Source organism: Dama dama, chromosome 30 (assembly GCF_033118175.1).
Source record: "Dama dama isolate Ldn47 chromosome 30, ASM3311817v1, whole genome shotgun sequence".
Lineage (NCBI taxonomy): Eukaryota > Metazoa > Chordata > Mammalia > Artiodactyla > Cervidae > Dama > Dama dama.
The window spans coordinates 52,062,710-52,206,888 of NC_083710.1; the positions used below are offsets into that span (position 1 = coordinate 52,062,710).

At 38.9% G+C, this 144,179-nt stretch overlaps 1 protein-coding gene across 1 annotated transcript; it reads left to right on the plus strand.

The window, feature by feature from the left end:
- The first annotated feature begins 552 nt into the window (after positions 1 to 552).
- LOC133049346 (polyadenylate-binding protein 4) lies at positions 553 to 56,359 on the plus strand. The gene is made up of 2 exons (XM_061133332.1): positions 553 to 824; positions 55,524 to 56,359. Exons 1-2 carry the CDS (start codon positions 553 to 555, stop codon positions 56,029 to 56,031), a joined length of 780 nt encoding a protein of 259 aa, XP_060989315.1. The 3' UTR covers positions 56,032 to 56,359.
- The last annotated feature ends 87,820 nt before the right edge of the window (positions 56,360 to 144,179 follow it).

The window sequence follows — 144,179 nt, forward strand, 5'->3', positions numbered from 1 at the left end:
TCTATCCTATTGGTTCTGTTTCTCTGGAGAAAGCTAATACAAATTTTGGTATCAAGAAATGGAGTGTCTCTGCAACAAACATCTAAACATGTGGAAGAAGCTTTGGAACTGGATAATGGGTATAAACTGGAAGAATTTTGAGATACAGGCCATTATCTGTTAAAGGTGATTCTGGTGAGATCTCAGAAAGAAATGAGGAACATGGTTGAAAACTGGAGTAAAGACTATCATTGTCTCAAAGTCACAAAGAACTTGAATTAACTGTGTTCCAGTGCCTTGTGGACGACAGACCTGTGAGCTATAAAATTAGATATTTAACTGAGGAGATTTCTAAGCAAAGTATTGAAGGGGAAACTTCATTCCTCCTGACTTCTTATAATGAAGTGGAAAAAGAGAAAGATGAATTGAAGAAGACAATATGAAGCAAGAAGGAACCAGAACTTGAAGATTTAGCAATTTCTCAACCTATGCATATCTATACAAAAAAATGAGAACGCTTGCTCTGTAGAGAACACTAAGGATGTGGTCAAACAATCGCTTGATAAAGAGACTATGGTTGTGGCTCATGGATTTAACCAGTCATCTCAGCAGAAACCAGGAATAGAGACTGATTTATGCCAGCAAATACATTGCTGGTTTGAACTCAAGAAGACAAAGAAAGTGGGATGGGATGAAGGAGGGCTGTTGAACTTCCTGGATTTTACAGAACTGGGCCATAGCACTATTTGGATGCAACTATGCGCTATTTTTCAAGGAAAGGGAAAAATGGCTCTGAAGGCAATTCAGAGATTTTCAGGGCTGCCACACCACCATACACCTGAGGGGTAATTCTATTTCCTCCTTGGTCTCAAAGGGCGGAGTTGAGGAGATAGGGCTGTCCCTCAGAGCTATGTGAGTGATACCACTAAACCAGGGGGCCTGGATAATAGAGCATTAAATCAAAGAGGGTTATTTTTAGCTTTAAAATCTAATGAGATTTGCCTTTATAGGTTTCAGACTTTCTTGGGATCCATCAGGCCCTCCTTCCTTCTGATTCACATCCTTTCAAAATTTAATATTGAATGAAACACATCTTTTCATCTAAATTAAATTGCCTCATGTATCCATATCTCTAGACAGGGTCTGTAAGCTAGAAGAAATCTCTACAGAGCCTGGCCATGCTGGCACCGATTCTGGACTTCCAACTTTCAGTACTTTGAGGAAATAAGTTTCTATTATTTCAGCCATCCTATCTATGGTATTTCATTTTGGTCCCCCAAGTAAAGTAATACATGCAAGAAATGGAAGCTGAACAGTACACCATAGTGCTTATGCAGAGAAATCTGAAAGCATTTGCTGGAATTGTGTTGCCTTTTGCTGGTTGTAAATAATACAGTAATAATTACTATTTTGTATTATCTTATAATGGTTTTTTAAAATTTTTCAATAAATTCTTCTGGCAGCAATAAGCTCAAAAATGAGACTTCATGTTTAATGAAAAATTAAATACTGAATTTCCATTTCTCAAGATAATTGATGATGAATGTGTAACTTGCAAACATTGTTTGTTGACATTTACTATTCACTGTGATGGATGGTATAGAAGCAGCTTCAGAAGGTGTGTTTACATATCAAACCACAAAACATGTCTTTTCATCTAAATTAAATTGCCTGTTATTCTAAATTAATGATGTGTCCTTTGATTCCAAGTTTCACTGAACACATTTGAAACCTGAAGTAATGGTGGTTAACGTCTGGCTTTATGATCAAAAGAGTATCTCAGACAGTTAAATTATGCCAGGATAACATCAGGGTCATTAAATGTTTCAGGTAGAAGATAAGTGAATTCCAATAATATATATTTTTCATGCAATTCATGCAGTCAAAGAAAAGCTTTTGGAAGTTCATTCTGCTGATAGTGAAACATCTGATATTAGTGTGAATGCTATTGTAAACTTGATTAAGTTTAAAATTGAACAAAAAATTATTTGTTGTGGCAATAATATGAACACAATACATGTGTGGTGGAGCACTGCATTTTGTTAAAAACAATATTCTTACTAAATTAAGGAACTTATGGTGCAGAAACTTTCCTCTATCTGCGCTGGTGTACATATAAGTAATAATAACATCCAAACAAATAGCAATATCTACTAATCAAAACAGAACCTGTAGATGTCACATTTTACAATTTTGTTATATATATGCACAAATAAACTAACTGAAGTATAAAATTGTTGGCATGCGGCAGATGTTGAATTAATTAGAAAAAGCTTCAGCAGAGCTGTACATGCTTTCTCACTTTGCTGTTTCACACTGCTTGGGTTTTAGAAATGTTTTAACTTCTGAATTAGTTTGAAGTCAACCTAAGTGCCCTAAAATGATAATAAACCTTTTGTAAATTAAAACAGCCCTCTAAATTTTGGTTGCATTTGTTGAAAATCACTTGAATATCTTTAATTAAGTGTTTAACCAAAGGGCTACAAAAATTTTACTTTCCAAGCTTTTAACACCTGCAATTATTATGACCAGGAAGATATTGACATTTATCCCCATAAAAATGAGATAGGAACTGAACAGATTAAATAATGAATGCTTAGATAATGTACAAGACAACTATTTTTTTTCAGGTGCAATTTACGTACAATAAAGAGTTCAAATTGATCATAAGGGTACAGTTCAACATATTTTTATTGTTTGATGATTGTTTCAAAGCTTGATTATATGTAAACATGTATATATATACCTGTTTATACCCATGTAATTACCAGCCTGATCAAGAAACAGACTATTCCAACACCCTGTACATTTCTATTACATCTCTTTGCAAAACATCACTTTAAGGTTGAATAATTTAGCTTTGAAATAGCTGAATAAAGCTTTGATTGAGCTATTTTTAGTTGTACAAATTTATATTCCAACTCAGGATACAATGGAATGGAGAAGGCCCATGATTTTGAATACCTAAATTTGGATAAATATCAAGATTAACAACTTAACCAAATCTAGTTGATCAATTTGGTCTCATGAAAAATATTTAAAAAGGCATTCAAAAGGAGGGGAAAAAATAGTTCCTATGAAAGTATCAGAATTGACATATTTATACAATTTAAAGCAAAACAAGTTGGAATTAAGTATATCTTTTATTTGGTAGAATTAGCTCTGAGTTTATCAGGTACTTTATCAAAAACCAAGACAGTATTATCTCAATTAAAAATATTATTATGCTCTATAAATTTCAGTTCAAGGTCTCAACAACTTCAAATTTATCAGAAATAAAGTCAATTTTCAAGAAAAATAAAATTTTGTAAAAAGTTAAGAATAATGAAAATATATTCTTTGGACAGATATAGATAAGGTATTAGTTACAGATATAGTTAAGAAACTGATTAAAATGTGTGAATATGAACTGAGTGTTTAATCATTTATGTTATTTTTAATGTTAATATGATTAATTCAAAGATTTAAAACTTTGCTTTAATGTATAAGGCTATTTTTTACTTTAATTTTTTCTTAAAAGTATGTTTTAACTTCTTATCAAGAAATAATGTCAAGCATAAAACAATGTCAAACAAAAATTGTATGTAAGATCACTCCATATCCTTTTCGGAAAAAACATATTTTATTGAAGTATATTTGATTTATAGTTTGTATTAATTTCTACTGTACAGCAAATTGATTTGGTTTTATACATATATATATTATGTACATATATATATATAAACATACATACACATATACATTTTTTTCATATTCTTTTCCATTATGATTTATCACAGAATATTGAATATAGTTCTGTGTGCCATATAGTAGGACCTTGTTGCTTATCCATCCTATATGTAATAGTTTGCATATGCTAATCTCAAACTCCCAATTCATCCCTCCCTCCCCCAGCCGCTCACCCTCCCACTTGGCAACCACGAGTCTGCTGTCTATGTCTCTGAGTCTGTTTCTGTTTCACAAAAAAGTCCACTTGTGTCATATTTTTACGACATATAAGTAATACCATATGATATTTGTCTTTCTCTCACTTCATGTAGTATGATGATCTCTATGTATGTGTGTATATATATATATATACATCTTCTCTATTCATTCATCTGTCAAGGGAATTTAGGTTGTTTCTATCTCTTGGCTATCGTGAGTAGTGCAGTTATGAACATAGGGGTGCATGTACCTTTTTGAATTATCATTTTATCTGAATATATCTGCCAAGGAGTGGGATTGCTGGATCATAAGATTAGCCATATATCCTTTAACCACATTTACTTATTTACTATTTTTTTTTTTAATTTGCTTTAGTCATTTACACTCTCTCTCTTTTCTTTCTCTATCACCTTTGAGAGTAAGCTGCAGATAGGATATCTTTTTGCCATTTATTCCTAAATACTTCAGGATTCATTTCTTAAGAGTAAGAATATCTTTTTGTTAAAATCACAGTTATCACTATCAGTAGATGTTAAGACTCATATTGTATTTTATCTAATCTAACATCCATATAAAATTTTGTCAATTAATCCAAGTCAATTTATATCATCTTTTTTTCTTCCAGGGCAGAATTGAGGATCCAGGATAGCATCATTATTATATTGCATTATTTGTTGTATTAATGATTTATATCTGCATAACAAGTTACCCCAAAAGTGGATGGCTTAAAACAATGAATATTTATAATTTACAGTTTCTGTAGGACAGAAATTTTTTTTTTCTTGTTCTTACAATTTTTTTTTAATTGGGAGTAGCTTGATTAAAGTCTTTCTTGAGGTTCCAGTCCAGGTGTTGATGGAGCAGCTTGCATCTAATGGCTTAACTGGGCCTGGAAGATGCACTTACTGGAGGATCCACTCACATGATTGTCAGGTTAGTGCTGGTTGTTGGCAGGTCTCATTTCCTCCCCACACATGCCTCTCCTGAGGCTATTTGCGTGGCTACTGGCTTCCTCCAGAGTGAGTACTCAAGAGAGCAGGGCAGAAGTGGCAATGCCTTTTGTAATATGGTCTTAAAATTTCACACTCTCACTTCTGCCATATTCTATAATCACACAGACCAACCCTGATTCAGTGTGAGTTGGGACTATCCAAGGGTGTGGATACCAGGAGGTGATGCTAACTGAAGGTCATCTTGAAAGCTGGCTACCAAACTTGCCATGCCTCTTTTTATCTCTTTTAACTAAAAAGACTCATTATTTTTTTTTTTTAAAACTGTGTTTCAAAGATCTGTTGTATTGGTGATATAAATTATTTGAATATGTTTATTGCCACTTTTTACCCTCAAATATGTCCCAGTTTGGGCCATAACTTATATGGTCATTTCTAGAAAGCATTTCTTTCTAGAGTGTTTTCTGAACCTACCCAGAATCAATGAATTTCTCCCTTTACAATCTCTTCTTGTATCTTGCCTTTTCCTTACATGACACTTATTCAACATTCTCTTTCTCTCTAGAATATGACTTGCACAAAGGCAAAAAGTGTTTAAAATTAATAAATGGATTAAATACTATACTAATTATCAACACTGTTTTTGTATTTGATCACTATCCTTAATCATAACTGTACTCCAGGGAAATGCAACCATATAACAAAATATGAAAGTGAATTTAGCCCATAAAATGTCAGCTATAAACTTTCTTTATGCATTTATTCACTCAGCATGTGTTTACTGAGCATCTCTGCTGTGTGCTGAAGGCTCTTCAAGATGCCAGGGACTCAGTGCCTGGGTTTGTGTAAAATGTTCTTTTCCTCATGAAGCTTCCATTCAGGAAGAGGGACTCAACATGAGGAAAATAAGCTAATAAATAAAAAATAATCCCAGAGTGTTATCAGTATTACATATGATAAAATATCTTAATGTGATAGGTCTTGGGAACAAATGGTAAGAAAAAGCTACTTCAACAAGGACTTATGGTGGCTGCCCTGAGGAGGTGGCATTTGAGCTGAGATTGGGATAACAAGGAGCTATCCATTCCAAAAACAGCAAGCTCATTTTATAGGAGGTGGATAAGATGTAGTCTAAAGAATCTGTTTTGGGATTGACTATTTACAAGACCAACCAGATATTAAGAATAGACCTATAGATATAGAAAACAAGCTTATGGTTACCAAAAGGGAAGAGGGAAAGAATACATTTGGAGTGTGGGATTAACATATATACACTACTGTATATAAAATAGATAAATAACAAAGACCTACTGTATAGGACAGGGAAATATACTCAATATTTTTTAATCACCTATAATGGGATGAATCTGAAAATATTTACATATATAGGGCTTCCAGATTTCCCTGGTGGCTTAACAGTGAAGAAACTGCCTGCAATGCAGGAGATGTGGGTTCCATCCATGGGTCAGGAAGATCCCCTGGAGTAAAAGATGGCAACTGATTCCATTATTTTTGCCTGGGAAATCCCACGAACGGAGGAGCCTGGTGGGCTGCAGTCCATGGGGTTACAAAGAGTCAGACACGACTGAGCGACTAAACAGCAACAAAAACAATATTATTTTCATATAAATAATATGTATCTGAATCGCTTGCTATGCACCTGAAACTAACACAACCTTGTAAATCAGTTCAGTTTAGCCGCTCAGTCATGTCTGACTATTTGTGACCCCATGGACTGCAGCCCACCAGGCTTTCCTGTCTTTCACCAACTCCCAGAGCTTGCTCAAACTCATGTCCATCGAGTCGGTGATGCCATCCTATCATCTCATCCTCTGTCGTCTGTTTCTCCTCCTGCCTTCAATCTTTTCCAGCACCAGAGTCTTTTCCAGTGAGTTAGTTCTTTGCATCAGGTGGCCAAAGTATTGAAGTTTCAGTTTCAGCATCAGTCCTTCCAAGGAATATTCAGGACTGATTTCCTTTAGGATTGACTGGTTGGATCTCCTTGCAGTCCAAGGGACTCAAGAATGTTCTTCAACACCACAGTTCTAAAGCATCAATTCTTTAGCGCCCAGCTTTCTTTATAGTCCAACTCTCAACCATAGCTTTAACTAGACGGACCTTTGTTGGCTAAGTAATGTCTCTGCTTTTTAATATGCTCTCTAGGTTGGTCATAGCTTTTCTCCCAAGAAATAAGAGTCTTTTAATTTCATGACTGCAGTTACCATCTGCAGTGATTTTGGAGCCCCCCCAAATAAAGTCTCTCACTGTTTCCATTGTTTCTCCATCTATTTGCCATGAAGAGATGGGACCAGATATAAATGAAGTATACTTCAATTAAAAAAAGAATCTATTATATAATTGCCTGTATACAAGAACAACTAGATGTAAAGTCATAGTCCATGACGAGAAATTTTCTCAAAATGCATTTAATTTCTTTAAATGGAAAAGCATTTCTCTAGGTTATTACTGTTACTGTTACTATTACAATATTATTACCTGCCTTTTTATAGTTGCTATTGTGAATACAAATGCAATTAAAATGTGCACTTTGTAAATTTAAGCCATCTGTGAGTGCTTAATAATATGTTAATACATGCATTTGGTTGTGTCACAGTTCATAATAAAGTATGAATCATCACATTCCTGGGTCTGAGTGATTGCAGAAATCCCACCCTTTTCCTTGAAGTCCTTCTGATGGATTCAAACTACTCAAGAAAATAAGATTCTGATCTGAAAATACAGCCTTAACTCATTCAAATCAGGTCATGTCCCTAAACTGATACTTTTGACTTACGTGTTTCTTAGCAGTGGTGGTCACCCTTTCTTTATAAACCAACCCTGACATGGATTTTCATTCAGAATAAGCAAAAACTAGAATTTCAGATAGCTGAATATGTAATTGGGTTTATAAATCTTGCTTGTGACAATATATCTTCCCTTATTCTGCACTGTGCATCATTGAAAGAAACGATCTGGTTGCATTGGGCTGTGCATATAATTGTATTATTCCAAATTATTTGCTCTTTAATCCTCTCTAAATATTACATTTATTCAAGTACACATGACTTATGGCATTTCTTGCAATGCATAAACTCCTGAGAAATCTTGTGCAAATCCAGCTACTGTAAATGAAATTGTTTCTAGAAGCATTAGAAGAGCTTGGATTTTAAAAGAATCCCACAGAATCATTTTCCTAAGTAATAGTCTTTTTATAAAATGAGCATCAATTCTCATTAAACCTATAGAAAGGTCAGATTTTCATGGATCATGTTTTCTTAAGAGTATATCAATTTACATCACATTCCTTATTCACAGACACTGCTATACTTTAAAAAGCACTTTAATACTTACATGCAACCTATAAGCATGCAGTCTATTTTAGAAATGATCAAAGATGATGACAAACAGACCCTGTACCTATGCTATTCATGAAACAATGTCGACAATATTGCCCTTTGATCTCTGGCCTTTTCTAATTGATTTTGCATCTGGATGGCCTCAGTACTCCTTGACAAGATTCTTTGCCAGCATGTTATAACTATATGTTTCTTGCAGTTGAACTTTAGAGTGTCCTAAGAGTATCATTTTCTTCATCTTGAGGTTTCTTTTCTTGGTCAGAGTACTTTCATTTGACATAAAACAGGTAGTTCTTAATAGCACATAATAGTGCAAAGAGCATTGATTTCAGATTCAAAAAAGTTTGAATAATAATAAACATAGTTTAAAAATCTATGTTTCAATAATCGCTCTTTTTCTTTTAAACTGTGTGATCTTCAGCAGTGTATTTACATTCTCTGAATGCTGATCCCTCACCTGAAAGTCAGGTAGTTAGAGAGCATGGGGATTTTGTGTTGATTCAAGGAACTAAGTGGTAACAATAACTGATGTTAACAAGAGGTAGTATTACTTGAGATTTTTGAAAAAAAATCCTCCCTCCCTTCATATATATGTATATGTGTAAATGTACATACGTGAAGACATTTTTTCCAAAGCAGGTCACTCAGGGAGACAATATCAGATAGTGTCACAGCAGAATTTCAATCTCCAATTGCCTTAAAAATTTTGTTTCTTGATATTAAAAAAAAATGATGCATTAAAATAAATGTAATTTTAAAATGAGATAATCTTAGAAAGCGTGCATGCAGTACATCCCAAATGGTTTAACGATGTCTCATTAGATACCAGGATCACTGAGACACTCAATCTTTCTTGGACACCAGTTTATTTCATTAGGAGGAACCAAGGCGTTTCTAGCCATCTTGCCTCAGCATAACTTACTATAACATCCTGCCCTGTAAGTTTATAAATGTCAACATACTGCCGATAATTCCCCACACAATTTCACCACAAATATTTGTCTTAGCTTGTTGAGAGGCTAGTTAATATTTTCTTGTTGAAACGGGTACTATAGCCATTTTAAAGATCTAAATTCTGCACACGAGTTAGAAATGGTGCTTCAGGCAACTTTTCCTATTCTCTCTCTTTTCACTAGAGATCAAAAAAGGGCATCTCACAGTGATAAAAGAATCAGCTCTAAATGGACATAATGACTTTGCATATAACTATTAATACAGCCTCAAAAATAAAAAGCAAGAAGTAACTAAGAAGAGAAATGGACAAAATCACAATTATCAGTGGAAGGTTTTAATGCCAAATTCTCAGTAACTGAAAAATTTAGTAAGGAATATAGACAAGTTTTAAGCACAAAATTAATGTTTACCTAACTGACCTAAATATCAATAGAATAGTGCTTAGAACAATCTCAGAATGTACATCTTTTTCAACTTATTAAAATTGGCACACACTCCTTAAGTCTCAATAAATTGCAAAAGGCTATAATATAATAACTTAGAAACCAGTAAAAATTAACCAGAAAATCCCAATATGAATTTTTATTATGTAATTATGAAAAATTATAACTAAAATCCAAGATAACATTGGGTGAAAGAAGACATTAAAATGAAAATCTGAAATAGTTTTACACTGAGTGAAAATAAATTTGAAGCAATCAACAAAAAAGGCAAGAATAAATAGGAACTCTCACTAATCTTAAAACTATGAAAGAAGACTCTTTCAATAAAGGCTTCTGCAAAGAGAATTCTAGGTGAATACTGTCTTTTATTTTTAAATATATACTTTTAAAAATATTATTTGGTTTAAAACACAACAGTTTAAAATTTGATCCTTTAATTACAATCTGATATAATGATATTCAATGTAAATAATTTTCTAGTAGTAATTGTCCAGTAATTTTTAAAAAACAAAGGCCCATAACAGTCATAGTTACAACTACTATTAAATCATGTTACTGTTATATTCTTGATTTGCTCAGTTTTGTGAAAATTCACTTAGTCACTAGTTATTTTCATAGAATATTATACATCAGTGTGAGGCAAGCCAAAGTTCAAACAGATAGGTACATATAAAAACAGCTGAATAAACAGTTTTGGTTTTTGTTCTGAAGTTATTTGCATTTTTTTTTAAGAAATCAGCAATTTTGTGGAGAAATCTGTAAAGAAATTATGTAAAGAATTTCAAGTGATGTACTCATTATCATCAAAAAATAATATTGAGAGACTTCCCGGGTGGTCCAGTGGATAAGACTCCTCACTTCCACTTCACGGGGAATAGGTTTGATCCCTGGTTGGGGAACTAAGATCTCATGTGACTTGTAGCCAAAAATAATAATCATAAAATAAAATATTAATAAAAACAAAGCACAAATAAAGTAAAATTGTACTCAGCATTAAAAAATAATATTGAGTCAGTACGACAACAGCAACAAGAAAATATCTCAAACATAAAGTAGTATAATTACATATATTTATGTATTAACTTTTTTATTTTTGAGTGGTAATATTTCTTACTCTTCCTTACTTTTGTCCAGACTTTTATTTTCAAATGTTTTTCCCCATTCTCTCTCACTATTTTTGTACTGAAGTATAGTAGATTGACAATGTTATATTAGTTTCTGGGATACAACATTGTGATTTGATAGATTATATTCCATTTAAAGTTATTATAAAATATTGGTTATATTCCCTGTGCTTTACATTGCATCTTTGTATCTTACTCATTTTATACATAGTACTTTGTACTTCTTAATCTTCCCCCCCTGTCTTGCCCCCTTCTCTGACCCCTCTCCCCACTGGTAACCATTTTTCTCTGTATCTGTGAGGCTGTACCTGTTTTGTTATATTCATTCATTTTCTTCATTTTTTATATTCCAAATATAAGTGAAAACATTCAGTATTTGTCTTTCTCTGTCTGACTTAATTCACTAAGCATAATACCCTCCAGGTCCTTCTGTGTTGCTGCAAATATCAAAACCTTTCTCTTTTTATGACTGAGTAGTATTCCATTGTGTGTCTATATCACATCTTCTCTATCCATTTATCTGTTGATGGAGACAGGTTGCTTCCATATCTTCATTATTGTAAACAGTGTTCCTACAGACATGGAGGTGCATATATCTTCTCTAGTTTGTATTTTTTCTTCAGATATATACCCAGGAGTGGAACTGCTGGGTCATACTGTAGTTCTGTTTCCAGTTTTCTGAGGAACCTCCTCATTGTGCTAGCAGCAGCTGCATGGTGGGAGGTGGAGCCTTAGCTGGAGGGGTGAGAGCCGGAGCCAGGTGTAAGCAGGGCCTTCTCCTAAGCTCAATGGCCATCACCACCCTGTTAGGGGCAGGAGTCGGGTGAGGCAGGGCCAAGTGGCTGGAGCAGGAGTCCGGAGGAGGGAACTGAGTTTCTCTCCAGTGCAATGGGAGTCTCCACACTGGCTGGGGCAAGGCCAAGGCTTGAGCGCTTGGGGGTTGTACATCTGCACTGATTTCACTTTTTTCCCAAATATGCACATCTTGGATAGAGGCTGGGTCAGGGCCAGGGGGTTCGGTGACACACCCCTGAGCTGGCCTTATGGGCACTTTGGCAGTGGTTGTCTCTGCCCTGAAGCCAACCTCCCTTCAGGGAGTGTGCACCAAAGAGCATGCTGGCAATGGCTGCCTTGACTCGGATCAGGACAGGGCTGGGTTCGAATCTGGTCAGTTGCCCCCGTGTGTGTATACTCTCCTTGGCAACAGCAGCCTCCACCTTAGTGAGGATCAGCCCTGAAACAAAACTGACCGGAGCAGAGGCCCATGTGGCCTGGGGGTACCCTGGGATGATTGGGGCAAGCCAGCCAGAGCCCCAGGAAACAACCTGCTGTTTCCACGCTGCATGCACTTTCCAAGGACAGTCTTGGTTTCTGACAGCCTTTGGATAAGTTCCACTGGTTTTCAAACCAGCTAAGGAATCATCTTCCTGGTGTTGGAGCCAAGGGCTAGGGTACTTAAGATGTGGCTCAAATCACTCGTTCCCCAGGGAGGAGCTCTGATCCTGTGATATCCCCCTCTTCTTCCCTGTCCCCCATTAAGTGTGTGTCCCTCCCCCCTTTTGGCCAGACTCCATGCAGATCTTCCTCTACAGCCTCAGTTGTAGAAGAATCGTCCTGCTAGTCCCTGGTTAGATTTCAGTGACAGTCGCTCTATAAATAGTTTATGTGTGTGGGGGTGGGGGGAGGTGAACCCAGCATCCTCCTACTCTACCATCTTGATCTCTCCTCGTATTTTACTTTAATTTCTGAACTAGCACAGTTATTTATCAAAGCTCAATAAAGGCTTGTTTTCATTATCTCATTACACAACTTCTTTGAATTACTGATTTTTACTGAAAATAATTTATAGAAGTGTTTAGTCACTTCTATAAGTTGTGGTTGTGTCCAACTCTTTGTGACCCCATGGACTGTAGCCCGCCCGTCTCCTCTGTTCATGGGATTTTCCCAGAAAGAATACTGGAGTGAGTTCCCATCTCCTTCACCAGGGGATCTTCCCCACCCAGGGACTGAACTGGTGTCTCCTGCCTCTCCCGCACTGTAGGTGGCTTCTTCACCTGCTGAGCCATTGCGGAAGCCCCTCATAGAAGAAAGGAGGTGTACTGCTGATCCTGTTTGTGATGACAGTTGTCTTGTGGTTCACACTGTCCTGTCTGCACTCTTGGCTGAACCTAGGGTAGGCAAGGCTCAAGCTAAGAGGCTGGAAGGAGACTCGAGGAGCCTTAGGAACTGCAGATACATTTATTCTGCATGGCAGCCATAACACGGCCTCTCTTCTGCCTGACGCAGCAGACATAGCAGCAGCCAGAACATAACCCTAACGTAGTTATAATGGAGCCATAGCATAACCTCATGAAACATAACCATGATGTCGCTCCAGTGAAGGCCCAAAACAGCAGCAGCCAGGGCTTCCATGATGAAGCTTATACAGGCATACCGCACAAAGTAGCCCGTGAGCAAGCAAGTAAGCCGTGATGTGCCTGCGTAGTGCTAAAAGTGATCTCAGCTGTTACACAATCGTTATTTACAAACCATGGGGCGAGAGCAAGAGGCCACGGGCCAGGGAGCCTGGCCACACCATCTTGGCTAATTTGCTCTTTTCCTGCAGGAGGGGTGTTAAATGCACCAAGTAGAAGACTGATTGATCATTTTGAGTAATTATTAAACATAAATGTGAAGACGGTGTAAGGTCAGCTGTAGGCTGGGAAAAGATATTTACAACAGGTATAACTTATAGGGGGTTTACATTCGGAGTAATAGGGAACTCCTAAAATTCAACAAGAAAAGAATAACTCAGAGGAAACTGGCGAAAGACTTAAACTGCCACCTAAAATGGGTACCTGAATGGTCAAATGCTATGTAAAATTAACACAAATTCCATTTACAGTGAGAATCTCACCACTATCACTAAATTCAAAGAACTGACCATTCCAAGAGTTGATGAGGCTATGCAGCCAAAAAGAATGTTAATACATTGCTATTGGCAGAGTAAATTGGCACAACCACTAAGGAAAAGTTTTAAAGTTGGAGACATGCATTCTCTATGACCCAGAAATTCCACTCCTAGCTATATTAATACACATGTGTACCAGATGCTCATAAGAATACCAAAGCATAGTCACAGCAGCATCACTCACATCAACCAAAAGCTGAAATCAACCTAAGTGTTCATCAACAGTGGATTTAATAAATTTGGGTACAATAGAACACCAAATATAGGTTTAAAAAAAATGAATAAACTGTAGCTACAAAGAGCAGGGAGGCATCTTGCAATCACAATGATTGACAAAATAAAAGAAACTGAACAAATCATTATGCGTGACTCTTCTCATAGAAGCAGATGGAATTAAGCTATGGTCTTTAATGATTCCTATTTAGGTGGTAATTTGAATGAAGAAAAGCAAGCGTAGCTTTACTACTAAAGTCAGGGTGGTGTTTATCCATGAGGAATAAGGAAGGCTTTAGATGGAGAAGGAGCATGTGGCAGGGATGGTGGTCTGTTCGCCTCGCTGTTTACTTTACACAATAATTCAATGAGCTGTACGTTTTTAATTTGTGCACTTTATGTTAGTTCACAGTAAAATGTGGGTTTCTTTTTTCTTTTAAAGGAAAGAGTTGTTGCTAACATTTTTTGGCTTCTATTTCTTATTTTGTTTTTGTTTTTATTTGTGACACTGTCTGAAAGGTAGAATGATTCTAGTAGCCATGGAAGTAGAGAGATTTTATGAAAACAGTAATTAACTCATCAGTCAACAAAACACCAAACCACAACATCTGGAAGGCAGAAACAGACAAATCAGCTCTACGGCTCTTTCTTGAAGAACTCATGAGACCTAGAAAAGATGTAGAGGGCTTTCCAGGTATCAGAGTGGTAAAGAATCTGCCTGCCAGTGCAGGAGAACAAGAGACACAGGTTCAATCCCTGAGTTGGGAAGATATCCTAGAGAAGGAAATGGCAACCCACTCCAATATTCTTGCCTAGAAAATCCCAAGGACAGAGGAGCCAGGTGGGCTACAGTCCAAGGGGTTGCAAAGAGCTGGACATAACTGAGCACATACACACATAGAACAGACTTAAATATTTTAGACATTTACTACCTACTGCATAAGGTCTGGGGGGCATTTAAGGAAAAGATTATAAAAGGTTTCACCTCAAAGCATCCTAGCAACCTAGCTAGTTGCTTTGGTCTAAAGTCATGTGAGTTTCTTGGCTGGTCTGAAGTTCTGTACACATAGTTATGCATAACTACAATCCCAAACAGAAGAATATGATGCTCTTTGAAGTGTTAAACACTGCCTTGGTGGAATAGAGTTTCTTTATAGGGTCTTTCAGTAAACCAGGAAAAAGTTATTGATTCCATTCCAATTTAAGTTTGTAAAGGCATGGGCATCACTGCTGCAGGACAGCGCTGTTCTAGAAAACAGACTCTAGATTTTACTATGTCCTTTATTATCTACAGTAACTTTCTTCTTTATTAATAAATAAAGAACCATTTTCTAGGTTTAGAAACAGCAGACCTGGCATCCCGAAACATCTGTTGCTTACCATAATGAAAAAGTGACAACAATATAAACAATTTTAAATTTTAACAAATTATGGATATTCATGCGAAAAACTTAACCTAGGGAGCTTGGGAAACAACTGCACTTTAAATAACATCTAATTTTTTTAACAATAAAAAGTGAAGTACAAAAATAATCAGGGCTATAAAATAAAAAGCTAAACATTTTATAAATATCAAGCTCAGAACAAAGATATTTTTTACAGATTAATGAAAAATACCATACTTCAAAGTTTTCTGTAGGCTGATAGTCCACTTCAATATTTTTAGACAAAGCCTTTGTTTTATAACCAAGAATGATACAAAATTTTTGAAAAGAGAAAATAGTGATAGTTACAATAAGAAATAAATAATTTAATAGACAAGTTAAAAAATAAAGGTCCTTCAAAAATATTGATATAAGCTGAATTTTGTTTCAATATTTAAAAACACAAAGAGTCAGTCCTTGGGACTTCTCTGGCAGTCCAGTGGTTAAGACTTCACCTTCCAATGCAGGGAGTAGGGGTTCCATCCTTGGTCAGGGAGCTAAAACCTCATATGCCTCCTGGCCAAGAAACCAAAATGTAACACAGAAGCAACACTGTAACAAATTCAATAAAGACTTTTAAAATGACCCACATCAAAAAATCTTAAAAAAAGAGTCAGTCTTAATATGAAAAATATGTGTGTGTGTGTGTGTGTGTGTGTGTGTGTGTGTTAGTTGCTCAGTTATGTCTGACTCTTTGTGACCTCATGGACTATAGCCCACCAGTCTCCTCTGTCCATGGAATTTTCCAGGCAAGGACACTGGATTGAGTTGCCATTTCCTTTTCCAAGGAATCTTTCCCACCCAGGGATGGAAACCGGGTCTCCTGTATTGCAGGCAGATGCTTTACCTACTGAGCTACTAGGAAAGCCCCCCAAAATATATACTATGTAACTGTTATGGGCAAAGTAACAGATTCAACAGCAGAGATATCAATAAGATTCAAAGTACTGTTTGAATTCCTACTTGATAAAAATATTTCAGTTTGCCCACAATCTGCTGGAATCTCCCACATCCCAGCAGCTGAACTCTTGCCCTCCCTCTTCTATATGCTCCCGTAAGCACTGCTTACCCTCCTCTTTCATAGCATTTCCCTGATATCCAAATAAAATATATTTTTCATGAAATGGAAAGATCCCATTTATTTTCTTTTACCTTTGCTCAACATAAAAGGCACATTAAATCTATACATTCCTTTATTATAAATGGTCTTGATCCTAAAAATCAACACGGTTATATTATTTTTCTGCCTGTTAGGCCTCCACCAGTATTTCTAGCCTGATATTTTCTCCATTTTCTTCTTTGGAAGTTTATTATCACTCAACCTAAGTGGGTTACTAACCCAGTCATCTTCTAGACTTGCATTTAAGTGACCATTAGGACGTACTTTATGAAGTTTGAAGTGACCCTCTATTCCTTCTCGTATAAAATATCTATAAGATAGCAGTGACAGTCAGATACCATTTCTAAGGAAAAGCTACTATATTTTCTGCAAGGTCATAATTGTACTAAAGAATCCAAGGGCAATGTTTTCAGACTGAGTTCTGTTTTTTCCTGAGACATATAAAAGAGGATTGATAAGCCTATAATTCAGAACCCACTTACAGGCTTACAGGAAAATTATATATTTATAATGTTCCTGATGAAAGAACATAGGTCAAAGGCAAAAAGGAAACAAAGGTAAGAAAAGCACAAAGTATAAAATAATCTCTGAGTCTTTTCTGACTTAGAATGCATTTCTTGGAATGCTAAAGTGCTCTTTTAAAAAATATGGAGGGCTTATCCCATAGGTGAGTGTATGCTGTGACTGAGCATCATGATAAGTGATAAGTACTCCATGGGTGCTGAGAGGATTGGATTCAAAGAACTAAATAAATTGATGAGCTATACAAGCTAGGTCTAAAAATGGTATCGCCACAATGTCCATATTACTGGTCTTAATATGAGTGTCTAGCATTGAAGTTTTCCTGTAAAACTGTTGCTTTGGCCATAGAATCCTCTATGAATGGCATTTCATCTTGCATGCCAAACTCTAATCATTTCATCTCAGCTCTTTGGAAAAGGAGAGTTCCTCCAAAGACTTTTACCATCTTTCTTCATTTCACCCATGATAACTTTAATATGAGAAAAAATAAGCCATCAAGTGTAAACACATTTACTATTGTCCATCCCCTCACCTCAGTCCCCACCAACCCCATACATTTCCTTTTCTTCCTGGTCTACCTGCCTCCAAACTGAAAGTGGTTAACCTTTCTCCTTGCCAAAACCAGTCCCTCCACCTTTATTACCCTCTGTACATCCATTCCCAACCCTTTAGGAATCTTAGTCCATCAAGTGTCCTCTCTTGCTCCTGAATTTATCCTGTTCTAACTTTGCTTGCACTTTTCTTTGTGCTTTCAAAGGGTTCAAGTTTCTCTCATTCTAAAAAGACTTATCTAACTGCAGATATATTCTTCATCAATACACTGCACTGTCTTCCTCTTCTCCTTCTCATTGAAATTCTCAAGAAAATGGTGTTTACCCATTGTCCCCCCTTTACTTTTTATTTTCAAATTATGTTGTCCAGCGTCCATCTCTTAAAAAATTAATCAATTGCTTCCTAATTACCCAACCTATTGGCCGCTTTCTACTCCTTTAAAAAACAATTAATTTAATAAAGTCTTTGAATACCTTCTTAAAACATTCTACTCTTTTTTGTTTGTTTGTTTGAACCTTGTATTTTTTGGTCATATTTCACTGGCAATTTCTCTTTAGGCACTGCAAATTTTTGCTTTAGGAAGACAGAATTAGGTAAGCACTCTTCCAAGCTCATTTGAAAACTATGATTTTGCATGAATGAATGACTGACAGTTTTGAAGATGTGGAAATGAGACCCTTTGGGAAAAAGAAATTATTAGGCAGAATGAGGTGTTCCTATAAAGCAATTATATCTATTTCCCTCAGGGAAGTCACCTGATGGATGCCAATTTCAACAAGTAGTTGAGCAATTGTCACCTGGATGTGAACTTTTGACGGTTTGAACTATAGAAATTATCATATCTACTGTCATTTAGCTATAGCTCCCAGTTTTCCCACTAGAGTTTGAAATGAGCCCTACTTCCTCAGATAGAATCTGAAAGAGCATTGTAAGGGCTTTTTTGGAGGGCTGATAGGACCAGAAAGCAATATTTCTTTGCTCACAACCCAAAAGCTCCATATCCCTCAGCTGAGATCATTCCACTAGATGCAATTGCTTTCCTGAGCTGCTGCCTTGTGCAGGGAGAGGCCAACTACAGTTTCTCTGCTAGATTCATTCCTAATGCAAGGCTAAAAATAGCACTTCATTGCACACCACAAAGTTAGTCAATATTTTGACCTGGAAATTAGCCAAAATATATGTTTCCCTGGTGGTTCAGATGGAAAAGAATCTGCCTGCAGTGCAGGAGACCTGGGTTCGATCCCGGAGTTGGGAAGATGCCCTGAAGAAGGGAATGACTACCCATTCCAGTATTCTCACCTGGACAGAGGAGCCTGGTGGGCTACAGTCCATGGGGTCTCAGAGAGTTGGACATGACTGAGCGACTAACATACTTATGCAAAAAAAATGAGCTAGTCAGAAAGCCACAAAAGATGAAGGTCTACACCCTTGGCAGTCCTACAGCATAACTGGTTTCAGGTATTCCACTGTGGTGTTTCCAGCTGGTGTGATTGCAAGCCAAAATCTCACTCATTTCTGTTGACCTTTACTGCCATCCATACATTACAAATGAGACACCCTGTACTGAAAATCACTATCAGGGAAAGTGCTAGCTGAAAATTTCTAGTAGTTTCATGCTTTGCAAACATAGTTATTTGTTGATGATCTCATATTTGCACAAAAAGAGTTCATATTAATCTTAGTAGTCATATCTAAACCATAAGACTTAGCTAATACCAAATGTCCTTTCACATGATGGTGTGCCGAGTTAAATTCTTTCACTTATAAGTAAATAAATAAGTGATAACACGTAAACAAAATGTTACATTTAATATATAAAGTAAAATATATTACAACATATGGAAATATATACTGAAATAAATACTATATATGTATTTAATGTATATAATACACTTTCAAATATTGAAACTATTGTTTTAAAAGGAAAACCAAATATCTGCCACATTTTTTCCTGAAGAAAGTACTTGGTTTCCAAGAAATTTATGCTCCAGCAGCCTTGTAATAATAAATAAAAATTTGAGAGTTAGAATGTGATTCAGAGATATCCAGAGCCTATAATTTATTCCCAAACAGAAGGAGTCAATATAAATTTTGTGAATTTCATTGTCTGCTGCCAGAAAACCTATTTAATTATGAAAAAGAAATGCTTAGAAATGTTGCCTCTTTAGGAATCACAGTCCTTATTTGGAACACGAACACTTGTAAGCCTTTTAAAAATTACCCATCATAAGTATAACACTGTCATGTTAGTTCTGTATTAGGGGACTTTGCACTGGAGTAACCCCAGGGTTGCTTAGTCTGTTGGAAAGATGATCATGAGAGTACATTGAGGTTTCCTAACATTCTAAGAGATTTTAGTTACTGGACCTGTTTTTAGTTTTGTTTTGTTTTTTTCCACTTGAGTTGACTTGGTGTGATAGCCATATTATGAATTGCATCCAGCTGTTCAAATATTAACAGACAACAGATTAAAGTTTTTTTTTTCCTGTTTTTTGCATTTTTACAGCAAAGATATGCCTTCTCAATGTTAGCCTACCATAATATGCCAATGCCATTGAATTAAAATGATGGTATGAGTACAAAGTTAACTTATGTCTTTCTGACACAACTCTCCCAGGTATATTCCAGAAGACCAAGAAGTTTCCAAACTCCACCCAATTTTAGGAAATCACAGAAAAGTACAAATGTGAGCCTACTTTTATCTGACATTATCTGATGGGTTTGTTTGCTGACTTCCATAACAAAAAATATTTTCTATTGGTTTAAATCTGTACTTAGTGAAAGTGAAAGTCGCTCAGTCATGTCCAGCTCTTTGCAACCCCATCGACTATACAGTCCTTGGAATTCTCCAGGCCAGAATACTGGAGTGGGTAGCTTTTCCCTTCTTCAGGGAATCTTCCCAACCCAGGGATCAACCCCAGGTCTCCCATGTTGCAGGCAGATTTCTTTACCAGCTGAGCCACAAGGGAAGCCCAAGAATACTGGGGTGGGTAGCCTATCCCTTCTCCAGTGGATCTTCCTGACTCAGGAATTGAACCGTGGTCTCCTGCATTGTAGGGGGATCCTTTACCAGCTGAGCTATGAGGGAAGCCCCTGTACTTGGTATGTATCATAATTAGGATGCATTCAGTCCTAAGTCACACATGTCTGAAACCAGAACTTCTCAACCAGCGTGCAACAGTGTGTTATTAATGGTTGGCAGGTGGCTGAGATGCCAATCTTGGACCCTGCTTCAGGATGGGCAGCCTGAAGCAAATGAAACTCCTGAGCAACTTGTCTTTTGTGAGGATTACCTGTTTACAGATATGTTCAGTTCAGTTCAGTTGCTCAGGCATATCCAACTCTTTGCAACCCCATGGACTGAAGCACGTCAGGCGCCCCTGTCCATCACCAACTCCCAGAGCTTGCTCAAACTCATGTCCATTGAGTTGGTAATGCCATCCAACCATCTCATCCCGTTTTGTCCCCTTCTCCTCCTGCCATCAATCTTTCCTAGCATCAGGGGCTTTTCAAATGAGTGAGTTCTTTGCATCAGGTGGCCAATGTATTGGAGCTTCAGCTTCAGCATTAGTCCTTCCAATGAATATTCAGGACTGATTTCCTCAGGACTGGTTGGATCTCCTTGCAGTTCAAAGGACTCTCAAGAGTCTTCTCCAACACCACAGTTCAAAAACATCAATTCTTTGGTGCTCAGCTTTCTTTATAGTCCAACTCTCACATCCATATGTGACTGCTGGAAAAGTCATAGCTTTGACTAGACAGACCTTTGTTGGCAAAGTAATGTCTCTGCTTTTTAATATGCTGTCTAGGTTGGTCATAAATATGTAAACAAATACAAATATGATTTCATATGTTGCCATGATGTGTAAAGATTGAAAAGCACTGGCTCAAAAACAGACCCTTTAATTTTCACTAAAGTAAGACATTTGGAGGTAGGCGTTCCAGGGTTGGTTCCAAAATTGCTTCTATGGTTCAATAATGTCATCAAACACTCAAGCTCATTTCTTTCTTTCACGTCACCTTCTCACTCAGCATGTTAACACTTATCTTTGGGTTTATTACTCTACATGGTTGCAAGAGGTGACAAATCTCGAGAATTTGCATTCTTAAATAAAAATGTCCAAAGCAAGAAAGAGAAAGGGTATCAAAAAGAAATCTTTTTTGTCATGCGGGAAAGGAACTCACCTTTCCCTAAACTGTTCTACTAAAGTTTTCTTTACATCTTTAATTTGTATTGACCAGAGGTTACTTTCATATGGATATTGACAAAGCCATTACCATGAATGGCTCAGACAATTATGATTCATTCATGGAGTAGGCATAGAATAAAACAGGGGTGAAGTTAGTAAGAAATACAGAATGACTGTTATGTATGCAATGATGTCTCAGTGGGAGATTAATCAAAAGAAAGGAAACAATGTGGCTTATAATTTTAAGAGTCATAACCCCTTTCAAGCTAAAGGGAATATGCAATTTCTTAGGTCTAATTGGCCTTTTCTCTAACCTTTAAACTACCTGTTTCAATTATTTTACAGCAAATTTAGGATTTTAATTAATTATAAATAAAGTCCTAATACTGTGAGGATACAATACAACCTCAGATACGCAGATGACACCACCCTTATGGCAGAAAGTGAAGAGGAAAAAAGGAGCCTCTTGATGAAAGTGAAAGAGGGGAGTGAAAAAGTTGGCTTAAAACTCAACATTCAAAAAACCAAGATTATGGCATTTGGTCCCATCACTTCATGGCAAACAGACGGGAAAACAATGGAAACCATGACAGACTTTATTTTCTGGGGCTCCAAAATCACTGCAGATGGTGACTGCAGCCATAAAATTAAAAGATGCTTGCCCCTTGAAAGAAAAGCTATGACAAACCTAGACAGCATATTAAAAAGCAGAGACATTACCTTGCCAACAAAGGTCTGACTAGTCAAAGCTATGGTTTTTCCAGCAGTGATGTATGGATGTGAGAGTTGGACTATAAAGAAAGGTGAGCACTGAAGAACTGATGCTTTTGTACTGTGGTGTTGAAGAAAACTCTTGAGAGTCCCTTGAACTGCAAGAAGATCCAACCAGTCCATCCTAAAGGAAATCAGTCCTGAATATTCATTGGAAGGACTGATGTTGAAGCTGAAGTTCCAATACTTTGGCCATCTGATGTGAAGAATTGACTCATTGGAAAAGACGCTGATGCTGGGAAATATTGAAGCAGGAGGAGAAGGGGATGACAGAGGATGAGATGGTTGGATGGCATCACCGACTCGATGGACATGAGTTTGAGCAAGCTACGGGAATTGGTGATGGACAGGGAAGCCCGGCATGCTGCAGTCCACAGGGTCTCAAAGAGTCGGACATGACTGAGCAACTGAATTGAACTGAACTGAACTTAACTGAATGTTCTAACATTGTAGTTGCAGCAATATTTCCAAAAATATTTGTAAAACAAACATCTGATAAAACATTTGTGTCTGAAATATACAATGAGTTTACTTAAAGGTCAACAATAAGGTAAACAACTCAATTTTTTTAATGGGCAAAGGTTCTGAAAACCCATTTCACCGAAAAAGTTATATGAATGACAAACGAACACATGAAAAGATGCTCATGTTATTTGTTATCAGGGACACTATGACAATGAGATAATGCTACTCAACCATTAAAGTAGTGAAATTTCTAACAATTGAAAATGGAAGCAGCCAGGGATGATATGGAAAGCAGAAACTCTTATTCTGCTATTGGGAATGAAAAATGGTTTTAAAAAAAAAACTTTGGAAAACAGTTTGGAAGTGTCTTAAAAATCTAAATATCATCCAAAACCCAACAACCATGATCCTGGGTACTTAACCAACCAATTTGAAAACTTATATCCACACAAAAATCTGTATGCAAATTTATGTAGCACTTTCACTTATAATTACCAAATATTGGAAGCAACCAAGATGTCTTTCAATAAGGTAATGGATCAACATACTGTGCTACATCCATATAATGAAATACTATTCAGTAATACAAATGAATGAACCACCAAGCCACATAGAAAATATGAATTCATTTTAAATGTATATTGTGCTAAGCCACTTCAGTCATGTCCAACTCATTGCGGCCCCATGGACCATAGCCCGCCAGGCTCCTGCATTCTCCAGGTAAGAACACTGGAGTGGGTTGCCATTTCCTCCTCCAGGGGATCTTCCCCACCCAGGGATCGAACCCACATCTCTTATGTCTCCTGCATTGCAGGCCAGTTCTTTACCACTAGCAAAGTGAAATAATTCAGCCTGAGAGGTATAGAGATAATCAACCAATTAGTGGTTGCCGGTGGTTAGGAGAGATGAGAGAGTTAAAGAGAAGCATACAGTGTTTTTATTTTTTATTGGTGAAATTACTCTGTATAGAAGATGGCTCAGTGGTAAAGAATCCACCTGCCAATGCAGGAGATGCAAGTTCAATTCCTGGATTGGGAAGATCCCTTGGAGAAAGAAATGGCAACCCACTGCAGCATTCTTGCCTGGAAAATTCCATAGACAGAGAAGCCTGGAGGACTACTGTCCATAGGGTGGTGAAGAGTTGGACACCACTTGGTGACTGAGAAAAGTATAATGGTGGATAAATGACACTATGCCTTTTTCAAAACCTATAGAACTTTAGAACACCAAGTGTGGATCATGCTCCACAACACATGTAAAAGGGGAAATATGAATTAAAATAACAATGAGACGCCACCATGTGCCGATTAGAATGGCCAAAACTGAGACACACAACACCATATACTGCTGAGGATATGGAGAAATAGGCACTTTCTTACATTACTGATGGGAAAGGAAAATGGTAGTCACTTGAGAAGAGAGCTTGGCAGTTTCTTACAAAACTAAAGTATTTCTTACCATATGGCTTAGCAACCACACTCCCTTAGTATCTATCCAGAGAATTTGAAAACTTGCGCCCATGTAAAATCCTGCAAATGGATGTTTTCACAGAAGCTTTATTCATGATTGCACAAACTTGGAAGATGCCAAAATGTTCCTTTCTTCAGGGGAATGGATAAATAAACTGTAGCATATCCAGAAAATGGAATACTATTCAGCACTAAAAGAAATAAGATATCAAGCTATGAAAAGACATGGAGGAAACTTAAATGCATATTACTAAGTGAAAGAAGCCAATCTGAAGGTACTACATACTGTATGATTCTAAATCTATGACATTTTTAAAAAGGTAAGACTGTGGAGATGATAAAAAAAAAAATCAGTCAGTGGTTGCTAGGGGTTGAGAGATGGGATGAACAGGTAAAGAAGAGATAAATTTAAGGCAATGAAGTTTCTCTGTATGGTACTAAATGATGTCATTATATATATTTATATGCCATGTCATTATATATTTAGTTTAACTATCAGAATGTACAACACCAAGAGTGAATTATAATGTAACCTACAAACCAGAGCTGAGTATGATATGTCAATACAAATCCATTGATTCTGATAAACTTACCATTCTGATGTAGGATTTTGATAGTAGTGGAGGCTGTGTGTGTTCCAGGGATAAGGGGTATATGAGCAATCTCTGTACCTTCTGCTCAATCTTGCCATGAACCTAAAACTACTCTTAAAAATTTGTCTGATATGTTTTTGTAGAGTGAACTTCAGTATATGCAAATTTTAAAAAATCATTCAGGAGATCAGGAAGTCTCATGACAGAAGGCAGACTGTGACAAAAAGAATCTAACATGTATTAAATGTAACAAATGTATTAAACAATCTCATTAAAGTTGGACAAAAAGGCACTGTCCTAAGTAACCTTGGAAATGGGTGGAGCTCGCAAGACTAAAGACAAAAGGCACTGTCCATAAGAACTGTATGCCAATGGATAAAGCTCTTTTTATTTTCATAGCAGTACAAGTTAACAATTCTGAAAGAATTATACACGTACTAGAATTAAGCAATTAAGTGTATGTGTGGCAGAAAGCGGGTACTAGGTTCTCACTATTGGACTGAGAGGTTACAAACAGGCAAGAGGAGAAGGCTAGAATGATCCCTGTGGTAATATATTAGAATTGGAGGCATTAAAATGAACTCATATTTACCTTGATAGAGATTCAACTCGGTACATACAGAAATATTTAAAGGTGCACAATAGAATATTAGATGAAAATAAGAATGATATCATGCCATTTGCAGCAACATGGATGAACCTAGAGATTGCCATATTAAATGAAGATTGAGAAAGACAAATATCCTATGGTATCACTTTCATGTGGAATCTAAAAATCTGATAAAACAAACTTATTTACAAAGCAGAAATAGACCCACAAACATAGAAAACAAAATTGTGACTATCAAAGGGGAAAAGGGGGAAGGGATAAATTAAGAGCTCAGGATTAAAATATATACACCTATACATAAAATAGATAACCAAAAAAGACTTACTGTATAGCACAAAGAACTATATATCTTATAAAAACCTATAATGGAAGAAAATTTGAAAGAAATATATTTATGTATATTATCCATATATGTGTGAAATTGAATCACTTTGCTGTATATCTGAAGCCATCATAACATTGTAAATCAACTGTATTTCAATAACTCTAAAAAAATTTTAAAAAATCAGCCACTTTGCAAAGAAAAAAATTAAAAGTATGTGTATATACACAGTTTAGTACACACCCGTACATGTTCTTTCTTTGCCAACTGAGAGGGCCCAGAAGCAATAACACCCAGGAACAAGAAATAAACCTGGTGCCCAGATCTGAGTTTCTAATACCATTATCCAGCAAAGGAACTACGACTTCTCAGAGAAAAGGATGATTCTGTAGCTAAGACTGGGAGTGTACTGGATGAGTCTGGACCATTTGGAAGTGCCAAAAGTAAAGAAATGCTCAGACACAAATAACCACAATGTTAGGAGTTTGTCAAAGCAATATAGGAACCAACTGAAAGTTTCCAATGGCCAAAACCAGAACAATTTGGGCTACAAAGAAGGTAGTATTGTATTATAACCGAAGTATAAAGTATTTGAATTCGCAGTATATTAAATCAATAAATAGTGGTTAAATCAATAAATAAATGACAAAAAATCTTCTCCAGTGCAGCGGATTCCACATAATTATGTAGGTGTACCTACCCAGGGAGATGGAATAATTTTAATTAATTAATTATTAATTAAAGTCTGTAGTTTATTGACATTTCCTCAATTTGTACCTCCTGTCCTTTTCCCCTCCAGGGTCTCCTCCAGGAGCCAACATTGCATTGAGTCATCATGTCTCCTTATATCTCTCTCTATTTTCACAGTTTTCAGACATTCATTTTCTTTGATGACCTTGGCAGCTTTGAGGAGTACCAGCAAGGAGTTTTGTAGACCATCCCTCAATTGATATTTGGCTGATGCTTTCCGCATGATTAAACTGAGGCCATTGGTTCTGGAAATGAAGCCCACAGAGATAAAGTAGTATTCTCATCACGTCACATCTGTGGTACACGTTATCAACGTGACTTATCATGTGGCTGTTACTCATAGTCACCTGGAGTTTGTCAGGTTTCTCCACTTTAAAGTTACTCTTTTCTCCCCATTTCCATACTATCTTCCTTGGAAGGAAGTCCCTGTGAGTATTTTTACAATTTCTCTATAAACCTAAAACTACTCCAAAAATTTCAAAGTTTTTATATTAAAAAAATGGGAGGAATTGGTGTCACTACTTTGAAAAAAGGTTACTTACTGAACTAATTGTAAAGTGTTAACTATCCACTCCCCAATCAGATGAACAAATATAAGCAGATAGCCTAGTGTAGTGAATAACACCATTATTCTAGACCTGAGTTCGTGTTTGCCCAAGCTTGCTATGGGCATGACACTCAGACAAATCCTCTAGTCACCTAGGACCTTGATGTTTTCTCCTATAAATTATGGATATTGGATAAATGATACAACAGGGCTCTTCCAAAATAACTCTATAGACAAGCAAAATATCTAATCAAAATCAGTAAGAGTGCCAATAGATTGATTCTATCATATCACACATAATTGGGGAAGTACTTACTGGCTTCTTCCACTAATAAAATAAGAGTTTTACTTCTATTTGATGAAACCTGTTTTTGAGATTTGGATAGTAAGTTATACTGGAACATAAGAAGAAACAACGTTATTTCATCTTAGCAGTAGCACCTTCTTTAAAACTGCACTTTTCTCTTGAAAGCATACAAGGGAAGGGTAAAAAGCATACTTTATACCTTTTATATTGTTCACATATACTCAAATAATATTGAATTTTAAACATCACTTTCAGCTCCATAAAATGTACTACATTGAGAAACTGTAACTAAGACATAAGACCTGAGAGCTAAGTGCATCATCAGTTTTCAGGACAAATAAAAGATTAGGTCTGGCTTTTTCTTTCAAAGAATATCCTGATGGAATAGACTGAATGAAAGCCACGACTCACATCTCTTCAGTGGCCTATTCTCCCAGGACGACTGCAGGACCACATAAGAGGCAAGAAGTGGAGGCAAGTAGCACCAGCAGCCAAGAACTGGAGTCAGGACAGTTCAGTTCAGTTCAATCGCTCAGTTGTGTCCGACTCTTTGCAACCCCATGAACCGTAGCACTCCAGGCCTCCCTGTCCATCACCAACTCCTGGAATTTACACAAACTCATGTTCATTGAGTCGGTGATGCCATACAGCCATCGCACCCTCTGTTGTCCCCTTCTCCTCCTGCCCCCAATCCCTCCCAGCATCAGGGTCTTTTCAAATGAGTCAGCTCTTTGCATCAGGTGGCCAAAGTATTGGAGTTTCAGCTTCAACATGGGTTCTTCCAATGAACACACAGGACTGATCTCCTTTAGGATGGACTGGTTGGATCTCCTTGCAGTCCAAGGGACTCTCAAGAGTCTTCTCCTATACCACAGTTCAAAAGCATCAATTCTTCGGGGCTCAGCTTTCTTTATAGTCCAACTCTCATATCCATACATGACTACTGGAAAAACCATAGCCTTGACTACATGGACCTTTGTAGACAAAGTTATGTCTCTGCCTTTTAATATGCTGTCTAGGTTGATCATAACTTTCCTCCCAAGGAGTGTCTTTTAATTTCATGTCTGCAATCACCATCTGCAGTGATTTTGGAGCCCAGGAAAATAAAGTCAGCTACTGTTTCCACTGTTTCCCCATCTGTTTGCAATGAAGTGATGGGACAGGATGCCATGATCTTATTTTTCTGAATGTTGAGCTTTAAGCCAACTTTTTCACTCTCCTCTTTCACTTTCATCAAGAGGCTCTTTAGTTCTTCACTTTCTGTCATAAGGGTGGTGTCATCTGCATATCTGAGGTGATTGATATTTCTCCTGGCAATCTTGCTTCCAGCTTGTGCTTCCTCCAGCCCAGCGTTTCTCATGATGTACTCTGCATAGAAGTTAAATAAGCAGAGTGACAATATACAGCCTTGATGTCCTCCTTTTCCTATTTGGAACCAGTCTGTTGTTCCATGTCCAGTTCTAACTGTTGCTTCCTGATCTGCATATAGGTTTCTCAAGAGTCAGGTCAGGTGGTCTGGTATTCCCATCTCTTTCAGAATTTTCCACAGTTTATTGTGATCCACACAGTCAAAGACTTTAGCATGGTCAATAAAGCAGAAATAGATGTTTTTCTGGAACTCTCTTGCTTTTTTGATGATCCAGCAGATGTTGGCAATTTGATCTCTGGTTCCTCTGCCTTTTCTAAATCCAGATTGAACATCTGGAAGTTCACAGTTCACGTATTGCTGAAGCCTGGCTTGGAGAATTTTGAGCATTACTGTACTAGCATGTGAGATGAGTGCAATTGTGCGGTAGTTCAACCATTCTTTGGCACTGCCTTTCTTTGGGATTGGAATGAAAACTGCCCTTTTCCAGACCTGTGGCCACCACTGAGTTTTCCAAATTTGCTGGCATCTTGCATGCAGCACTTTCACAGCATCATCTTTCAGGATTTGAAATAGCTCAACTGGAATTCCATCACCTCCACTAGCTTTGTTCATAGTGATGTTTCCTAAGGCCCACCTGACTTCACATTCCAGGATGTCTGACTCTAGGTGAGTGATCAGACCATCGTGATTATCTGGGTCGTGAAGATCTTTTTTGTACAGTTCTTCTGTGTATTCTTGTAACCTCTTCTTAATATCTTCTGCCTCTGTTAGGTCCATACCATTTCTGTCCTTTATTGAGCCCATCTTTGCATGAAATGTTCCCTTGGTATCTCTAATTTTCTTGAAAGATCTCTGGTCTTTCCCATTCTATTTTTCCTCTATTTCTTTGCATTGATATCAATACGGTAAATGGATGGAACTCAAAAATGTTGTGGATTTGCACCATTTTCTTGAATAACAAGAACTACGGATGGGACACAGTCTGTTCAGGGCTGGCTGAGCTAACCCCTGACCCTAATACTGGGCAGCATGGTTAATGCAGCAGACGTGGAGAGGCCATGGCCCACCTGAAGGGCAGAAGAAATAGTCCAGGAGCAATTGTTTCCATATGCATTTCCAGAACTGAGACAGGAGTGTTTTGGAGCTGGCAGGAAAGGGAAGCAATTTATCCCCTTTCACAACCTTCAGAAAGCTTCCTGGGGAGTTCATGACCTTGGTCTATCAAATACCTTACTTGGCATTGCTTCTTGCAAGGGAGGCCAAAAGCAAGCTTAAGAGTTAAAGACCTTTCATTTTGAATTTTACTATATAAACCTTGTTTAGAAGCACAGCTTATAAACCAGTTTCTTTGTCCACAGGTTTAACAACATCTGTTTAAACAGAATTTGGAAGAGTAATTTTGTGATAATATTATCAGGCAATGCATAGTAATGCCATAAAGAGTGAAGTGTATATGGTTATCCCATTTGCTTAATCACAAGTGCCCACTGTATTATTTAGTTCACAAATCAGCAGGTAAAAATGAGGCATTCCTTCATTTCTTCCATTAATTCCATGAGAATATCCCACCAATGTCATAACACACAGAGGAGGATTTGTTTCCTGACTTATCTTTATACTCTTTTCCTAGACACAGGTTCATATCATTCCACTCCCTATAAACATAGAGAGGGAAAATACAAATTCCAATTAATTATATATATATATATATAAAATTCTCACAATATAGTCATAAATGTACACTGAAAAATAATAAGGTCCTGTAGCCATGGATGTGCCATTGCCATCTGACATTTTTCCCCATCCCCAATTACACTGACTTTTGATGGTCATTTGGGAAATTTATTTTCAGTGGTGCCTGAAGCCAACAATTAGGTGTGTTAAATTGTGTACTTTAAATACATAGCTCTTCTCCTCACCTCTCAGGCTGCAATCACGTGTTCTGGCCATTCCTTGGTTTCATGGGCACAGAAGAGGAGCAAAGGAGAACACAACAATTTCCATTTCTGGAGGACATGGTGATATACCATCTTGCAAATATAACTAGAATGCACCTCTCAACAGCCCAGAGTACAAATAATTGACTACTAGATAATAATAAATTATAGTGTTGGAGGTGATGAAAGATATTTGATTTGGTATAAATGCAATGAAAACTGTGGCTTGGTTGTTTCTAAGACTAAACATGTATGTTGTAGGGAACACAGACAAACCAACAGCTTGGTTTCTTCAACTGCAGCTTGAGAATAAACTAACCAATGTCACATTTAATAGAAGAAAGGACATTTTCATAATTTTTATATATATTAAGATGCATAATATATAAACATCTCGTACCACTGTTGGTGTTCAGTTGCTCAGTCATGTCCGACTCTTTGCAACCCCATGGACAGCAGCACACCAGGCTTCCCTGTACTTCATCTTCCAGAGTTTGCTCAAACTCATGTCCATTGAGTCGGTGATGCCATCCAACCAACTCGTTCTCTGTCATCCCCTTCTCCTCCTGCCTTCAATCTTTCCCAGCATCAGGGGCTACTCCAATGAGTCAGCTCTTTGCATCAGGTGGCCAAACTATTGGAGTTTCAACTTCAGCAACCGTCCTTCCAATGAATATTCAGGACTGATTTCCTTTACAATGGACTGGTTGGATCTCCTTGCAGTCCAAGGGATTCTCAAGAGTCTTCTCCAGCACCACAGTTTGAAAGCTTAAATTCTTTGGTGCTCAGCTTTCCTTATAGTCCAATTCTCACATCCATACATGACTCCTGGAAAAACCATAGCTTTGCCTAGATGGACCTTTGTCAGTAAAGTAATGTCTCTGTTTTTTAACATGCTGTCTAGGTTTGTCATAGCTTTTCTCCAAGGAACAAGCGTCTTTTAATTTCATGGCTGCAGTCACCAACTGCAGTGATTTTGGAGCCCAAGAAAATAGTCTGTCACTGTTTCCCCACCTATTTGCCATGAAGTGATGGGACTGAATGCTTTGATCTTAGTTTTTTAAATGTTGAGTTTTAAGCCAGCTTTTTCACTCTCCTCTTTCATCTTCATCAACAGGCTCCTTAGTTCCTCTTTGGTTACTACCATAAGGGAGTTATCATCTGCATAGCTGAGGTTATTGATATTTCTCCCAGAAATCTTGATTCCAGCTTGTATATATATATATATATACAAATATAAGCATTTTGGGGCTTCCCAGGTGGTGCTAATGGTAAAGAACTCGTCTGCAAATGCAAGTAGATGTAAGAGACAGGTTCAGTTCTTGGGTCAGGAAGAACCCCTGGAGGAGGGCATGGCAACCCACTCCAGCATTCTTGCCTGGAGACTCCCACAGACAGAGGAGCCTGTCAGGCTGCAGTTGATAGGGCCACAAGGAGTTGGACACAACTGAATCGACAGCACACACATACATATTTTCACCATATATATGTTGGAGATTTAAAAGCTACCTTCTTATTGTGGCACAGACATCTTTAAGTAGATGTTACTCACTTTCCATTAAAATTATTCTTTAGATATTAACTGGAAAAAGCCATAAGCTTCAGCCATGCGTTACACAAATACCTCAGAAGAAAAAGTTATCATGAGGGAGGGAATAATAATGAAACAAAAATTTTAAAAAAGGTGACAAAACCCCCACAAAGCTATAATATTCTAAAGAGCAGTACACAGTATTCCAGGGCATTGTATACAGTAAATGTCTTCTTTTGAATGGGTTACTGGAATGAATCCTAAAGGAGCAAGTCATCTCTAGGGAGAATAGGAACCTGAGATGGTTTCTGCCAATATCTGGGGAAAGATTGTTTCAGGAGGCTGCAAGTTTGCTACTGAGCTTCTCTTCACTCCTGGGGTTTAGACAGGAGATGTAACCAGGTGTAGTATCCCACAGTCTTTAATAAAGGAAAGACTAAGTCTTTTAATATATTTTAAACAGGATGTTACTTTCCTAGATTGAGCATGTCATGTATAGTGAGAGGTACATTGTTCTTTCCTGTAAATAGACTTACACAACAGGGCTGCTGAGAAAGGAGGTAATAGGGCCTGACAACTGGAGAATTGCATTGTCTTTAGTTACCACATGTTTAGAGCTTTCAGTGTGTTGGTTCTATAGAAGATCAAACTCATGTCTAAGAACTGGGTTGTCATTATGAGGATAGCAACAACCTGATTCTGCTGGAATGGTTCCCAAAGAAAATTGCTAGTTACCACCATTTGGGGAGCTTACTAAGTCCTAATAATGAAAGTACAAATTAAAAAGTAATGATACAAGATGATATTAAGAGGTGACTGTAGGTCAGATGTGTTGTTACTTGCTTGAGAGATGCTCTTAACCACATCATTGGCTCTCTCCTGAGAGAGAGCCAATCCAGGTGCTTACATTTGATTTCATTAAGTATTTTAATATTCTTCATCTCTCTCTCCCTAAATATGTCATAATATGATGCTGAAACTAGGTAAAGGCACTTTCTACTACTAAACAAATCCAGAAATCTAGATTCCTATGAACTAAATAAGCTAAATGGTCATGCTGTGCCCTTAGAAATTTCCTAAATGACTATAAGCATTGAATTCATCATAAATATGTTATGATTCATTTCTTGAAAGAGAAAAAAAAATCCTGTGCATTTATTAATGTGCCAGCTAACTAACACCTAGATGCAACCATTATGCAAAATCACTTCAATGATTTGAAAGATATATTTTGAAAAAAAAAAAAACTTGTCTCTGTGTTCCATTTCAAATCAATTGTCATGATTTAAATATAAATAACTAGGGGGCAATGTTAAGGATGAACAAACAGTATAATAAATTGTATAGTATATTTTTTAAAGTGAAAATTCAGAGAAAACAATTTCAAAAGCTTCTTCATACTTGGCATTTGAGAAGTTTCCTTTTGTCTGGATGATGTTAATAATTTCTTAGTCTTTATTTTAATCATATTCATAACTATGTTGATCAGGGCATTTTCACTAGCCAATCTCATAAACAAAATAAAAATAGATGTAATTGTTCAAAAGTACAGACAGGGAGGCAGGGCTGGGTACTCAAGTGTGCTGTCAGCAAGTCTCAGAACCTAACTAACTCTCTCTCTCTCTCAATCTCTCTCTCTCTCTCTCTCACACACACACACACACACACAGTTCTATTTATCTTTTATTGACATTAAATGACATTATCCTTAGGAAAAGTTTCCAGGTTGGCCAGGTTAGGCTAATACAATGGTTCCCTAGAACAAGTTCTGGTTATTATTAACAGGGTGACTGTTGTTGTTTAGTTGCTAAATCATGGCCAACTCTTTTGCGACCCCATGGACCGGAGCCCACCAGGCTCTTCTGTCCATGGGATTTCTCAGGTAAGTATACTGGAATGGGTTGACATTTCCTTCTTGAGGGATCTTCCTGACCCTGAGATCAAACCCACGTCTCCTGCATTGCAGGTGGATTCTTTATCTCTGAGCCACTGGGGAAGCCTGATGGGTGGTTACAAATAAATAAATTTAGGATATTTTGGTTTAATCAAACTTAACTGTCTCCTTTACCACAGGCTTCTCTGAGCCTTTAATACAATGATATGTTTATGACTCTCCAAGAAAGGTAGAAATCATACCTGTCAGCTATTGCCAAAATTAACTACCCCCCAGAATCTGCTTTTCCCTCTTACTTAGTCTAATCTCCTAGCAGTAGATGACAAGGAAATAAACCAGAAAGCACAGGATAAGCCCTCTCTGTTCCATACTCCCATTTTCTTGGTTGCTTGACTTGATCTTTGAGGGCAGTCACATGGTTTGAGGGCTTCCCAGGCGGCTCAGTGGTAAAGAATCCGCTTGTCAATGCGGGAGATGCAAGAGACATGGGTTCAGTCCCTGCAATGGGAAGATCCTCTGGAGGAGGAAATGACAATTCATTCCAGCATTCTTGCATGGAAAATTCCATGGACAGAGGAGCCTGGTGGGCTACAGTCCAGGTGGAGTCACAAAGAGTCAGACACGACTGAGCAACTGAGCGTACACACACATACGGTTTGAAATGGCTTAACCATCTGAGCCCTGATGGGCAGCTCTCACCTCCACCACTCCTTCTGTCAGATACAGGTATGCCTCCAGACCCTCCAGGCTTATTTCCTTTTAAGACCTTGTTGGAAGAACATGGGGTGAGAGAAGGGAATGTAGAGGTTAGGAAGGATATCTGAAGATTAGCAGCTTACCTGCTTGACCTCACTAATGAAGAGCAACCATTTGATACGAACTAGTTCTCTGGCCCTGTCCAGCTCACTATGCTAGATTTAGCTCTCTTGGTAAATTTAAAAATAAAATAGAAAATGTATTACCATACATATATTTAGTTCATTGTCTAGCATGTATAGTAAAGCTTGTGTCTGTCTCTAAAGGAAAATTTCCTAATAATATTTTGTAGGGAAAATCCCAGAATACAAAATGATATTTCAACTCTCCTCCTCACTCAAATTAGATAAATCACAAACAGAATATTAAGAAATTTCCTATATATGAAGATAGAAGTTTACTCAAAATAAAAGAGGAGTTGGGGAAAATTTACTTATTTTTCTTCTTCATAGCACCTTTCAATCACATCTATGACATTTTCCCAGTGAACTCATAGAAATTCTATGTTACAGATTGTACCTGGTTTGCATAACTTGTTTTGTATCTCTTGGCAAGCTCCAAGCCATCTCAGTTCTGTATATTTTTATGTAACTCTGATCACAAGGAAGGTATCTTGAGACAGAAGGTATGGTTCAATAAATCGAGATGAGACAGTTAGGCACAGAATTTACCATGAGGGTGGCCATTGTTTCGAGAGTAAGTTTCTATTCTATGCCTACTAAATTTCCTGACATTTAGAAGAACATGAGCCAATATTTATTGAATTAATTGAAGATCACGTAAAAGCAACTGATTTTTCAGGGTTATAAACTTTGGATTTTTTATTTTTAAAAAAAACAGTCTTTCAGAGAAAAACAAGTATCATATATTAACACATATAAATGGACTCTAGAAAAACGGTACTGATACCTATTTGCAGGGCAGGGATAGAAACACAGACATAGAGAATGGATTTGTGGACCCAGTGGGGGAAGAAGAGGGTGGGACTAGTTGAAAGAGTAGTATTGCAATATATACCTTACCACACATAATATAGATATCTAGTGGGAGCCTGCTATATAACACAGGGAGCTTAGCCTGGTGCTCTGTGATGACCTACAGGGGTGAGGTGGAAGGAAGGCTCAAAAGGGAGGAGGTATGTGTATACTTAGAGCTGATTCTCATAACTGTGCAGCAGATACCAACACAACATTATAAAGCAATTATCCTCCAATCAAAAATAAAACAGGGAGAAACTTCAAAAACAAGCAAAAGTCTTTCAGTTTGACTTAATTGGGCTCAGATTCTAATTTGTCATGTGAATCTTTTATGGGTATTCACTGTTTTGGATTTTGTACCTTAACTTGTAAGTAAACAAACAAAAACCCAGGCCTCTGGTAAGCTAATGACAGGTTTACGGAACTGAAAAGGAAGGTCTCCGCATACTTGATAGGCTACATAATGATGGTAGTTACGTTTTACTTTACAACTAATAAGTGAGACATTAAATATACGCATGCCAGTTTACATTTCATTATATGCTTACTGGAGAGAAATGGTTTAATAAACATTTTATCTATGTACCCACTCTCTTAATCACTGTTCAGAAAAGGCAATTTTATTTGTAGCCTAAAATCACATTCCAAGCCTACCAATCCTTGCAATATTACTTTGGTAACATATTTCCCTGCTATTTATTTTCTGTAGCACATTTATTTAAAATTCTATTTAATAATTTTTTTTATTCCGGGAATTTCCCTTTCTATTGTAAACTTTATTTTTATGACCATTGATTTTAATGCCCTTAAAACATTTCTGAAATTTCATTATTGACCTCTGTGTGTATGTGCTGTGTGCTTAGTCATGTTCAACTCTTTGCGACCCCATGGACTGTAGCCCGCCAGGCTCCTCTGTCCCTGGGGATTCAGAGTAACATAGAAATTTATAATACCATATGTAAAACAGATGGCCAATGGGAATTTGCTATATGACTCAGGGAACTCAAACAGGGGCTCTGGGACAGGCTGAAGGGGGGGATGGGGAGGGAGATGGGAGGGAGGTCCAGGAGGGAGGGGACATGGGTGCACTTATGGCTGACTCTTATTGATGTATGACAGAAAACCACAACATTCTGTAAAGCAACTATCCTTCAATTACATTGTTTTTTAATTAAAAACAAAAAGAATATTGGAGTGGGTCACCATGCCCTCCTGCAGGGGATCTTCCCAACCCAGGGATCAAGCCCAGGTCTCCCACTTTGCAAGGGGATTTGCAGGGGAATTCTTTATCATCTGAGCCGCCAGGGAAGCCCATGAGTACTAGAGTGGGTAGCCTCGCTCGTCTCCAGGGGAACTTCCCAACTGAGGAATAGAACCAGGGTCTCTTGCATTGCAGCTGTGCTACCCGGGAAGCCCCATTGCCTTCTAGTCCTAGGTAAATTATTTAGCTTTGCGATGTCACTAGGAAAAGCATTAGCAGGGGGTTCCTTACATTCTGGCCTAGCCCATGGGAAGTGTTACCATGTGTACTTCAAGTCTCTTAAATTCTTAATGACCCAGAGGAATCGGGTGGAGAGGGAGGTGGGAAGGGGGATCGGGATGGGGAATACATGTAAATCCATGGCTCATTCATGTCAATGTATGACAAAAACCACTACAATATTGTAAAGTAATTAGCCTCCAACTAATAAAAATAAATGAAAAAAAATTCTTAATATCCAAAGTGTAGTCCGAGGAGGAGCAGCATAGATGTCGACTGAGAGTTTGGTAGAAATGTAAATAGTCAGGCCCTGCCCCCAGAGGTACTGAACTAGAATCAGCATTTTAATGATATCACCAGATAATTTATATGTGTACTAAAGTTCAAGGGTTCAAATGTTCTTAAAACATTTTTAAAGGGTCATTTAAAAAACTAAGGACTGCCCAGGTAGCTCAAAGGTAAAGACTCCAAATTGCAGGAGATGCAGTTTTGATCCCCGAGTCAGGAAGATCCCCTGGAGAAGGAAATGACAACCCTCTCCAATATTCTTGACTGGGAAATTCCACGGACAGAGAAGCCTGATGGCCTACAGTCCATGGGGTCGCAAAGATTCAGACATGACTAAGCGACCAACCAACCGATCAACAACAAAAATGACTACATGCTTCTCCCAAACACTTTTCAGTCCATATTTTAATGTCTCTGCCATTCTGCTCTCTGAGCTATTAGAGGGGAAGGGGCTGATTAGGCCAGAACAGCAAATTTATTCCGTCTCTATTTCCCTAAAGCCATATCAAGTTGAATGATACTCAGTTGCAACTCTGTCTTGTGAGGCTTCTTCAAATGGCCAGTTATTATTCATTCAGGAAATAATCTCCAGACTGTCATTTTGTTTCCTTTTTGATTGAGTGTTACTCTGCTTTTTATGTTTAGCCTGTATTCACTCCAGCAGCATATTATTTATAGTTGAACTCAATTCCCATTCTTAGGACAATTTCTTCCCCACTTTGTGAAGTCTGCCACTATGCAGTATTCAAATGTAAATATTCAAAACGGTAACCTGCACAACTGGGGTTCGCACATTGCTTTTGAACACACTGCCTTGTCTACTTTTTAACTATTCAGTAAACAGTGCTACATATCACTATTTGTTATTTATGTGAACACCACTTTGCCAGCAAAGGCCCGCATAGTCAACGCCATGGTTTTTCCAATAGTCATGTACAGATGTGAAAGTTGGACCATAAAGAAGGCTGAGTGCCAAAGAACTGATCCTTTCAAGTTGTGGTGCTGGAGAAGACTCTTGAAAGTTCCTTTGACTGCAAGAAGATCAAACCAGTCAATCCTAAAGGAAATCAACACTGAATATTCATTGGAAAGACTGATGCTGAAGCACCAATACTTTGGCCCCCTGATGAGAAATGCCAACTCATTGGAAAAGACACTGATATGGGGGAAGATTGAAGCCAAAATGGAGAAGGGGGCAGCAGAGGATGAAGTGGTTGGATTGCTTCATGACTCAATGAAAATAAATTTGAGCAAACTCTGGGAGATAGTAGAGGACAAAGAATCCTGGTGTGCTGCAGCCAGTGGGGTCACAAAGAGAGAGACATGACTTAGCAACTGAACAACAACTATAATATCTATGAAAATCAAAGAATCTCATCTGTCAATCACTCCGGTGACTAGCACAGTGCTTTGTGCAGAATATACAGTCCAAAGGGATCATGATGTTATTCTCTTTTCATTCTAAAACACAAAGGATTAAAATATACCAAGATAAAGCAGAGGTAATAAGTATTTTGCAGTTTATAAGACTGGTGACCATAACAAACTCAAAGATCTTTGGATAGTGCTATCACTTTATACTGAAAAAAAAAATCTTCTGTGGCAGAAAAAACAAGCCTGGAATAAGGAGTGGAGAAAGTTTTCCTGGTTGCTTCTCCTTGACATTTAAACACTGACTAACCATACAGCCAGGTATTGAGGTACATCAAGCTCACAGAAATATCAAGTTTTAGCTTTAAAAATATAATTTCCTCTCATTCTGAAAGACCACATTGGAGAACCAACAGGGAAAGCACTTCAAAACACAAGTGAGTCAGCAGACCTCAAATAAAAACACCCACCAACCAACGCTGATGCAGATCTCAAAACCCCCAGCTAATAAACAAGGTTTAAAGGCCTCAGCAGCCTCCAGCAGCTGGGAGAACATCAGGGGGTGGAAGAAAAATGCCTCCCCTTTCCTGTCACCCTGTTCAGCAATAGCTCCCCATGTTGCCCACCCACTCAGTTAATGTACTAAAAGCTCACTTCCGTGGAGGACAGAACTAAGAACTCCTCAGCGCAATAAAACTCAGACAGTGATGAGATTAGAGGAATAAGCAGAGTTTCCACAAGAGGAATGTGACATTTCACAACTCTGAGAAGTCTTCAGCCAGGTAAAGGCATCATATTGCCTCTTATATTAGGCTTGAAAGCATCCAGCTGGTGCTCAGCAAAATTCACACATCTCTCAGTGACAGCCCTGGCTTTGGGCTACCCAGGCTGAGGCTCACAGCTGGAAAGAGTGTAAACCAAGTAGCATGTAGGTAGGATTCCTACGAAATCCTTTGCTTTCATTCATTTTATCTTCCAAATATGCCCTGTCCCCATAACAGATTATCCTAGTAGCCTGCCTCATCACCTCCAAGTGTCCACACAAATCCCCAAGATGTCAGCATGTGTTTTATGGCCCGTATTTCTAACTGATAATCCTACCTAGAAATACTCCAAAGCATTGATGCTTTCTCTGAAGAGTGCTTCTGTGGCAGAGGAATTTCAGGAGGATTGTTTTGTCTGTTCTGTTCATTAAGGTCAATTAAATTTTATGTTTAGCAGCATTCATGATGCATATGTGCATAAGTATGTTGGCAATTCACCCTGGAAAAGGTAGGACAGGGAAGTAAATAACTTGTATTCACATGGCATTTATTTTCCTATATTGATAGCAGAGGGATTAAACAAAATGACCTAATTCTATATTCTAATGTTCCTGTGAAATTCAAGGGAAAGTAACATTTTCTTTCTTTTATTTTTTAAAATACAGGTAGGTTCTGAATCTGCTCAAATTTCTAATTGTATCTGTAATCAGGTTTCCCTGCGTTTTGACTTCCCTCATCTGGGCTCACTTATTCTCTTTCTAAGCCAATTCAAGGGACTGGATCTTGTTTAAGATAATTTTTTTTTTTAATCTTTTTTCCTGACTCTTTGCAATTTCTTAACAGGAATGTTTTACCTTTCTTTCCCCCTTTCTTTGCAGATTGTCTCCTGCCATCCCTCACCCCCATTTCTGACTCTGTGTCTCTATTTACTATGCACTTCTGAGCATTTCCAGGCTTCCGCACCTTTGCCCTCTGGCTAAATGCTGCTCACTATTCCACTGTGAATCAGACCTTGACATTCAACACATGGAGCTAATGAGGAAAACCTGTTGTGTAGAAAGGACGACATGCTTAAGGAAAGTTTTAAAAGGAGTCATGTAGACAAAGTGTTGTTACTGCTGGGTAAACCACATTGCCTTAGCATCATCTTGAAGAATTAGGGCTTTTGGAGGTTTCAGGAGGGAATTATTGCTGCAGCAAAAAAAAAAAAAAGAAGAAGAAGAAGAAAAAAGGCATAGTCATGCTTAAGATCAAAGCTTTTCATTTTAACGAGAGATAAGCTCACCTAAACTTTGATTCAGTTAGTGGTCCTTTATTTAGTTTTAGAAAGTACCATCTGCAGTGCAAATCATAACCTATCCCTTGCATTCTCACTTCTCTAAGTATGGGGCCCATTAATTATGCAGGAGTGCTGCATGGAATAATTATATTAATTTTCATTTCAATTCAATTAAGAGCACTGAATATCTACAAAATGCAATGCCCACACAACAGAATATCACATTATCCGAGTCTTCAGAAAGTTTTTAGTCCAACAGGAGAAGCAGAGGAACTCACCTTAGAGGGTGGTGAAGGCAGGCAGGAATTTCTATCAGGAGTTTGGTTATGCATTAATAGACCTGTGATTATTTTTAAATTAATACTAAGGACTAAGTAAACAAATTTTATTGGCAACTATGTGTATTAAGGGACTTTCCCTGTGGCTCAGTGGTAAAAAATCTGCCCGCAATGCAAAATGCAGGAGACTTGGGTTCAATCCCTGGGTAGGAAAGATCCCCTGGAGGAGGGCTAGGCAATCCACTCCAGTATTCTTGCCTGGAAAATCCTATGGACAGAGGAGCGATACAGTCCACAGGGTTGCAAAGAGTCAGACACTACTGAAGCAACTGAACACACATATACGCATGCATGTGTATTTAGAGGATATGAAGGTCAACCAAAGAAAAGCCATATTGATATGAAGATGACAATGATGACAGTAGTGGAGGTGGTGATGATCTGGAACTTTGGTGGTCATTATTCTGCCTGTCACAAGAGGTACAGGTGAAGGGGAGCTGTGGAAGCTTTTTAGGTAGTGCTTTAGAAAGGTCATCAGTATTTATGTTGAATTAAAAGAAGGAAAAGTCAGAGGCCACTGGGGATCTAATCTGATAGTTCTGCTGAAAGGTAAAGATAATCTATACTTAGAAAGTAGTCAGAGAAAGAGTGAAATAAACTGCATTCTCTTTAGGAATTAGAATATGTCCTACAGTTTTTGAGAATATGATATTCAGCCACATATCTAAGTTGATGGAAAAATAGATAATGAGCTTGCATTTGGGCTTGACTTCTGGTTCTGTCACATAACTATGTAATATTAAGCAAGGTATTAATAGCTTACCTCTTTAAGCCTCAATTTCCTCATCTATAAATATAACTAGTTATATCCATGTCATGAGATCATTTTCAGGACTAATATTTATGTAATAATTATATAGCACAGTGACAGACATTTACCAAGTTCTCGGAAGTAGTAGCTATTATCAATCTCTTGCTGAAGCTTTTATTCGCATCTGTTAGCTTTGTAATATCAGGCATTCAGATGGAACATTTAGATGAGTGTAAAGCTGTCTTTACAACTGGGTCTCACATACTTGTTCAGATTATTAGCCAGAGGATTTGTCAAGGGTTATGTTAAAATGAATTATTGAGACACTTGAAATGAATAGATAAGAGAAATTCAAGATCTAGGTTGTGAGAATTCAATTGCTCCCAGGGACCAAGAAGCAAAAGATATTAAGAAGAGGTGGCAAGAATACACAGAAGAACTGTACAAAAAAGATCTTCACGACCCAGATAATCACGATGGTGTGATCACTCACCTAGAGCCAGACATCCGGGAATGTGAAGTCAAGTGGGCCTTAGGAAGCATCACTACGAACAAAGCTAGTGGAGGTGATAGAATTCCAGTTGAGCTATTTCAAATCCTAAAAGATGATGCTGTGAAAGTGCTACACTCAAGAGGCCAGCAAATTTGGAAAATTCAGCAGTGGCCACAGGGCTGGAAAAGGTCAGTTTTCATTCCAATCCCAAAGAAAAGCAATGCCAAAGAATGCTTGAACTACCACACAATTGCACTCATCTCACATGCTACTAAGTTCAGTTCAGTTCAGTTACTCAGTCGTGTCCGACTCTGTAACTCCATGAATCATGGCATGCCTGTCCTCCCTGTCCATCACCAACTCCCAGAGTTTACTCAAACTCATGTCCATCGAGTCGGTGATGCCATCCAGCCATCTCACCCTCTGTCGTCCCCTTCTCCTCCTGCCCAAAATCCCTCCCAGCATCAGGGTCTTTTCCAAGGAGTCAACTCTTTGCATGAGGTGGCCAAAGTATTGGAGTTTCAGCTTCAGCATCAGTACTTCCAGTGAACACCCAGGACTGATCTCCTTTAGGATGGACTGGTTGGATCTCCTTGCAGTCCAAGGGACTCTCAAGAGTCTTCTCCAACACCACAGTTCAAAAGCATCAATTTTTCAGCACTCAGCTTTCTTTACAGTCCAACTCTCACATCCATACATGATCACTGGAAAAACAATAGCCTTGACTAGATGGACCTTTGTTGGCAAAGTAATGTCTCTGCTTTTCAATATGCTGTCTACGTTAGTCATAACTTTCCTTCCAAGGAGTAAGCGTCTTTTAATTTCATGGCTGCAATCACCATCTGCAGTGATTTGGGAGCCCAGAAAAATAAAGTCAGCCATTGTTTCCACTGTTTCCCCATCTATTTTCCATGATGTGATGGGACCAGATCCTAAGATCTTAGTTTTCTGAATGTTGAGCTCTAAGCCAACTTTTTCACTCTCCTCTTTCACTTTCATAAAGTGGTTTTTTAGTTCTTCTTCACTTTCTGCCATAACGGTGGTGTCATCTGCATATCTGAGGTTATTGATATTTCTCCCGGCAGTCTTGATTCCAGCTTGTGTTTCTTCCAGCCCAGCATTTCTCATGATGTGCTCTGCATATAAGTTAAATAAGTAGGGTGACAATATACAGCCTTTTCTTATTTGGAACCAGTCTTTTGTTCCATGTCCAGTTCTAACTGTTGCTTCCTGACCTGCATACAGGTTTCTCAAGAGGCAGGTCAGGTGGTCTGGTATTGCCATGTCCTTCAGAATTTTCCACAGTTTATTGTGATCCACATAGTCAAAGGCTTTGGCATGGTTAATAAAGCAGAAATAGATGTTTTTCTGGAACTCTCTTGCTTTTTCGATGATCCAGTGGATGTTGGCAATTTGACCTCTGGTTCCTCTGCCTTTTCTAAAACCATCTTGAACATCTGGAAGTTCACAGTTCACGTATTGCTGAAGCCCAACTTGGAGAATTTTAAGCATTACTTTACTACCCTACAATCGAGGTCACAGGGGCAGCAATCCCCCCTCCTCCTCTGTCCCAGTCCAAGGAGCAGTGGCTGCACGGTAACTGGAGGGCTGAAAGGAGCTACTTCACGTTCAAGGTCAGGAGGGGCGGCAGTGAGTTGATACCCCTCCTCTATGGTAAGGAGCAGAGGCTGCGCTTTGCTGGAGTAGCCTTAAAGAGATACCCCACTTCCAAGGTAAGAGAAACCCAAGTAAGAGGGTAGGTGTTGCAAGACGGCATCAGAGGGCAGACACACTAAAACCATAATCACAGAAAACTAGCCAATCTGATCACAGGACCACAGTCTTGTCTAACTCAATGAAACTAAGCCATGCCGTGTGGGGCCACCCAAGACAGACGGGCCATGGTGGAGAGGTCTGACAAAATGTGGTCCACTGGAGAAGGGAATGGCAAACCACTTCAGTATTCTTGCCTTGAGAACCCCATGAACAGTAAGAAAAGGCAAAATGATAGGATACTAAAAGAGGAACTCCCCAGGTCGGTAGGTGCCCAATATGCTACTGGAGATAAGTGAAGAAAGAACTCCAGAAAGAATGAAGGGATGGAGCCAAGCCAAAAACAATATCCAGTTATGGATGTGACTGGTGATAGAAGCAAGGTCCAATGCTGTAAAGAGCAATATCACATAGGAACCTGAAATGTTAGGTCCACGTATCAAGGCAACTTGGAAGTGGTCAAACAGGAGATGGCAAGAGTGAACGTCGACATTCTAGGAATCAGCTAACTAAAATGGACTGGAATGGGTGAATTTAACTCAGATAACCATTATATCTACTACTGTGGGCAGGAATCCCTTAGAAGAAATGGAGTAGCCATCATGGTCAACAAAAGAGTCTGAAATGCAGTACTTGGATGCAATCTCAAAAATGACAGAATGATCTCTATTCATTTGCAAGGCAAACCATTCAATATCATGGTAATCCAGCCTATGCCCCAGCCAGTAATGCTGAAGAAGCTGAAGTTGAATGGTTCTCTGAAGACCTACAAGATCTTTTAGAACTAACACCCAAAAAGGATGTCCTTTTCATTATAGGGGACTGGAAGCAAAAGTAGGAAGTCAAGAAACACCTGAAGTAACAGGCAAATTTGGCCTTGGAGTACAGAATGAAGCAGGGCAAAGGCTAATAGAGTTTTGCCAAGAGAATGCACTGGTCATAGCAAACACCCTCTTCCAACAACACAAGAGAAGAGTCTACACATTGACATCAGCAGATTGTCAACACCGAAATCAGATTGATTATATTCTTTGCAGCCAAAAATGGAGAAGCTCTATACAGTCAGCAAAAACAAGACGGGGAGCTGACTGTGGCTCAATCATGAATGCCTTATTGCCAAATTCAGACTGAAATTGAGAAATTAGGGAAAATCACTAGACCATTCAGGTATGACCTAAATCAAGTCCCTTATGATTATACAGTGGAAGTGAGAAAATAGATTTAAGGGACTAGATCTGATAGACAGAGCGCCTGATGAGCTATGAATGGAGGTTCGTGACATTGTAGAGGAGACAGGGATTAAGACCATCCCCATAGAAAAGAAATGCAAAAAAGCAAAATGGCTGTCTGAGGAGGCCTTACAAATAGCTCTGAAATGAAGAGAAGCGAAAAGCAAAGGAGAAAAGGAAATATAATCCCATTTGAATGCAGAGTTCCAAAGAATAGCAAGGAGAGATAAGAAAGCCTTTCTCAGCAATCAATGCAAAGAAATAGATGAAAACAACAGAATGGGAAAGACTAGAGATCTCTTCAAGAAAATTAGAGATACCAAGGGAACATTTCATGCAAAGATGGGTTCGATAAAGGACAGAAATGGTATGGACCTAACAGAAGCAGAAGATATTAAGAAGAGGTGGCAAGAATACACAGAAGAACTGTACAAAAAAGATCTTCACGACCCAGATAATCACGATGGTGTGATCACTCACCTAGAGCCAGACATCCTGGAATGTGAAGTCAAGTGGGCAAAAGCATCACTAGGAACAAAGCTAGTGGAGGTGATGGAATTCCAGTTGAGCTATTTCAAATCCTGAAAGATGATGCTGTGAAAGTGCTGCACTCAGTATGCTAGCAAATTTAGAAAACTCAGCAGTGGCCACAGGATTGGAAAAGGTCAGTTTTCATTCCAATCCCAAAGAAAGGCAATGCCAAAGAATGCTCAAACTACCGCATAATTGCACTCTTCTCACACGCTAGTAAAGTAATGCTCAAAATTCTCCAAGCCAGGCTTCAGTAATACGTGAACTGTGAACATCCAGATTGGCTTCAAGCTCAACATTCAGAAAACTAAGATCTTAGCATCTGGTCCCATCACTTCACGGCAAAATAGATGGGGAAACAGCGGAAACTGTGGCTGACTTTATTTTGGGGGGGCTCCGAAATCACTGCCATTGGCGATTGCAGCCAAGAAATTAAAAGATGCTTATTCCTTGGAAGGAAAGTTATGACCAACCTAGATAGCATATTGAAAAGCAGAGACATTACTCTGTCAACAAAGGTCTGTCTAGTCAAGGCTATTGTTCTTCCAGTGATCATGTATGGATGTGAGAGTTGGACTATAAAGAAAGCTGAGCACTGAAGAATTGATGCTTTTGAACTGTGGTGTTGGAGAAGACTCTTGCGAGTCCCTTGGACTGCAAGGAGATCCAACCAGTCCATCCTAAAGGAGATCAGTTCTGGATGTTCATTGGCAGGACTGATGTTGAAGCTGAAACTCCAATATTTTGGCCACCTGATACGAAGAGCTGACTCCTTGGAAAAGACCCTGATGGTGGGAGGGATTTTGGGCAGGAGGAGAAGGGGACGACAGAGGATGAGATGGTTGGATGGTGTCGCTGACTTAATGGACATGGGTTTGGGTTGACTGCGGGAGTCCGTGATGGACAGGGAGGCGTGGCATGCTGCGGTTCCTGGGGTCACAAAGAGTCGGACACGATTGAGCGACTGAACTGAACTGAATTGAACCAGAGGAGACTAAAGTTGGATGGGACTTAAGAATGTGTGCCAAAACTGATGGACTTCAACTTTAAATTGTTTTGCTGGCCAAATAAACTATCAGTAAGATCTGTACTTGAAGTTCTTCATAGAGTGTACTTATTTAGAACAACAACAAAAAAATTTATTGTTTGGGAAGATCCCCTGGAGGAGGAAATGGCAACTCACTCCAGTATTCTTGACTGGAAAATCCCATGGAGAGGGGAGCCAGTAAAGCTATAGTCCAAGGGTTAGTAAAGATTCCTACATGGCTGAGTAACTGAGAACACATACACACACACAGTTTATTGTTATTCACAGTAAGAAATAGACTTTTAAAATATTGCAACAGCACATATGTAGATATGCCTAAACAAAATTTCTTAAAACACTTAAAACATATTAATCTTACTGATAATCTATTCTATTCTGATCCATTTTATCCTATTTCATTTCTTTACATTCCTTTCTATATTACCTTATCCTATCCTGTCTCATTCAAATAAGATACTGGGCCAGATCTCTTAAATTTATTTTTTTAACTAGTGACAAGTCATAACCCACAGTTTATAAAACGTTACTTCATAGCAGCAGATTAAAGTATTTTCTGGTTTACCTCCAGTAAATTTATTCTTAAAATAAAAATATTTATAGATAGAATGATATACACATCTACTATTAATATGTTTATTAAATGTTAAGAAAACATCTTATTTCTTGGTAAAGCTATAAATAGAAGTTATAGTACTTTTCCTCAGCATCACTTAATAAAGTCTAAGTCAGCCACCCCACTTGACCTCCTGTATGATTTTAAGCCAGTGACTTAATCTCCAAGCTTAGAATTTCTTACCTGTGAACTGGGACTGATAATAACTATTTCATAGATTTGTCGGGACACTCTAGTTAAATTCTGTGTCTAAAGCAAAGAAAATAATGTTATTTTAAAATACAATTATTTGAGCAAACTTTTACTGACTACTTACAATGTTCCAGGCACTGAGAGAATTCAAGGTTCAATAAAAGATATGATGATAAGAAGCAGGAGGAGGATAAGGGTGATAACAATAAAGTTAAAGAAGGTATATTATGAAGAAGAGGACAAAGAGAAAAGAGCTATTGTAACCCAGTGCAATAGCCATCCTGCATACATTCTAAATTGTTTCAGTCGTGTCAGACTCTTTGCCACACTATGGACCAAAACCCATCAGACTTCTCTGTCCATGGGATTCTACAAGCAAGAATGCTGGAGTGGGTTGCCATGATCTCCTCCATGTGATCTTCCTGACCCAGGGATCAAACCTGCATCTCTTATGTCTACAGCTTTGGCAGGTAAGTTCTTTACCACTAGCACCACCTGGGAAGCCTTGGCCATCCTATGTAAATATTATAAAATGAGACAAAATATGAATGCCCTAGTAAGTCTTATTAAAATATTTAGCACTGTGCTTAGCTTTCAGTATGAAATAAGCACTTTTGAGTATATGCATGTTCATGAATGAGTGAATGAGTTCAAGTTTTGGCCAGTATCCTGCCATCTAAAGGAATGATATATTGCAGACCCTTCATTAACATCATTTGGCCACCTAGAGTAAAAAAATATGATTATTGAATTTCTTGTAGTAACGTCTGAAATTAGAAATGCCACATCAAATAAAAATTAAAATTAAAAGAGAATCACCACTCTTTTTGTTTGGAACAAATTATTTTATTTGTATCAAAATGTTATAGAGAGGAAATAACTGCTATTAAACTTCTTCTGACTCAGTAATTAAAACTGCAGAGGCATCTAACTACGTAGCAGTTAAGAAAACTTATGGTCATATATTAATAACCCAACAGTTTTCTTCAACTAAACTGAAAACTAATTTAATTATTTTATAGATAACACACTTTATAAATCAGCAGACAAGGTGATTATAACTATATTACTAGTCCTTTTCACATAAATATTGAAGGCCCATCCTCAAATATATGCTCATTTGGAAATTTTTTCTTCCTCACCATTTCTTTCCTTTCTCAAAGCCAAGACAAAATCTTAAACAAGTCTCATGTTATGAAGAATGTACAAATGGGCTTCAGATTTACTTTCTTTTGCAGTAAATTATATTTTATCATTCAGAGGATGCAACTATAAGGTGACACATTGTAGCCAGATAGAGAAGTGACATTTTTCAATTGCTATTGGCTCTAGTTCTGTTTTTATTAACCCTCTTGCTGGTAAATCTAAATGCAAGGTCTATGGAATCAGATGTGAAATAATAACTTTCTTTAGTGCTATTCAGGCAATGGAGAATGATTTTCCATTTGTGGAAATATCATCTAGGAAATTACCTGCAATGGCAATTTGTCAAGAAAAGAAAATCCATCACCAAACTTGATAACACTAGTAGAGAGTGAGGCATGAACGTAGTTTCACAGTTACCATTTGACCCTAGGCGTCCCCAGGATTATCAATCTTCCTGCATTTCTCCCACTTCTCTGTCATTCTCTCAGCCTTCATTCACCCTTCAGCAAAGAGGCTAGCAGCTGGATTTCTCTATTCAGTATTTGGAATGCATGCAATAGCTTTCAAAACACTGTCCCAAATATTTTCTCATTCAATACAATAATCCTATGAAGTTGATAAGGTAGGATCATTATCTCTGTTCTATAAAAGAAGAAACTGAAGCCATGATTAAGTGACTTGTCTAAGGTCATGCATTGAGAAAGAAGCAAGTGTGTGAATGACACCCTTTCAGGATCATTGCTCATTGGCACCTTGATGCTCAGTGAGGCATTAGGGAAAAAATGAAGAGAGTCATAAAAACCAAGAAGCCTTAAGACCACAAATACTGTGTTTTATCTCCTTTCTTATTACTTGTCATTATTTACTTTATTTTTGAGCAATTAATCAATTTGCTTTAGAAAGTACTTCAATCATCTATTGTCATAATAATGCTGTGTACAAACCTCCTTCAAACTCAGTGGTTTAAAACAACAAGCATGTTTTCTCGTTCATGTGTTTCTGGATCAGCTGAAGGGTTCCATTGGTCTCAGCTGAGCCTACCTGTGAATCTATAGAAAACTTTGTACTGGGCTAATGGTTTTGCCAATTGTACCTGTATTCCTTTCTGTGTTTGAAAGTTGGTTCGACATATGTTGATTTTGAATGGGACATGGGATTATACTCTCTGTGGCCTCTTAGTGTCCAAGAGATTAGCCAGTCTAGTTAATAGAGGGTCCCAAAGTAGTGAGCAGAAGACCTCCTTAGGCCTCAGAACTAGAATGTGGTCACTTTCACCACATTCTAAGGGTGAAGCATATGACAACGGCAGCCCAGGTTCAAAAGGTGGGGTAAAAACTCTACATCCTAATGGGAAGAGTTATACAATTTCATAGCAAGGACCGTGGCTACAGGGTGAGGGGTCATTGCAGCCATTTTGCAATCAATCTGATAGAGAAACAATCCCTCATCATCTCCAAAGCAGCAACAGTTTGGGAATATAAAAATGACCAAAACCATTCTCTTTAACACATGTGCATTTACAGTCTGGCCAGATGGCTTAGTGGTAAAGCATCTGCCTGCCAGTGCAGGAGATATGGGCTCAATCTCTGGTTTGGGAAGATCCCCTGGAGAAGGAAATGGCCACCCACTCCAGTATTCTTGCCTGGAAAATTCCATGGACAAGGAGCCTGGCATGAGTCTGTAGGGTCTCAAAAGAGTCAGATATGACTGAGCAACTATACAACAACAGTGAGAGACAAACCTGTAAGAAGGTCATTCAGTTCAGTTCAGTTCAGTCGCTCAGTCGTGTCCGACTCTTTGCGACCCCATGAATCGCGGCACGCCAGGCCTCCCTGTCCATCAACAGCTCCCGAAGTTTACTCAAACTCACGCCCATCGAGTCAGTGATGCCATCTAGCCATCTCATCCTCTGTCGTCCCCTTCTCCTTCTGCCCCCAATTCCTCCCAGCATCAGAGTCTTTTCCAATGAGTCAACTCTTTGCATGAGGTGGCCAAAGTACTGGAGTTTCAGCTTCAGCATCAGTCCTGCCAATGAACACCCAGGACTGATCTCCTTTAGGATGGACTGGTTGGATCTCCTTGCAGTCCAAGGGACTCTCTAGAGTCTTCTCCAACACCACAGTTCAAAAGCATCAATTCTTCAGTGCTCACGTCCAACTCTCACATCTATACATGATCACTGGAAAAACCATAGCCTTGACCAGACAGACCTTTGTTGGCAAAGTAATGTCTCTGCTTTTTAATATGCTGTCTAGGTTGGTCATAACTTTCCTTCCAAGGAGTAAGCGTCTTTTAATTTCATGGCTGCAATCACCATCTGCAGTGATTTTGTAGCCCCCAAAAATGAAGTCTGACACTGTTTCCCCTGTCTCCCCATCTATTTCCCATGAGGTGATGGGACCAGATGCCAAGATCTTAGTTTTCTGAATGTTAAGCTTTAAGTCAACTTTTTCACTCTCCTCTTTCACTTTACAATACAGTAAATAAATAAATGAATCAAAGTATAGTAGGCTTGCAAACAAACACTATGATCTACAAAGCTCATGAGTATGACGTGTAACAATTTTTCTGTAGCCAAGTTCATTTGTACCTTGAGTCCTATTTTAATTTATAGCAAATCAATTCTAGGTAACAAAGCAATTCCAATTTTCCTATATTAATTGTCTTCTCTGGGAGGTCAGTTTCCCACTTTCCCCCTTGTCGCGGCATCAGAGGCCCAGACCTTGTCCTTAATTGTGTCTCAGTGGTATCCATGGAGATTTAGTGTCCCACCTGGTCCTCATTTTAAAAACACAGATCCTTCCTCATCCCCTAATGAGTTTAGTGCCTAAACTCAGCCAAATATGTGTGACTATGTAACAAATGTTAGAAGATACAATTTCATGACCTAGAGAGTAAACAGATATTAAAGAAGGATATATTTTATTTTGCACCAATATTTAAAAAGTAATATTCATGGATATGATCATTTTGATATAAGAACTGTTTCAAAGTGAAAAGGGTTTTATTTTTCAGAAACTTAAGTAAAATTGAATATGGAAAGAACACTAACTTGGAGTTGAGAACATGAATTCCAGCCCATATTTCAACACTAATTAGCCATGTGGTTCCAGCAAAGTCTTTTCGCTTCTCTGGTCTCAATTTCCTCATTTCTTTATTAAGGGAGTTGGGCTAGAAAAATATCACAGTCCCTCTGGGAATTCAAATCTCATAGTTCTTACAAAATTGAATAGAGTCATTTGTGGCATTAAGGAGAGAAAGGAACTCAAAAGAAAAATCTAATAAGATCACAGATTACAGGACATCTGAGGATGATTTATTAAGCTAGCTGAGCTAATAGTCATGATTGAATAATATATATTTCAATATTACATAGGGATTTTTTTTTATGATGGGACAGTTTTAATAGTCAAAATACCATATGCTCCCTTATGTTATCAATATTCAATTGCAAAGTAACATAGTTTCTTGTAATTGTCTGAATGAATGATATCCATTTCTGCTTTGATCTTCAATGTTAATTTAATTGTCAATGACTAAAATATGGAAGGAAAGGAAGCCACTTTTAAATCCCCTGTTAATAAGCATAAATGCCAACACATTCCAGTTCAAAATAGCATTATCATTACCTTATAATACAGTCAAAAATCATTCCTAACAGATTTATAGTCATTGAAGTGACCCATTTACTAATTAAGGAAGTAAGAAGTGTTAGTCACTCAGTCGTGTCCAATTCTTTGTGACCCCATGGACTGTAGCCCACAAGGCTCCTCTGTCTATGGAATTCTCCAGCCAAGAATACTTGAGTGGGTGGCCATTTCCTTCTCCACGGGATCTTCCCAACCCAGGGATTGAACTCGGGTCACCTAGCATTGCAGGCAGATTCTTTAACATCTAAGCCCCCAGGGAAACCTTCACTAATTAAGGAAGCATTTCAATACTGATGAGTGCTACTTACTGATCATATGATTGGTTTCTGAATTTTAATATTATACTAATATTTCAAGAATATTTTGCAGCCATAATTAACAGTAATCTAAATGAATTATAATATGGTGAGTACTGATTTAATGTAATAGTAAGTAAATAAAATTTCTATGCAAACTTTGTAGAAAAACTTTTGGACAGAGGACAATTAATATTGAAAGTGACATGAGATCTCTGCTTAACTCAAGTTACACAATTTATAAGCTCATGTTGAAAGATAACTCTGAGTGTTTTGGTTACATGAATCTTGAAACCAAACTGTTCATGCTCTAGTCTTCAGTTGGTAAATCATAACACCCCAGGCCTTTGAGATTGATCAGTTTCAAACATCTATGGTACATTTTATTTAGTAAGCTGCCAGTACCAACCAAGTTACAAAAAAAAGTGATTATTAGACATAGTTCTAACTTTTGAAAAGATATTTATTCCTTTGTTAAAGATGAGGGAAGCCAAGTGCCTTTTACTATTTCTCCCTTGAAGAAAAGCTAACAATCTAGCAAATTGATGTCACAGATGGAAGGAACCATTTAACTGACATACAGTGTTGATTCTTCAAATATAAAAGTTGTAGAGATAAACTTCCTGTTGTATCCCCCCAACCACCACCCAACAGCAACAGTGTGGGGAGGGACTAGGTATTGCCATGCACTTGGCAGACATTCAATAAAGTTAGAAATGACAAATTAAATACTAACAATTGGCATTGTAAAAGTTACTCCCCTCTCCCAATATGACAAAACAAAGCACGTCAACCCTGATAAAAGTCATTTAGTTCTGATTTCATGAACTTAGTTAGATAACCCTGCCATTTGTATTCTTTTATATTTTTGTTTCTCTCCTTATTTCTCTCTATTCTTTAGGCTGCTCCTCAATGGTCTTAGGTGTTTGAGTCTATGGGGACCCTCAGCCACCCCAAGGCCGCAGTAGAGTACATCAAATAGGAGTTTCAAGTGTCAAGGGGACATGCTTCTCTTAGGAAAACAGTACAGCATCCTGTGAAGTTTTAGCTCAGGTGGGCTCCACTGCTAGGAAGGACTATACCCCCCTTAAATGGGTATAGTCACACAAATTTCCTGAAAAATAAAATGGGTGGAAGCAGGCGGACGGTTCATTCTTCTCCAAAGGTCTGTTAGTATGGAAACTGCCCATCACAAATGCCATCTTTCAAAGGTAATGTCCTCTGAGGGGCCTGTTCAGACTCCCTGGGCTTCAGAGGTAAGCAGATTGTCTCTGTCTCTTGCATCTCTCTAAAGACCTACAGCCATATGGTCTGATAAAATTCACAATGCTCTTAATCTGAGATAGGTTAAGTAAACCATAATAAATCCATATAATGGATTACAAGGCACTATAAAAATTCATGAGGTAGAAGACTATGTATTGGCATGGGACAGTTACTGATCAATTGTTAAGGCTACAAAAACTTTATTCAATAATGCAGCACTTTTGTAAAAACTCAAACTCATAGCCATTCATATTTCTTCTTATCTATGGTACATCATCAATTTTTTCAAAATATTTTTATAATGATTCTTTTTTCTTAATGTTTTAAATTTTTTGAGTTATTCATTTTTAATTGAAGGATAATTACTTTACAGTATTGCACTGATTTCTGTAAAACACCAACATGCAATTTTTTCTAAATATTTTTTGCTTTTTTATAAAAAGTATTTTAATAGTTTTTCTGAATCTTAATGAGTTATTCTAACTGAAAGAATAATTAAACTCAGGTCAAATACACATCTTGATATTAAGGTTGTAATAGCTGATGTATATTACATGTCAATGTTTTCCTGTTGAATACTACACATTACACTGAAGTATTATGCATTATGTGGCAAATTGTCTATGTTAAACAATATGTAATAAAATTGTATTATGTGTTTCATTACATGCATGCTAAGTTGATTCAGTCATGTCCAACTCTTTGTGACCCTATGGACTGTAGCCCGCCAGGCTCCTCTGTCCATGGGATTCTCCAGCTAAGAGTACGAAAATGGGTTGCCATTTCCTACTCCAGGAGATCTTCCCAACACAGGAATTGAACCTGCATCTATTATGTCTCCTTCATTGGCAGGTGAGTATTTTATCACTAGTGCCACCTGGGAAGCCCAATGTATTTTATTACATATTTGTTATATGTTAAATAAATGTATCCTACATTTTATGTAAAGAATGGTATGAGGGTTTCTGTTTTGTTTTTTCAGTGTTTTGAATTACTTTTCTGCCTTCTGCAAGGTATTACAATTACAATGGGGCTGGTGCCGCCCAGCAAGGGCTGACTGACAGCTGCCAGTCTGGAGGTGTTCCCACAGCTGTGCAGAACTTAGCGCCTCGGGCTGCTGTTGCTGCCGCTGCTCCTCGGGCTGTTGCACCTTACAAATACGCCTCCAGCGTCCGCAGTCCTCACCCTGCCATCCAGCCCCTGCAGGCACCCCAGCCTGCGGTCCACGTGCAGGGGCAGGAGCCGCTGACCGCCTCCATGCTGGCTGCAGCACCGCCCCAGGAACAGAAGCAGATGCTGGGTGAACGTCTGTTCCCACTCATCCAGACGATGCACTCGAACCTGGCTGGGAAGATAACTGGGATGCTGCTGGAGATTGACAACTCGGAGCTGCTGCACATGCTGGAGTCCCCCGAGTCTCTCCGCTCCAAGGTGGATGAGGCTGTGGCGGTCCTTCAGGCTCATCATGCCAAGAAAGAAGCTGCTCAGAAGGTGGGCGCTGTCGCTGCTGCTACCTCTTAGACAAGGACGAACCGATTCAAAAGCCAAATAAACCCTCATGGAATTCAGCTCAAGGTTTGAAGACTTCCTAGCTTGTCCTATGGACCTCAACACCAAGAACCGCAATTGCAAATTTAATAGGTCATTTTGTATCAAAAGGTCAATTATGAAGCACCTAGAATTTTTCAATTTAAAGAATATATTCTCTGGGCTCTGATATGGCCCAGACAGTGTTAACTTTTCTTTTTCTATTGTGGGTTTTGATTTTTTTCCCCCAGAAATTGGTTTTATTTGATGTACCCAAGTCTTAAGTTTCTCAATAAAGAAAAAAATCTCCATAAAAAAAAAAAAAAAAAAAAAAAAGTTTAAACTTAAAAAATGAAAACTTACACAGCTGAATGAATCAGGCAGCCAACAGGCTTGCATTTTTGTTTTCTCTCCTGATTTTCTCTTTCCCTGATGATAAAAAGGAGACAGAAGGACAATGGGAGTGCAGCAGAGACCTCTATCTTGGAAAACGTACCCTCTGGGGATTTGCAGAGTCTGGTGTGCTTTCTGCATAGAGTGTTTGCAGGGAATGGGGAACAGGGTTGATAATTCAGGAGGCAAATGTGAAACAGAGACAGTGGCCAAAAATAGGCTGTTTCCGTATGAACAGAGCTTGGAAACCCGCCATGGTTGGGTTCAAGTCCATGCCAGCCACTATCTCCATGGGCATCATCAGCTCCTCAGGGAATGAGCAATTCTCACAGACAGGCTGTCCCTTTGTCAGTGGCCTTAATGGAAACAGCTGCTCCTTGGCCCCGGCAGCTGGCTCCAAACTGCTGACTGAGGCACAGTCAGTCACATCTCCGCCTCGTCTCAGAAACACAATGGCAAGGTCCAAACAGGAAAAGCCAACAGGAAGCCTGACCATCACCTCCATCTTTTTAGAACATGGGCATACGGTGCACTCCTCTTGAGACAGATTGCAGGAGACCAGCTGGCCTTCCCTTATCATCTCCTGCCTTCTTCACTTTAACTTTCATCTACCGGTATACCCCCATCTTTTTCCAAATTGTACCTTCCTTAATTGACTGGGATTTTTCATAATACTTAAAATGGATCAGGGTTAAGTTCTACAGAAGGGAAAAGAATCAATGTAGGTACTGAAAAAAAGGAAGGGGTTTAGACATAGTATTGGGCAGATACTTAATTTCAGAATTGGGATTGTTGGGTGAAAAGGTTGGTTTGGCTTCTACTGCATTTTGCTTATTGGGGAAATTGAAATCATCTAAGGACAGTGTTACTTCACAGTAGTAAGAAGAGAATTGTGCATGTGACTGCCAGTATTGCATGACCAAGATAGAGCTGCCCAAACAAGGCCAGTCAAGAAGCCTAAGGAACAGGATGAATTTCAAGAAGGCAAGTGTCCAAGAAGGCAAGTGGTTTCAAGAAGGCAAGTGTCCAAGACCAGCAGAAGATAGCCATTGGCAGCTCTCTGAAAGCTTGACACCTATGCAAAGCTTCTGCCTTCATTCAGTCAAGGACAGTGATTTAGGAGCAAGAAGGAGAAGTCCATGTACGCAGGATGGGGTGTTGGGAGAGAAGAATGGGAACAGCTGCTCTAGGACTGAGCAGAAAGAGACCCAAGATGACTGGCACAGGCTCCAGCCATCAAACGAAAGTCAAAGATAGAGAAGGTGGCCAAAAAGATCATATGGTGGCTGTTCTAAGTCATTTCAGTCATGTCTAACTCTTTGCGATCCTATGGACTGTAGCCCGCCAGGCTCCTCTGCCCATGGGATTCTCCAGCAAAAACACTGGAGTGGGTTGTTATGCCCTCCTCTAGGGGATCTTTCTGACCCAGGGATTGAATCCACATCTCTTACATCTCCTGCATTGGCAGGTGGATTCTTTACCACTAGTGCCCCTTGGAAGTCCATGGTAGAGTGGAAAGAGAAACAACGTGGCTATTAGGGCAGAAGAGTGAAATTAACATCAAAGGCAGCAAGGAAACTGTCTGGTTTTTGTCTCTTCTCTATTAATAGGGGTCTGAAATATAAAGGCTTAAGGGATTCCCTGGTAGCTCAGCTGGTAAAGAATTCACCTGCAATGCGGGAGACCTGGGTTCGATCCCTGGGTTGGAAAGATCCCCTGGAGAAGGGAAAGGCTACCCACTCCAGTATTCTGGCCTGGAGAATTCCATGGACTGTATAGTCCATGGGGTTGCAAAGAGTTGGACACGACTAAGCGACTTTCACTTTCAAAAATGAACCAGGGAGAAAGTTAAAATGTGTCACAGATACAAGAACCTCTCCATTTTCAATCTGAAAAAGTCTGAAGAAAGGCCCACAACTTGAGCTCTGGGAAAGATGATTCAACTCTCTTCACCTGCCCATCCCTCACCAACATGGGTAGAGTGAATTCCTGTAGACTGAAACTTGATGGGCACAGAAAATGTTGACTTCCACATGAAACCACTAATGATTCTTGGTATGTTTTCTTTCGAATCTTACATTTCTGTTTAGAAAATCCTGTTAAAATCCATATTATTTATTTCAGCTATTCCAGTAATACTGAGAAGGGGAGGAAGGAGATCTATAAGACAACAATTTATTTAATTTCTGTAATTTCTTTTCTGGTGGGAGCACTTAAACTGGTGACTCATGGACAAGGGTATTATGAAAGGATTTCTTCACAGGAATGAAATGAAAGGAGTGAGCTGTCTTTAATTATGGGCAAGAAGTGTCAAAGGGCATTTGAGAATCTTCACATAGCCACAGCAGTTGGAAGAAAGAGTAAGAATTAAGTATTCAAGTTAAATCAGCTCCACATAGCTATTTATCTTCTCAGTGTTGGTCATTCACTCAGCCATCTCCAGCTTTTTGTGACCACATGGACTGTAAGTAGCCCACCAGGCTCCTCTGTCCATGGGATTCTCCAGGCAAGAGTACTGGAGTGGGTTGCCATTCCCTTCTCCAGGGGATCTTCCCAACTCAGGGATCAAACCTGAGTCTCCTCTATTGCAGGTAGATTCTTTACGGTCTGAGCCACCAAACTCCTGCTATATGCTAGAACTATATTGGGTACTATTTGTACAACACTGCATACAATATGTCCTTATGGGGACATCCCTGATAGTCCAGTGCCTAAGACTCCATGCTGCCAATGCAGGGGTCCTATTTCTGTCCCTGGTTGGGGAACTATATCTCACAAGCCCCACAACTAAAGATATTACATGCTGCAACTAAGACCTGTTGCAACCAAATATGTACCTTAAAAAAAAAAAATGTCCTTACCCTTTTGGCTTTCAGAGTCAGTAAACAAGATAAGTTTGTAAAAGTAAAAAAAAAAAAAAAAAAAAAAAAGACACGCATTGTGACAGGTTCTCATTAAAGTCTGGATCATAAGGTATCAGGAAGGAAGGGATTCTCAACTGTACTGTTTACTGTATCACTTAAAAATTTTTTTTGAGTAGAATTTCAAGAAAGAAAATAAGCTGAATAGCATTCATTGTGCTAACATTTGTGATGCCTCTGACTTTGCCCATAATTCTAATGAATAAATTCCACTGGGCAGAACCTATTCAATCTATTTATGGTTCCTGTGATAGAAAATAAACATATATTTTTTCTTTGTAGCCATTTAAATGTTTGTTGGATAAATTTGCAAGTGACGTAACAGTTTTCTACGACTTACAAGATGTCTCAGACTTTATCCTGCAACCTATCATTTTCCTATGTGTACCTTCACTTCCAGAGAACTGAAACAGATATTCCTTAAATGTTTTATTTTATATCCATTTAAAAACTATCATTGCTTATTCATGATGGCATGACCCTGTGCAGCTGAGTTGCTTGAAGCAACAATGATAATGTTTCACCCCATGTTTCAGGTTGAGTTTGAACTTCAGTGTTTATCAGCCCCTCTGTGTTTAACAGTATATCTTAGTAATCATCACCTCTTGCAAGACCTTTTGAGTAAATGAATGATGTATTCTCCTGTAATTAAGTCCCCTTGGTTGCTTTGAATAGCTCTCTCAAGGCTTCTTCTTTCTTCTACTTTTTCCTTCATAAATAGTTTAGGAGAAAATACCATGGAAACACATCACTTTCATTATAGACAATACTTGTTAAAAATTTAGAAAAATAGTTACTTCACAACCTCTTTAACAAGTGGTGCTGGGAAAACTGGTCAACCACTTGTAAAAGAATGAAATTAGAACACTTTCTAACACCATACACAAAAATAAACTCAAAATGGATTAAAGATCTAAATGTAAGACCAGAAACTATAAAACTCCTAGAGGAGAACATAGGCAAAACACTCTCCGACATAAGAGGATCACAGCAAGATCCTCTATGACCCACCTCCCAGAATATTGGAAATAAAAGCAAAACTAAACAACTGGAACCTAATGAAACTTAAAAGCTTTTGCACTACAAAGGAAACTATAAGTAAGGTGAAAAGACAGCCCTCAGATTGGGAGAAAATAATAGCAAATGAAGAAACAGACAAAGGATTAATCTCAAAAATATACAAGCAACTCCTGCAGCTCAATTCCAGAAAAATAAATGACCCAATCCAAAAATGGGCCAAAGAACTAAACAGACATTTCTCCAAAGAAGACATACAGATGGCTAACAAACACATGAAAAGATGCTCAACATCACTCATTATCAGAGAAATGCAAATCAAAACCACAATGAGGTACCATTACACGCCAGTCAGGATGGCTGCTATCCAAAAGTCTACAAGCAATAAATGCTGGAGAGGGTGTGGAGAAAAGGGAACCCTCTTACACTGTTGGTGGGAATGCAAACTAGTACAGCCGCTATGGAGAACAGTGTGGAGATTTCTTAAAAAACTGGAAATAGAACTGCCATATGACCCAGCAATCCCACTTCTGGGCATACACACTGAGGAAACCAGATGTAAAAGAGACACGTGCACCCCAATGTTCATCGCAGCACTGTTTATAATAGCCAGGACATGGAAGCAACCTAGATGCCCATCAGCAGATGAATGGATAAGGAAGCTGTGGTACATACACACCATGGAATATTACTCAGCCATTAAAAAGAATTCATTTGAACCAGTCCTAATGAGATGGATGAAACTGGAGCCCATTCTACAGAGTGAAGTAAGCCAGAAAGATAAAGAACATTACAGCATACTAACACATATATATGGAATTTAGAAAGATGGTAACAATAACCCTATATGCAAAACAGAAAAAGAGACACAGAAATACAGAACAGACTTTTGGACTCTGTGGGAGAAGGTGAGGGTGGGATGTTTCGAAAGAACAGCATGTATACTATCTATGGTGAAACAGATCACCAGCCCAGGTGGGATGCATGAGACAAGTGCTCAGGCCTGGTGCACTGGGAAGACCCAGAGGAATCGGGTGGAAAGGGAGGTGGGAGGGGGGATCGGGATGGGGAATACGTGTAAATCTATTGCTGATTCATATCAATGTATGACAAAACCCACTGAAATGTTGTGAAGTAATTAGCCTCCAACTAATAAAAAAAAAAGAAAAAAGAAAAAAAAAAAGAAAAATAGTTACTTCATATACAATTCACAAGGTTAATAAATTATTAGACTAGCTCTCTCTCTTTGTTTAAAAAAAAAAACAAACTTGTTTGTCTAAATGTTCTTTAGTCTAGGATTATACATGCATGCTCAGTCATTTCAGTTGTGTCCAATTCTTTGGGGCGCTATGGACTATAACCTGTCAGGCTCCTCTGTCCATGGGATTTCCCAAACAAGAATACTGCAGTGGGTTGCCATACCCACCTCCAGGGGTTCTTCCCGAGCTAGGGATCAAACCTGCATCTCCTTCATTGGCAGGCAGGTCCTTTACCACTAGCGCCACCTGGGAAGCCCAGTCTAGGATTATAAGAATATTTTCAGCTACTATATGTATCTCAGAATGTTCATGGAAGTCTAATTATTACATCAACCTGCCCACTATTATAACAAAGTAATATTAAACTTATGTAAGATATAAAACACAGATCCAGGTCAGTCAACAACAGCAAATGATGATTAATGGTCAACAAAATGCTCAGGCCAAGTGGTGATATTCAGGGTCCACATACCCACCATGCAGGATCATGAACTGTTAAGATTTGAAAGAGATGGTATTATATGACCATTCTGTAATGGCACCAAGATACACTAGATGCCTTAAAACATCACAACAGTAAAATGATCCATGTAAGGACTGGATTTTCTTCTACAACCAACAATTTTCTTGTGAGCTGAACCTAAGAATGTTTGTACACACACATCAAGAAATAGGGATAAGTATTGAAAGAATTGAAGAGAAGGGAAACATTTTCAAAAGAGGGTAAGGAAATGATACTTTTTAATTCAGCAAATTCCCAAGGCATACAAGAGGCACTATCACATTAAAACTTTAAGTATTAAAATTATCTCTGGTGCCATGCCAATTGCTAGGTAATTCCTCTCTTCAAAGAAAGAAAAAGCTAACATAAGTTTTATAACTTTCTACAAGAGTTATTTATTACAACATTTCTAAAATTAATTTTTATATAGCTAGTTTTGAATAAACTAGATATATAGTGTGAATCTGAGTCCACAACCTCAGATGTTCATGAAATGTGACATGTAATTTTATGATAATAATTTCATTTCTATTTCAAGCTACCATTTCAATGGAGAGTGGAACATTACTTTCTTAAGTTTCTACATAATGCTGAGGCATTGAGAGTAGGGGTATAACCAGCAGTATGCTGGTAAACCAGTTCTCTAAAAATGAGAAAAAGGAAAAAAGAGCCCTAATTAGTAGTGTTTGCCAATTTCCAAAGTGTAAATATTCCTACAAAGGCCATTTTATATTACCTCCCATCCCTGAAGACGTTCAGCTAGGAAGAAATACACACAATTTGGCTCCCACATGCCAATGTGAACTAGCTCCCACACAACACTGGAGGGTATCTGGTCCGAGTGTGTTAGTCACTCAGCTGTGTCTGACTCTTTGTGACCCCATGGACTGTAGCCCTCCAGGCGCCTCTCTTCATGGAATTCTCTAGGCAGGAATACTGGAGTGGATTGCCATTTCCTTCTCTGATCTGGTCCTGCTGCTGCTGCTAAGTTGCTTCAGTCATGTCTGACTCTGTGTGACCCCATAGACGGCAGCCCACCAGGCTCCTCTGTCCCTGGGATTCTCCAGGCAAGAACACTGGAGTGGGTTGCCATTTCCTTCTCCAGTGCATGAAAGTGAAAACTGAAAGTGAAGTCGCTCAGTCGTGTCCGACTCTTCTAGACCCCATGGACTGCAGCCCACCAGGCTACTCTGTCCATGGGATTTTCCCGGCAAGGATACTGGAGTGGGGTGCCATTGCCTTCTCCGATCTGGTCCTAAGTGTCATCAGTTATTCTCTTTCCAGCTTGGTCTCCATCTCTAGGTCGCTCCCACTTGAGGCCTCTCCTGACCTTCTGCTGCCTGTGTTAGGTCCGCAGTGCTCTCAGTCTTGCAAGAAATATTCTACTAGGTACTGTGAAATTGCATGCGGCCTGAGCACATGAAACAAGCATTTTCTCTCCTCCAGTGCTAGGATGGGAACTGAGGCACTGCCTACAGTTTTATGCTTTCCAAATCTCACACCCACCTGGAACTCCCTTGTCTTCTCAGGGCAGCAGGTCAGAAGACAGATGGCTGCCAATTTCTCATCTCTCCTTGATTTTCGGGTGACTCCCTCTAACTTTTCCCCTTATTCCAAACACATTTTACCTAGTTTCAGAAGAGGTTAAAATAATTACTACTTCATTGTGTGTGTGCCTGCTTTGTCACTACAGTCATGTCCACTCTTTGTGACCCTGTGGACTGTAGCCCGTCAGGCCCCTCTGTCCATGGGATTCTCCAGGTAAGAATACTGGAGTGGGTTGCACACCCTCCTTTAGGGGATCTTCTGGGCCCAGGGATTGAACCCACAGCTCCTGCATCTTCTGCTTTGCAGGTGGATTCTTTACCCACTGAGCCACCAAGGAAGCCCACTGCTTCATTATGTAGTCTCCCAAATGTTTTTGTCTCGCCTTGAATCCTAGGTTTTGTATATTCCAAAACCAGGAATTTTATTCCTTTGTCATCTGCATTCCTCTGTGACGCAGTGTACTTTAGATGCCATAGCTGGGGAAAATCCTTGGGACACAGGAATGTATGGAGACATAGGAGAAAATTATCTGCTAATATTTTAAAATATTCCTTGCATCTATTTTCTCTCCTGTTAAGCTTAATTCTGAGCACCTGAAGTAAATGACTATAATACATACACACATACACATATATTATATAAATACACACACGTTTGTGTGTATATATACATGTGGGCATGCATGCTCAGTTGTTTAGTCACATCCAGCTCTTTGCAATCCCATGGACTGCACACTGCCAGGCTCCTCTGTCCATGGGATTCTCCAGGTAAGAATACTGGAGTGGGTTACCATTTGCTCCTCCAGGGGATCTTCCTGACCCAGGAATCAAATAGGCAATTGGCAGGTGGATTCTTTACCACTAAGCCACCTAGGAAGCCTGAGTATACATACACACACACAGACACACACACAGACACGCACATACACACACACATATATATATGTATATATACTAAGTTAATTTTTTCACAGCTTTCATAATTGATTCATCTTTTTCTTCAAGATCATACGTTGCAGTTCCTTGATTCAGGAGTCTCCCTTTCCCTGTGCATTGCAGATAGTCGCCCCTTCTGTATTTCACCTATGTGGAGGAGTTAGTTAGAAATCTAAATATTGTATGAAAAGGAGGTTTCAATGCCAAGCCTCTCTGTATTTCTTCTTTGTCCCTATCCTAGTTTTGTTTCCACATTGTGAATGTAGTGCTCTGGTATTTTCTTACTCTATTCCTCTATGAAATAAGTATTTTCCAACTTTTAACAGTTTTTTTTGTATATTATCATTTGATATCCATCCCGTTCTGGATCCCTCCTCCAGATGCATTTCATTTGGCAAGTACTTTTAGAGGGCAGCATGGAAACAGTGCTCAAAACCTGGTCCAACCAGCACCAGCAGCCTAAACATAAATGGAACCCTCTCCTATGATTTAGATTTTACATTGCTATTAATAAACTTAAATTAATTTATACCATTAATTCATACTCTTAAGCCTCAGGCTACTATACCCCTAAGTTCTTTTCTAAATAAGCTATTATGTAGACAGACTATAGTGAATGAGCTCTGGCTCTAGGGTCAGGCTGGCCTGGGCTCAAATCCCAGCCATATCACTTGCAGCCCATTGAGTTATCACTTACTTAGATTGTCCTAACATCCCTGATCTATTAAGGCAATTCTTGTGAAAGTACTTGGCACAAAATGAACACTTAGCAAATGTTCTTTCCCGCATTCTCCTCCTGGATTTTACATTTATCCCTGTTAAAATTACTGAATTTTATGTTGGGTTTAGCCCAGAAGTGTACATACTAGGAATAGTTCAGAATCTCCATCTAACTCTTTGTTCACAAGTTTTTCAGGTTAAATCAACAGTATTTATTGTACATTCACTGCATGTAAAACAATGAACTAGCTACTAAGAGTAACGGAAGAGGCGGCAGGTAGTTCATACATATGAATATTAATGAGGCATGGTTCCTTTCCTAGAACAGTTTAGAAGTTACTGGAGGATATCACTATGAAAAGAACACACATGGTGTAAATAGAACAGAGGTGTGTGCATAGTTGTATAGGAACACGCAGGAGGAAGTCATTATACAAATTTGAATAGCGTGGGTAGAGTGGAGGAGGTTGTTTTCAAACTGATCCTTGAGTGATGAATAAGAAGGAGGGAGAAGTTTCTACACTGGAGGAAGCAGGAACACAGAAACAGAGGTTAAAAGATTAAAGTCTCACCAAGGGTTGATGATAAATTGGATATTATTTCATCATAAGTTGGGTGGAGGGAGGGGTATGGGGCCATCTTTAAGCTGATGACCAGGTCTTAATTAACTTGTGTCACATTCAAGAGATGAACTAAGACTGTTTGTCTTCTGGGTTAGAGAGTGATTTTCCTATGATATTCAAAATGAACTTTTAGTTTCTGAGAATAAAAACATTTCTTTATAGGGTAAATGTTTCCTAGCCTCTCAGTGTAAACCTTATGTTTTTGATTTTCTGATATTTTCCTCCTCATAAGTCTCTCAAGAAATTAGTTTAATTTAAAATCTTATTTTAAAAATTGTCATTTAATTGACCAGTGGGGGCCCTTTTAGGCTGGATCTTTATTTCCTTTGAAACAATTGCTTTATTTTTTATGTACTTCCTTACTCTATAGCACAATATTTTCTAGGCACTTATTTTCCCTTCCATGGTCCAGTCTCCAAACAACAAGCTATGTCTAGTGTGAACTGGTATTCAGAAACAAAAGTCTAGATGCTTAAACATCTAGGGATGTTTATTTTTACTGGAATGTCCTTGCTTTTATGGCTTTTCAGCTGATATAGTAAGGGAAACAGATTACATAAATATATTAATATATGCATTTATATGTATTTTTAATCTATGAATACATATATCATGTACATAGATATAATAATAATTATAATTTTAATCTAACACCTCAGGGTTCTAAACCAACTTCCCTCATTCAGTGTATGTATCTTTCTTCTCCCACAGTTAGAACTCTAGCTTTCAAAAACTGAGAAAAGAAAGCCACAGGCCAATGTCCTGAAGGAATATAGATTTGAGAGTTCTCAGCAATATATTCTAAATAATATATATTCTCAATAATATTCCAAAATATCAGCAAACTGGATTCAATAGCACATTGAAAAGATTATACACCAGGACCAAGTAGGATTTATCCCTGGGATGCAAGGATGTCTAACACCTACAAATCAACAAATTACTAGACTGAAGATAAAAATCATAAGATCATCTCAGTGTGGTGATAAAAGGTATTTGACAAAATGCAATATCCATTCATAATAAAATGTTTAGCAAACTGAGTACAGAAAGAATATATCTCAGCATGAGAAGGGTCATATATGACAAGCCTATAGCTAGTGTCTTAATAGTGAAAAGCTGAAACTTTTTCCTCTAAGATATGGAATAAGACAAGGGTGCCCACTCTCACTACTCTTATTCTACGTAATATTGGTAGTCCTAGCCAGAACAAATTAGGCAAGAAAAACATATAAAAGGCATTCAAATTGAAAAGGAAGGAGCAAAATTGTATTTGTTAGCAAATAATACAATCTTAAATATAGAAATTTCTAATGAAAGTAAAGTCACTCAATCATGTCTGACTCCTTGTGAACCCATGGACTGTAAAGGTTCCTCTGTCCATAGGATTTTCTAAAGACTCTATCAAAAAACTCTCACACTAATCCAATAATTCAGTGAAATTGATGGATACAAAATCAATAAACAGAAATCAGTTGCCTTTCTATACATTAACACCAAAACTTCTAAAAAAAATAAAGAAAACTATCTGCTCACAATAATATCAAAAACAATTGCACTTAGGAATAAATTTTAGCAAGAAGGTAAAATATCTGTACATTGAAAAGTACAAGACTATGATGAAAGGTATTGAAAATGATTCAAACGGTAGCATATCTGTGAAACATGAATTCACCCTGGGTGGGAGGACATGAGGTCTCCAGGAAAACACTGTGGAGTGAGAAGGTAGCCAGGGGCAAATCTTGGCAACAGAACAGAATGAGCAGAGGAGTAGGGGCCACCAACTCAATGGGCGTGAGTTTGAGTGGACTCCGGGAGTCGGTGATGGACAGGGAGGCCTGGGTGCTGCGATTCATGGGGTTGCAGGGAGTCAGACACGACTGAGCGACTGAAATGAGCTGAACTGAACTGAGGAGATAAAGAAGGACTCTTTAAGACAATCCAAGAAGAACTGAAGTGTGACATACGAAATCAGCTAGAGGCAGAGGGAGAGGAAAGTGGGCAAAGGTAGGACTAGAATGGGAAAAGAAGGAACAGTACCTGTCCCCAACCTCAACATACCTTGCATTGTCTCTTTTTTTGTGCCTTCATAGCCAGGCCAATGCATAGACAGATCTGACGAAGTCCTTCTGAAATATGCTGAATTTCCTGCTTATCCATTCCTGAGTAGAAAATGAGCATTTGGGGAACAAAACCAAAAAAAACTCTAAAATTGTTCCCTCAAAATTCTTCCTAGGAAAAACAACTACCACCACAAAACTTTTTCCCAAGAAATTCCCATACTTAGCCAGAACCAGATCCTTGGTCACTTCAGCTACTGGATACTCTAAGCTCTTGGAAAAGCCTATTTAACTCCAAAATAAACATTTTTTTTCTTGCTAAAGAGTCAAATGGACTATACCAGATAAAACTTTTCACACCATCCCCTTATTTGAAAATCACTTCCCAATGACAGTGTCCACTCAACTCCTTTTTGGGTTATAACCACTCCAGTATCCTTGCCTGGAAAATCCCATGTACCAAGGAGCCTGGAGGGCAGCAGTCCATGGGGTCACAAAGAGTCAGGCACGACTGAGCAACTAACAGATTAAACACCATAGTGAAGTTTATTTACAATTAAGAACCCTGAAGCATTTGTAATCTGCTTTGACCTTTCTTTCCTGTGGATAGCTCCTAGGATACCACACACACAAGGAATAGTTTTAAAAAAATAGGAATCACAGTGGCACTTTATTATTACCTAAACCAGCACCCAATGCATCAACATAGGGTCTCTTTGGTAAGCTATCCTGGAGTATGTAATTTTGACTTGATTCCAGAGAAGAACTCTCCATTTCCCCCTTTTATATAAATTTTAGAACCAGAAATCCCAGGTGTGCCCAGAGGCTCAGAGGAGGAAAAAATGGCTCTGCTGGTCCCTTTGAAGGTAGAAGATTGAAGGCCAAAGGTTGAAGTTAAAGGTTGGGGAAGAAAAAGAGAGGAAACAAAGCCGCCTGGAGTTGCCTTGAGGAGGCAGTCTTGCCTAGGTCTGCTCCTGCGTGAATATTGGGAGTGCCAGGGAGGAGTGTGGGGTCTGAGTCTCTGCCTTTTAAGTGGAACAGTCAACACTGTCATTGGGTCAGGAAGATCCCCTGGCATAGGAAATGGCTACCCACTCCAGTATTCTTGCCTGGAAAATTCCAAGGACAGAGGAGCCTGATGGGCTCCAGTCCATGGAGCCTCAAAGAGTCAGACACGGCATAGCACAGCACAGCAGCAGCAGCAAAACCTAGCCCAGTAAATACCCTGGGTTCAGGGTAGCCTGGGTAAGATGAGCAACTCCTCCTCCCTCGAGAGAAAGTCAAAAGGAGGCATGGGTGGAGCCAACATGCCTTGGAATGAGGATCAGTAACAAGCTTCCTCCCTTACTGAAGCTATTAGATTTTACTATCAGCAAGTTTTTTTCCAGTTAAAAATTCAATGACAGACTGAAGAGATATATGGGAAATCAGAGACTCAATCTATCCTCCCAACTTGCAAAGGCTGATTTAGTCTCACATGGCATGGCTACATATATCAAGATGAGACAACACCATCATTCGTTAGATACATGACTAGTTTTAGGATCCAACCCTATAAAATGTCTCTGGTTTGTAAGCCACTCCATTATTCTTGCCTGGGAAATCCCAAGGACAAAGAAACCTGGTGGGCTACAGTCCATGGACTCACAAGGGTCAGACATAACTTAGCAATAAAACATCTCTGAGTAATTAATGATAAAAAGGAGGGGCATCAAGGAAATGATAGTACACAGTTCTGCGCTTCGTACTCTTCTGTGTTTTAATCAGGAGCAGTCTGAGGGAGAGCTCACAGGTTAGTGACCTGGCAAAGACCGCTGCCCTTAATCAATGTTCTTAGCATGTCAGAAGATAAATATAGAATGGAGTGATGCAGTAAATTGAAGAATTAACGGAGAAATTCACATAGGGTATTTGCTATATAATATACCTGAGAAGGGGCTTCCCAGGTGGTACTAAAGAACCTGCCTGCCAATGCAGGAGACATATGAGACACAGGTTCGATCCCTGAGTTAGGAAGATCCCCTGGAGGAAGGCATGGCAACCCACTCCAGTATTCTTGTCTGGAGAATCCCGTGGACAGAGGAGCCTGGTGAGCTATGGTTCATAGGGTTGCAAAAAGTCAGACATGACTGAAGCAACCTAGCACACACACATTATGTGAGAAAAGAGACACTGTAAGTTTGATAGGCAAGGGTTTGACCAAGTATGGGATGGACAGGAAAGTAGGACAGGGTGGATGACAAGCTTGCTTTGAGTCTGCAATGAAGCCATGCCCACAGTGTGGAAAGTAAGTGTGACCTTGCATGGATCAAAATATTTTTTCTACATACTTATGATTACCAAAGGGGATAGTAGGGGTGCAGGGAGAGATAAATGGGAAGTTTGGGATTAACGTATACACACTACTATACATAAAATAGATAAACAACAAAATCCTGCTGCATAGCACAGAGGGCTCTATTCAATACCTTTTAAGATCCTAAAGTGGAAAATAATCTGAAAAATAATATATGTGTATATATATATACACACATATACATGTACATATATGTGTGTATATATGAGTACATATATGTGTATGTATGTATATACATAAATACATAAAACTGAATTACTTTGCTATACACCTGAAACTAAGCATTGTAAACTAACCATACTTCAATTTTTAAAAAAACAGTTAAAAAAGTTATTTCTCAAGAGTAGCAGTCTAGTGTTGTCAGAAAAACATCAGTCAGGACATTATTGGCATATGTGTGACAAACTTTGAGGGCTGTGGAGGATACAGGGGAGCTGCAGAGATCTGTAATTGACCATCACACCTGAAAGAAACACTGAAAGAATGAAGTTCATTCTGTTTACAGAAAATAAAGATGAGGAGAAAGGTAATAGTCACTCAATAGAAAAAGGGCTGTCAGACTGTGGCGATAACCAGTTTCCTTGTCACAGAGCTGACAAAAATCAAAGAAAATTGGCATAAGCGACAATAGCCTGAGAGACTTATAATCACCTCCTATTCAGCCAAACTTGAAATTCACTTCCTCTTCATGAACTACAATTACTTATTTGATTTATATATAGAAAGATATGCCTCATTTGCACATATTTATATCTATCTATACAACCCTGTGGGCTGCTGTCCATAGGGTCACACAGAGTTGGACACGACTGAAACAACTTAGCAGCATACACATACATGCTAAATACATGCCCTGTTCATATTAGTCAAGTTTTTCTTTTTTTTTAAGTCCAAGTCCTATTATACAGTATTTAACATAAGAACATGGGCAGTTACGTCCTTGATATGGTGTTTGGCTATAGTAATAAACAATAAAGATTTTCCTGTCTTGTTACTGGTGAACATTGGAATGTGTGGAATCTCATTCCCTGAAGCAATTCATTATTTTTAGCTTAAGAAAGTTTAGGCTTCCTTGGATATTGATTTACAGAAAGAAGACAAATAGAAAATTAGCTCCCATGTGAATGTGTCTGCGTTTATAATAAAGTACTCTAGGCTAGATAGTATTGTCATTTCCTTAAGTGGTCATAGTCTATTATGCAAATTAATCTTTCAAGATCTAAATTACACCAAAGTATAATAGTGTAACATCTTTGTGTATTATAGACATTAATTCTTATTTATGGTATGTATATTACAACTCTGACGTAACTAATTTACATGGTTATATATTTTGCCAAGTTAAATGTGTTTGTGTAAGAATCCTTAAACAATACATGAGCTGTTCCAGAATGCTCTTCCAGGTGATCTTGAAGAAAGGAATGAATTCTAGTGGCATACGCTAGCTTAAAAAAAAGTAGCACTTTTGTGGGAGGATGGAACGTGGCATGTTCTTTTTACTTCTGTGTTCAGTCTATTTTTACTACTCCAAATACATTAGGTAGAGATGACTGGTGACATAACAGAGAGTACAGGTAGATGATAGAAAGATAGAGATAAATAGAATGATTTCAGACACCTTTCTCTCACTGACAAGTAAGGAAGGGAGGCTCCAAGGGGTCAGATTGTTGGTCAGAGCTGAGCTGTCTCTGGATTTCAGGATTTCTTGCTCATATTTGTAATACATGGTGTTGCAAAAGACATTATCTGTTAATAATGCCCAAAAAAGAGAAGGATCAATTTCTTTTGTAACTTTACATCTTTTAATGAGGGTAAAATAATTTCTTTTCATAAGTAAAACAGTTCTGGTCTTAGAATTTGCTACTAAAATTCAATCCAGAGTACAAGATGCCTTTGAAAATTTATAATAGAAACTCTGACAGAGTTTTAACCTACTAGCCAATATGAGTCTGGGCTATAAAACCATCGATGCAAAGAACATGGTTCATTTATCTATGATGTTATCAACACTGGCCGTAAATTAAATCTTCATACAATTTAACAAGATACAACAATACAACAGCCATTATTTATTTGTGATATATATGACATAATCATAAAAGCATCGGGTCACCAGAGCCAGCATTCTGCATCTTTATAATTCTCTAAATTACTTTTAATTTGTCATTTGTAAGAAGTCAAAATAACATTGATATGCCTAGAATACAAAATATCTAATAGCTAGAGTCTTCTAAAATATTTCTTATAACTAACAGTAATTTATTAAGTAATAAACCTGGAAGCTCATTAATGATTCCATTTTAATTTCAACTGTACGTGATTGATAGGAGTGCAATTTTATACCAGTAGTTAAAGAATGATTACATTTGTTTATGTCAAATAATTCTCAAGGTTTAATAATTTGGGGAATGTCACTTAGCATCCTATTAACAACAATGCTCCAATAAATTATCAGTTCTTATAAAGCATCTGATATGTGCCTGGTGAGGCATGAGGCCTTGGTAATAGACAAAGCACAAGCTTTGCCCTCATGGTGTTCATGGTTTAAATAGAGACAAACATAGCTACAGATAAGCAAAATGAGGTCTTACAACTATAGTACATAGGACATTTATGAGGTAGGACATTTGAGGTCATACAAAGGCCTGAATCTGTGTGGCCTCTTGGCGCACTCGTCATCTGGTCCTCATTGTTTGACATCCAGACACCTCTAAGAAATATTTCTTGACCCTCCTCCCCATCTCAACATTCCTATTACATACACCCATATATTTATTATCTAGTCAGTATGGTAAAGAATCTGCCTACCAATGCAGTAAATGTAACAGATATAAGTTCCATCCTGGGGTTGGGAAGATCCCCTGGAAGAGGGCATGGCATTCCACTCCAGAATTCTTGCCTGGAGAATCCCATGGACAGAGGAGTGTGGCAGGCTACAGTCCATAGGGTTGCACAGAGCCAGACACAACTGAAGCAACTTAGCATTCACACATGCAAGCAGTCAGTACCTTACGTGGGTCTAGGATTTAGGGGTACTCAACACATGTTGGGCTAAGGAGTTATCTTAACTCATTTGGACTTAGATGCAGGTTCTCAACCATTCAGGTTGTGGATTTGGAAGAATCTTTAGTTGAGGAATGTGCTTCTGTAGAAAGAAGTCTGCAACAAAATAGTATGGACGATCAGTGAATGCCCCCTTCTCATTTCTTCAAGCTACCTGCTGGTATCTTTCACTCACATATAGAAAAAAAATGCACAGGAGAACAAATATATTTATATGATTTCACTTCTAAATTTCAGAGAAGCACCTTTCCTTCATAGCCAAACACCCTGCCGCAGCTTCCTGCAAAGTAAGTTATGTTAGTTCTCCCAATCTATCACCCAACCCTCCTCCACTCTCAACTCCATGGTCTATACACATGCATCTGGGATGCTGGAGGAAATTAGAGTTGGGGACAGAAGGGAGATGTAGAATGATGTCCATGGCCTCCTCCTGGTTAATCTTGGTAATGAAGACAAAGGATGAATTTCCTCCCAAGCTTGGGGGTGATTTCAAATATACGGCTGCATCTCCCCTAGTGTTTGCTATTCAGCAGAACCCCAGATCCAGCTGGAACTGTTAGTCAATAGGGAAGGGCTACAGACAGAAAGCAGAGTGATAAAGTGCGGTGGAAGAAGGCAAAGCTTACCTTATGTGTGCAAGGTAAAATTTCCCAGGCCACCTATTGCCAGATACTAGCTTAAAGGTGTTAGTCAGGAGCGTTTTGTTTGTGGTTAACAGAAAATCTTCCCAGGATGGCAAGGAGACCAAAGTAATCAAGCTATAGAGCTCTAAAGTGTAGAAAGCTCATTGGTTGGCAGGCAAGGAGAATTGGGTAGATTAAAAGCCCAAATATGTCTAATCAGTGTCTTTCCTGGTGACTCAGATGGTAATGAGTCTGCTTCATTACAGGAGACTTGGGTTTGATCTCTGGGTCGGGAAGATCCCTTGGAGAAGGGAATGGCTACCCACTGCAGTATTCTTGCCTAGGAAATCCCAAGGACCGAGAAACCTAGTGGGCTACGGTCCATAGGGTCACAAAGAGTTGGACACAACTGAAGTGACTTAGCACGCATGCCTGATCAAGATTATCATCTCCAGTTAGTACTGAGGAAGCCTGCTAAAGGTCATAGGAGTATCCATTGGGCTCCATCCATGCTAATGGGGACAACCATCATGGCCTTAGAAGGCAAGTATCAACAGAGCCCTAGGACAGTGCTGGGTTTTAACGTTGCCTTCCCTCTGAAAGCTCCTTGATATACGGGGAGTAAGCGGCTTTGCATTGAACAGCCTACAATAATAGCGCCTAGTTGAGGCTAGAATACTTTGGGATGACGTGGACTTTACTGAAATGGGACAGCATGACTGGCTTGCTCTAAACAGATGGGGGGCTCAAGAATCAAGCAAAGCATGTCAGGTGTGAATTAAAGCAAAGCCCTCGTTTGCAAGCATCTGATCAGTGAGGATAAAATGTAGTCTTGTTACATGCTGGAAGAATATTCCTCGCTTCACTTTTGGAGCATGTGGAAATTAACTATTTGGAAGGAAAAATTTGGAACAGAATCCCAGTCCCTCAATCCTAGGGGAGGAAACCACCCCCCACCCAAAAAAAAAGGAAGATTAAGCAGGAAAGGACATCCACCAGTATGAAAGTATAAACTATTATTTTCTGTTGTAGGCTTTCATACTAAACCCTCTCATTAGCTCACTGAACTCTCTCCAATGAATCTCGAAGGCCTATTCACCCGCCCCTCCAGATGCCCCACTCCTTTGCAACCCATGCACATTAAAGCTGGTGAATAACCACTGTGGAAAGAGAATCAAAAAGGGGCAAATATCATTTGGGATTTGGAGACTAGTTACAGAGCTTCCTCTGTTTCTGTGAGGATGGGTTGAAGAAATGGCTACAGGCTAGGGAAGAAAAGAAGAAAATCCATGGAAGAGAGTGAAGACACATCTCTATAATCCAAGAAATAGGGAGCTTTGGTTGAAAGTTTCAGATAACTGAATCTGGAAGGTAGCTTAGTGCCCAGCTGTCTTCAGAGTCAGCAGATGGAGAAATAGTTTCATTTTTGGTCATTCTCTAAAACAAAGGTCTCCAACCTCTAGGTTCTAATGCCTGATGATCTGAGGTGGTGCTGACATAATAATAATAGAAATAAAGTGCACAGTAAATGTAATGAGCTTGAATCATCTTGAAACCATTTGCCCCGCACCCACTCCTTCCATGGAAAAAAATGCCTTCCATGAAACTGGTCCATGATGTCAAAAAGGTTGGGGACCCTGCTGTAGGACACTGATTCTGAAGATCCTGAACCAATCACATAAGGATTATCTAGAAACTTGTTAGAAATAAACATTCTCGGGCCCTACACCAGATCTACTACAACAGAAATTCTGGGTTGAAGTTCAGCATTGTGTTTAACAAATCCTTCTGGTTTTTTTTTTTTTTTTTTGAAGGTAAAGGACATTTTATTTACCGACAGATTAAAAACTGTAACTACAGGTAGAGCAAAATACACCTCTGAACCAAATTACAAAGAACTGGTGTTAATACACAATGTTTGAGCAATGCTACACTTATTTTTGGCAAAGTGCTGTATTGTTTAGTCTGTGTATAAAACTGACAATCTATGAACAAATCAGCACAAAACTTTTCTATAAAAACAGAAAAAAATTTAGACAGTGGTTCAAGAAGACAAGCTGCCATTTATGCATAGATTGATGTACAGTATATAACCTAACCAAATGTCCCTTTTGAGTTTTCAAGTTGTTGGAAACAAACAAACAAAAACTGTGTCCAGAAACACTTCAAGAAAGCACAGAATTACAATACCCTTCAGTCTCTAGAACTGATACACGAGTTTGAGAATCACTTCTCACCCATTTGAAGGGGGTTGGGGATAAAGCCTGTCTTCAATACTTCACTCTCCTCTTTGGCATTCCTTCTAACCTATTGGCACTCTTTCTGCAAATTTCAGAGCACATTCATGAGTTTACTAAGAAGGGCCAGCTGAGGATATTGGGCAAGTTAGAACCCACACTTCATTCTAAAATGGTCTTAAATGGTCCGTTGACTAAAATAAGGAGTTGTAGTCTACTTATGACAACAGGGATATCATGCACGTATGAGTAATGAAAACCAACAGGGATATCATGCAAGTATGAGTCATGCAAGTATGAGTAATGTCGCAAATGTCTAGAGATACCATTGATTATGACACATGTGAGAAGATGTTTTAAAAAATGGTGTTAAAAGATGAAAATAAAAAGGTGATGATGAATCATGACCAGCCAGAAGAGCAATATATTATTTTACAATTATAATAAACATAATCTAGGTAATATTAGTAAGAAAGTGAGATGAAGTCTGGCCCTGTGGGGCTCCCAGGCATGGAGGCCTCTCTATCCCCCATTTGTTGCAGGCAAGATTCCAGACATTGAGACCTTCCCTGAGTTCCAAATGGCAGATTTGCAAACAGTAGCTAATCAAGGGAGGAGCAGCCAAGAAATCACCTGAAAGGAGACTAAACCCTGATCCTGTCAGAGACCCCACACTTAACCCACTGCTAGAAAACCCCTCATCAGATTCTCTGGGGTTGAGACACACAGTTTTTTGAGGCAGAAGCCCAGTGTGTCTCCCTTCACCTAGCAAAAAAATAAAGCTATCCTTTTCTACTTCACCTAAAACTCTGTCTCTGGGATTTGATTTGGCACTGGTATTCAGAGAAGCTGAGCTTTTGTTAACAAAAGCAAAGCAAATACTTGGTGTTTTAGGGACAGCACCTAGTTCTTAGGACAAGAGAACAAATATAAGTTAACTCGTGTGTGTGTGTGTGTGTGTGTACATTCACTAAATGTTAGTTATGAAATAACAACCACTTGTTGTTGTTATTTAGTCACTAAGTCATGTCTGACTCCGTGGCCCCATGGACTATAGCCCACTGGGCTCCTCTGTCCATGGAATTTTCCAGGCAAGAATACAGGAGTGGGTTGCCATTTCCTCCTGCAGAAGTTAATTCTAGAATAACATCCAAAATGATGAGATGCTGGGTCCCTTGTCTCTGGATCTGAGACTGGAGTGAGATAAGTCCATGTGTGAGAGGTTTGATGTCTGGATATGAAAATTAGAAAGATCCATTCAAGTCAGTGCACAGTCAAAGAAGGGACAAACATCCCAGATATTGAAATGCTGAATCAGGATGCCACTAAGGTTAAAAAAAAGAGTGAAGAAGGTTATCCAGAAGCACCATATTATACATTTTCTTCACAACTGTGCCTTTAGGTTGTTTCTTCTATCTCCACCTGGGCCCAGGAAAATGAGAGCTATGTGAGGAACATGTTTTTATCCTGCCTGTGTAAAGATTTCCATATCTCAACTGGGATTACAGGCATAATTGCATACACTAGGAGTAAGGGCAGTGTTTTAGTCAGTTCAGGCTGTTATAACAAAGTACCATAGACTGGGTGCTGATACACAATACTAATTTATTTCTCATAGTTCTGGAGGCTAGAAGTCTGAGATCAGAATGTCAGCATGGTTGGCTTCTGGAGAGAGCTCTCTTCCTGATTTGCAGACTGCCAAATCCTCATCATATGCCTATGTTGAAAGTGGGCTAGCCTCTTCTAATAAGGGCACTAATCCCTTTATGAGGGCTCCACCTTCACAATCTAATTACCTCTCCAAAGCCATCTCCAGATAGTACCACACTGGGGATTAGATTCAACATATGAATTTGGGGGACGGGAGAGGGACACAAACATTCAGTCCATTGCAGGCAGCAATGCTTTGGAATATAGGTATTTTAAATTTGGAAATGGGGGTCAAGGAAGTGTCAGCTAAAAACAAGTCTGAATCCCTGGGCTAAGAACAACTATCTTTCCTAAGTGTATGACTTCAGTTTAGAAGATCAGTATCTGTCGCTTTATCCGTTCATGGGTCACATCACACAGGGCAGGCCGGAGCTAATTTTCTATCTGGTCACATGTAAGAGGTTTCTGAGGCAGGCTTAACATAAGGTCATATCTCCCTCTCCTTGTCAGCTTCTGAGGAAGCCTAGAAATTTTGAACTTGTAGGTCAAACTGTACTCCCTGAAAAATCCAATATTTTCTATGCTGGCTAACTCTACATATTGAGACAAAACATACTATTTCTTATGAAGGTTTGGTAGGAGAGCTTTAAAATAATTGAATTAAATATTTTAAGAGTATGATATAAAGTATAACATTATTTTAACTGAATAAATAAAACCAATGAAGACCTTTGCTTAACTTAAATGGCAATAATACTCAGCATGTTTCATATTTCCTTAAAAATGAATCCCATGCTACATTGGGATGAATTAAGAATAACTGCAGTGACATGACCAAACTGGACCCATATGGAACATGCCAGAAGATTAAGCATATTTTTACTCCAAAGGAAAGTCTTTAATATCTAGCTAGGCTTGGCAGCAGCATTTTTCTTTTAGAATAAATGGCTGTGATTCTCAATTGGCTGATCATGATTAATCAAAGAGTCTTTGAGGATAATTTTGCATTTCTAGCTCTGTGAGCACTATCCAGGGGACATCTTGTGCCTGGTGGGGCTGGTGATTGCCAGATAGTCCCTCTTTGATTTCAGGAGTGGGCTGGCCTTGGTGAAACTCTCTGAATCCTGTCTGTACTCAGACTCAGCTCTCTCTCTTCTCTCGGTTTTAGTTTATACACATGTCATCTGGTGAAGGTTTTATTTCCACCATTTTCTGTAGAAATCTCCTTCCCTTGAAAGAGCGGATAAAAAGATAAACATCTGCTGAATGAAAAGTAGTTCCTCCGCAGTAGGAAGACAACTTCAGGGAGATGGCTCATATCAGTAACACTGGCAGAGAGGTAGAGTGGAAGAGGGGAAAGAATGTGGGTTCTGGAGTTTGAGTGACCAGGGTATGAATTTTGACTCTGGCACCCAAGACCTAAGCACATCATATGATTCCTCTAAGTCTGTGCTCCTTCTGTATCAAGGAGTTCACAACAGCTACCTCTTTGGATTATTGTAACTTATGTGTAATAAGGTTGCAAAATTGGATTCATCCTACAACTCAGACATGTAGAGAAAAATGTAGTACTTTCATTTTATTTCATATTAATCTGCTCTTTGTTCTGAGCCCTCGTTCATATTTAAGGGTAAAAGAAACAAATAACAGATACCTACATTAAAGTAACAGTAACAGATAATTCTCACATATTGCTGACTTCATCTAGAAAGTAAAACGTATTTCTCTCTCATGCAAGAATCCGCTATGGATGTGGCTTAGTGACTCTTCCAAACAGCAACTCAGAGATCCAGGCTCCCTCATCTTTTATCTCTACCATCTTCAGCAGTCTCATGGTCACTCACTCTAGACATAAACCTCTAGCTGGTAGGTGAGGAAAAGGAATTAAAGAGGGCATACTGACACTTAACCATCCAGGTCAGGAAGGAATACCTGTTACTTATCATCAGTGATTGTAAGAATGCAATCACTTACATTTCATTGATGGTAACTATTCAAGTGCTCCACCTAGATGTAAGAGGAGCTAGGAAGACATCTCCCAACTATGTTCCTACAATATGGAAGGGTAGCACAGATGTTTGTCATGAATCATCTCTCCCAGAGTCTACCCTCAAATATCCAAGCACACCTTTCATACAAAACACACTCACCACCTCAAGAGAGACAATTCAGTGTTCTCCCAGTTACTGCTGCTAGCTCAGGATCCAGGGTTTCTGAATGACATGATCAACACTCCATCAAGAGGATACGTTGCTTCATTCGATCTGGCAACTTAAACACTAAAAACAAAGTATCTAAAGTCTATGTCTTAGTTGTTCAGTTGTGTCCGACTCCTTGTGACCCCATGGACTGTAGTCCTCCAGACTCCTCTGTCCATGGAGTTCTCCAGGCAAGAACACTGGGGTGGGTTGCCATTCCCTTCTCCAGAGGGTCTTACTGACCCAGTGGTTGAACCTGGGTCTCCTGCATTGTAGACAGATTCTGTCTGAGCCACAAAGGAAGCCCATCTAAACGACCCCTCATTCTCTCAAACCAACATACTTACTCAACCAGTATACAATGAAGGAAGACAGGATAACAACCTCAGGAACTTCCTTGAATAACAGTGGGATATATGTGGAGGATGCCTGTCTCCAGCAGTGATAACACCCTGCCAGGCAGACACTGGTAAGGCCCACTCTGTGGAGACAGGAAAGTTCCTTGACTAGACCCTCATCTGCTCTCTGGGAAGAGCCCCTAGTCCATTGCTCTCGGTGCTCCCTGGATCCACCTCCCTGGAGATTATCCCGTGTTTATTACTCTCCATGCTCATCTTTGAAGTGAGCACTGGGAATTATGTCCCTAGTCCCAGGGCTCACTTCAAAGGCAGACATAGGGAATCATAAAATGAGGAAATGCCTTCCTCAGTGACTCAGTGGGCTTTCCAGGTGGTGCCAGTAGTGAAGAACCTGCCTGCCAATGCAAAAGACATAAGAGAAGTGGGTTCGATCCCTGGGTTGGGAAGATCCCCTGGAGGAGGGCATGGCAACCCACTCTTGTATTCTTGCTTGAAGAATCCCCATGGACAGAAGAGCCTGGTGGGCTGTAGTCCATAGGGTTACAGAGTCAGACACGACTGAAGGGACTTAGCAGGCCGCAAACACCGTGGCTCAATACCCTCATGCTATTTGCCAGTGATGCAAATTTGGAGGCCCAAAGGTTCTTTAAGTCTTGATTAGTCAAAGGCATACATCTTAGGCAGTATAATTATCTTAAAAACTTAGTAGATTAAAAAAAAAAAACCAATTTATTTTCAGATAGTGCTATGTGATAGTAATCACACTCAAGAGTTCTTACCTAGACATAATTAAAATCCAAACACAAATGTTTTTGTCTCTTCACCTCCATACCTCCCTCTCTTATCTAGTTGTTTATTATAGTTTTGAGGTTATCAGGTTTGGAATGGTGCTTAATTCCTTCCCTGTACCATTTAGAGACCTCTTCCGGTCCCAGAAAATTGGAGGCACAGGCAATGGGGGAACATGAGTTTTTTCACTGGTCCTGAGAGCATGAGGAATCCTTCTGCTTCGTTAGTGCTTTAGAAGAGTAAGTACCCTTCTATGGGATTGGTGATCCCATTAAATAATGACCACTTAAAGAGAAAGGATGAAATTTTAAATTTTGTATCTTCAGCAACTTTGTCCTGAGCACATACGAAATGCCTAATAATGTATGTAGGACAAATGCATATGAAATTCTTTCATTAGAGCAATCAGAATATATCTTTAGTTCAGTGACTTTCAAAGTATGATCCTTGGACTAGCAGGACATGATCTGGGGACATGTGAGAAAAACAAATTCTGGGCCCCACTTCAGATCTACTGAATCTGAGGTAGGACCCCTAAATCTTTAATAAAACTTTCAGAGAGTTCTGTGGCACTCTAAAGCTTAAGAACCATTACACTAGTTCATTAGCTTTTTTCTAAGAATGTCTGGGCTTAAAGCCTTTATCTGCAAAGAAGTTAAAACTGCTTTTTCCTCTTAAAGTAAAAGCCTATTGAATTTGATAAGCAAGGAATTTCCTTAGATATTTAAAAATATTGTTAATATGGGGAGCTGCATGTAAAGATTCCATGAGTTTACGAACAATGTGTTTTGAACCCTGACTTTCTGTAACTTTTCCAGAGATATCCTGTCATTGTTTCATGTACAGGATTTCCATGAAGAGTTAATGAAGTTCAGAGAACAGGTCAATAGCAGGATACAGTCTCAGATTACTCAGGCAGAGATTCCACTGCCCCTCCCACTGCCACTCCCATCACACTTCATTGTATGCTGCTCTGGTGACTTCCTCATCCAGGGTCCCTATAACCTCACACCTTTCATTTATCATGAATTTGAAGTCTGAATCATTTTTACACCATCCACTGAAGAGACTATTGCCATCTAGAAGGATTACTGTACCTTTTTGTTTTCAATTTTATTTAATAGATAATATTGAAGTTATCAATTTTTTCTAATAAAGTCAAATTATCTAATAGTCTATTTATCTAGTAGGCTAAATTTAAGATTACCTAGTACAATTTTATCTGAGACACATGGCTTCAATTTACTCAGCACTGAATGTCATTCTGAGCTGACTTTATGACAGCTAATCAATATCTCTAATAGGATACTTTGTGATGCCATCATTTCTTCAAAGTAAATGTCCTAGAGTAATAGAGCAGTGTCTAACATGATTTAAGCAAATATTTCAACTACAGTGGTTGAAAATGTGTAAATACACTTTGCTTTGCTTTTATTATTCTTAGGTGAAATTCATCCAGGATTATCCATTTCAGCCAAAAATACTTCAATGGTTTTGAACTTTTCCCTCTGAATCCCCATGTAAGTTGACGGGAGTGACTGATGGCTTGTTTACCCAGCAACCCTTGTAAATATTACAATCAGCATTGCCCGAAGTAAGTAATAGGTAAAACTAACTACAGAACCTAAGCTTTCTTGATGGTACCCAGAAAGTTTCCCAGATTTTAATGTGTATATGTGCTGGTCACACAAAGATCATCTTAAAATGGAGATTCTAATTCAGTAGGTCTGGAGTGGCACTAGAAATTCTGCCTTTCTAATAAACTGATGTTGATGCTGTCAATTCACAAACCACACTTCTGTGTGGGCAGTCACCAGAAGGCACATATTGGGAAAGGAAGAAAACCAAATGCAAAATAATTTATAGGGAGCTATTCTGTCCTGCTCACATTCTTTATCAGAAGATAAATAGTTATTTAAAAACATTTATGTCCAGACAGGACACTGCCATTGAATTACTCTTACAAACTTAGAATTTCTGTTATTTGGTGGTTTGCTGCAACAAATAATTTTTATTTGGTTTTGGTTGCATGTGTGCTTAGTAGTATCTGACTGTATGGGACCCCAAGGTCTGTAGTCTGCTAGGCTCCTCTGTCCATGGAATTTTCCAGGCAAGAATACTGGAGTGGGTTGCCATTTCCTACTCCAGGGGATCTTCCTGACCCGGGGATCTACCCCTGTCTCTTGTGTCTCCTGCGTTGGGGCAAGTAGATTCTTTATCACTGTGCCACCCAGAAAGTCCAATTCATATTTAGTTTGTATTTATTAACTATCCAACTTTTAAGAATTTTTGAAGTAGTGTATTTTGATGGGGACAATTTTTTACATTTCTGGCCAATATAGAATGAAAGGATGCCTACTTTTCACTTCCTTACTAATATGGAAAGGAAGGTGAGTATAGGATGACTAGAGATGGCAGATTCATTTTCAAGCTTAGAAGAGTAAGTAGCACATAGATCTTTGGCTCTAGATTATTCATTGGCCCTGTAAGAACTAGAGGAGCAGTCACTCATTCTGAAGTGCAAGCTCTTTTTTTCCATAAGCACGACATGCTTTCTCTCCAACAATCCACCCTTTAAAGAAAACAAAGTGATGTTTTCACAGAAAATTCTTTCCAGCACACATCTTGGCCAGTTTTACTTGGGCTTCCAGGTATTTCTCATTTCTCGGTCATTCCAGCAGAGGTCATTCTGTTTTCTTACCTTCACAGACTTCCCACCTTCCTCTGCCCTCCCCTTCGGGTTCCTCCTGATGATCCTAATTGAACAATGAGCAGTCAGCTTGGACACTCCTCTTTCTTGGTAATTATTTTAATTGTTATTTTGGGTTTCCATGGTGGCTCAGATGGTAAAGAATCCGCCTGCATGCAGGAGACCTGGGTTGGGAAGACCTGGGTTGGGAAGATGCCCTGAAGAAGAGAAAGGCTACCCACTCCAGTATTCTGACCTGGAGAATTTCATGGACTACATGGGGTTGCAAAGAGTCAGACACGACTGAACGACTTTCAGTCACTGTTATTTTCAACTTGAGAAAACCACCTGGTTGGACTCTGGTCTATTAGCCAGGCAGAAACAGCTGCTCTTGGGGGTCACCACAGCCATGACACAGCCTGCTGGGAAACAGAGTCATGTGCAGGAGCTTGGCGCGGGGTCAGCTTGGACCCCAGACCTTGCTGACAGTTCCTCTTCACTGTGGTTTGCTGGCAATATGAGCAGGCGCTGCACCAGCCCAAAGAGAATCCTGCTGTTGTACTGCTCTGTCTCCTCAACACACACACACACACACACACACACACACACACTTATATTCACTCTCCTTGGAATAATAAAGGAAGTCTTGTGAGGAGATTGGCTGCATGCCATGTTACCATAGGCTATACCGTAGATACTTTGGATAAAGCTTGTAAAGGAACATATGGACCTCATGAAAGAAACACCTGCTTGTTCAAAGTGGAAAACAAAGAAATAAAAGTTGTCCCACTGTTCACTGGAACCCCTAGAAGGAAAGCTGACTGTGATTAAATGAAGAAGCACGCTGGAGGCTCCATTCTGACTGTATCCTTTCTGCCAAGGCATCTCTGTTCCCTTGGTTTTTAAACAGATATCATTAAGGATGTGCTCTGTGTTTAGATTTAGGAAACATATTTAAGAAGTTCTCATACTAGGCAGGTTCCAAGACTAAGTAGCTCATCTCCTTCCAACAAGGATTGATTTTTAAACTCAAGATTTAGATTTGCATCAAACAACCAATAAGGTTAAGATTTTCAATAAGATCCTTGCACCAGCTCCCAGAGTGTGGGGCATTTTGAAAGAGAATTAGGAACTGAAAACAACTCATCATTGCTTTCAAAAGTATAATTCTAATACCCAGAAATAATTTGGTAGACAGAAAGTCTGGAATAACTTAACATCAGTTCCACCAATGAACACTCAGGATTGATCTCCTTTAGGATGGACTGGTTGGATCTCCTTGCAGTCCAAGGGACTCTCAAGAGTCTTCTCCAACATCACAGTTCAAAAGCATCAATTTTTCGGCACTCAGCCTTCTTCACAGTGCAACTCTCACATCCATACATGACCACTGGAAAAACTATAGCCTTGACTAGACAGACCTTTGTTGACAAAGTAATGTCTTTGCTTTTTAATATGCTATCTAGGTTGGTCATAACTTTCCTTCCAAGGAGTAAGTGTCTTTTAATTTCACGGCTGCAATCACTATCTACAGTGATTTTGGAGCCCAGAAAAATAAAGTCAGCCATTGTTTCCACTGTTTACCCATCTATTTGCCATGAAGTGATGGGACTGGATGCCATGATCTTAGTTTTCTGAATGTTGAGCTTTAAGCCAACTTTTTCACTCTCCTCCTTCACTTTCATCAAGAGGCTCTTTAGTTCTTCTTCACTTTCTGCTATAGGGGTGGTGTCATCTGCATATCTGAGGTTATTGATATTTCTGCCAGCAAGCTTGATTCCAGCTTGTGCTTCTTCCAGCCCAGCGTTTCTCATGATGTACTCTGCATATAAGTTAAATAAGGGTGACAATATACAGCATATGTATGTATATATGAGTGTATATATATATATATATATATATATATATATATATGTAGTGTTGGAGAAGACTCCTGAAAGTCCCTTGGACAGTGAGGAGATCAAACCAGTCAATCTTAAGGGAAATAAACCCTGAATACTCATTGGAAGGATTGATGCTGAAGCTGAAGCTCCAGTATTTTGGTCATCTGATGCAAACAGCTGACTCATTGGAAAAGTCTCTGATGCTGGGAAAGATTGAGGGCAGAAAGAGAAAAGGGCATCAGAGGATGAGATGGCTGAATGGCATCACCAGTGCAATGGACATGAACTTGGGTAAACTCTGGGAGATGGTTGGGGACAAGGAGACCTGGTGTGCTGCAGTCCTTGGGGTTGCAAAGGGTCAGACACAGTTGGGTGACTGACCAACAACAACAATATGAATACATATATGTAGTATAATCTAGTTTTTATAAATACAATTATATATTTACAGAAACATAGTACTTGTCCATGTAGTAAAATATGTGAAATTATATAAAATAAACTTTTTTTCTGAGGAATGGGATTCTGTTCCGTTAGTCGCTCAGTCATGCCCGACTCTTTGCGACCCCATAGACTGCAGCCCACCGGACTCCTAGGTCCATGGGATTTTCCAGGCAAGGATTCTGGAGTGGTTTGCCATTCCCCTCTCCAAGGAATGAGATTAAGGATGTTCTATTTCCTTTTTGTTGAACTGTACTTTCTGATTTTTCTGGGGCTGGCATTACTCATGTAATAAAGCAACAGCAAAGAATAAGAGGAGGGAAATGGGGTAATAATCATATTTCAGGATAATTTAGGCCTGCTCTTTCAGGTCACATCAAGAGGTCCTGGAGCTCATGAAGGTGGGCAAACACTGATGTCATGACTCTTCCCTGCCAGGACACACTCTTGGATCTGTTAGGGACTCTATTGAGAGCAAACTGCTGTTTGTGAGCCAAATCCAGCCAAAAGCCTGTTCTGCAAATGAAGTTAGACTGAAACACAGTTACATTTATCTATTTATGGCTGTCTGTGGTTGTTCTTATGCTACAACAGCAGAGTTGAGCAGCTGCCATGCAGACTTTGTGGTCTTGCAAAGTCTAAAATATTTACTTTTTGGTCCTTTACAGAATGTTTTTGACTCCTGATCTAGAGCATGTCTTAGGGCAAAGAACTTCTAAACTGTTCTGATTGTGTTCAACATGGAACCCACCTACTTCAACTGGTCTGCAAACCTATGTTGTCAAAATCTGAGAGATATCATTAGGCTCTTTAGCCTCAAAATTTTCCATATCATTTGAAATACCATTGTTCCAAATAAATTCAATTCATGTGTGTCTGAGTTAATTGAACATAATTCAACTAAATATGCTTTTGGAAGATTTGTTTAGTGTTCAAAAGAAGCACTCACACCATTCCCAGTAGAAGCTGTGTTTCTGCTGGAGGAAGTGAACTTCAGAACCCCCAAAATGAGTTGAAATTAAACTCAAGATAGACAAGGTCAAGTATGCATGAGTATTTCTGCTGTTTTGAAAGATGATGGTTTGAGTAAGAATGAGCCCTGATAAAGATGGCTTGAAAATCTTTAAAATTTGAGTGTCACAAGTTTTTATTCTCAACACCAAGACATGCCCCTCCATCAAGTTTCTTCCCTGCATCTTATTTATTATAGCTCAAGCACAGACATCAATGAAACACTGGATGTCAAAATATTCACTTAAAACATGCCTATTCTCCTTGAGAAGTCTGCTTCAATTTCAGTGTAGACAACCAGAGGGAAGCAAACTCAAATTTACTATTCACAAGTCCAAGCTCTAAGAATCTCCATCAAGTCTGACAAAATGCATTGCTCACCCACATGTGTTGAGGCTATTAGATACTCAAACAAAAGACCAGTTCAACATCTAAGATGCTTCTAAATTGATAAATTTCGGGGTCCACAGTTCAACTTCCTTTGTAGTATATATAAACCACCCTGAAAAACAATGCCCTCTTGCTCCTCCCTGCTCTATTTTATTATGACTTTCTTTGCATAAGCATTTTCTTATCTTATCAGAAGGTTTGTTCCAAGCCTGCTGAGAGGAAGATTTAGCATCTGAGCTTAGCCTTCTATAGTAATCATCTGTTAGCCAAGGTATTAACCTCCACCTCAGTAGCCTCTAGTTGATACAAAAGTAAGAAGATTGCTACAGAAAATCTAGGAAGACTTCCATGGAAATATTAAGGTAGTATCCAGGGTCCTTATGGTTTAGAAACTTAAAATTTAACATGAAATTATTAAAAATAATTTTTAAAAATAACAGATTTGCATTAAGCTATGCAGTTGATGTGAATTATCTCATATATTCCTCCCACTCTTTTATGAGGAAATTTCTATTATTGTCTGAAGTTTAGATTCATTAAAATTATTAACTTTCTCAAGATTTTAAGTTAGTAAAAGGTAGAGCAAGAACTCAAAGGCAGCTCCATGTGATCACATTACCAGTGTTTTACTGTCTCCCACCTCCCCACCTTTGCACTTTCCCATGTGTTTCCCTTCTGGCTGACTCCATATTTTCTTTCTGTTATATAAGACTTGTCTATTAATTTTTAGAAAAAAATTAAAATGAAATAACCTGAGTATGGAGGTAACTGGGTAGGTTTAAGGTAAGTTAAGAGTATTTAGATAAACTCATGATTTCATGATATTAGAACAGAGTGTTAACATGTAGGGAGAGGGAATGCCTCAGAAAAATTTGATCTTAAACATTTTTGAAACTTAAAAGTAGTCATTTAAAAAATAATAGGCAATTCTTTTCTTTTCAGATAGAGCCTAGAGTTAATCTTTCTTTTGGAAAATTTACTTAAATGGACATTTAGAGTTTTTTCCATTCTTGCAATTATGGAATTATGCAATTCCATAAATGCATCATCTATGCCTACATGGTATGGTGCATTCTTGGTTGCTAGGTATATGTGCAACAAAGCACTTGATGATAAGAGCTTAGGAGAGGTAATCTGATTCACACTTCATCGTCTCTTTGTGCTACACTAGAGAAAAAAGTGAATCTGGCGCTGTGCAACCTGAGTGGGATTATTTGTGTTTATTCCAGATGAAATAAACCATATTATAGGGTAAAATACTCTTTCATTATTGAGGCTGTTTTGCCGAGACTGTGGGGCCAGGTCAGGCCAATATACGTGAGAGGTGGAATTTCACCTTTCCAGATTTTCCCACCGTAATTTGCCCTGGAAAGGGTTAACGATGAGGTGGGTCTGGCTTTGGGGGAAATGGCCTTCTTTATTCCCCCTTGGGGTCCAGATGTTAACCGGCTCTAGAGGCTAAGGCAGCACATTGCTTGCAGTGTTCATGATGGTGGACGAGTGTCTCTCTGTCTCTGGTAGCCGCATGTGAGGAGCTGGTGGGTTCCCTTACCTACTGCTCTCCACCTGGGTGCCCTTTCCCAATAAAATATCTTGCTTTGTCAGAAAAAAAAAAAAAAAGAATTAGAATGTCGGTTTGGATTCTAGGAATAGCCACATCTAATAGCAAATTCAAGGGGCTATCTATAAGATTTTGTTTTCAAGGTTTCAGTAAATTCAGTGGCCCTGTGAGCAATTGCAGAGGGACCACCTCTGAATGTGACATGGTGTTCTTCCTTGAAGTGGTGTGGATTTATGTTGGGCAGGTATAATATGGGGAGTGGAAACCATCACCCTGCAGCCTGGATTAGCCAAGCAAAACTATTGCAAGGATCAACTATGGTTAATATGGCAAGATGAATAGAGGAGGAAGAACCAAAGAGATTTGATCTGAAATGTGCATGAGATGGCACCACGGGGGTCCCTAGAAACAGCCTGGAGATACTTTGGGGAGGAGACATTCTCTAACAATCGGGTGACTGGACTATGTTGAAAACAAAAAAGAAATGAAAGTTATCATAGACCATTGAGACCTGGGATTTATGTATTGTAAGGTGACAGTAAAACAGCTTTTTTTTTTTTTTTAATTGAGGTACAATTGATTTACAGTATTAGATTAGTTTCAGACGCATAGCATAGTGACTCGATATTTTTATAGATTATACTCCATTAAAAGTTATTACAAGATAATGGCTGCAATTCCCTGTGCTATACAATATATCCTTGTGGCTTACCTATTTTATACATGTAGTCTGTATCTCTTAATCCCCTAGCTCTGTTTTGCCTCTCCCCTCTTCCCTCTCTTTAGCAATAGGCCGCTCTTTACCAAAGACTTCTGCTACTGTGGTGGCAAGCCCTGGGTAGCCTGTACCTGACTTCTGTCAGGCCCAGTGGCTGACTTATTCACTCAGGGGTCATTGTGTTCAATGCTATATAAGGAGGCAAACTACTTGATAGGATAACTGGAAACATACTTCCAAATGAAGACCAATCTATCTCCCACATCCATGTAGTGACCTCATGGGGGTTCCTACAAACAGCCTGGAGATACTTTGGGGAGGGGACAATCACCATCAGTTAACAACCACTGGACTTTGTTAAAAATAAACCAATAGAAAGTGACAACTTATTTGGTATTCATAGACTGTTGAGACCTACCACCCTCCATGGGATTTAAAAAGAAAAAGAAAAAAAGGACAGGGAACTCCTTCAAAGAAGCCAGTGTTCTTTGTGGTATATATGTATATATAAATGTGACATATACACTTGTGTGTGTATGTGTGTGTGTGTATATGCACATATATTCAACCATAAACAAGAAAGGCAATCTTGACATTTGCAAAACATAGACGGACCTTGAGGTCCATTTATTTCACTTAAGTGAAATAAATTAGACAAAGGCAAATACTACATAATCTCACCTATATGTGGGGTCTAAAAACAGTTTGGTGGTTACCAGAAGCAAGGAATAGGGGGTGGTGATGGAAACTGGTGAAGAAAGTCAACAAAGTTATAAACTCCCATTTATGAAATAAATGTTATGGAGATGTAATGCATAACATAGTGACTATAGTTAATAATACTGTATTCCACATTTGAAAGTTGCTAAAAATCTTAGATTTTATCACAAGAAAAAAAAATTATTGAAGTTATATGTGGATGGATATTAAATATGTTACAGGGGAAAGCCAGTTCTGACTCCATGTTGAAACTGTTTCTTTGATTTGCTTTCCACTGCTTTTGTTATTATAATGACACATAATGGCCTGCTCAGAGAATCCTGCCCCTCGGCCTGACTGTTAAGCTAACTTGCCTTTGTTCAGAACCCTGTCCGCCTCTAGATGGCAGGAAGGAAGAAATTAACACATACCCCTGACTGAGACTTGCCATTCTAGGAGATATTTGTAAGATTAATGGCATTTTCACTTTGTTTCCTCACCTCCCCTCATCTCTGATCCATAAAAGAATCTGGAATCCAGACCCCATAAGATGGTTATATTGAGACATTAGTCTGCCATCTGCTCAAGTTGTATTACTTACTTCAACACCTCATTTCTGATTCATTAGCCTGTCATGCAGCAAGCAGAGGGAGCTTGCACTCAGTAACAAATAGACTTATTGTGATGATCATTTTGCAATATATACAAGTACAGAAACATTACAATTGTATACCTGGAACTAATATAATGCTATATGTCAACTATACCACAATTTTAAGAAAAGAAACCAGTGTTCCAATGCAAACGTACCCCCTTCATTCCATGCCTCTTCCCCCAGACTCCTCTTCCACAGAGATTTATGTAAATCATTCCTTACACTCAATGAGTTTGAGAATAAGGAATTTTTATTACTGTGTCAGAAAACTGATTACAGATTCCATGTGATATGTGTTGATATCTTTCATTAGTTTTTTCAGTAAATATTTATGAAACCTCTCTTTTTACTAAGTACTACAATTAGGGATTAGGAGATCACAGTATTTGCTTTCATGTTGCTTATAGGCTGTTTCTGAAAAGATTTAAGACAACATATATGAGTGACTATAACACAAAACAAGGCAATTTGGGATCACAATATAACACAATATGTGATCACAATTTGGGATCATAGAAAGATGGGGAAAAAATGGATGGTACTGATTTCCTGAAGGAAACTGCTTTCCACTCAGACTTTGAATTTCTTTCTATGGGTTCTGAGCATGTAGAAGGAGTTAGGGAGAACAAATGCATTGTATATATTCTGTAGATGTTTTCTTTTTAACTGGGGCTAAATTTGAAATTTTCCTATAGGTTTTCATATAAGAGAATTGAGAGAGTCAATTCCTAGGCAGGTTGATAAGAAGTCTGGGGGTTCCCAAGGAGAGAAGGGTCTGGAATTCTCAAGGAGGAGGAAAGGACAGACTTTTTTTGTCTACATTCCTTAGTCTTAGTCAATTACACAACTCATTTTAAACTCTGTACTGGGGGTTATACAACAGCAGTGTATCCTGCTTGAGGACAGTTTCTCCTTCCTGAAAACCTTCTGACTAATCCTGATATTTTAGAATGTATATTTTGGGAGTGGGTCTGGTAGGATCTTTCTATTGTTAAATTCGAATCTTGTTTCCTAAAATGTAAATTGTGGGAGTGGGTCTGGTAAAATTTTCACAAACTTGAGACATTCTTTTGATTCATTGTAATAACTAATTAAAAGGTATATAAAATGTATATAACTCCATTGCTAACATTAGCAAGGGGGCACTCTCCGTCTGCCTTCTGATGTCTGTGTCAGAAGCTTTCTCTATCTCTTTTATACTTTAATAAAACTTTATTACACAAAAGCTCTGAGCAATCAAGCCTTGTCTCTGGCCCCGGATTGAATTCTTCTCTTCCAGAGGCCCAGAATCCTGGGGTCTTTTGTGGTTAGGCAACAAAATTTTAGAATCTGAAAATCAAGGAGGATGTTCTGTTCAAGCGCAGCTTTGTAAAACATAAAAAAATTGAAGCAAATAATTTTTCTGAGCCCCCCCTTTTTTTTCCTGTTATGACTTTATAAAAGGATACAGAGCTATAATGCAAGGAACTTAAAGTATATGCCTCAGAGCAATTAAAAAATTGTTAGAATTTCTCTCAAATATGAGCTATTTTCAGTATGTTCACCAGTTGGTGTCCTATCCATCTAACAGTCTTTCAGCTAAATACCTGATGTACCTGGAGTAAGAACAGCAAAGCTTTAATGTGAAGATTTGAAGAATGGACTTTGCCTAGAATGTCTCCTACCATTCAACATGGACCTTGTCCCCACCAAGTAACATATGTATAGAACCTATATCTATCTCATAAAAAAGATCTTTGGATTTCCCCTGGCAATTGCATAGTTGTTATTTGAACTTCAAAATTCTATTATGAATGCAAGTGAAAAAAATATGTTAGGCTTATGATAATGATTGATTGCTTCAGCTATTAAGAGCAAACAAACAGAAATACAAAACTGTAACTCCAAACCTAAATCTTTAGTTTGGCCCCTGTGGAACATTTAACTCCACAGAAAGATGGCCTTATCTTCTCCTTGAGTCTGCTAGTATGAATAGATTTCAAAATACTCTACCCTCTCTACCCATGTAGCTAAAAAAAAAAGCAAACTTGATTCACTGATGAGATTTTTAAGCTTGTGAATGCCTACAAAACACTAGTTTTGTGGTAGTTGATTTAGAGAAATGTCCTCAGATAATAATTAGTCCTGTAGTTCTACCTGCTTATCACATATGCTTCTGTTTCTGAGAAAAAGAAGCAATGTTTTAAATTCTTTCCTGTATTTCAGGCACTGTGATAGGTATTGAGCATATAATAGATGGAAAACTCACCTCCTGTTCACCCAAAACTTAAAGTTACCATCCAACTTGCTATAATCAGAAGTGTGGCTTGAATTTCTCCTAAGATTAAAAAGAAGTTGAGCCAAAGTAGCCAAACTTCTAATTTTTAATTATCATGAATAGACCTGTTCTGGGATATAGCAACAAAATAAAGTTACCAACACAATCACGGAGTCCACCAATTCCAGTTTATTAGCTATGCCCAGGTCCTTTCAAAAATGTTTCCTTCTTGTCCCCAAGAAACCATCTCTTTCTCTGATCCCTAGCCTTTAAAGAAAGTGGGGGAGGGGGCTTGCCTGATTGGTTCTGGAGCTCATTTCCCTGCTTGAACAGATCTACTCTTCTGGCAGTTCTTTGGGTCAATGCACGGCCCCTTTTGGGTTGAGACCCTCAAACAATCTGTACTTCCCTAGCCTGGCTCAATTTTTCAGTCTGATGCCCTCCAGGTCTTGCCTTTCTTAACTCAATTTGTTGTATAATCCTTAAGTGCTTGTAAAAAAAAAAAAAAAACAAAACCCTCTTTACACACACACACACACACACACACACACACACATACACACATTCCCTACCTCCGTGATGAGCCTTCTTTGCTCCACAATAAATTAGGATACACAAGTATATATGTTTTCATGATATATCAGAAGTAAATAATGAAGCATGCACTTCATGCAAAAATATTCCTACCAAGCACTGTATGTTCATTTTGTCTGGGATGAATTTTTAAGTAAGGTTTTAGAGATGTGGGAAAGACTAGAAGGGAGAAATAGTTTCTGGCACAAAATCCAAGAATGGGAAATGGAATGGAAGTGATTTAAAACACATGATTTCATTTTCCATGAGCTTTGGAGATAAAAACTATTATGTCTCTTTATTTTAGGGTCAGAAAAATGACACATTTCACCAAACAAAAAGGCAACAGGAAAACATTTTTAAAGAGATAAAGATTAAAGAAGAAAGCAACTGAATGACAGTATTGTTTTTGGTTTTGCTTTTAAGAAAAAAGTAAAGCAGAAAGATAGCTGCAGGTTGTTACATAATTAGCTGATAAATTATGCCTCGGAAGAGAAATCTATGATTTAGGAAAATGCTTATAAAAATTTCTTCTTATAATCTGACCTGACCACTCTCTTCAGAGCACACTCTATCTCTCCTTCAATCAGCAGTGGCTCCATCAAAGTCGGCTTTGTATAAATATTAACTCATCTTCAAAGAAACATGCAAGTACTCAATTCAAACCTATTTGGCTTTTCTAGGCAGGCAATGGATTATAACTATCTGCTTGGTTCCCTTTCGCTGCCTCCCTGTGACCTTCAGAACTGAGATAAGTAAAACCCTAGAAGTTCAGCCTTGACCAGTTTCTCAGTCTTCTCTGGTCTTCCTAGCCTTGTAAGGAGCCCGAAGCTAACAGCACTCTCTCAGCTTCTGTTCAGAACTGCTGCAGGTCTGGATCTGACCATAGAGTCTAAGAAAGAATCGGGATTCATAAGTTACTTCCTTGTCCCTCCCATTTCATTAAATGTTCCTGTTGACTAAAACAACAACAAAAAAGCATAATCTAAAAGTTGAGAATTATGTTTATTTGGCAGACTCGCTGAGGACTTAAACCTGGGAAACAGACAGCTCTGAGGGCTGCTCCAAAAAGGTAAGGGAGGAGCCAGCATATATAGGAGTTTAGAAAAAAGATTAATTACTGTTGGTTAAAGAAAAGCAGACACCTCAAGTTAATTAATTTTGTACTTTTCTATGCGTGGGAAGATGCAAGAATCTGGGCTCACTGAGATCATTCCTTTGATATGTACGTTAACCATCTAGGACCCATATCCTGCTTAACTCTATCCTGAATCCCTTCAGGGTGCCCAGTTGGGGGCAGTAAACTATTTCAGTAAGCAACATACTTAGTTTACTGATATAGCAGGCAGCATTCATTTTCTATGGGGCTTCCCTGATGGTTCAGCAAGTAAAGAATCCCTGTGTAATTCAGGAGACCTAGGAGAAGAGGGTTCAATCCCTGGGTGGCAAAGATCCCCTGGAGGAGGAAAGGACAACCCACTCCAGTACTCTTGCCTGAAAAGTCCCAGGGACAGAGGAGCCTTGAGGGCTAAAGCCCACAGAATCGCAGTCAGATACACAAACACAAGCATTATTTGTCCACAGCCCTCAGCTTCCCTCTTCCCCATATCATTCCACAGGCAGAATTTTACCCATGAGCCCCAACCTCTCTGTGGGTACCTGCTTACCTGCTGCCTGAACTTTCTTACATCCAGAGACAGATCCTGCCAGATCCCCACCCACTACTGTGGAATCCTGCCTCTTCTCTCGTGCGAATTTCTCCCAAACCTGCTCTACAAGTTCCTTCCTATCATTTGTTTTGCTTCCCATTTCAGACTGGGTTCCAGATTCCACGTTCTCACACTGGCCTTCTATAGCACCGACAGAGCAACATAACTGTTCCTCCTAGAATCATCGAATCATCAGGCTGAGCACTGCGTTGTTTCCAAAGCCTTGCTGCCAGGGCTTTCTAGGATTAGCCACACTCATAGATATGGAGTGACTCTTAGGGATCATGCTATACAAATAAACAGTCTGAGATCATACACTTTGCTTATACATTTTATATAAAGGAGTTGTTCTTTAGTTGCTTAGTAATGTCCAACTCTTTGCCACCCCATGGACTGCAGGATGCCAGCCTTCCCTGTCCTTCACTCTCTCCTGAAGTTTGCTTAAACTCATATCCCTTGAGTAGGTGATGCAATCCAACCACTTCATCCTCTGTCACCCCCTTCTCCTCCTGCCTTCAATCTTTTCGAGCATCAGGGTCTTTTCTAATGAGTTGGCTCTTCACATCAGGTGGTCCAAGTATTGGAGCTTCAGCTTCAGCATCAGTCCTTCCAATGAATATTCAGGACTGATTTCCTTTAACATTGGTTTGATCTCCTTGCAGTCCAAGGAAGTCTCCAGAGTTTTCTCCAACACCACAGCTCGTAAGCATCAATTCTTTGGCACTCAGCCTTCCTCATGGTCCAACTCTCACATCCACGCATGCATGACTACTGGAAAATCCATAGTTTTGACAATATGGACCCTTGTTTGGCAAGTGATGTCTCTGCTTTTTAATATACTGTTTAGGTTTTTCATAACTTTCCTTCCAAGGAACAAGTGTCTTTCAATTTCATAGCTGCAGTCACCACCCACATTGATTTTGAAGTCTCATACAAAGGAGTACTCAAGGAAGATATATGTGTCACTAGATATATCTGATCCTATGTATCTCCCAAGACCAGCAGCTTCCACTTTAGACTGTAGTATTGTGATTAAAATACACAGGCTGTATTATCTAATATTAAGGGCTATAGAACAATGGAATTAATTGATATTTATTTCCTCTAGGCTGTGGAAATCTGACATATCAAATAAAATTCGCACACAAATTGGGGAGAAAAGGTGCTGAGTACTAAAGAACATGTTCCAAATGTTCGGCTTCACACCGTCAGAACTACAGGACTCATCTGGGACTCAAGCTGGACTTTCAAAAATCCAAACAAATCCTTCAAACTATATAAGAGAAGAGAAAAGTAAACCAGAAGCAAAGATTCAGAGGGTGTGATCCTTTGGAGGAGCAGAAGCCAGAATGATCCAGACTAATTGGAAAGGGGCTATGTGTTGGATCAAGAGAAGATGCCAGTGAAACTTGTCAGAATTTGTGTTAAAAAAAAAAAGACTCCTATTGCCACAGAGAACCTGGGGGAAATGCGTCTGGGTTACGAAGAGGAATAAGAACTCATGAGACCAAGTTATCTCTGTGGAGCATCATCTCAAATGTGACACGGAACTCAAACTTCAACCTTCTGAACCTCACTTATTTTTAGTTGCTCCTTTCAGTTCTAAAGCAGATATAAGACAACAAGTATTGCCAACACTGTGTGTCTATATTAAGGAAGGGATGTAAAACTGAGAGAGTGAACTTCACCTCATTAACTATATCATAGCAACTTATATGCAGAGTACATCTTGAGAAATGCTGGACTGGATAAAACACAAGCTGGAATCAAGATTGCTGGGAGATATACCAATAACCTCAGATATGCAGACGACACCATTCTTATGGCAGAAAGTGAAGAGAAACTAAAGAGCCTTTTGATGAAGGTGAAAGAGGAGAGTGAAAAAGTTGGCTTAAAGCTCAACATTCAGAAAACTAAGATAATGGCATCTGGTCCCATCACTTCATGGTAAATGGATAGGAAAACAATGGAAACAGTGGCTGACTTTATTTTTCTGGGCTCCAAAATCACTGCAGATGGTGATTGCAGCCATGAAATTAAAAGATGCTTTCTCCTTAGAAGGAAAGTTATGACCAACCTAGATAGCATATTAAAAAGCAAAGACATTAATTTGCCAACAAAGGTCTGTTTCATAAAGGCTACGGTTTTTCCAGTAGTCATGTATGGATGTGAGAGTTGGACTATAAGGGAAGCTAAGCACCAAAGAATTGACGCTTTTGAACTGTGATGTTGGAGAAGACTCTTGAGAGTCCCTTGGACTGCAAGAAGATCCAGCCAGTCCATCCTAAAGGAAATCAGTCCTGAATATTCATTGGAAGGACTGATGTTAAGCTGAAACTCCAATAGTTTGGCCACCTGATGCAAAGAGCTGAATCATTTGAAAAGACCCTGATGCTGGGAAAGATTGAAAGCAGGAGGAGAAGGGGACGACAGAGGATGAGATGGTTGGATGGCATCACCAACTCAACGGACATGAGCTTGGGTAAACTCCAGGAGTTGGTGATGGACAGGGAGGCCTGGCGTGCTGTGATCCATGGGGTCGCAAAGAGTCAGACACAAGTGAGAGACGGAACTGAACTGAACGTTGTAATAATATATACTGGTCAGTGTCTTTATTTCATAAACTTGATTTCACTGCAGCATCACATTTGGTTTGATTTAGAGAAGTAATATGTGTGATCTTGTTTAGGACTAGTCATATGAGTCCCATCTGAACCATCCAAGTTTTGAGTTAATACTAGTGCACCCAGGTTGGTCTCTCACAAGCAGAGAGTAGTTCCTGGATTCCCAGTCGTCAACAGTACCAAGACACACAGGCACAACCCTAGTGCCTGTGTGCCTGTGTGTTCAGTTGCTTCAGCTGTGTTTGACTCTTTGCAACGCTTTGAACTGTAGCTTGCCAGGTTCCTCAGTCTTAATACTGGAGTTGGTTGCCATGCCCTCGTCCAGGGGATCTTTCTGAACCAAGGATTGAACTCTTGTCTCCTGTGTCTCCTGCACTGTAGGTGGATTCTTTTCTGCTGTGCTACCAGGAATGCCCAGGTGACCCTAGGATCACAGTCTATTTTCTCTTCTGTTCTCTTCTTTGCCTTAGATTGCAACTGAACTCAAGTGCTCTGCTGAAAACTTGAGTCCACTGTTGAATCTCAGGCTTCATGCATCAGACTGTGACCCCTGAGTTATTCTCTTGCCAACTCCTCAACCCTGGAAAGAGGGCACAGAATCTATGACCCAGACTCAGACTAACATCCTAAAAACTGTTGCCAGGAGACTTATTGTTCAGTTGCTCAGTCGTGTCCAACTCTTTGTGACCCCATGGACTGCAGCACACCAGGTTTCCCTGTCCTTCATCATCTCCTAGAGACTGCTGAAACTCATGTCCTTTGAGTCCATCGGTGATGCCATCCAACCATTTAATCCTTCGTTGTCCCCTTCTCCTCCTGCCTTCAATCTTTCCCAGCATCAGAGTCTTTTCTAATGAGTCAGCTTTCCATATCATGTGGCCAAAGTATTAGAGTTTCAATTTCAGCATCAGTCATTCCAACGAATATTCAGGGTTGATTTCCTTTAGGATTGACAGGGTAGATCCTTGATGTCCAAAGGACTTTCAAGAGTCTTCTCCAACACCACAGTTCAAAAGCATCAATTCTTTGGTGCTCAATCTTCTTTTTGGTAGAACTCTCACATCCATACATGACTACTGAACAAACCATAGATTTGACTATACAGATCTTTGTCAGCAAAGTAATGTCTTTGCTTTAAAATATGCTGTCTAGATTTTTCATAGTTTTTCTTCCAAGGAGCAAGCATCTTTTAATTTCATGGCTGCAGTCACCATCTGTGGTGATTTTGGAGCCCGAGAAAATAAAGTCTGTCACTGTTTCCATTGTTTCCCCATCTATTTGCCATGAAGTGATGGGATAGGATGCCATGATCTTTGTCTTTTGAATGTTGAATTTTAAGCCAAATTTTTCACTCTCCTCTTTCACCTTCATCAAGAGTCTCTTTAGCTCCACTTCATTTTCTGCCATAAGGGTGGTGTCATCAGCATATCTGGGGTTGTTGATATTTCTCCCAATAATCTTGATACCAACCTGAACTACATTCAGCCCAGCATTTCTCATGATGTTCTCTGCATATAAGTTAAATAAGCAGGGTGACAATATAAAACCTTGACATAATCCTTTCCCAATTTGGAACAAGCCCATTGTTCTGTGTCCAGTTCTAACTGTTGCTTCTTGACCTGTATGCAGATGTCTCAGGAGCCAGGGAAAGTGGTCTGGTATTCCCATCTCTTGAAGAATTTTCCATGTTTGTTGTGATTCAAACAATCAAAGACTTTAGAGTAGTCAACGGATGTTTTTTCTGGAATGTTTTTCTGGAATTCTTTCTTTTTCTATGACCCAACAGATGCTGGCAATTTGATTCCTGGTTCTTCTGCCTTTTCTAAATTCAGCTTGAACATTTGGGAGTTCTTGGTTCACATATTGTTGAAGCCTAACTTGGGGAATTCTGAGCATTACTTCATTAGCATGTGAAATGAGTCCCATTGTGTGGTAGATTGAACATTCTTTGGCATTGCCCCTTTTTGGGATTGGAATGAATTGACCTTTTCCAGTCCTGTGGCCACTGCTGAGCTTTCAAACTTTGCTGGCATATTGAGTGCAGCACTTTAACTGCATCATGTTTAAGGATTTGAAATAGCATAATAGGAATTCCATCGCCTCCCCTAGCTTTGTTGGTAGTGATGTTTCCTAAGGCCACTTAACTTCTCACTCCAAGATATCTGGCTCTAGGTAAGTGATCACACCATTGTGGTTATCTGGGTAATTAAGATCTTTTTTGTATAGTTCTATGTATATTTGCCACCTCTTTTTAGTATCTTCTGCTTTTGTTAGTTTCATACTGCTTTTGTCTTTTATTGTGCCCACCTTTGCATGAAATATTCCCTTGGTATCTCTTTCTTGAAATATATCTAGTCTTTCCCATTCTATTGTTTTCCTCTGTTTATCTGCATGGTTCACTTAGGAAGGCTTTCTTATCTCTCCTAAATATTCTTTTGAACTCTGCATTCAGATGGGTATATCTTTCCTTTTCTCCTTTGCCTTTTGCTTCTTTTCTTCTCTCAGCTATTTGCAATGTCTCCTGAGATAATCCTTTTGCATTTCTTTTTCTTGGGAATGGTTTTGATCACCACCTCCTGTACAATGTTATGAACCTCCATCCATAGTTCTTCAGGCACTCTGTCTATCAAGTCTAATCCCTGAATCTATTTGTCACTTCCACTGTATACTCACAAGGGATTGGATTTAGGTCATACCTGAATGACCTAGAGGTTTTCCATACTTTCTTCAATTTAAGTCTGAATTTGGCAATAAGGAGTTCATGATCTGAGCCACAGTCAGCTCCTGGTGTTGTTTTTGCTGACTATAAAGAGCTTCTCCATCTTCTGCTGCAAATAATATAATCAACCTGATTTCCATATTGACCATCTCATGATGTCCATGTGTAGAGTCTTCTCTTGTGTTGTTGAAAGAATATGTTTGCTATGACCAGTGAATTCTCTTGTCAAAACTCTGTTAGCCTTTGTCCTTCTTCATTTTGTACTCCCAGGTCAAACTTGCCTGTTACTCCAGGTATCACTCAACTTCCTACTTTTGCATCCCAGTCACCTATGATGAAAAAGACTTATGTTTTTGGTGTTAGTTCTAGAAGGTCTTGTAGGTCTTCATAGAACTGTTCAACTTCAGCTTCTTCTGCATTACTGGTTGCGATGTAGACTTGGATTGCTGTGATATTGAATGGTTTGCCTTGGAAGCGAAAAGAGATCATTCTGTCATTTTTGAGAGTGCACACAAGTATTGCATTTCAGACTCTTTTGTTGACTATGATAGCTATTCCATTTCTTCTAAGGGATATTTGCTCACAGGAGTAGATGTAATGGTTATCTGAAGTAAATTCACCCATTCCAGTCCATTTTAGTTCACTGATTCCTAAAATGTCAATGTTCACCCTTGCTGTCTCTTGAGTACTTCCAGTTACTTTGATTCATAGACCAGGAGACTTATAGGGCTTTTCTCTCAACATAAATTTACTAACTACTAATTAACCCTGGTAGCAAAGTCTTTAATAGTTAATTTCTCTCGGCCCCAGGAGAATGCTTCTGTTTCTCCCCTTCCCCTAGACTGCAGTGAAGGTTCAAAAATGTTTGCAGCCATGTTCACCATATGGACGACACACTCATGTTATATACACAAGTTGTAATCTCACCACTCCCCATCCTGCTGAAAACCCTCGTCATACCTTGAATTATTTTCCTAGTTGTTGATGAAAGAAAAACATACAACCTAAAAGTTGAGAATTATGTTCTATTTGGTGACCTAACTGAGAACTATGGCCTGGGAAGGCAGCCTCTCAGATAGCTCTAAGGAACTCTTCCAAAGTGGTTAAAGAGAAGCCAGGATATATGAGTTTTTGCTAGGGGAAAAAAAAATATATAGTCAAACATCAAGAGATAATTGCTAATCACACAGGCGCAAAAAACAGACGTCCCATCCTATGTAGTGCTTTTCTACATATGGGAAGATGGAAGAATCTGGATTCATGGAAATTATTCCTTTGATATGCATGTGTTAGTTGCTCAGTTATGTCTGACTCTTTGCAACCCCATGGACTGCAGCCTGCCAGGCTCCTCCCTCCATGGGATTTCCCAGGCAAGAACATTGGCGTGGGTTGCCATTTCCTTCTCCAGGGGATCTTCCCTACCAAGTTTCAAGGGATTGAAACTTGCAGGCAGACTCTTTACCATCTGAGCTACCACGTAAATGTTTAAGGCCAGTATCCTCTTTTTCTCTCCAATTGAATTCCCCTCCAGGTTCATGTTTGATGGTTGATGGCTTGATGGCAGGTGACATTCTTTAACTGAAACAGCAGGTGACATTCTTTGTCCATTTAGCGTAAAGCCACAAACCAAGCCCATGCCTATTTCTCCCTTAGCTTCTACACATTTCTCTTTGGTTCAGTTGTTGTTTAGCTGCTAAGCCATATGTGGCTCTTTTGTGACCTATGGACTGGAGCCCACCAAGCTCCTATGTGCATGGGATTTCCAGGCAAGAATACTGGAGTGGATTGCCATTTCCTTCTCTAGAGGATCTTCCCAACCTAGGGATCGAACCTGTGTCTCTGGCATTGGCAGGTGGATTCTTTACCACTTAGCCATCAGGGAAGCCCATTGATTCAGCTGACAAGGATCTTATTTCAACACAGTACAGTATCTCATCGAAACTGAACCCTTATAAAGCCAATTGCTTAGGGTTTGAATACTTCAAATAATTTCAGGCACTTAAAGCCTTGTAGGATAGCTTCACATCAGTAAGACATTCAGACACCACTGTGTCTGAATCCCCAAAATTCTAGCATCTCTCAAAATAGGTGAAAGTTTTCCTACACAAAGTCAAAGATTCAGATCAGACTCTATCACCCTAGCTTTTCAGTGAACACTGGCAGAAATTAAATTACTGTGTCTTGACCTAAAGGAGAGGCTGATGCTCAGCACTTTCCTTTTAGAGCCAGAGTTCACGTTTAGAGATGTTCTAATTTCCCTTTTAGAGACGTTGCTCCTTGTCGGCAATTCCGGTTCCTGACGAAAGAGTTTTGCTATGTTGCCGGCTGGGATGGAGCTTCCATAGAGCAGCTGGACAAGCACGTGTTGATTGCAAGAAGGCAACACCCAGGCTGCTTTTTCAAAGCCTGATTTTGTGATTCCATCAGATCGTTGTGAGGATTCTCAATCATTAATGAGCAAAATGCTCAGGAAATATCCTAATAATTGTGCTATTTGTCTGTCTCTGGACTAACTTTTATAGTCCCATATTAAATGCAGCTTTAAATGGAAACATTGGGAATAGGCTTTTGGGAAAACTCACATATCAATTGATATAGTTTTCTGTGCCTCAGCACACAAGTGTGAATTTCTGGTTTAATTGATTTTTCAATCTATTTGATTTGGATGGTAGAGAAAAGGCAACCATTTACTTTCAAGAAGAACAAATATTAATAGCTGCCTTGCTGGACTTTTTCACATAAGTACAATTTTTTTAGAAAAGGAAAATTTCAGCTTTTGATAAAATTATTAGATTGATCATGATATATTTCAATTATTTCACTTTCACATAGTAAAATATTTTACTAAAGATACTGTTTGAACTTGAATAAATCATCTTAAATATAATACTAAAACTATCTTGTAAGCTCTGTATATTATGTTAGCCTTGGAGCATTAAGCTGAGTAAGGGAATTAGTTTGATTTAGATGGCTTAAGCCAAATCCAATTTTTAGATTTGTCTGTAAACACAGAATCATGGACTATTTTTTGAAGACTGCTATGTTTCTATGAAGATGATTTTACCACAATGAAATGACATAAGATAACAAGACAGGGAAAAAGTAAATCTCACATATAAAATTGATCTCGGTATTTATTACCGGTTTGAAACTACACAATCCTCTTGCTAACTTTAAATCCTATTTCCAGTTTAATTTGTTATTATATACCTAAAAGTGGGGCATAATATCACAGAAAGAGTGAAGAGCTAGTAGCTCTGTTTTTGCCTTTATTCACTAGAACAGGTGCTCAATCCCTTTGAATTACAGGATCACCCCTCAGAGAATGGACACAATGTCCGAGTATATTTTAGTATACTATTTTATGATATGCTCTGAAAATTATTATTATTTATGATAATACCACCTAGAGCCTTTCACTAATACTCAAATGTAAAATAGTGATTTATCATCACAATAAAGGTCCAAGTTGCATGGATCATTGTTGTGTAGTAAAATGGATAACGTTTCTCAGTATCTTTGTCCTTCAGACCTTGTCTTGAGTTAATCATGAATCTATTTCATTGGATATTTTAAACGCAAACATGGAATTGACCAAGAATCCAAATAATAAGTCCCAAAAAAAGGGTACTAGAATAACACATAAAGCACTATTCTAAACCTGGTACAGAGCAAGTAGAGTAGTGTTTTCCTTGAAGCTTTCTACAGGAAAGCCCCAAGACATTTTCATGATTCTGCTTACAAATGTGAACTTTTTTTTAATAGCCTCTGGCATCAAATCCCAATAGTAAAGGAAAATCCAAAATATGTGTGATTCTATTGTATAAGTTAGATCTTGACAAAAAGTAGTTTCAGTTACCTCTGCCATTGTTCTTCCTGGCAGATATCTGCAGTGTGGGAGACCCCCAAGGGGATGTAGGTGGATAGCTTTTGTAAAACTTCTAGTACTTCACCAATGGGACTGTTCTTTTAAGGACAGCTATATGGAGAAGGAAGCTTCAATTACATTGAAAATCAGAGCAGTGAAGAAAGAGAAAAAGAAGCATTTTCACTGGAAGATTCAAGAACTGCTCTAGTAGGTGGGGATGACTTTGGAGAATTCAGGAGTTCAGGAGCTGACTTACAGGGTTTGAATTATGGGAGAAAGTGAGGTGAGGTGATTCCTTACCTTTGCCCATCTCCTGACAATATTACCCAAATAAATAAAAGTTTAAATTTATAAGATGGTCTACCATGTTGATTTTGCATGAGGATATTCTTGACCAATGTGTAGGATTAGAGAAAAGAAGCTAACGTTTGTTTGTTTTTTTAATCTGTCATGGTTGGACATTGTATACATAGGTAATCTTATTTATTTCTCATGCTGAACTTGTGCAAAAAATACTATTAACTCCATTTACAGTTGAAAAGCCAAGGCTTAGGAAAATACATAGTCATTAAGAAGGAGGATCAGAATTTTTCTGGCATGGAACTCCTGCTTTTTGTTTTTGTTATTGTTATGCTTTGCCATTTCCTGAAGCAGTTGGAATAAACTACATTTAGTGTTTGGCAGGGGCAGTGCAATGAATGGTCCAAGAGTCCTGGGAATGTAGCAGGTCCAGAGAAGGTGTGTCCAAGGATGGATAGTTAAATGGTTAGCTGGACGAAAGAGTATCTTGCTTCAACACACACTTTTTTTTTTTTTATTGTAAAAAGTTGTATATTCCCTTTGCTGTTAAAAAAGAACAAGGATTTGGAGTGCTTATCTTCTTTTCAAAGATCAAGGGTGAACTATCTACAGGGAAGGCAAGAGAAAGAAGCCATTTTCCACATCTAGGATTCAATGCATCATCCGTCTTAAGCTGAGTGAGAACTTTGTGTTTTCTTGCAGTGACACTAATGCCTAGCAGGTGTAAAGAGCTTCTTCCTCCACTTCTGCTTGGAGAGTAAGAGCTGAAGAAGAGCCCCTCATCATGCTGGGATGAGAATGCCCTGAATAGGATTCTATAACTTCTTCATCATTAGCTGCACTCACCATATTTACACCACATTTACAGCTCCAGGGGACCAGCTATACTATGGGCTATGTACATGACGGTGCCTGAAGTTGGGCAGTCTGCAACCTCCATAGCCAAAAACGGTGACTGGCAGTACTGAAAGGCTGAAACTTACTCCTGCATTTGAGGCCTGAGCCATGGTCTGACAGGGGACACCCTCGAATGTCCAGTGTACCGGTGGGGGCAGAGGGGATAAAACTGTCATAAAGATACAGCTTCCAGTCCATGCTGGGGCCTTTACTTGCCCCTTGTCTTATATCATTCCTACCTCTCAAAAAGAGTTACCCAATCTTTGTCCTCTCCCAAGAATCTATGTGTCACTGCAAAGTTGACTTTGCCTCCTCAACAGAGAAAAGAGAGGTGAGTAATACAAACTCTCATGACTTCCAAATCTCCCATTTTCCATCATCTGCAAAGGGCTGGTAAACATGAGGAAGAGTCTCATCATCTCAAAAATGAGATAATGCACCTCAACTGCACCTGTGGGCTTAACTCAACCCCACTGTACCCTCTCGGAACTCCTTTTTCTATATTCTATTTCTCCCATTATACAGGTCTTGATCAGGTTTTATATAAACATGCCATGGCCTCCAAACTGATCTCTCAAATGCCAGGATTTTCCTCTTCCTATTTATTTTCTACCCTACACTAGAATTATCTTTCTAAAAATGTCTTGTATCATCTTGACTCTTCAGTACCTAGCATTTCATCAAGACCCTTTACAATTATGGCCATACTTTTGCAGAGGCATAAAGGAGAAAATTATTATCTGAAGGTTGCATAGTTTCCATCATTTTGAGACTACACTGCATATTATTTCTTTTGAATTCCCAAGGTTAATCTCCAGAACATAGACAACCAACAAATGTTTAATAACCAAAATTTATGCTATTCTCCATACTTATCTCCCTAGGCTCAAGTCTCCTTTCTCTCTCTGCCACCAGAGTCCCATTCCTAAGAATATTCCTGTCACTTCCTTACTTATAAACTTTTGATGAAATTTCATTGCATAACTAGAAACCTCTCCATCCTGATTTCCAAGGTGGCCAGATTTTTTCCTTCATTGTTTATTTCCATTAAGATATTCCTGTCCATCCTGAGAGCATATATTATGGATTATACTTCAGTAGCTCCCCAAACATTCCAAACTATTTAATTCCTTTATTTATATAAACTATGATCATATCCTAGATTGCTATTTTCACCCACATCCACCAATTACCATCCTAATCTTCCTTCAAGGCCCAGTTCAAATCCTACCTCATTTAAAAGCTGACTGAGATTCTTCTAAGCAAAATTAAACAACCCAATCCATGCTGTGATAGCTCTACATCTATATTTTTTACTCCAAAGAGAAATTTATGGCTTAAATTAGAATTATTTATGTTTGTTCCCCAACTAGAATGTAAATTACCAATTTTTATAAACCATATCTTATCTGTATATTCTTCAAAGCACCTAAGATAATACTGTCGGCATAATAATTTCTCAGTAAGTATTTATCGGTTTGAATTTGACCTGTTTAAATTTGAATGGTTCATTAACACTTTATTGTAGTTAGTACTAACAACAGCATTGGAAATGCACTGTGTATTTACAAGGAGTCTTATCTCTTTATTGATTAGGTTTTAGGCACACACATTGGGAAATGACTCACCCAAATTTTAAACAATACAAGAGAAAAAAACAGTGGTTTAACAAATGTGTCTGCATGTACATTTTGAGAACTTATTCCTTCATTCAATATTAATTCTTCCAAAAGCAACACCACTAAGTATGAATAAAAATATTCTTACAATACTGTACTCACAGTATTCCCTCAGTTACAAATTTTTCTGAAGCTCACGTATCGTTAACTCCTACCCAGGTATCTCCTTGGAATATGTGTTCCTTCTCCTGTTGTAACTGTTATTTTTCCATGTCAGTTTGATGTACAAACATCTGAGTCCAAATTATTTCACGATATGCCTGAGAGGGTATTTTTGGATGAAATCAGCATTTGAAAGCATACTGACCTCCCCAACATAGATGAGTACTATCCAAACTATTCAAGGCCCAAAGAGAATAAAAAGGTGGAAGAAGGGAGAAATCTCTTTCTGCCTGACTATGGAGCTGTGACATCAGTCTTCCACCCTCACTCTGGGACTTAAATCATTGGCTTTTCTGCATCTTTAGATTGTAGAGAGCTGATCACGGGACTTCTCATATTCCACAATCATGTGAGCGAATTCTTTATATTAAATCTAGATAGACAAACAGTCAGACAGATGGACTGACTCCTATTGGTTCTTTCTGTTTCTCTGGAGAGCCCTAATATACTTGTCCACACCCAAATCACCACCTACGTCTTGGATTTTTATCAGGGTTCCCAGCTAATTACTTCCTGATCCTCTTGCATTTTTAAATTCTTTCTCTCTTCTGACGTTTTAGCTCAGAGGGTTGTGATAGATATAATTCTAAGATTGTCCCCAAGATTCCCATCCTCTGATGTATATGTTTCATATAATTCCCTCCTGTTTAGTATGGAAGATATCTCTAGGGATGGTCTTGTCATCCCCACTTTCTCACATAATCACGATGGTGTGATCACTCACCTAGAGCCAGAAATCCTGGAATGTGAAGTCAACTGGGCCTTTGGAAGCATCACTATGAACAAAGCTAGTGGAGGTGATGGAATTCCACTTGAGCTATTTAAAATCCTGAAAGATGATGCTGTGAAGGTGCTGCACTCAACATGCCAACAAATTTGGAAAACTCAGCGGTAGCCACAGGACTGGAGAAGGTCAGTTTTCATTCCAATCCCAAAGAAAGGCAATGCCAAAGCATGTTCAAATTACCGCACAATTGCACTCGTCTCACATGCTAGTAAAGTAATGCTTAAAATTCTCCAAGCCAGACTTCAGCAATACGTGAACTGTGAACTTTCAGATGTTCAAGCTGGTTTTAGAAAAGGCAGAGGAACCAGAGGTCAAATTGCCAACATCCGCTGGATCATTGAAAAAGCAAGAGAGTTCCAGAAAAACATCTATTTCTGCTTTATTGACTATGCCAAAGCCTTTGACTGTGTGGATCACAATAAACTGTGGAAAATTCTGAAAGAGATGGGAATACCAGATCACCTGACCTGCCTCTTGAGAAACCTGTATGCAGGTCAGGAAGCAACAGTTAGAACTGGATATGGAACAACAGACTGGTTCCAAATAGGAAAAGGAATAGTTCAAGGCTGTATATTGTCACCCTGCTTATTTAACTTATATGCAGAGTACATCATGAGAAATGCTGGTCTGGAGGAAGCACAAGCTGGAATCAAGATTGCCGGCAGAAATATCAATAACCTCAGATATGAAGATGACACCAATCTTATGGCAGAAGTGAAGAGGAATTAAAGAGCCTCTTGATGAAAGTGAAGGAGGAGAGTGAAAAAGTTGGCTTAAAGCTCAACATTCAGAAAACTAAGATCATGGCATCCAGTCTCATCACTTCATGGCAAATAGATGGAGAAACAGTGGAAACAATGGCTGACTTTATTTTTCTGGGCTCCAAAATCACTGTAGATGGTGATTGCAGCCATGAAATTAAAAGAGGCTTACTCCTTGGAAGGAAAGTTATGACCAACCTAGACAGCATATTAAAAAGCAGAGACATTATTTGCCAACAAAGGTCCGTCTAGTCAAGGCTAGGGTTTTTCCAGTGGTCATGTATGGATGTGAGAGTTGGACTATAAAGAAAGCTGAGTGCCAAAGAATTGATGCTTTTGAACTGTGATGTTGGAGAAGACTCTTGAGAGTCCCTTGGACTGCAAGGAGATCCAACCAGTCCATCCTAAAGGAGATCAGTCCTGGGTATTCATTGGAAAGACTGATGTTGGCTGAAACTCCAATAGTTTGGCCACCTGATGCGGAGAGCTGACTCATTGGAAAAGACCCTGACGCTGGGAGGGATTGGGGGCAGGAGGAGAAGGGGACGACAGAGGATGAGATGGTTGGATGGCATCACTGACTCGATGGACATGGGTTTGAGTGGATTCCGGGAGTTGGTAATGGACAGGGAGGCCTGGAGTGCTGTGGTTCATGGGGTCGCAAAGAGTCAGACACGACTGAGCGACTGGACTGAACTGAACTAGTATGGAAAGGAGCAGTGAGTACAATGGGACAGCCACTCTTGTCGTTTTCTCAGGGTATGTAGGACTCTGCCGTAGCAAATTACAGAAGGACTCTCAGACCTACAAGGCCATGTTGTGTATGGACCATGTGTCTACAACCTGAGGGTGGCCTCTAAGTGTTGACCCTGATCCCATGTTGACAGCCAGCTAGCCAGCATGAAAACAGGGAACTCAGTCCTATAACCTTAAGAAATTAACTTCTGCCAACCACCTGAATGTGCTGGGAAACAAACTGAACTTTAACTGAGAACTCAGTCTGGCTGACACCTTCCTTTCAGCCTGATGAGACTCCTGAGCAGAGGATGCAATTAATTATAAACTGTGCTTAGGTTTCTGACCTAAAGAAATAGTAAAACAATAAGCAAAAGGGTGTTTTGTGTGTGTGTGTGTTGTTTTAAGGTAAAAATTTATATGGTAATTTATTGCATAACATAGAAAATTAAGACAAGAGTGCAAGGAATTAACACTTGTCAGTTTAGTTAGGTACCTGCTACAAGTTAGTTATTGAATTAGGCATTGTACACAAATGACCTCATTTAACCTTCACAGCAAGCCTCTAAAGTAGGTTTGGTCATCTCCATTCTATGGAGTAAGTAAATAGGTATTTCTTAATATATAATAAAAAAAATTGAAACTGAGAAAGGCTAAGGAATGCAAAAATGACATAGCCAGGAAGAGATTAAGCTGAATAAAATATATCTTGTAATGTCAAGGGTAATTTCTGTTGTAATACATTCACTTGAAAATGTAACAGGTCAGAAATATAAAGTAGCATCAAATAAATTAGACAAGCAGCATGAAGGAAATAAACTGGAATAAAGAATGAAGTATCACTTCAGGCTGAGGTGTCGAGTGGGAAACCTAATGGAAAAGATGAGATTTCAAATGACCTTTAAAGGGGGCGTGGGCTTTTCCAAGTGGAAAATAAGACGAGTAGGGTAGTCCAGATAGAGAAAATGACAGGTGTGAAGCTCTGAGAGTCAAGTTTATTATGCGAATATATTTAGAAAGAAGTTATTAGTGCCAAACACTGAGAAATGGACAAGAAGAGTTAGATCTAAACAAGTTCATGGCATTATGATGAAAGTAGTGTGGCTTCTGAAACCCTTTGAGTACTGTGTAAGATGAAAATGATTTTTTTTTATATACTATACATTAACATAATTAAGTGACAAAAAAGTATTATCTTAGTAGCTAATAAAAAATACATTTCTTTGGCAGGAACAGAAACAAAATGTGTTTTGTTAAAAAAAAATATTTAGTTTAATACTTGATGGAGCATGTGTGTCCTTAGTGGCTGATATCAGCTGATACCAAGCATTCAGAAAAGAAGGAGAAGAAAGGATTTATCACCTCATACCTCTCAGAATGACTATCATCAAAAAGAACACAAATAACAAATATTGGTGAGGATGTGGAGAAAAGAGAACCCTCATATACTGCTGGTGGACATGGAAATTGGTGCAGCTACAGTGGAAAACAGCATGGAGGTTTCCCAAAAAACTAAAAATAGAGCTACCATATGACCAGAAATTCTACTCCTGGGTATATATCTGAAAAGAAAAACACACTAATTTGAAAAGATACATTCACCCAAATGTTCATAGCAGCATTGTTTACGATAGTCAAGATACAGAAGCAACCTGTGTCCATCAACAGATGAATTGATAAAGAAGATGTGGTATATATTCCTCCATAAAAAAGAATGAAGTTGTGCCATTTGCAGCAACATAGATAGACTTGGAGGATATTATTCTAAGTGAGAAATAAGTAAGGCAGAGAAAGCCAAATACTATATGATATCACTCATATGTGGGATATAAAATACAAAACAGACTAGTAAATATAAGAAAAAAGAAGCAAACTCATAGATCCAGAGAACAAACTAGTGATTACCAGCAGGAAAAGGGAAGGTGGAGGGGGAACACAGGGATTGAGGATTAAGAGGTACAAACTACTCTATATAAAAAAAGCTACAAAGAAATATTGTACAACATGGGAAATATAGCCAATATTTTATAATAACTCTAAATGAAATATAAACTTTAAAAATTGTGAATCACTATATTATATACCAACAACATAAAATATTATACATTAAATATAATTCTATTTATTTATTTATTTTTTTTTAATTTTTTTTTATTATTATTTTTTTTTTTCCAGTGGGTTTTGTCATACATTGATATGAATCAGCAATAGATTTACACGTATTCCCCATCCCGATCCCCCCTCCCACCTCCCTCTCCACCCGATTCCTCTGGGTCTTCCCAGTGCACCAGGCCCGAGCACTTGTCTCGTGCATCCCACCTGGGCTGGTGATCTGTTTCACCATAGATAGTATACATGCTGTTCTTTTGAAATATCCCACCCTCACATTCTCCCACAAAGTTCAAAAGTCTGTTCTGTATTTCTGTGTCTCTTTTTCTGTTCTGCATATAAGGTTATCGTTATCACCTTTCTAAATTCCATATACATGTGTTAGTATGCTGTAATGTTCTTTATCTTTCTGGCTTACTTCACTCTGTATAAGGGGCTCCAGCTTCATCCATCTCATTAGGACTGGTTCAAATGAATTCTTTTAATGGCTGAGTAATATTCCATGGTGTATATGTACCACAGCTTCCTTATCCATTCATCTGCTGATGGGCATCTAGGTTGCTTCCATGTCCTGGCTATTATAAACAGTGCTGCGATGAACATTGGGGTGCACGTGTCTCTTTCAGATCTGGTTTCCTCAGTGTGTATGCCCAGAAGTGGGATTGCTGGGTCATATGGCAGTTCTATTTCCAGTTTTTTAAGAAATCTCCACACTGTTTTCCATAGCGGCTGTACTAGTTTGCATTCCCACCAACAGTGTAAGAGGGTTCCCTTTTCTCCACACCCTCTCCAGCATTTATTGCTTGTAGACTTTTGGATAGCAGCCATCCTGACTGGTGTGTAATGGTACCTCATTGTGGTTTTGATTTGCATTTCTCTAATAATGAGTGATGTTGAGCATCTTTTCATGTGTTTGTTAGCCATCTGTATGTCTTCTTTGGAGAAATGTCTGTTTAGTTCTTTGGCCCATTTTTTGATTGGGTCATTGATTTTTCTGGAATTGAGCTGCAGGAGTTGCTTGTATATTTTTGAGATTAATCCTTTGTCTGTTTCTTCATTTGCTATTATTTTCTCCCAATCTGAGGGCTGTCTTTTCACCTTACTTATAGTTTCCTTTGTTGTGCAAAAGCTTTTAAGTTTCATTAGGTCCCATTTGTTTAGTTTTGCTTTTATTTCCAGTATTCTGGGAGGTGGGTCATAGAGGATCTTGCTGTGATTTATGTCGGAGAGTGTTTTGCCTATGTTCTCCTCTAGGAGTTTTATAGTTTCTGGTCTTACATTTAGATCTTTAATCCATTTTGACAAAATTCAACACTCATTTATGATTAAAACTCTCCAAAAAGCAGGAATAGAAGGAACATACCTCAACATAATAAAAGCTATATATGACAAACCCACAGCAAGCATCACCCTCAATGGTGAAAAATTGAAGGCATTTCCCCTGAAATCAGGAACAAGACAAGGGTGCCCACTCTCACCACTACTATTCAACATAGTGTTGGAAGTTCTGGCCACAGCAATCAGAGCAGAAAAAGAAGTAAAAGGAATCCAGATAGGAAAAGAAGAAGTAAAACTCTCACTGTTTGCAGATGACATGATCCTCTACATAGAAAACCCTAAAGACTCTACCAGAAAATTACTAGAGCTAATCAATGAATATAGTAAAGTTGCAGGATATAAAATTAACACACAGAAATCCCTTGCATTCCTATATACTAACAATGAAAAAACAGACAGAGAAATTAAGGAAACAATACCATTCACCATTGCAACAAAAAGAATAAAATACTTAGGAGTATATCTACCTAAAGAAACAAAGGACCTATACATAGAAAACTATAAAACACTGATGAAAGAAATCAAAGAGGACACAAACAGATGGAGAAACATACCGTGTTCATGGATTGGAAGAATTAATATTGTCAAAATGGCTATTCTACCTAAAGCAGTCTATAGATTCAATGCAATCCCTATCAAGCTACCAACGGTATTTTTCACAGAACTAGACCAAAGAATTTCACAATTTGTATGGAAATACAAAAAACCTCGAATAGCCAAAGTAATCTTGAGAAAGAAGAATGGAGCTGGAGGAATCAACCTGCCTGACTTCAGACTCTACTACAAAGCCACAGTCATCAAGACAGTATGGTACTGGCACAAAGACAGAAATATAGATCAATGGAACAGAATAGAAAGCCCAGAGATAAATCCACGAACCTATGGACACCTTATCTTTGACAAAGGAGGCAAGGATATACAATGGAAAAAAGACAACCTCTTTAACAAGTGGTGCTGGGAAAACTGGTCAACCACTTGTAAAAGAATGAAACTAGAACACTTTCTAACACCATACACAAAAATTCTATTTTTTTAATCCAACATTATCTTTGTAAAATATCAGAATAGTAAGGACAAGTGGAAGACCCATAAAACTGATAAAAATTAGGGTACCTGCAAAAATTGAAGAATCAGGCGGGCTTCAGAATTTAATCAGCAATATTGAGTGTCAGAAGTCAGTGAAACAACATGTTCAGGTCAGGGTATTGAAAATTATCTTGAATTGCTAGTTCTATACCAATCAAACCAATCAAGTATGAGTGGCAAGAAAACCAACAAAGATAGTCTCAAATATGGTGGACATTCTGCCTGAGACCTGCCAAGTTTTTGTAATCAATAGGTGCCAGATATACTCAGCTTGTTGTCACACCAAGAGCCATACTGTTCTTGTGGGCTCCCAGTCTGTCCTCCAGGAGGTTTTGCTTTGTCAGCTGTCCTCCATGGTCCCCTGTGGAGTGGGTGTTGTGTCTATGTCCTTTGCAGGGCCTTCAGCCTTGGCAACTCACTTTCTCCTTATATAAGTTTAGGGAATCGAGGGTTGCTGCAGAGCAGGGTCTCTCAATCTGGGAATTGTTGACATTGTGGGTTGTATGATTCTTTGTTGTGGTAGCTATTCTGCACGTTCTAGAGAACATTTAGCAGCACTCCTGGCCTGTACCGCTAGATGCCAGCAGCATTCTCCCAGTTGTGACAATCAAAAATGTCTTCCAAATGTCCCCGGGAGGCAAAATTATCCCTATTTGAGAGCCATTGTCTCTGGATGTTAATAGTTTTTCCCATGAGGCTTACAGTTTCTTTGGCAATAAAATTCTCTCAAAAATATGTAAACTATTGACCTATTTGTTGCCAGTCATGTCCAGACACCAGTAACCAGGCAATAAACCCCAAAGTTTGTTTCTAGACATAAATTTCAAGCTTGGTTTCTTGGCTGTCCTAGAGCCATCATGGTTGAGTGGGAAGGCAAAACCGGAATCCTAATGAATGACAGTGGATCAAAGACTCCCTCAACCTCATGTCCTGCAGCTTGTAGTCCAGAGAACAGCTGGTTTTCCATTCCTTCATGACATTCAATTTCTGGGTTCTGTTTCCTTTCATCTCTGCTTGCAAACCAGCCAATTCTTATCTAAACTCATGTCATTCTTGTAATACCTTAGTCAATAGCAGCCAAACCAGATGTTTACTCTTACTCTTCTCAAACACTTTTTGAGAGTTTTAGCCTCGGTTGGCATATGGTGTCCTCGAAAGTGGTCATAAATAAAAGCTCAGAATAAGTGTTCCAGTATAACTGGTCTCCATAGGGTTCCACCCAACCACTAAACCACATATTTTAGGTTTTGCACTTCTACAGTAGCCTACTTCAAGGTACTAATTTCTGCATTAGTTGGGGTGGATTAAATGCTCTGATGAACAGTTCCCAAATCCCAGTGGCTCAGCACAATATACACTTGTTCCCTGTTCTTATCATAATCCAGTTTGAGCCAGTGTGTGTGGTATGTATGTCCACTCCATGGGACATCTGCCTATTTCACTTAGGCACCCAGGATTCTCCATCTGGGGGCTTTCTCCTCCCCCAGGTCTTCAGAGTCTTCTAGTCTTTTCTATTCAGTTGATGAACAGAGACGGTTGCACATAGAAGATGTTTATGCACCAGTTCCCAAAATGTGCACATCACTGTTGTCCCTGTTCTACTAGTCACAAGTCTGTTATGTGCTTCTTCTAACTATAAAGAGCCTGGAGATGTAATAACTATGTGTCAGAGAGGAGGAGAAGTGGAATATTGGCAAGCACTAGCAGCTCTGACACTAAGGCCAAAGTAAAATAGAAATTCAGAAGACTCCAAGACAAATATGTTCCATAACATAGAAATCTAATACAAGGGTACATTAAAAAGATCTTAATGGATCCAAAAACAACAAATTATTTGATTGGGAAGCTGAAAATTTTATTAATATGTAAGAAAGCATGTATTTCTTTTCTCAACAAGAAAAAGTAGTGAAGATATAACATAGGAACAAATTAATCTAGGAAAAAAATAGCATAAAAATAAAACTAGGAATTTCAGGAGGGAAAAAAATAACTGTACAAAATGGTCATATTCGAACTGTACAAAATGGTCAAATTAAGTGAATTATAACCTCCCTGATTTTGAGGAGTTTGATGGGGTGAAAAAAAAAGAACAAAAAAGATGTCTTGGGACTTCCCAGGCAGTCCAGTGGTTAAGAATCCACACTTCTTCTGCATGGGGCCTGAGTTTGATCCCTGGTCAGGGAACTAAGATCCTGCATGCAGAGAAGAATGACCCAAAAAAAGTCTTGAATTTGATAATGAAATATGTCCTTTGTGTGTGTCACCAATTGAGAGATATAGGGATATACTTACTTTCTTTCTCAATAAGTCCTAAATCTCACTATTTAACAGTGAATAATGCTTACATTTTTTGGGCTCCAAAATCACTGCAAATTGTGACCCCAGCCATGAAATTAAAAGACACTTACTCCTTGGAAGGAAAGTTATGACCAACCTAGATAGCATATTAAAAAGCAGAGACATTACTTTGCCAACAAAGGTCTGTCTGGTCAAGGCTATGGTTTTTCCAGTGGTCATGTATGGATGTGAGAGTTGGACTGTGAAGAAAGCTGAGCACCGAAGAATTGATGCTTTTGAACTGTGGTGTTGGAGAAGACTCTTGAGAGTCCCTTGGACTGCAAGAAGATCCAACCAGTCCATCCTAAAGGAGATCAGTCCTGGGTGTTCATTGGACGGACTGATGCTGAAGTGAAGAGTTGACTCATTGGAAAATACCCTGATGCTGGGAAGGATTGGTGGCAGGAGGAGAAGGGGATGACAGAGAATGAGATGGCTGGATGACATCACCAACTTAATGGGCATGAGTTTGAGTAAACTCCGGGAGTTGGTGATGGACAGGGAGGCCTGGCGTGCTGCGATTCATGGGGTCGCAAAGAGTCGGACACGACTGAGCGACTGAACTGAACTGAACTGAATGCTTACACAATAATGTATGGTAAACAAACTTATTTGCTTTAAAATGTTTCAACACTAAAGAAAAAATACAGAAGATTGGATTATAGTTACAGAATAAAAGCTAAAGATTTTTACATTTTACAATATAAATGATTATTCTACGTATGAATAAAGAAAATCATATGACAAAGGTCTAAGTATTCAGAATGATGAATATTCTGACACTGGGGCAGAGGAGAAATTACTACAGTTAAGCAAAAAGTGAACAACAGGGCCGACAGTGCTCACCCTAAGCACTGTCATTCCCAATTGTTCTTACTCTACGATGAACGTTATTATGTCTAGCAAGGTTTCCCAATGACATTTCCCTTCAGTGTTTTGTTTATCAATAATTATCCGCTATTACCTGAATTTAGAAAATCCAGGACTATTGTGAGAAGTAGGCAATTTCCCACCAATTACAGCTTTGTGTGAAAATGGAGCTAGTGACTGGGAGATAGTAATAGCATTGGATTAGAACTACCTTTGTAAAAGCCTCACTCTGTAGGGCTCCTTCTATCGTTCGGATAATGTAGCCTAGTTATTTGAGGTCTGAGGCTTATCAAAAGAGACAGAATTAATCATACTGGGATGTGTGATATGGCTTGGAGAATGGACATTACTCCACTAAAATGAAAAAAGCAAAATAATTTTCTGTGGGCTTTTGAATCCTAAGGTTACCCTCCTGTTCCCCCTACCATCCGTCTCCAGCTTAAAGCTCAGAGCACTCACCAGATTTTAAAGTGAGGGGGGAAGTAGGGGGAGCCGTCTGCACCTGGAAACCATTTTCTTGATTTGTGCTGGCTGGAGTCCTGGAGATACAACGGCAAGAATGCCTCTCTGGGATTTCTTTGAAATCTGGGCAGGATGATTTGTCTGAAGGGAGGGATTGGGGGATGAAGGGTGGGGAAAAATTCATTCCTGGTTGCCACATTGTTGTTCTGCCATGGAGGAGCTTGGCCTGACTTGGGTTTGAGTCAAAAGGAAGAAATCAGCCAGGCAGTCTCAAGTATGCAGGAATTTGCTGTCCTGAACTTGCCAGTTTTTCAAACATAACTGCATTTTGTATCCACTGTAGGGGGTTGCCAGCATGAAGGATCACACAGTTCCATGTTGGAGATCTTTCCAATAGCTGTGCAAATTACAATGTGTTTTCATCTGCTTTAGTGCATTCAGAGGATGTCAAATAATTATCTCTTTGCTTACATTACCTGGAAATACACAGTAATAAGTGTGTTTGTGAAGTTTCCTTTGTGGTGTCACTAACACATATCTGAAAAAAATTTTTTTTTCTGTTTCTGCAGTCTAGTGAGTTCCAAAACATGAAATATACTTTGCCCAAGAAGGAGGACAAAAAAATGCAACAGGATGAAGTGATATTCTTAGTTGACATGAACATGTCTGTACAATTTTACACAGTATTCATCATCAAGGAATTTGCACCTTTGTGTTCCTATCCTCATGCGTTGCAAAGCTATATAATTAGTTTTTAAAGACACTATCATAAGGACTTTTTCTGGAGTGCCTACTATATGCTAGGGGCTTCCCAAGGAGCACTAGTGGTAAAGAACATGCCTGACAATGCAGGAGACACAAGAGACTAGGGATTGATCCCTGGGTCGGGAAGATCCCCTGGAGGAGGGCATGGCAATCCACTCCAGTATTCTTTCCTTGAGAATCTCATGTATAGAGTAGTCTAGGGGACGACAGCCCATAGGATCACAAAGAGTTGTACTTTACTGAAATGACTGAGTACACACGCGTGCACTATGTGCTAGAAACTTGATACACATTTCTAACCCTCACGATAAGACTGCTCATGACAAGTACAAGTACAACATCTGTAATTTAACAAGGAGAAGACACGCTAGGAGAAGCCAACTGATTCTTTGAAGATACGTAGCTAGTAGAGCTTCCCAGATGGTTCAGCAGTAAAGAATTTGCCTGCAATGCAGGAAAATGCACAAGATGTGGGTTCCAAACCTGGGTCAGGAAGATCCCCTGGAGGAGGAAATGGCAACCTACTACAGTATTCTTGCCTGAAAAGTCCCATGGACAGAGGAGCCTCATGGGCTGTAGTCCAAAGCAATACAAAGAGTCAGACACAACTGAGCACATGTAGCCAGTAAGTGGCTACTCCCAGATTTGCACTCGGGCATGAAGACAGCAGTGCTCAGGCTCTTTAGAGAAGCCTTTTTTTTGTACATCATTTTACAAATGTCTTCATTACAGCAAGTTTTGACCTAAACACCATTTGTTTTGTTCTTATACAAAAGAGACCACCTGGTCTGGTATTTAGGACCAGAAGACTTGGGTTTGAGTTTGACTCCACCACTATGACTTACTGACCCTAGGCAAGACCCTTAATTGACCAAGACATCAAATTTCTCCATCTGCAAGATGGATATAATTAAACACGCATATGCTACAATGCCACTGTTTGAATGAAAATTTAGTAAGAATTCAATTACTCTACAAGTGAAGTCATGCTTCTATAAACAGAAAATTTATGCCCAGAGAAACATAAATAATAAGTATAAATCAAGTCTTTTTGATTATCTCTTCCAATATTTTCCAACACGTACAGACCTCTACATACTTTATCTACTTTTGTTCTCTTAAAATTTCATAGATATTTGCTAGTTAGCCAAAACCCCAATTCCCTTTCATGCTGACACAATCACCAGCAGTTCTATTCATTAATTCCTTCTTTCTTTTTTCTCTCTTGCATTCTTTCATTCATCCTGTCATTGTTCAATTTAGAATATATATTGAGAACCCACTATGGGCTAACCCTAGTGCCAGCATCTGGAAATATAGGTACAAAAGACTCAGTTTTGATCCTCAAGAAGTTCGCCTTCTAGAAGGAAGAGAAGAAAGCAGTGGTTTATATCCAGGATCATATAAGTGTTGATGGGCTCTGAACAGTGAGCTGTGTCAGTACTAAACAGACTGGTGGGCTCTGAAGAGCTTGCATCTAAAATGTGACTTGATGGATGAGTGGAAGTAAATCAGGCAAATAAAGGTGAAGGAGAGGCAGAGGGCATAACAAAAGGAGAGAACAGTATGTGCCAAGGCACAGCACCTTAAAACGCAGGATGCTCTCCATTACCTGCAAGTCATTCAGGCCGTCACAAGCATGGGGCGCAGAGGCAAGTGACAGGAAGTCTGAGAAGCTCACGCTCCAGGGAACTCAAATGATCACACAAGATCACACAAGAATTCAGATGTTGGTGCCTACATGCTCAGTCACTTCATTCATTTTCGACTCTTACAACCCTATGGACTATAGCCCACCAGGCTCCTCTCTCCATGGGATTCTCCGGGCAAGAATACTGGAGAGGGTTGCCATCTCCCCCTCCAGGGGATTTCCCAAACCCAAGGATTGAACATGTGTCTTGTGTGTCTCCTGCTTTGCAGGCAGATTCTTTACCCACTGAGCAACCTTCAAAGCCCTCAGATGATGGTAAAAGTCCACAGATGACACTTCTGTGCTCAAAAGTAAATATGCTGTGAAGAGGACAGGAGAGTGACCATAAATTAGGAAAATATACAAGTGGTTGGTTTTTCTGAGAATTCCAATCAGCGGCCACTCTAATTTGATGACTTGAATTACAGCATATCCATTGACTGTACCGTCAGCTGGAGAGCAGTGAAATGTCAACACCCTTACAAAAGGAGACCTGTGGAGTTTAACAAAAAGGAAATTAATGGTAGAAAATCCCGGATGTAGTGGATTTCATACATATTGACTTAAAGTGTGAGAGTTAACTTTTTTCTACTGAATGGACAATACAGTAGATTTGGCTAGGTAACAGGAAGGAGCTTTGATAGAAGTTGATGCAATTTTTATGAGATAAGCACTTCTGAGTTGAAAGATGTTACCATGCTTTACCTACTAAGTACTGCAGAAGATGGGCAAAGGAGAGTAGTGACAAGAAATTGCCTTTCTCAAAATATTTATATTCTAGTGTGCCTGCCTAGCTGAAATGCGATTTTTCAAAGCTTGGGTACATAGAACTTCCTGCAGAAGGTATATGAAGCCTTGCTTTACTCAAAGTGAATGTCACTAAAATAAAATCTGTTCTGTACATGTATTGCAGTTAAAAGGACTCATTCTTCTGAATGAATTTAACCTCATGCAGCCATGAAATTAAAAGATGCTTGCTCCTTGGAAGGAAAGCTATAACAAACAGAAACAGTATATTAAAAAGCAGAGACATCACTTTGCCAACAAAGGGTCTATATAGTTAAAGCTATGGTTTTTCCAGCAGTCATGTATGGATGTGAGAACTGGACCATAAGAAGGCTAAGCACCAAAGCATTGATGCTTTTAAACTGTGATGTTGGAAAAGACTCCTGAGAGTCCCTTGGACAGCAAGGACATCAAACAAGTCAAACCTAAAGGAAACCAACCCTGAACATTCATTGGAAGGACAGATGCTTAAGCTGAAGCTCCAGTACTTTGGCCACCTGAAGGGAAGAGCCAATTGGAAAAGACTCTGATGCTGGGAAAAATTGAAGGTAGGAGGAGAAAGGGATGACAAAGGTCGAGATGGTTGGATGGCATAACCTATTCAATGGACATGAATTTGAGCAAACTCCAGGAGATGGTGAGGGACAGGGCAGCTTGACATGCTGCAGTTCATGGCTCACAAAAGAGTCTGACACAACTTAGCAACTGAACAACAACTTCTGAAACACTACCTATGGAGCAAGGTCCTCATTCTAAATATAAGCTTGCTCACTTAGACTTCAGATGTACTTTTAAGTCTATTGACTTCCCGTCTCTAGATTTTTTTTGTGCAGGGGAATGGGTAGTGTTTGAGAAAGAACGAATCCAAAGGAGGCAGATAAACTCTGTTGAATATCATTCACAGTCTACATGGGCTAGGAGAAGAGTGGAAGGTTGCCTCTCATTCATATAGTCTTTCACTCCAGACCTCCAGGACTGGGTTTGAAGAGAGGGTTTACTGTCACTAAAAGTAAAATCTGAAAGAATTTTGTAAGCATCATCTTGAGGCTTTGGAAACACAAGGTGGCTTTGACTTGGCACTTGATACCAAGTAACTGACTTTTTTTAGAATGTCTACCATGTGTCAGATATTGCTTTAAGTGTATTTAAACTACTGTTACTAAGTCTTCTCACAACCTCACGAGATAGGTATTGTTTTATTTACAATGTTTAAAGTAAATTGCATCATAGAGAGGAAATTCCCATAGAGAGGTTAAGAAGCTTTGTCCAAGATATGCAGTAAGTGGGTAGAAAAGTTGGCATTTGAACCCAGTCACTCAGCCTCCAAAGCCCATGCTATTAAAATGGTGCAACTTAAAGGTAGTAGGAAAAAGGGTCCTTTGACATGACTCCTTTTTAGGGTCCCAGGGTATGGTCTTCCTTAACAACATTTGCAGTTTTGTACATCACATAGGCTTTGGCACAATGAAGGGGCTTGTACTGGAGAATCTCAGGGAGCATGACTTCAACAGCCAACAGATTGGGCTAGTGGAGGCAACTATGGGAGGGGAGAGTGGGGGGACTGGGAAATCCCAGGGTTCCTTACCAAGCCATGGGAGCTGAAGGAGAGAAGAAAATTAAGCAAGTCATGTAGCAACTAGAATGGTATTCTGAGACTACCTCCCCTCCCTTCCTCTACGCACTCAAGTGTGGGAAAGAGAGTAAGGGGAGGGGCAGTCTCCTCAAGGAGAAGGGGCAAGATTCAGGCGAATACTCTTCATGAATGTGGGATGACTCAGTCTCAGTTGTGGCATGGGAAACACAGGACACATTTGTAACTATTATCTGTAATTAATGGTTGTTTTTGTTGTTTAGTTGCTATGTCATGTCTGACTCTTTTGCAATCCCATGGACTGTAGCCCACCAGGATCTTGTCTATGGGATTTTCCAGGCAAGAATACTGAAGTGGGTTGTCATTTTCTTCTCCAGGGGATCTTCTGACTCAGGAATTGAACCTGTGTCTCCTGCACTGGCAGGCGGGTTCTTTACCACTGAGCCACCTGGGAAGCCCATAATTAATGGTGGCGTTGGTAAGGACTGACATGATCTCACATAACTCATTTCAACTGTGTAACAGTGGAAAGCAGTACAGTGACATTGTGAGAGCATCTAGCATACCCTTGCCAGTGAAACTAGCAACGGATTACATTTTTAATAAATTTAATCCAACCACTATCCAATTTGGTCAGAAGATCTCATGGGTCCCTGAGGTCTATATATCTGACTTTTTAAATTGGTAAATGGTGATTCAGTAGTTATTCTCTAATTTATAAATATTAATGTTAAGATAGAAATCTCAGAATAACAGAATAACATTCCAGATAAAGACTTAAAACTATATAGGAAATTTTATTTTTAACCATGGATATATTGAGTATATCTTTCTTTCAGCATTATTTTGCAATTCTAGTGTGGCTAAGAAGGCCATATGCCAAACCAACATTTCCATTGTAAGTGGTGATTTAAATGTTATATACAAATGAGGGAGATGATTCCATTTCAGCTAAATGGAATGTAATGGTGCATAATGCTGTTCCCCTGCCCTAATAAAGCAAATCAAGCTTGGCAAATCATCCCAGAAATAATAGAAGAATTTAAAGATAAAATTCTAATTTTTTCAAAAGAAAATAATCTAAATCCATCCAAAGTGATATTTTTCATAAAGCAAAATCATGCAGAAAACAAAATGATGACACGTGGTATCTGTGAAATCATAAATTTATAAATACAGTTGCCTAGGAGAGAAGCAATGACTGGAAAAAGTTTTAAGAACTCTCTTCATTCAGGATTCAAAGACATACTCTATAAAGTCCTGCTTATCCACGTTTCTGGGTATCAGAGACTTTATGTCTTGCATCAGTTATTTTTCTTAAATTGAAGCATAGTTGATTTACAATGTTGTGTTAATTTCTGCTGTATAGCAGAGAGATTCAGTTATACATATGTACACATTCTTTTCTGTTATGGTTTATCACAGGATATTGAATATAATTCCTTGTGCTATACAGTAGGACCTTGTTTATCCAGTAAATATATAATAGTTTGCATCTACTAACACCAAACTCTTTCTCTATTTCTCCCCCACCTCCTTCCCCCTTGGCAACCACAAGTTTGCTCTCTCTGTCTGTGAGCCTGTTTCTCTAAAACCACAGTCTTACTGGTATTTTTCTACAGGTTTAAAAATTTCCCAGGTTGGTGTTGCTAACTTCCTATATGCAGTGATTATATTGTAATCATAATCAAACCTTCTTTTTCCTCAATCCCCCATTATGAAGCTTGTGTCTGTCTTGTATTATAACTTACTATGCAGAGATGTAAATTATATCTCCATGCTCAACAGCAGCATCATAAATATGATAGGACAGTAACGAAAGAGACGGTCGACTCCCCACTGCACTGGCTCAGAGGAGGATGCCTCAAAGAGGAATACATCGGTGCCTAACAGCTGATTTGCAGTACTTAACATATAAAATACAGACTATGTCAGACATATAGCTGCAGATTCTCCTAACTCACTGGTAAACTGACACAGATAACAAAAAAATAACCAGTATATTAACATCAGACTATGCCCACTCCGTTCCCTGTGTTCCCTGACTCCTCAAGGTGCAAAGACAACCTCTGACACCAGAAAGCCGTATCTGCGGGTTGAGTCAGGTCCCCCACCATCTAGCCCCTGGAAGGTATAATGTCAGCAAACTTATAACGAGTGCCTGGTGGTGGAGATGGCTCCAAAGTAGCCAAAATAACCCTGACCGTGGCCATTTCCCTGGAACACCCATTTGTCATTCTAACAACAGACTCCTTACTCGGGAAACCATGATCAGTTAGATAATGCTGAGTCCTGTGGATCAACAGATACATGATTTGAGCTATGGTGGTTCCCTCTGGACCCTTTATTGAATATTTACTCCATATTCAGCCCCCATCTCATACACATCACAGCCAAAACAGTCTTTCACGGCCTGGCATTTCATAGAAAGAGAGTCTCTTTGGGAACCTAAAGAAAAGGCTCAGTGGGGAATTTTAGCCCCGGGCTGCTTTATAAAATAAATACTTCAACAAAACCATTTGCATAATGAAACTGTATCATCCATAAGAGATTTAGGAAATTGTATCAAATGAAGCTAAACTACAGTTTAAGGAGATGTTTTAGAGGGTGGATAAGTGAATCTTCTTAATCCACATAGTTTTATGTTCTCTTTTGTTTCTTTCAGAGAGAAATCTCTTCACTCATTTTTAGAATGGAAAATGCTCATTGGAAAACAACAGCTGTTTGCTTTTGTGTATGTACCAATTTTCATGATTTATCTGAAGCAGCTTTTAAAATTCCTAGTGTCTTTTTATACTTGAACCTTTGTAGTTCATATATTTGGTAAATAGGTCAATAGATGATTAGTGTCTCAGGGATGTCCGTTAGCACAAAACACAAGCAGCATCCAGGAATCACCCTGAACTTTTCCTCTTAAAACTGACTGTTCTTATTTGAAGCATAGATTCATGTTGTCACATACTCAATGATGCCCTGCCAGGAAAAGACAGCTCTGTGCTCAGAAACTCTACTATACATTTGCTTGCATTTGTGCTACGTTCCAGAATCTTTGAGATATTGTTCCATTTGTTTCTTTTTGGAGACTAACAAATAGAATGTTTTGACAGAATTCAAGAAATGCAGTCAGAAATTTGCATTCTGCATTTTCTGCAAACCATAATGTAATGTCCTCTGGGCTCTCTGGATCATATTCTTAGTTTTTTTAACATGGTCTTCTGATAAACAGGAAGTTTCTTGTGGGGTTGGAAAACTCAAATTAAAATCAAAGAATAATAGAGCTTTAAATCTTAATAAATAACATAATGAAAGCTCTTATGTCCAATAAACATTTTAATTAATTGCCTTTATTCTTGTTTCCTGAGAAGCTCTGGTATTTCCAGATTCCTAAGTGGTCTTGGACCATGCTTTCCCAACAGCATAGCTATCATCATCAGACGTTTATTGAGTACTATTGCATGCAAGGCACCATAATTACTTGAGTTCTAAAACTAATCAAGGACCATTTTATGGAACTGAATAACCATATCTAATTTGTATGTATATCTCCTCTCCCCTCTCCCAAGATGACCTACCTGCTTTTGACTGCTAGAAAGACTTAGAGAGTCTTTAATTCTGGCTTTCTGGCTAAGAGATGATGAAGGGAAATAGACCTAAAAAAATTCACAGATTCCATATTATTAACTGCATGTTGGTACTATAGCCATCAATTTCAGTGGGCTATGCCTAGAAAGAATTTGAGGCTAGTGTCAGTTATGAAGAAGAGGAAGAAATACAACTTTTCCTGATCTTTTTCAGTAGTCTTAGGACTATAATTCATTCAAAGACATTCCTAATATTACTCTGAGCTCCCTATACACATACTAGAGGTGGACTTTAGATCTCGAACTATTTCATGGTTGTGCAGTCAGTACAGTTTGGGCTATGCTGTTATAAAAATGTAAACAAAGAAGCTCAGTGACTTTATACAAGTTTTATTTCTTGCCCAGGGGAATTCTAATGTGGGTCAGTGTCTTCCCAAGGAAACTGCCCTCCATGAAGTGACTCAGTGGTCCAGGCTATCTTGATCTGTGAAACTGTCATATCAACATGCAATTGAAAGCACAATTATAGTTGATAACTGTTATTTATTTATCAAAATGCCCCAGAGTTTGAGGCAACTCATTGTGCAATAAAAGGGGAAAATATTAGAGCGGGATAAAGAGAAAATATAACTTCTACCACCGATTTTAAAGTTTCATAAGTAATGATATTGAATTGACAGTGTCTTTATTTTTAAAATTATAGGAACTCATTAGGAAGCAGAGCAATGTAGTAGAAAGGAGACTAGGTTTTTGAATCCCAGCTCACCTCTGTAGGAGAAGAGAAATGGGAAGAGCCTCCTACCAGTTCACAAATGCTCTGATCCAGAACTGACAAAGTTCTTAACAACTCTTTGGTCAGATATAGCCCCCACATGCCCGAACTGAAAATGTCCATGAAATGTGGGGCAGTACATGGGTATGTGGTGAACAGTGAATATCTCTGCATGGTGACCAAAAGCATAGGCTACTGGTATGGGATGATGCTAAAAAGTGGCCACCAACATTAATCTCACTTTAAAGATGGAGAACAATGAAGATAGAGGGCAAGTGACTTCCCTAAAGTGGCAAAGTGGTTAAGTCAGGGATTTTGTTGCTCTTGTTTTGTTGCTTAGTCTTGTTTGACTCTTTTGCGACCCCATGGACTATAGCCCACCAGGCTCCTCTGTCCAAGGAATTTTCTGGGCAAGAGTACTGGAGGGGGTTGCCATTTCCTTCTCCAAGGGATCTTTCTGACCCAGGGATTGAACACAAGTCCCTGTATCTCCTGCATCTCATGTGGATTTGTAACCACTTAGCACCAGCCCAAGTTAGGGATTAAAGCCAACTAGTCTGATTTAGTGGGGATTCCCTGCTGGCTCAAATGGTAAAGAATCTGCCTGCAATGCGGAAGACCTGGGTTCAATCCCTGGGTCAGAAATATCCCCTCCATAAGGGAATGACAACCCACTTCAGTATTCTTGCCTGGAGAATCCCATGGACAGAGGAACCTGGCAGACTACAGTCCATGAGGTCGCAAAGCGTCGAACACGACTGAGTGACTAAGGCTTTCACCTTTCACTTTCACCTTTCAATCTGACTTAGAGCTCACAGTCTTAACCATGAGTGTGTCTCATTTACACAGGGTCATTGATCATTCTGTTTGGCTTTTAGCAAATCATTTTTCTTCATTTTCCTATTTGCAGCTGGGAGTAAGACTATCTATCCATAGAACTGTACTGATAACAAATAAAGATATATGTTGTGCAAAGAGTATTTTTAACATTCTTAGATTGCCACTAGATGCCAAGGACATTGTATTTTTTATCTACTATAATCCCCATATATCCCAATAATATTGAGGAGGAAGATGATGGTGGTGGTGGTAGGGTGACAGTAACAATGAAAATAGTGTCTGATATGTACTGAAGACTTAATATCATACTCTATACTAAGCACCTGATAAAAACTGTTCCCTTGAATCCTCATGATAATACTATGCTCAATATTATATTCCACTTAATAGGAAAAGGAGATCAGTCCTGGGTGTTCATTGGAAGGACTGATACTGAGGCTGAAACGCCAATACTTTGGCCAACTCATGAGAAGAGCTGACTCAATGGAAAAGACTCTGATGCTGGGAGGGATTGGGGGCAGGAGAAGAAGGGGATGGCAGAGGATGAGATGGCTGGATGGCATCACCGACTTGATGGACATGAATTTGAGTAAACTCTGGGAGTTGGTGATGGACAGGGAGGTCTGGCATGCTGCGATTCATGGGGTCGCAAAGAGTCGGACGCGACTGAGCAACTGAACTGAACTGAACTGAATAGGAAAACAAAATGATGTTCAGAGGTTTTAAATAATTTTACCCTGGCTAACCACGTGACAGAGCTGGGGTTCAAAATCCTACCCTCATTTCTAGATCTCTCCCTATCAAATGAGTTACTAAAAGAAGTATTTAAAACATGAAAACACTATGTCAGCCTCAATATAATTACTTATTAAACTTAAAAAAAAATCTATATGGAAGCCCTGTTTTCTGTTTATCACTCTAACATCTTCCCCTCTTAATACAAAATGTAATTTCCCCATCTCCGGTCTTTTTGATAAATAAATGACAAGAGTAGAAGTTTCATGAAGATTGTGACTGGATTTTTGACTTAGCTGACATGTCACATATTTGCAGGCATTTAATAAATATAATCAGAATTAAATTTAAATTCTGAGTGGAAATAATAATATGCCATTACACACATTTACAGCTGTAAGTTTTTGTTTTTCCCTTTTCTGAGCTTGTGTTTCTCATCATTATGTCATCCCATACCAAATCTAATTAGTATACACATATCTCTGTGCTCAGCTGTTTCAGTCGGTCAGATTCTTTGAAACCCAGGGACTGGAGCCTTGCCAGGCTCCTTTGTCCATGGGATTCTCCAGGCAAGAATACTAGACTGGGTGGGTTGCCATACACTCCTCCAGGAGATCTTTCCAACCCAGGGAGCAAACCTGCATCTCCTGTGGCTCCTGCATTGGCAGGCAGGTTCTTTATCACTGACACCACGTGGGAAGCCCGAGGTGTATCTGTTTTATTGAGAAATCTGGCCCTCTACAAACCTCATATTGCTTTCTACTAAATACAAGTTCTTTAAGGGCTATCTTTTGTCATTTTCTACTTCCCTGTATCTAGAACAATAACAGTCTTTTTAACAGGTGGTGATCCTGCTTACCACCAAGTTACAACTGATTTTATAGTTCAGATCAGCAAAAACAGAAAGAGCCACAGACCATTCCTGTGATTTACAACAATGTAAATGTCTGTGAGGGTTGGCTTTTATTTTATTTTCATTTTGAGATATTAAGCAGACTATGGGCTAGATGAAGACTTCCTTTATCGTGAGATCTATGATCTTAAATTGCAAGATGACAAAAAAATTAGACAAATACCACAACCTAGAACTCACTTAATTCCTCAAGTTCAGGGACTGTGTCTCATTTTTGCCAAATCCCTGCTCTATCTAAGGAAACTGTGAGCTCAAAAGATGTCTGCTAAATATTTGTTGAATCCTCTAAGTGCAAAAATAAAAGAGCTAACAGTTCCATACAATAAAGCAAACATTCACTCTCTCCATCTCTCCCTCAGGTAGCTTTTTCTTTAATATTTTCTCACTAGCATGTCAGGCGCCAGGGACATACCCTCATCCAAGCATGAGCCCCAGCATTGTAACTATTTTGCTCAACTTCAATTTCATAGTTTTGGTCCCAAGTCCTTCCTACTCTGCGCCTGGATCTATTCAATCAAAAAAAAAAAAAAATCTTTCTTTTCCTCCTATTGTGGGGAATCCTAGTCTATCTGCTCCCTTCTCCCTACGGTGAGTACATTTCTCCTCCTCTTCTGGCCTCAGGTGTGCCTTGCCTTTGGGAATGGAAAACTGTTTTCCAAGCTCATGTCTGCATCTTCGCCCTTTCAGCTTAGACATGTCTTTTTCAAGTCTTTGTTTCCGCTTTGTTTCTCACAAATGTGATAAACTATGTAGAAAATTGAGACTTCTGCAGGAAAAATTCAATGGACATAGAGTAAAGACAATGAGGAAAGGCAGATGTGAAAACCATTATTCTTAAAAATTCCAGATTCTGAAATGACCATAAACACATGCTGGTGAAAGTAAAGGTGTGCTTTCATTCCATTATTCATCTAATTCCATCCTGGCTACAAACAAGTCTATATAAGTCAGTTGCTTGCTTTTAACTCTGTCTCCTCTCAGCTTGGGCTTCCCTGGTGGCTCAGTGGTAAAGAATCCACCTGCCAATGTAGGAGATGGAAGTTTGATCCTGAGTTGGGAAGATCTCCCGGAAAAAAGAAATGGCAACCCATTCCAGGATCCTTTGGAGAAGGACAAGGCAACCCACTCCAGTATTCATGCCTAGAGAATCTTATGGACAGAGGAGCCTGGCACGTTATAGTCCATGGGGTTGCAAACGGCTAGACACATCTGAAAAGCTATCACTCACTCCAGTATTCTTGCCTAGAAAATCACATGGACAGAGGAGCCTGGGAGGCTACAGTCTATGGAGATGCAAAAGAGCTGGTCATGACTTAATGACTAAATAACAACAACAGCTCCTCAGGTTATGCCTACAGAGGTTCCCCATCATTGGACTCCTTTATAATAGGCCTCACATTCTTGGTATTTGGCATTTATTTATGCAAAAGAACTTTGCATTACAGTGTGATAAAAATACAGTTGCATATTCACTAACTCTATATTCAATAAACCACTATGAAAATTTTCCTTATACTTCCTACATGCAGAACTTTATGCTGCAACATACAGCATTAGAAGAGTCTATGATTCTGATTTTATTACTCTTGGAACAAAATAATTCATTTTTATCTTTCTCTTTTTAATTAAATTATAGTTTATCTAGGATTTTTTTTCGCTTCCCTTTTCCATGTCCATTTTTATGTTTCGTCACTGGACACACTCCATGTCCGGTATTGTATTTGTGGGCAAGGAATAACTCTTGCTTACAATTCTTTCTGAAACTGCTCACAAAGATGCTGAACACGCACTCATTTTAATTTTCATTTATTGATTCATTCAACAAATGTATGTTAACCATTAACCCTCTGACCATTTCTGTCCTTTATTGTGCCCATCTTTGCATGAAATGTTCCCTTGGTATCTCTAAGTTTCTTGAAGAGATCTCTAGTCTTTCCCATTCTATTGTTTTCCTCTATTTCTTTGCATTGATCACTTAGGAAGGCTCTCTTATCTCTATTTGCTATTCTTTGGAATTCTCATTCAAATGGGTATATCTTTCCTTTTCTCCTTTGCCTTTAGCCTCTCTTCTTTTCTCAACTATTTGTAAGGCCTCCTCAGCCATTTTGCCTTTTTGCATTTCTTGTTCTTGAGGATGGTCTTGATCACTGCTTCCTGTACAGTATCACAAACCTCTGTCCATAGTTCTTCAGGCAGTCTGCTTATCAGATCTAATTCCTTGACTCTCTTTGTCACTTCCACTGTATAATTGTAAGGGATGTGATTTAGGTCATACCTGAATGGTCTAGTGGTTTTCTGCACTTTCTTCAATATAAGTCTGAATTTGGCAATAAAGTGTTCATGATCTGAGACACAGTCAGCTCCCGGTCTTATTTTTGCTGACTGTATAGAGATTCTCCATCTTTGGCTGCAAAGAATATAATTGATCATTTTGGTATTGACCATCTGGTGATGTCCATGTATAGAGTCTTCTCTTATGTGGTTAGAAGAGAGTGTTTGCTATGACCAGTGCGTTTTCTTGACAAAATTCTGTTAGCCTTTGCCCTGCTTCATTCTGTACTCCAAGGCCAAATTTGCCTGTTACTCAAGGTATGTCTTGGATTCCTACTTTTGCATTCCAGTCCCCTATGATGAAAAGGACATCTATTTTGGATATTGGTCCATGAACTTCCAGGTGTTCAAGCTGGATTTAGAAAAGGCAGAGGAACCAGAGATCAAATTGCCAACAGCCGCTGGATCATCAAAAAAGCAAGAGAGTTCCAGAAAAAACATCTATTTTTGCTTTATTGATTACATCAACGCCTTTGATTGTGTAGACCACAACAAACTGTGGAAAATTCTTAAAGAGACAGGAATACTAGGCCACCTTACCTGCCCCCTGAGAACTCTGTATGCAGGTCAAGAAGCAACAGTTAGAACCAGACATGGAACAAGGGACTGGTTCCAAATGTAAAGGCTGTATATTGTCACCCTGCTTATTTAACTTATATGCAGAGCACATCATGAGAAATGCCAGGCTGGATGAAACACAAGCTGGAATCAAGATTGCCAACAGAAATATCAATAACCTCAGATATGCAGATGATACGACCCTTATGGCTGAAAGTGAAGAGGAACTAAAGAGCCTGTTGATGAAAGTGAAAGAGGAGAGTGAAAAAAGCTGGGTTAAAACTCAACATTCAAAAAACTAAGATCATGGCATTCAGTCCCATTACTTCATGGCAAATAGATGGGTAAACAATGGAAATAGTGACAGACTTTATTTTCTTGGGCTCCAAAATCACTGCAGATGGTGACTGCAGCCATGAAATTAAATGACACTTAATCCTTGGAAGGAAAGTTATGACCAACCTAGACAGCATATTAAAAAGCAGAGACATTACTTTATCAACAAAGGTCTGTCTAGTCAAGGCTATGGTTTTTCCAGTAGTCATGTATAGATGTGGGAGTTGGACTATAAAGAAAGATGAGTGTCAAAGAACTGATGCTTTTGAACTGTGGTGTTGGAGAAGACTCTTGAGAGTCCCTTGGACTGCAAGGAGATCCAACCAGTCTGTCCTAAAGGAAATCAACCCTGAATATTCATTGGAAGGACTGATGCTGAAGCTGAAACTCCAATACTTTGGCCACCTGATGAGAAGAACTGACTCAATGGAAAAGACTCTAATGCTGGAAAAGGTTGAAGACAGGAGGACAAGGGCGCGACAAAGGTTGAGATGGTTGGATAGCATTACCAACTTGATGATCATGAGTTTGAGCAAGCTCTGGGAGTTGGTGATGGACAGGGAAGCCTGGCATGCTGCAGTCCATGGTGTTGCAAAGAGTCGGACATGACTGAACAACTGAACTGAACTGAACCAAATTAGCCCTCTACCAGGCTCCAGTGTTAGACACAAGGAACAAAACAGCCCCTGCCTTTGGGAACTTAGTAAGGAGAGAAGTACAATAAACACACACACACATACACACATATATACACATTTTTTTTCACACACACAGATATATATATAATACATACACAGATATATATAATGTATATATAAAATGTAAATGTATATATATAATATATAATGTATTTATATATAATATAGATATAATACAGATATATATATATAAAATGTAGACATGAGTTACAGAGGAAAATAATGTGGGAACAGTGAATCAGGAATGCCAAGGATGAAGAAAGATTTATACAGTCATCAGGTAGTCAATTAGGAAACCAATCAATAGCTATAGTAGTAATCATACCTAACTTTCTGAAATTCATAATGAAATGAGAAGACCTGAATATACAAAAGGTGAAAACCACTTTATTTTTTTTGCATATGGAAAGTACAAGGCTATATATATTTCTAGATTTCCCTATAAATTCATAATCAACATTTTAAAAAGATCCCATGATCCATGTTTTCTATCTTCCTATCTATCCATCCATCCATTCATCCACTCATCCATCCATTCATTCATCGACCCATTCATCCTTCACCCTATACATCTATTCATCCTCCCACCCATTCATCCACCCACCCACCCATTCTTCTACCCACCCATCCATTCTTCTACCCACCCATCTATCTTAGCCAGCCATGGACAATATGGGCCAGGAGAGTCACGGTCAAAGCTGAACTCAGAGGTCCATGAAGTAGAAGAAACATATTTCCTGGACATTTTCAGAAGGTCTTTAATTATTTAACTAAACAGTTATTTAAATTTTTTGAGTGTGTTGTATGTCAGTCACTATTCTAGAATCTGGAGATACGAGATTGCTAGGTTCCGGCCCTCAAAGAGCTTATACAGAATTTTAAACTTTCAGAAAAGGCAATACAATTCCTATAGTACAATCTCACTGTTGGCCTGGGTAAATGCTCTAAGACAGTAGGTGCTTAGAATTAAAATCCATATGACTGATATTTTAACTTTAATAATATGCTTTATTTAACTAAATATATCCAAAAATTATTCTGATATGTAACCGAGATAAAATTCATTTTCCATACTAAGTCTTCAAAATTGCTTACTTATGACACATTTGAATTCAGATTAGCCTTAATTCAAGTGTTCAATTGTCATCTGTGGCTATTGGCTACCATATTGAACAGGCAGCTATAGAAAATACTGGATTGGCCTAAAGTTCATAACACCTTACGAAAAAGCCTAAACAAACTTTTTGATCAACCCAATACACATACTAGCCTAACTCTTTTGTCCCACACTTCTCTTATCCATTGTTTAGGAATGCTCTCTTCCTCTCTGGTGGTCAACTTCGCTAATCATTCCCTGTTTTCTGTATGACACCTAGCCTTTATATATAAGGCCATATCTTCTCTGTTATAGCTTTGATACCTTAACAATGAGACGCTTACCTGTGTTTACTCAGATTACCGTATATGTATATTATTACATATCATTTGGCCTCTAGAGGCCTAATCTGGCCTCTAGAACTTTGCTATTGGCTGAATCCCAGTATATCAATTAATCTAGTTTGGTCACAAGTGACACAGTTCTCTAACAATGATTTCAAACATTCTGGCATTTGTTTTCACTTATGATGAAGTCTGTAACTAGGCAATCCCAAAGATGGCTTGGTGATCAAGGCCTGAATGTCTCTTCATTCTTTCCAAGCTGTCCACCTCTGCCATTCTCCTTATTTTTGCTCTAGTACTCTTGTTTGGGCTTGCCAGGTGGCTCACATGGTAAAAAAAAGAAAAAAAAAAAGCTGCCCACCAATGCAGGAGCTGCAGAAGACCAGGTTCAATCCCTGGATCAGGAAGATCCCCTGGAGAAGGGCATGGCAACCCACTCCAGTATTCTTGCCTGGAGAATTCCCATGGACAGAAGAGCCTGGCAGGCTACAGTCCATGGGGTTTCAGAATGGAACACAACTGAATGACTATCAGTTTCACTTTCACTCTCATTTATTGCCTCAGAGTCTCAAATTGGTTGCTTAAGCTCCAAAAAAATAAAACAAAGAAACAAAACACATTCTAGTCACATAACTTCATATATGAAAGTGAAAGAATAGAGAACAGGACAATGACTTGTTCCTATGAGCTTCTGTTTTTTCACCATAAAGGGAACGTAGTGTTGGGATGTTCCCAAGAGATTTGCATTATATCTGATTGGCCAGAATTGAGTCATACATCCACTTCTAGCTGGAAGGAAAACTGGAAACATTCAGAGGTCAAACAATGGGGAGATTTTAAGCTGTTGTTGGGCAACATTCAACCACTTGAAGTGAAGCACAAATGCGGCAAGGGCCAAGCATGAGCCTGACTTAACCTGAAATCAGTCAAATGGACTATGAACTCCTATATTTTTTTTTCTTGCCTGGAATATATTTGAGGATGAGATGAAACCATTGTGTATGTATGTGTGTGCACACTCATGGGTGTTATTATGGGGACAGGATGAATGCCCTTGAATGAGGGATAAAGGGGAGGACCAATGAAATGATCACAGTTGACAGGACCAGTTTGAGAACATTTGAATGCCAGCTAGAAGAATTTTTACTTTAGTATGTGGATAATGAGGATCCATTAAAGGTTTGTGAGCAAAGACTTGACAATACATTTGCTTTTTTTAAAGTGGCATTTTGCAGTCTGAGTATGGGTGAGAATTAATCAATGCTACCTCCACTGATGACTCGGCCTCTGTGCAATGCATTACCGTACACCCAAAATAAGAGAGTAAAATCCACATGATGTCAACTGTATCATTCACAGAATCACCTGGATCACCAGGAAAGTCTATAGTGTCTGAGAAAAGCATGAGGAATAGGAGTAATCTGATGCTTCTAGACTGGAGAACTTTTAGTACACTAAATTTAAAGATTGATTAGTTATAAGAAGCACTTCCCATATAAAAATAAATAAGTCAGAGAGACTCAAAGTGATGATTTTTCAATCCCCAAAATGATCATATGATGAAGAAGCATAAATGATTAATGAAAAAAGTTGAAGGTCTGGAATTTATATAAAAGAAAATACCTTAAGTTAGTATTATAAAGACAAAAACAGTTGTAAAATTAAGATATTATTCCTTAAATTCATCTTTCATTTAAGTGACTCTTCATTCTCAAGAATAACCACAGGAGAAAAGTTATAAAGGCATAGTCAATGTATATTTTTATGGTTTTGCCCTCTTGTCATGTAGAAAAAAAATATTGAGCTTAATTATTCTACAATCATTAGAGTTTTTTCAGTCTTATTGCTCTTTGACCTTCTAGCAGATTCTATATGGATAGCTTAATATCCTCTGCCATTTAAAATCAAATTTCCCACATTGCTTTTATTTAAAAAGGTCACATAGCCATAGATATACTCACCTGATTAAAAAACCTTCAGCTCCAATGTTAAAAGTATACTGCTTTTATCTTCTAATGGGATGAGTTCAGATGATACCAAGCAATATTTTTAAGCTGTCACATAATCCTTTATAGTCAACAAACTGTCTTACAAGATTATGGTAATTATCCACAAGTTTGTGTAATTCATCCTACAGAATCCTTTCCTTCAGTATAATTGATGTTAACAAAATTCAGGAGTCTTTAATACAAGAATAAATTAACACAACCTTTAAAATGGCACTTTATTATAGGATACATACCAAAATTTTAAAAGATGTATTTTCAGTCTACCTTTAAATAAAGCAAACAAACATTTCTGAAGCATCAGTGCCCAGGTTGCTATTTGTTTTAATTGCTAAGATTTTATTGCTTTTGATCAAAGGTCATCACCTGATGTTTTATGGAAGGAGCTGAGTATAAGTTGATATTTTGAAGAATCAGTAAAACAGTGGTTTTTCTAAGAATAGAGATGCATAACACATCAGAGATAATAACCTTATAGGAATTATCACAACACTGTACTCTGTAAGTTTAATAATATTAATTTAGCTCTGATTTTTAAACAGCAGATTAAATATGGTAGATGCTAAATATTATGTACATATCTTGTTAGGAGATGGCAACATCTTTCTAGAATGTTGTTAACATTTCAATTTACTGTTACCCCCTACTGCCAGTAGATTCAGAAATAATGGGATAAAACTGGTATGAAAGACATGTGGCTTGAATATTTGTGCATGCTAAGTTGTTTCAATCATGTATGACTCTTTGTGACCCCATGGACCTTAGGCAACTAGGCTCCTCTGTCCATGGGATTCTCTAGGCAAGAATACTGGAGTGGGTTGCCATTTTGTCCTCCAGGTGATTCTCCTGACCAAGGGATTGAAACCACATCTTTGACGTATCCTGCATTGGCAGGTGTTCTTTACCACTAGCGTCACCTGAGAAGCCCCAAATACTTATTTGCTGGGCCAGGAGAGTTTGCTTTGAATTGTGGTGAAGGGGATGGTCTAACAGAACTCCAAGGAAGTGTTTGATCTCGGTAAGTTATTGTTTCCAAAAGATTGAGTCCTTTGATTACTTCAAAAGATTTCCAACAAACTAAGAAAAACAAGCTTAAAAAAAAAATCGAACTTATTGCTATAGACGATTTGGGTTGACTTTCCAGTTGTTGAGATTAACATCTTTGATACAAACAAAGCAACAAAATGACCATTTGTCTTTGGGAATCAAAGATGGCGGCCATGATGATACAAAGATAGCTGCCCTGATGCAGCTGTGGTCAAGCAGTACCCCACTGGTTCATCCCTTCTCTGCTTCAGAAATGCAAGGTACCAGGGATGCTTGGCACAGCCAAGGAAGTCTCTTAACCTCTGTCACTAACACCCAAACTGAGAAAGTCAGCCTGAGGATCACCCAGGATAATCTCATACCAGAGACTAGCAGCACACAGTAGAATGTTCCCATCTGGCTTTCTCATTCCTGCAGACACAGGGATACAATTCCAAGCCTGGGTGCCCTTTGCTTCAGGTTCTTGTGTCTTTTCCAAGTCTGTAAGGCAGAGAATTTATTCTGCTCCTTCAACATGACTTTTTTTTTTCTTTCCAAATTGTAATTATTATAAACAGTAAAACTGAATACAGTCTTTTTAAAACTCTATGGTTGAACCATGCAGAGTTTGATGGATAGGTCTCAGAGAAATCTCAATTTTCCCCTAAACCTCATGAAGTGAAGGAGAGTTTTACTTTTCCCCAAGTCAGAATAGCAACAGCAGGAGGTTGTTAAGAAACTATTTGATTATTTTGTAAGATTTCTTCTTCTGCACTCTTCTTATATCATCCTAACTCCACCTGTTTTCATAGAGAATGAAATTTGGGGGCTTCACATTTAGACAGTGTGTATTACAATCAGCAATCCAGACTTCTCTGTTTACATGCACAGAAACAGAAACCCTGAGACTATAATAGCCATTATCAGAGGAAACACAGCAGCAATAAATGGGGAACCCAAACTTGGGCCTCTGACTTCCAGGACAGTAGGTTTTTCACAACTGGTTTTGGTCTCTTTCTGCACCGTTATCATAAAAATTAACAGCCACTAACTCATTTACGTAGAGAAGGAAATGGCAACCCACTCCAGTATTCTCAGCTGGAGAATCCCAAACAGAGGAACCTGGCAGGCTACAGTCCACAGGGTCACAAAGAGTTGGACACAGCTGAAGCAACCGAGCACACACACGCGCGACTTCATTTACATGTTTGTTTGACATAAATAACACAGTTTTGACTTTTTATGCAGCATCAAAACTCCCAGTTGCAGTTAATTAGCATCTAAGTCGACACAGGAATTTTGCCAATGTGCAGGAAATACCATGAGGTTAGCTAATGCAGGGTGTCACCAATAAAGGCAGCAAGACAGAAGAAAGAATATACCAGTCTTCCAATCAGCCTTTTCATCCCATCATCCTCATCTTCTTTAGGAAAAAGAATATTAGAAGTATATCCTAACAATACCTTAGAAGGTATCCTAACAATACCTTCTGTATTTTAGATCACTGTTGGAGGTAAAATATCCAAAATTCTTGCCAACAGGATTTGCACTGAGTAAGGAAATAGCCATAAAAACCACACTGAAAAATCTAAAACTTCTCAGTGACTGAAAAAATCACTTTATAGTGGAATGCATACCTAACATAAAGGGTGTACTAACCCTCTGCTCATATTTCTTTGAAGAACCTCAGTTCAGTTCAGTCACTCAGTCGTGTCTGACTCTTTGCGACCCCATGAATCACAGCACGCCAGGCCTCCCTGTCCATCACCAACTCTTGGAGTTTACTCAAACTCGTGTCCATCAAGTTGGTGATGCCATCCAGCCATCTCAACCTCTGCAGTCCCCTTCTCCTCCTGCCCCCAGCAATACCTAATTCACATACCTGTTTCCTTTTTGGTTGTAAAGGATATATGGTATACAACTTTCTACATATTTGATAGCTCCTCTTGTTGCAAGTGACAAAAACAAAACAAACAAACAAAAACTCTTCATTTGTCTTTATATATGTGTATCTGCATGCGAGCTCAGTTGCTTCAGTCATGTCCAACTCTTTGTGACCCCATGGTCTATAGCCTACCAGGCTCCTCTGTCCATGGGTTTCTCCAGACATGAATACTGGAGTGGGTTGTCATGTCCTCCTCCAGGGGATCTTCCAACACAGGGATCGAACGCACATCTCATGTCCCCTGCATGGGCAGGTGAATTCTTTACCACTAGTGCCACCTGGGAAGCCCAACAGTCTAAGCACATCACATTTATGAACTCTTTTCATACTCACTGCCTTATGAGGAAGGCTCAACTATTGCTTCTACATTAGAAGAAACTGAAGCTCATGGGGTTATACAACCTGTCCAGGTCGCACAGGTATGTGGAAAATCCACAGCACCTTGGTCAAGGACATGCACTGTTAGTATGTACAGGGTGCTTTTACTACCTGGAGGACCACTGGCACACATTTGGCCACGTCTGCAGAGATTCCTCCTTTCTTATCTCTGACACTTTGGGACAGTTTCTTATTTAAATCTAAATCCTTCACTTTAAGTCTTTGTCCCATGATGCTCTGCTTCCCCAGGGACTTGCCCACCAGTCATCCCTCCTTTCAGTTCAGTTCAGTTGCTCAGCTGTGTTCAACTCTTTTTGACCCCATGGACTGCAGCATGCCAGGCTTCCCTGTCCTTCACCAGCTCCCAGAGCTTGCTAAAACTCATGTGAATCAAGTCGGTGATGCCATTCAACCATCTCATCCTCTGTCATCCCCTTCTCCTCCTGCCTTCAATCTTTCCCAGCACCGGGGGCTTTTCCAATGAGTCAGTTCTTCTCATCAGGTGGCCAAACTATTGGCGCTTCAGCTTCTGCATCAGTCCTTCCAATGAATATTTAGTACTGATTTCCTTTAGAATTGACTGGCTTGATCTCCTTGCAGTCCAAGGGACTCTCAAGAGTCTTCTCCAACACCATAGTTAAAAAGCATCAACTCTTTGGCACTTAGTTTCTTTGTGGTCTAACTCTCACATCCATACATGACTACTGGAAAAACCACAGCTTTGACTAGACAGACCTTTGTTGGCAAAGTAATGTCTCTGCTTTTTAATATGCTGTCTAGGTTGGTCATTGGAGAAGGCAATGGCACCCCACTCCAGTACTCTTGCCTGGAAAATCCCATGGATGGAGGAGCCTGGTAGGCTGCAGTCCATGGGGTTTCGAAGAGTCAGACACAACTGAGCGACTTCACTTTCACTTTTCACTTTCATGCATTGGAGAAGGAAATGGCAACCCACTCCAGTGTTCTTGCCTGGAGAATCCCAGGAATGACAGAGCCTGGTGGGCTGCCATCTATGGGGTCGCACAGAGTCAGACACGACTGAAGCAACTTAGCAGCAGCATCAGCTAGGCTGGTCACAGTTTTTCTTCCAAGGAGCAAGCGTCTTTTAATTTCATGGCTGCAGTCACCATCTGCAGTGATTTTGGAGCCAAAATAATAAAGTCTGTCAGTGTTTCCATTGTTTCCCCATCTATTTGCCATGAATTGTTGGGACTGAATGCCATGATCTTAGTTTTCTGAATGTTGAGTTTTAAGCCAGCTTTTTCACTCTCCTCTTTGACTTTCATCAAGAGGCTCTTGAGTTCCTCTTCACTTTCTGCCGTAAGGGTGGTATCATCTGCATATCTGAGGTTATTGATATTTCTCCCAGCAATCTTGATTTCAGCTTATGCTTCATCCAGCTCAACATTTCACATGATGTACTCTGCATATAAGTTAAATAAGCAGGGTGACAATATATAGCCTTGATGTACTCCTTTCCCAATTTGGAACCAGTCTGTTGTTCCATGTCCAGTTCTAACTGTTACTTCTTGACCTGCATACAGATTTCTCAGGCGGCAGGTGAGGTGGTCTGCTATTATCATCTCTTTAAGAATTTTTCATAGTTTGTTGTGATCCAAACAGTCAAAAGTTTTGGTGTAGTCAATAAAGCAGCATTAGATGTATTTCTATAACTCTCTTGCTTTTTCTATGATCCAATGGATGTTGGCAATTTGATCTCTGGTTCCTCTGCCTCTGCCTTTTTTAAATCCAGCTTGAACATTTGGAAGTTCTCAGTTCACATACTGTTGAAGCCTTGCTGGAAGAATTTTGGTCATTAATTTGTTAGCGTGTGAGATGACTGCAATTTTGTAGTAGTTTGAAAATTCTTTGGCATTGCCTTTCTTTGGGATTGGAATGAAAACTGACCTTTTCCAGTTTCTGTAGTCACTGCTGAGTTTTCCAAATTGGCTGGCATAGTGAGTGCAGCACTTTCACAGCATCATCTTTTAGGATCAGAAACAGCTCAGCTGGAATTCCATCACTTCCTCTAACTTTCCTCATAGTGATGCTTCCTAAGGCCCTTGACTTCAGACTCCAGGATGTCTGGCTCTAGATGAATGATCACACCATCAAGTTTATCTGGGTCATGAAGACCTTTCTTCCATGCATTCTGTATAAGAAATGTGCACTGACCTTTATGAGTGTACTTACTATAAACACAGATTTATCCTCCGAGTTTAGATAATGATGGTGTTTAAACCAGATTATGAGATAGGAGTGGAGGCAGAGGAATTTCGTGACATAGGACACTAGCAGCAGGGAAGAAGCATACAATACCATCTGTGATGCTATAAAGACTTGTAGATGTGTGGAGGTGGGTACCGAGTTTCATATTTTTCTATCTAACAAATTTGAATGATAAACCCCTGCCTCACCATCTACCATGTCTGAATCCCATTCTCCTGCTTCTCCCCTTCAAGGACATTTTCATTTGATATAAGCTTGATAGAAATACTTGAGAGTTAGAGGATCATATAATTGTTCTTCACAGGGTCTTGAGTCTCCCAGTGGAAAGGAAATATAATTTAATATTTTTCAAAGGAATGAACTACTATATAGTTTTATATAACTTTGGGTGTGAGCCTCAGAAAACAGAGTGACTTTGCTGAGTCAAATATTTTTAAAATTCCTTGTGAAAAATGTATTTTATAAATCAATTCTGTTTCTTTAATATGTATATTAAAGTTAGAACAAATTTTGATGAGTTTCTCATTTTTGAAGCAAAAAATACTCAAATCTCCAGGGGATAAATATAAGCACAAACACACTGCCCTTTTGCATTTTCATGTTGGTGCTTTCAGCACATGTGGAAAAGTGCTTCACCCAGCTTAAAATCACAGCTCATTTATTAAATTCACCATCGAAGCCACACCCATAAAAAGTATCCATAGGAATCCCATAGCTCCTGAGCATGCCTCCAAAGCTGTCTTAATTATGATAATGCCCTGAGAGATTGAGGTCTACATATGAAATCTTAATTCCTGTTCCGAGTCTTACAGATTTTATCCAATAACTAATAGTGTTAGTGTAAACATACCCTAATAGGTCAGGCTTGTTAATGCACATCTAATTCTTTTCATGGAGGACCATCTCCCTTGAGAATACTATCCAATCATAAAAGTAACAAAGATTTGCA

Excerpts from the sequence above, each read along its gene's own strand:
- LOC133049346 (XM_061133332.1), top strand. The coding sequence starts at position 553 with ATGGTTGTGGCTCATGGATTTAACCAGTCATCTCAGCAGAAACCAGGA. Across the intron at positions 825-55,523 it reads CACCACCATACACCTGAGGG|GTATTACAATTACAATGGGG; the intron begins GTAATTCTATTT and ends GCCTTCTGCAAG.